Here is a 144,179-nt window from a genome sequence, read left to right on the forward strand (position 1 = left end):
ATATTTTGATCAGACAGAGTGGGCATATTATAAGCGAGACGGAACAGTTCAAGTTCCTAGGCGTTCGGATAGATAGTAAGCTGTTGTGGAGAGCCCATGTCCAGGATCTTGTTCAGAAACTAAATGCTGCTTTATTTACCATTAGAACAGTATCTGAAATAAGTGACAGTTCAACACGAAAAGTAGTCTACTTCTCATGTTTTCATTCGCTTATGTCGTATGGTATTATTTTTTGGGGTAATTCTTCTGATTCAAAAAGGGTATTTTTGGCTCAAAAACGGGCTGTTCGAGCTATATGTGGTGTAAGTTCGAGAACCTCTTGTCGACCTCTATTCAATAGTCTGGGAATTTTGACATTACCCTCACAGTATATATTTTCTTTAATGTCGTTTGTTGCTAGCAATATTAGCCCATTCCCAAGAGTTAGCAGCTTTCACTCAGTTAATACTAGGCAGAAATCAAATCTGCATGCGGAATGCACTTCCTTGACTCATGTGCAGAAAGGAATGCAGTATTCTGCTGCATCCATTTTCAATAAGCTACCACAAGAACTCAAAAATCCGAGCAGTAGCCCAAACTCTTTTAAGTCAAAACTGAAGAGTTTCCTCATGGCTCACTCCTTCTATTCTATCGAGGAGCTCCTGGAAGAGCTGAAAAATTAAGTAAATTCCAGTGTTACATTGTTGATTTTCTTTATTTAAACTTATGACTTGTCACCTGAATATTTTTTTTATATTTCATGTTATCTGTTTCTACTACCATGTTATAATTTCATGTACTGACTCGTTCCATGACCATGGAGACTTCTCCTTAATTTGGTCCCACGGGACAATAAATAAATAAATAAATAAATAAAAATCTCAGCTTTCTAGTGGACATATCTTTGGAGATTTGCTGTTAAGTTAGAAAAACTACACTTAAGAAAGGAAATTCACCTGGGAGCATTTATGACTTGTTTTTGGTTGTCGATTGAAATACTCACCTGAGGTATCAGGTTATAGAACTGTTTAATTGAAATTTAATTTAAAAATTTTAAATACCTTACAGTTTTCATAGTATGAAATCTAGAATAACTTCAGAAAGAACTATTAAGTTCAATATTTATTTTATTTTGTGTGATGTGAACCTGTGAGTAAATAAGAGTGTGTATGTGGGACATTCGTCAAATTTCAATATTGCATTATATACCATCTTAAGTAACATGCAAGAGTTACACAAGACTGTCTTGGGAAAATGATCCTAGGGGATTTACCCACTTCGCTGTTGACATATGTCTAGGTGTGATTGCTATACGCTGCTTTCACATCATCTTGTAAGTATCTACATTGCCAAGTGAAGGAACATAGAACTGAAGCCGTTCTGAGATAGGCGAATTTTAATTTGCAGCGTACACAGTGAAAACGACGTAAAGACACGCGAAAATAAACGCAGACACGCCGCAGGGTCAGCCAATCATTCTCATAGTTTTGGATCTGAGGTTTGAGCAGTGGCGAGTCTTTGAAATACAAAGTATTTATCAAACTACAAATGCATGGAAATAATCAGCAACAATATTTCTTGCACCTTTTGTGTGGCACATGTCCATTGTAAAACGCCTGAAAAGTTCTATATGTATGTGATGCTAGGTAGAACACTTTTCACTGGTGCCCTGAAAAACAGAGACTATAGGTTTGTGGTCAGTGTACACTATTCCAGGGCAGGTTTGAATTTGTGGGTGAAAATGCCTAACACTTTCATAAATTGCAAACAGTTCTCTGTTGCAAGCGCTCAATCTTTGCTGTGCCTGTTACAATTTTTTGGAAAGATCTTAATGATTGCCAGTGATGGTTGATCTGTTGGTGTAGGGCTGCACGTATTGCATGTTGGCTAGTATTTACTCCAGTAGCCAACGACACAGATGGCACTGGATGAGTGAGAAGCAGTGCACTAGTGAGACTCATCTGAAGATTGTGGAAAGCTTTTTCCATACCCCAGATCCAACTGAAGGTTCATCTTCCTATGGCATCATGATCTGCAAGAACATCCATGAGCGACTTTTGTATGCCTGTTGTTGTCAGGTGGCAGCAGCAATAAAAGTTAGCCATTCCAAGGAAAGTCCTATAGCTGGTACTCCATCAGTCTCAGAAGGGCTTGTAAAGTAGCTAGCTTTTCTGGTAATGGACAGATGTCATCTGCTGAAACTGTATACCTTATAAAGATCACTTCTACTTCGGTGATAACTTACTTATCTTCGTCCACTGCATTGCCACAGTTGTGCAGCCTGACACACTTCTTGAATATGCTGTTCATGTAACCAGGTGTTTGATGAGAACACTAATATGCCACCTAAGTATGAAAAGCAAAATGGAAGTTCTTCAACAATGTGCCCACAAAACTTACCAAGTTTGAGCAGCACCTTTGAGAGCAAATGGCATTAACAAAAATTCAAAGAGACTGAAGGATGTAATTACCACCATCTTTGGAGTGCTACAAAATGCCACTGGTATTTGGTTGTAAGCTTTGCCAAAGTGAAATACGTTGAAAACTTTTGTGCCAGCTAATGCACATGTAAAATTTAAATGTTTGGTGATGGTTACTGGTTTGAGACTGTCCTGGCATTTACCTGGTAATGCATAATAATCACCCCAAATGTGTCATGAGCAATCTTTCTTGTGAAAGGAGTGCAAAGACTGTCAGAATGATGGATAATCCCACCCAGCTTGGAGCATGCTTTGAAAATGGCTTTTGTTTCTGTTAGGTGCTCAGGTGCAGTTCTACAGACGCAGTTCTACAGACGCTCTGTGAAATGGGTTGACCAAGTGTAATATGGATATGATGTATGACGTTGTGTTTGATGCTGTACTGCTATGCTGATATCTATAACTTGGTTGGGAACTCCACTGCATGATCCTTATATGAGTGTTGGGGAAAAGTCCTTTCTATATGCAATTTTCTGTTTCCATCCTAACCACTTTCAACTCTCTTTCTCTGGAAACTACTCTGAATTTTAAATCTTGGTTTTCATCATTTACCATAAGCTCTTTTGACATCTTTGTGACTCTTCTTGACAATATGTGAAGTAAATGGCAGAGCACAGAGATTATTCTCTGACTATGAAAGGTCATCAATATTACAGCCTAGAAGGCATAAAGTCCCCACTTAGCTACAGTTCATGTTTGAGAAAGTTCCAGTGTTAGTTACGCTTTAGTGAAATGACACATAGGTTGCAATACATTGCTAAGGGCAGAACTTTATATCAAAGATAAAAATTACTTGTCTTGCAGTTTTACCATTGTCTAGGGGTCGTATCCAGTTCTTAACGTTAATGAAAGTAAAAATTGGTCCTGGAATTTGTTTCAGAGATGACTAGAGTATTGATTTTTAAAAACTACTTTTTATTTCCACATCTTGCAATTCAGTAAACATGACAGGTAAAATCACAATATTCGTATAACAATATTATATATAGTTGTTCATTCCAAAGAGTCTTGTGAAGTGAACCTCAGCACAGTCGAAATACTAGCGATGCCTTTGGCGCCAGGATTATAGTATAGAACCATCCACAACATTTGATGAATGAAATTGGTGGTGTATAAACTTCTGCTTTTAATATGTAACACAGATCAAATGTAGTCAATGTTTTTCACACAGTAAAATAATTTGAAAATTTTATGGAAAAATATATGTACAAAAGTGACAAAATTAATTAAATGTTTTACAAAAATGTATATGTTATGCCATGCCATGGCCATTCTCACTGGCCATCATTGCTCAATCATGTCATGGCACTGTCACATCAAGGTGTATTCACACCTTCCATCACATCACGGCCTGTCAAGTCTGTTCAGGTCACATAATCTCAACCTAAATGGCTGTCCTCAACTGTTTTTTTCGTGGGTATTGCAATCATTGCAAGACGATATTCAACTATTTTTGTGTGCGAAGTGCACATACATGATACCTTACGCACATGGAGTCTGGAGTACATATTTGTACGAAAATGACATTTATTGGGCTCAAATGGTTTGCAGATTGCAGGGATAGCGCATGTGTTGCATACTATACAAGGAGCTCGAGAAAGAGTAATTTACATTTTATATTTTAGAAGGCTGGAGCAGGTTTTTTTGATTTGCTGCTTTAAACTGCATCCAGAATTACTAAAAGGAACGCAGTATTATGAGCTGCCATCGATTTGTTTAAGGTTCAGTTTAGTTGCTTGTTCAATGCAAATTTTTGTACAATAGTCATATTTCCGTCAGTACCTTTCCCTTCAAGATTTGTAGGTTTGCTTTACATCTTGTATTTGGTTTTTAATAGTTCAAGTCGCTTATTTGTGCTGCGGTTAGCTAGTTAAACCACATAAATATTAACCACCGATGCTTGCAAAACTGTTTCACACACAATCTGGTGAGCTACTTAACAATAAATAAGCCTGCCACAAACACATATTTAAAGAATCAATTTGTAGTGTCTGAAGGTTTATCTCGATTCCTTTATGAAACACTATAAACGCATGACAACGTTAAAATAAGTTTCACCAACTAATCAATCTGAATTCTACACACAGTACTTTTTTCACATGAAGTTGCAGCCATATTAGAATCCATTTCATTGAAAAATATTAAATACCGTACCAGTATGTATAAAAACCCACTTTATAAACGTAGTAGGTGGCAAATAATTTAGTATTTTAACGTTGTACAGTTCAGACTGCTACCTAACTGATTCAATTAATCTATCGTCATTTATTATAAATTTTGACGAAAGAAATAACGATACTAAGCGATTTATAGCAAATAACAGACATTAAACAACTGATATCAGCAAGAAAAACCACAACAAAACGACCAACCGTCAAAACTTTCTTCCCGAGAAACCTTGATGGTGCCGTGATGTGACAGTATAGCCAATTTGGGATACTACCATTTGAAATGCATTGCAGAACGTTTCGATGGTATGGGATGTGATGTGATGTGACGTGACGGCTAGTGTGAATTGGCATTCATAGGTTCAACGTAATATAGGTCAATAAACTAAACAAATATAAGTGTTATCGTTCATAAGTTATGTTATATTGGTTTTACAAAACAAAATTGAGAATGGTGCTGTATTCTATATTTTGTTGCGATATTGGAAGGAAGACTAATTTTCGTAAGTTAATCCAGTATTATTCAAAAATATTTATATATACTCGACAAACTTCAAGCTATCCAGACTGCAGAACATCGTACAGGTATTCAAAACATGTATATTCAAAACATGTATCATACTCTATATATCAGAAAATAGCTACAACCATGGCTGAAAATAAGCTGGTATAATAAGTTTCCATAATCTGAAGACGTTACATAGGGTCTGGGTTTATTATAAAAGTCTGGTTTCATTTGAAACATATGTAGCTTCTCAGCATCTTTATGTAACATCTTCGATGACATGTAACTGTTTTAATGTTCTTTCTTATAACTAATATCTGCTGTGGGTCATCATAAATGTTGATGTTTTCGATTTTCTTTACCATGCAACCAGCAGAATGTTCCCATGTACTGGTTACTGTGCTACCATTGACTGTGGCCTGTTTTCTTCAAATCCACCATTAATGCATAATGAGCAAGGAAATCTGCACCTAATATTGGTTTGGTGACTACAGATGTCCACATGAAAGGCATGCCAGGGTCTATGTGATACTTAGTATCTCGTGACCATGGGTGATTATTGCTGCGTTGTTTATTCTTTTCAGTCATGAATGAGAGTGCTAACATCCGAGCCAGATACTGTACTGCTGCTGTTTACATATCAACCATTACGCTACAGTTTGTTTACGGTTGTATGATGGCATTTCATGTGTCAACTAACTTGTTTCTATGGCTGCTGCCTCTTTCTGATGAACTTGCAATCTGTCCTACCTAATCCATGTCGCAATTTTCATTTCAGTAGGCACATGTCTTTGTGCATTTTGAAGTTTGGCAACCAAAGATCCTATGATATCAGGAAATGTTAATTGAATTGGCCACAGTTTGTTGTAATGTTGTTGGTCATGCATCCCAGTGTGTCAGAAGTGTGACTGTTTAACAGATCCACTCCATTGTTGTTGCACTGAAATATACCTGGCTAGTGCCTTCACTGTGGTGTGTAAACTCCAAAACTCTTTGGTTACACTCAGCAAGAGTCGGGTTGAGAAGGTGGTGTAGAATGGCGCCAGAGCCACTGTTGCTGCCGATTTCAACGTTGCATGCCCTGTCTCAGTCCCTCTTAGTAACTTATGTAATGGCTTACCTTCATGAACTATCAATATTACGTGTACTTGTGACAGTAATTTGCTATTGACGAATATATAACAAAAAGTCATCATAAACTGTAATTGTGCCTGTCATGGCATTTACATGACACCAAAGTTCCGAAGGGTTTTTTTCACCTTGACTTCAGTGATAAAGCACTACCATGAGATTTTCGTCTGGCAGTTTGTAGCAGTTAATTCCGTTTTTACAACAAGGCAAGCCTGTTGACAAGGTGGATGTATAGTGGTGTATGACACCAGTGCAGTCACCTGCTGCTCCAGGCTGCTGATCACTAGTGTAAATTGTTTATGATCCTTGATGACAGGCTGGTGTGCAAAAACATTTTCCATGATCCTAAACCAAATTTGTAGTTGGTCAGGCACAAACACTAGGGCTGATAATTGCAAACACTGTGAAGGAGAACAGCTTGATATACTGGATGCGGAGGTTTTTGCTCAAGAGCATGTTGTGACATGAAGAAACCACTAGAATAGGCAATACTTTCAAACATCGTTTAGCCACACTTCCTGTTCTAACAGAAATATCCAAAGGACTATGGTATGAAAATGGCAGTGCAGCTTGTGTTTGTCCAATTGACACAGGTGTTTACACTTTATCAACAATTGGTTCTGTACCGGCCACTATGTCCACAAATTGCACTGCAGGAAGAGAAAGCTCCAAAACCTCGATTTTCTGGAGAATGTAAAAAAAATGTTTCAAATGGCTCTGAGCACTATGGGACTCAACATCTGAGATCATCTGTCCCCAAAACTTAGAACTACTTAAATCTAACTAACCTAAGGACATCACAAACGTCCATGCCCGAGGCAGGATTCGAACCTGCGACCATAGTGGTCGTGCGGTTCCAGACTGAAGCACCTAGAACTGCTCAGCCACACTGGCCGGCTTCTGGTGAATCTCTTGTACCTCATTGTCAGTGGTGTGTTACAGGTTATGAGTGTCCTCCATTACGGCATCATATTACATGGTCTACAAAGTAGTCACTGTGAAACTTGTTTCATAATTGGGGTTACCAGTTGGTTGGTTGGTTGGTTTGTGGGGGTTGAATGTACCAGACTACAAAGGCCATTGGTCCTGGGGTCAAAAGTCATATGGGTAAATCTGGTACACCAAACATGATAATGTACACAGCTTTTTGGCATACAGAATTCTTTATTTATGCACAGCACAAAATCCACATATTGTTAAAGACATTGGCTCCCAATACGTAGAGAGTGTTCAAAAATAGCAACTTGTTTCAAAGCTAATGTATATTTATTTATTTATTTAGTGGTGTATATTACAGTCAGTTGGTAGATTAATTATTTCCACACTTTATAAGCCCTCAGAACCACATAATACTTGTCAATTTCTATTTATTGTGAAAGATAGAACTAGAGAGAAAATAATTCAGAGATTCCATTTTTCATATTTTGAAACACGAACATATTGAGCTCATTTTGAATCAAGGAACCACCACAATTCAATTTTCATAATATAAAAACCACACCAAATTGCAGAACCTAATGACAATGTGCTAATCTCACTAGCATTGTGTGTGGAAGAGCTGTTGCAACCATCAGAAGTCAATTTTTATATGGTTTCACTATTTAAACCCAGTGCAGATAAGGCACCTAAACACTTAGCAAGCAAACAAGGTTTGAACAATGCTTGAACGGTGATGGACATGTTCATTAGACAGTTGTAGTGTTATATATTGTCCAAAACGTAAATTTCTTTATTTGTGGCACTGGAATAAAAATATGTATTTGCATTCATTCTGCTATTTTAAATATGCACTTCAGCTTATACAAAAAAATCAGTTTGTAATATTGTCCACAACCAATCATTCATAGAAAATAAGAATTTCTATCATAAATAAAATGCTCACATGATTTTGTATTATTTCACTTAACTTGCCCTGCATTACCTAGTACACCTGTGTAAAATATGTAATCAACAGGACCAAATAAAAGTAATCAAATCAGCTCTTTGCATTGTGGGTCAGATAGTTGTTGTAAGCCTCAGAGGTCAATATTTATATGGTTCCACTAGTTATCCCCAGCACAAGTGAGGCACTTGAATGATTAAATGCCAAATAAAAAATATGAAGGAAACCTAGAAATATTGAAGAAAAAGATGTTGAAGAAGATACGGCTATTGTTAAAACAAACAAAAAAATTGCAACTTACACAAATCATCAGTTTTACACAAGGAGTGTTGGCAGAATGTGCAACTGTTCCACTTTTTGTAATTTTGGGTGTAATTTGATATAACAAATGACAAAAATTCATGCTTTGACATTCTGAAATATTTATAAAACATCAGTTCTTCTTCCCTGAGTTAACAGTATGCTGCATGAAACTTGCCTTCTGTACCACATAATTATAATGTTGTTCAGACCCACACTCTTCTTCTGCACTGTTTTGCACTTTTTTGCTTCCTCCTAAAATATATGAGCCATTGGTGCAAGCTACAATCCATTGAAATATTTTACAATTTTTTTCCATCTTTGAGCATATTTACTTGTAATCAGTGTCAACAAGGTTAAAACAACAACAACAACAACAACAATAATAATAATAATTAATTAAACAAACACTGTTTTTTGCCTTCTTTCACAAATTCTATTATGGTTACTGTGTAACATCTACTCATGTACTGATGTCCAAAGTTTTATTTCTATGTAGAAGTTGTGGTATCATCTAAAAGAAGTTAATAATTCAATTGTATCTGTTCATTTAATAACAAATGTGGGGATCACACATGTGTTTTTTTAAATTTCTAGAATTTCGATGTGTCTGAGTTTTGTTCCCTTTTCCTCTTTCTATAAGACTTCTACATCTGTTATGTATTTGTGGTTTTTGTTAAGCATTGTCCTTCAAAGGCTGAATCATGCTTCATCATTCTCCAGCTTCTATGATGTTGTTTAAGGAGGCAAAGCTCAGCCACTTATAAATTCTGGAAATTAAAAAAGATGTTTATGTCCACACAGAGCAATTACAAGATGAATGAACTACACAGTTATGTGAATGACAAAGATCTAAGTAATCAATTAGATAATTAACAATAAGTATATGAATCAGTAACAAAATAGTTGCACAGTGGGGCATATGTAAAGTTCATAGTTAATTTATTCTCCATTTTCATAAGAAATGTGGTCCTTTGACACACACTCAAGGAACTCTTGAGCTGAGTGAATTACTTTACTTTTTGTTCAGCTCAAAAGACCTGTTTCAAATTTACTTACTGGCACTGTGTAGGCATTTTCAAGTGAGGAGTTGAAGTAGACAGGACCAAGATACTCGTAACTGTTACGAGTTTTTGCAAACCTAGCATATGGCACATTAACTCTATGAACATTTCTTGTGTAATGGTGATAAACTGTACTACTTAGGTAAAATTTTCTTTGATTCTCGTTAACAATGACAATGCAGCTGTAAATATACAGGCTAGGCACTGTCATTATATTTAGTTTTTTGATTCATATGGGCTAAGTCCTTCAATGCACCTTACAACTTTCTCCTGCTATTTAAACACTAATTTTAAGTCTAAGGAATTGCTCCATAATAGCATCCCATAATTCAGGTGGAAATCTGAATGCAAAATATGCATATAATAAAAGCTCTTTACTGACACTATTCCTCAGCTTGTACAGCAGATAGATAACATGGGCTAGTCTGCCACATAATTTCCCTGTGTGGGTACCCCAACTGAGGTTTTGATCAATGTGAAATCATAATAATTTGACTGTTTTGTTATCATGACTGGGAGCATTCAGACTGAATACAATGTCTTCAGTTTTACTATCATTTTTCTGCAGTACATTTTCCTTGAATCAAGTAGAACGTCTCTTCATTGCGATTGCCATGCTGTGTTGCACATTTTCAAGGCTGGTACCACATGTGATAATTGTGCCATTGAGACTGATAAATGATACCTTCATACCAATGTGGATTCCAGCACTCAAGTCTATCAGTACCACCAAAGAATGTGGTACTGCCGCATCATGCGCATATAGGGGCTTCAAATGGCTCTGAGCACTATGCGACTTAACGTCTGAGGTCATCAGTCGCCTAGAACTTAGAACTAATTAAACCTAACTAACTTAAGGACATCACACACATCCATGCCCGAGGCAGGATTCGAACCTGCGACATTAGCGGTCGCTCGGTTCCAGACTGTAGCGCCCAGAACCGCATGGCCACTCCGGCCGGCGATATAGGGGCCTCATACATTGAATGATAGTGTCAAACTGTCAATATTTTGACCATCTGAGGGCGCATATTGCCAATACTACAAATGTTGACGAGCAATATTGATGGACTTCAAAATATTCTCAGTATTGTCAATACATACTGAATATGTGAGGTCAAATATTACAGTTTGACAATATTCTCCATTCAGATGTTCACAGACTTCAGCAACCATCTCGTGGCGTTAGTGTGCACTGTTTATTTTTTTTTTTTTCATTTCACCACTGTGCATGTCATACCCCAGTTTCAATTTTTAAGGAATTTTTTAACATAAAATATTTTAAATACGTCAATGCGACGGTAATCATTGTATATGCCACTCTATAATGTTAACAGAGGATTCTCTATGACACTGCTCATTTCATTAATTTGAAAATATGGTACAGATTGTTATACCACACAGCAGTTTCGAAAAACGCTCACATTTGGAAAAATACGTCATATATCTGCAATGATTAGCAGGAAGTGTGCGAAATGCACGTCAATTTCACCAAATTATCAGAAAACGCAAAAAAAAGTCTTACGTTGATTGCCTGCGCAGGTTCTTGCCAGGCAGATATGATTGCTCCACAGGTTTCCATGGAATTTTACTAGTTGTGCTTGCTGATGTTACAGAACTAAACTTCGAGGTTTAGAATGACCTGTCTGTCGCCAGACATCTCGAAGTTATTTCTAATCTCTTGTCGACTGTGACTGCCTCTTTCAATAACGTATTCTGCTTCTCTATTTTAACTCGTATAATCACTGATAACTTGTACGATGCAGGACTCATCGAAAAATAATTTATGAAATCTTTCGGGTTCTGATTTCAGTTAGTAAATTAATATGTGGCCAATCGTCCTTTTTTTCAAACATTCGCGGACCCATTTCCTCTTATTCGTTGTTTTCTGTTGCGTGCAAGGTATAACTAATATAATTTCAGCATAGGCTTCGTTTTGTGTGTTCAACATGTTAATCTTGTAAAATCTCGTTTTGTCAGAGTCATTGATAGTGTGAGGTCACCTCAATTTGTTGAAGGATTGACAAACTGATATTATCAATATGTGCAGGACCTTACCTCCCGCATAAAAACTAGACTTCGGCACTGTTTCCTTGTTTCGATACAGTGTATCGATACTTGGAGCTGTTTTAGTATTTCGAAACGGCTATGTTTCACTATTTCGAAAGAGTGGTGTTTCGTTCTGCTCTGTGTCGAAAATGGGACCAGATTCGATCTTGAGCCAGACACAGAAACTGTATCGTTGTTTCAAAATAACGCTGTTTCAGTCCACTTGTGCTCGGAACGGACTAATTGTATCGAAACAACGATGCTTCATTTCGCTCTGTCTCGGACGAGATTGGGGCACGTACAGAGATACTGAAACACGTTTAACATACTACTTCACAAAACACTTTCAAGAGAGTCGAAATCTTTTTGACACACAAACAGCATGAAGCTTAAGATTTCCGAAAATAAAGGTTCGTTTCTAATTGACTGCCCTGTTCCGAAATGGCGTAATAGATGCTTTATGAACACTAACAAACAATAAAATAACGAACACTATTCGCATTCAAAATAATAAAAGTGTGAAAAACATTCCGTTAAATTACACATCTCTTACGCTTCTCTGTTCATGTACAGTAATCATATGAAAACGCAGGGAAACCTACAACATTTTGAATTAAAAAAAGGCGTAGAGTGGCAGTTTTTAGACATATACATAAATTGGATATACTTTAAAGCAGTCTCATTGACGGATCATTGATAGTGTAATGGTGAACGGGAAGGGCTGGGAAGCATGGTGGATTTATAGTAACCGTTCGAAATACCTTGGCGCACAAAAAATTTTTCTCTTATATTTTGTTATTTATTCGAATTATGTGGCTTTATTTGCTAGTCTGTAGTCAATGTGCTTATTCTCCACAATGATTCCTTTTGTGTGCATGTAATTAGCAGGCTGGGAAATGTGGGAATCCCAGTACGGCATCCATTGTTTCTGCAGTTTTCTCCCGCCTCCAGTTCCGTTCATGCTGGTTATTCTGTCTTCAGCTATGGCATTACGAAGCCCGGAGTGGGATTTAATTATGAAGATGAATCCTGAAAAAATTAAATGTAACTTGTGCTTGTCAGTGTTGTCGTTTAAAAGTAGTTCAACTTCTTGCTTAAACAGACGCTTGTGACATTAAGCATCCAACAGTTAATTTAAGTGAAACTCGTTCAAAACCACTTTTTATGAATCTGAGCAGTAACTAAGCCAGTTCAGTTTCTACAGCAACTGTTCAGGAATCTGCCATTTTAGTGCCTGTGCGTCAAGATGAACAATCTGTGCAAGAAATACCCAGCACTTCCACCGGTTCAGTTCTGAGTAGGTGTAGTAGACATACAAAGATTACCGGATTTGCATCATGACCAGTGGCCTTCATCTAACCGAGCCAAAAAACAAGACGGACAGATTTGAAGACTTGTTGTTAAAGAATATCTTCCATTTAATGTAGTTGAGAGGGTAGAGCTTAGAAAAATAATTTATTTATTAAATGAAAACTATGTACCTCCCAGTATAAAAACACTTTCCCACCGTTTACTTTCTCAGGTGTTCCACAGCACACTAATACAAGTAAGATCTGCAGTGCAAGCTGCAACCTACATCTCCATAACAACTTATGGATGGACATATATGAAAATGAGAATTATATTGCAGTGACTGCACAATGCATTGATGAAAACTGCAATCTGAAATCATATTTGTTATCTAAATGTTAAATTACATGACAAGTATACAGCAGAAAACATTTCCAGTGAATTACAAAATGTGGCTTCAACTTACCAATAAAATTGTAGCTTGCACTACGGATAATGCACCTAATATGGTGAAGGCAGTAATGATGTGCATATGGTGGCATGTACCTTGTTTTGCACATACACTGAATTTAATTGTGCAAGCAAGCATTGAACCAATTACAGACACAAGGGCAAAAGTGAAGTCAATAGTGGAATTTTTCAAAATAAGTCCTCAAGCACTTGAGAAATTACACAATATTCAGAAGCAAATGAGCATCCCTATTTTAACATCGAAACAAGATTGCTCCACAAGATGGAATTCCACATTAGAATGTTTAATAAGCTTTTGAAAATCAAAGATCCTTTGCAAAGCACCCTCGGCATCCTCAGTGTGGATTCACAAACAAAACTGTCCAATGAAGAATGGTCAGTTATTGAAGAATCTTTGAAATACTATCTCCTTTTGAACAAGTCACAACAGAAATTAGCAGCAAAAGAAATGTAACCTTGTCAAAAGTTGTCTTATTAAGCAAAGGTTTACAAAGTCGTTGTCTGAGACTCAAAAACTCTGATCACAGCAATGAAGCCACCAATACAGTAAATGCTAAACTTGAAGATGGAATCTGTACCCTCCTCGTTCAAAAGTGTGCAGATAAAGCAATTGCATGCAAAGTAACATTATTGGAACCTAGCTTCAGGGAGCATGGATTTCCAAAAACTGGGCATTGATTAAAAGGAACATAATTAACAAGTGCTGTGCAATATGACAGAAATCTACTCGGTGTTCTACAGACAATCCACCAGCAGCCAAACCAGTTGTGTTGAGCACATTCAACTCTAGCAGTGGCAGCATCTGGCAAGACTTTGACCAAGCTGTAGGTGGCTTGATCCAAAGTGTAGACAATCCACGTGCTGCAAGTATAGTCGAGCTTGATAAATATATGAAGATGTCACTGATACACAGATCCATTGCTGTGGTGGAAACAAAATCATGTGTTGTTTCCCACACTATTTGAAATAATGAAACGTTGTCTTTGTATTATGGCACCTCTGTTCCATGTGAGCGTATATTTTCAAAGCAGTGGCAAACAATAACAGATAGGCGATCCCATATTCCAAGCAAAAAAGTGTCAAAAATGATATTTCTAAACTATGACTTAGAATAGGAACAGCAGATCTACTCAGAAATGAACAGTAAAATTTCGACTGATTTTGTTCTTCTCTGGAGAATGTGCACTGACTTTGTATTTGACTGTATTTTGTTTAATCCACTAAATCCTACATGTAGCTACCTTACAAGAATATTTTTTGTTTTTCAAATTTGTTGCACACAGAAGACATGTTTTTGCTCACCGTTCAGTGAGTTTAACTTTTTTGAGTATGTTATTTATTTATATGTTTGAGAATAATTATCTCTTTATGTATGTATATGTTTGTGTGTTTATTTTTGTAAATGTGCTATGTTTGGTTATTACACGATAGGCATCTTGATACTTGTATATCATAAATAATTCTCAGGAAAATCAAGAATGGTACTTTGATACTTTTGGTTTTGGCGTTCAGATACTGTGATACAAATTGCATTTCAACAGCAACTTAACTTCATCTCCGATTTCCTGGGGAAATTTATAATGAAATGATAATACAACTGCTTGCTGTGTGTATTTGAGGGAACTCCATATACCTGTACCTCAAACTGACTTCTCTAGCAAGAACTGTAAGTGGTGCAGAGCCAGGTCTGCCATGACATAGGTATCACAAAGGCATTACACTGTATGAATTGTTTCAAATTTTAGTCTGGATTTTATACTTCGAGGAAACATACTGATCTCTGCATTTCAGTTACTTTGAAATGTTTTAACGTGTTTTCTAGCGCTATCAGGTGTACATATTATGAGATGTATCCAGCTAACTTGTGAATGTCTGATGAAAAACTGCCATACTTGACCATTGTGCTACATGCTCCAGTCTGTTATGGTAATTTTTTGATCTGTGTGCATCAGTCACTTTGCATCCTGCTCTGTGTGACAAACAATGAAAAATTTAACTGTGAGTAAGAAAAGTGTGAGTGGCACACTCATAAATGTTAATTCAGTGCCTCACTTTCCAGAATGTTATCTCAATAAATTACGTCTCATGATACGCCTTTTCAAGAGCACATACAGATTATCACTAATAAAACCATTCAAAATTAAGCACTAGAATACAGGGAAACAAGTTTGGAAAAAGCTCTTATGTCAAACATATTAAGTATGTTCTCGGCCAACTGGAAAGTATGAAAGTCACATGAGACGAAAGCAGCGCATTTGCTACAGGAAATACGAAAGTGCAAAGACACCTAACTGAAAGTTTCGTACGTTTTGTGATATGATTGGTGCTCTCCCACCTCATTTGTGTTTTTATGACAGTATTTATACAGTAGACACGCAAGATGATATAATGTGAAGGCTATTGCAAAACACAAACTGTTTCACTGTTGCGAAATATTACCATGTTCTGTTTCATTTGTTTCGAAACAGTTATGTGTTCCCTTTTGCTCATCTGTAATAAAAACAGTTAATATCTTGCGAATTGCGCAGGTCCCGCCAAAAAACTGTTAAGAACAATTATGCGAATTGACATCATGTGACCTGACGTAAACGGTTAATATCTTGCGAATTGCGCAGTTCCCGCCAAAAAACAGTTGAGAACGATCATGCAAATTAACATCACGTGACATGACGTGGCGTGCAACATGAATAGATTTCAAGTACTTTATCCTGTTCTACAAAGAAGCATTCGACTATTAGCACTGTCTTTGTATTGCGGTACATAGATGTGTCATTTAAATCCAAGCCGATTCAGATCCGCCTGGTTTAAGCAGTACGGTATTTACATTATATGCTGTTCAAAAGCCTTGTTTCTCCTTCATAGACAAACAAAAGTTTCTTAAGATCTTATAACTAAAGCGAAGCCTGTCTTTCGCTATACAATCGAACTCGTAAGATCTTTTCACCTTTCTGTTGTTTAATTCATAGGTACTTTTTGAGTATGGATTTAGGACTACTGAAACCACCTCTAAGGACTAAGGCTTGTAGCATTTTAAGGCGCGTTTACACTGAGGTCGCAACATTGTTCGTGGCTAGTAATGGACTACCGATGTTCGCAACAGTAAGATAATTTAATTATTGTTTGTTACTCATATTCTGTCTATATCTCTTATATGTATTCTGCTATGTGCAGTATTGACCACTGTCATCTCTCATCACGCACCACCTTTTTTATATTTTGTCTATATATCCTATATGTATTCTACTACCGGTATGTGAGTTATGTGCCACTACTGTCATCTCTCGTCATATACCATCTTAACATAATTTTTCAAATTGACTTGTCCTATATCATGATGTGCTTTGCTGTACAAATTGTATGATCTACGGGACCAATAATAAATCAAAACAAATCAAACATATTCGCAATACAAAATCAATGTTCCACGGCTGCGTCGGTAGAGATCAAAGAAACGTTGTTCGTGACCTGCTACCACTAAATTCCGCTACGCAGCGCTAGTGTTCATTTGCTCTTTGTGAGTGTTTTGGTGTTTATTTTGCTGCAGTGTAGTGGTGCGTATGTTTTATGTCCCTTCATTTTTATTTGAAATGGAGTGGTCACGAGACAAAATTTTCCAATTGATATCGCTCTATGAGGCAGAGGAGTGCCTGTGGAATTTACGTTGCGCAGGTTACAAAAATACCAAATATCTAACATGAGTCATTACAAAATGTTGCTGCGGCGCTTGGCACTAGCAGCAGTGACGTGGACAAAAAAATTAAATCTCTCTTGTCTAAGTACCGACGAGAGAAAAGAAAAATAGAGGAAAGTAAAACATCTGGATGTGGTACTGACACACTTTACGAAACGAAGTGGTTTGGATTTAAATATCTACGTTTCCTGGATGATATGGAACTATGTGAGATATGGCTGGATTTGCTTATCTGAAATTTGTGTCTTTCTTTGAAACAACTGGTCCTATAATATTCAACAATATTTCAAAATCTGACGGCGACATCCTAGTGAAATTACGAAAGCCAGAACCGTCTTCCATATTCAGCTCACAAAGCATGTCATTCCCGCCACGTCTTCTATAGTATGTTTTGGTCCACCAACGCCGGACTACGTCGTTTTCGTCGTTTGTTTATTTCGTTTAGTATTATTAATGCAGCACCAAATGTCATGAATTCTTCTTCTTCACTTGACTTAGCGTATATCTTGATGTGAATACACACAGTAACCTATCAGTTCACCGCAGCAGACTATGCGAATACGTAGAAAATCAGAATTGTTGGTCATAGTGTAAACGGGAATGCGAACAACGAACAATGTTGCCAACGTGTTGAGGGAACAAGTTGCACACAATGTTCCGAACAAATACATGTTCTGAGCTCAATGTAAACGCGCCTGTACACAACTTAAGCGCTTTTATGTTTACATTTACCTACGTTGAGAGTGAACTACACTTCTTGCACCAGGCTGATACTACACTGTTTTAAAATGGTTTCTCACAAATAACCGCGCCATCTGTGAAGGTCTCATAGTGCAACACTGCAACTGACAACTTATTCTTCAATTTTAATTACAAAATACAAACATGTGAAGCTTGAAAGAGATGAAACTGCGACTGCCAATGTGTATAAAAAAAGAAGAAATACTCAAGAACTCCCTCCTTTCGTTGGTGTCAGATGCCTACAAAGGTTTCACTTTCACATATAGGAGGGAAATATGGTAGTTGCCGTAAATATTTTACTTGCATATCATTTTAGCTCATTCTATGACAACGATTTTCTCAAAAAGATTGTGATTCACATCTTTCTCCTTTAGTGCACGCATTTCTAGTTCCAGTGACTCACATCTTTCTCCTTTAGTGCACGCATTTCTAGTTCCAGTAAGTGATGCGATTATTTCGTCATTGTTTTCCGTATCCTCATATCACAAAACCATGTACGTGACGATTAGTATTGAGTACTGGAAGTCTTTGATCATAGAGGTGAAGGACGCAACTGCGTGCCCGTAGACGTCAGTTTTAAAGTTCATTGCTTGGTTGTAGTTGGTGGTAAGATTTTGCAGTGAGTGACAGTCACGGAGAACGGCAAACATAATGAGTGAAAAAGAAGCTTGTGTTGTGAGCATATCGCATTGGGATACATTGCGAATACACGCAATATCGTGTGTTATTGGCAGCTGGGTTGTTTTCCGAAGACTCGTCAGATCATTATGGAGCCCATTAAATCTAAATCTACAGGATAGAGAGAAACCTCCTCAATGCCTGGTTGACTCTTCACTGGGGCAACATTCGTATATAAAAGTCAAAGTAAGTGTTGAAGTAATGTTTATTGCACGTCTACGCACTGTACAGGTCACCTTAAATTATCCATATTATTCACAGGGTGCCAAACTACATTATGTAGAAGCTGGTTCACGAAGTAAGCCGATGCTTTTGCTCTTGCATGGTTTTCCTGATTGCTGGTTAACATGGCGATACCAGATTCCAGCACTCGTAAAGCATTTCAGGTTGGTTGCTACTCAATGAAATATGCCGGCTACACAGAAACGTGGAAATATGTTGTGTTGTCTTACTCTAAAACTGTATGGACAGTGATGGAACTATTTGTTTCCACATTTATAGCTATTAAATGTCAATTAAGGACTAATAACATATCAAGTGTTTAAAGATGCTGACAATCCAATCCATTATTTATCAGCACTAAATGCCTTCTCTCGTATGTGAAACTGTTGATGTGAACGTGTTTCTACGTTTGATGTTAAATTAAACATTATAACGCTGTACCATGTGCGTCAGTGGGTTGCAGTGTATGGATGTAAATGTGAAATATATTTCACATAAAACTTTATTTTCTAGGACATCAAGTAAAATATTTATACTTGTATTAAGATACACTCCATTCTGATGGTTTATAGAATATGACCATTTTGGTACCACAAGTATAGATGTGAATCACAACTGCACATGTCAACATTACGCACTTAACTAATGACAGTTGTTAGGTCAATGGTAGAAAATTATCACTTTATCCTCAGAGGCTCAGGTTGAAGCAAATGAGATTTGAATGCTTACATATGCATGGTAATTTTTGGTAGTGTTAAAATTCCCAGGTTATAGATACCTTTGCTAATGCAAAATGTTGGTTCCTCTTTGATAGCGGCTTATTCATACTAACCTTTTGTTACTCATTTTTATATATATCTGCTACTTAGGTCGACCAACACATTGACAACATTTATGTGACAAAGCTATGCCAATGATTTGGCCAACATGATGCTTTTACGTTGTTTATATTAATAGAGGCATATGAGGGATGTGACACATTCATTTAATATTTCTTGAAAGGGACACGGAGAGCAAATATTAGTATGTTCCTAACTTTATTTGAAAATATTCTGGTGTTTAAATTTTGCATATTGACTGGAGACCATTCAAATAAATTGTTATTTAGGGGCAGTGTACTATTAGAAACATTGTTTTAATTTCTGCTGCTAGATGTGATGGACAGCATTGCAGCCTTAAAAAAACTAAACTGACCAGTTTAAACTGTTGTAACTGAATGGTATCCAAGTAGTTAATTATTTCCTTTAAGGCTAAATAAACAAATTACTGTGTATTTTACTGGGAAGCATAGGTGTTGTTCCAGTATTCGTAAGCCAGAAATCATAACTAAACAAACTTGTTCATGGATTTTTATTCAGTACAATAATTTCATACTAATGAAGTGATATGCATACTGTAATCATTCTGCAGTGTTTATTTCTCTTGATAACCAACTTTTGGCTTAATAGGTCTTTGTGAAATAACATTAAGTTTGCACTTTCTCGAGGGGAAACAGTAAACTGAAACAGTTATTTTGCTTTGAAGATTGTGCAAAGATAGCACTGCTGTGGTCACTGTAGTATTCTCTCTCTTCCCTATCCAATTTCACTTAAAAGTATTCCATAATTCACACAGTCTGTGGGATGCAGGAAGAAGGCCAATGGAAGTTGTGGACAGAAGCACAGAGATTTGAGTTTATAGAATACAGCAATATAAAAAAAGTTGGTACTACAAATATTGCAATAAAAGCTGATTTCACTACTTATAAGTTTGAGTCACTGTGGATATTCACTGAAGAGTTAAGCTGTTGTACACATAAAAAAAAAAGTAAAAGCCTCATATCCAAGTGAGAGAGAGAATCATTTAGCTTGTGAAGCCCATACTAAGCAATACTTTACACAACCTGCAGATTGACCTTTGAATACACCTACCAGGTCAGTTATAGGGGCACCTGAACCATGGTGTAACTTGACATTTTTCAGATTAACAGTTCATTGACAGAGATGGAAAAAAGTGATAAGTGACACAAAAAATCCTTGGCCTGGCTTGGGACTTTAATCAGGGCATTGGGGCCTTTTAAAAAGCAAAGAAGTATTATGCCTTCAGTATAAGGTTGTATGTAAATGAATCATTGGACAGTTTTTATGATTATGAGCAGTAGAATTTCACCTGCCTATAGTAAAATATAGCACCCACTTTGACCTTGATGGTAGTGAGGCAGCAATAACACATTGTAGTATCTACTTTGAGAGTCCAAAAGTGTTGGGAAGCCCTTCTCATTCGTGACCACTCGAGAGCACCCACAATTAATGGAGATTGGTTAGAGCTGGGTCCAAGATGCACTAAATAGAATTTAGGATTGATACGGTTGTGCATTGTTTTGCTGAAGGAGTTGCCAGTGGCATGATGTAAGTGAACAAACATTTGCATGTGGCTGGGTAAAAGGCTCCTGTACCATTCAGTGTCACAAAATTATTTCATTTAAATGCACAACTGTAAGAGAGAAACTAAAGTGTATGCTAATATGTGACGTGTAATGTTAGTTGGACACTGTCTCCATGCGCATTGTCAATGCCAGTGTTCTTGCCTATATGTTAATCTGTGTCATAGTCCATGTAGAGAGAAGAGGTGCATGTGTGGAGGCTGTGGCTTCTGCACTGCATAATTGGGGGACAGTTCTGTATGGTATGGCTATCTAGATTTGAATTGGTGAGACGTTAGCTCACAGAGGCCTATGTATTTGATGTTCAAATTTCTATTTATCTTTGATGGGATACTATCAAGTTGATGTCAGTGGCAATTGGCACTGATACTAGTAGTTTTCTCTGAATCAAAGTACCTTTGCACTTATCATTTACATGATTGCACATGAGATTCACCATCACTAGAACATCTGAGATGGAGTGTCCTATGTGTTGGGCATAACACAATATGGCCTTGACCAGATGTGCTGCTATCGTGCATTTTGCTCGTCCTGTGTTACTGTAAAGCTGATGGTCAGTATAAGGTCTGAAGAGATTCCAGTTATGTGACACACTATTCTATTCAAAACACAATGACAGTCCCCAATCCAGTTGCTCATGAGTATTGTGTAACATTCTTAATGGCACTGTTTGTTTATTTAGAGAGACTGGAACATCTATTACTTCGTGTAAGAAACTTAATCTTAAAACTCCCTGGCAGATTAAAACTGTGTGCCCGACAGAGACTCGAACTCGGGACCTTTGCCTTTCGCGGGCAAGTGCTCTATACCAACTGAGCTACCGAAGCACGACTCATGCCCGGTACTCACAGCTTCTGTAAAGTTTGGAAGGTAGGAGACGAGATACTGGCAGAAGTAAAGCTGTGAGTACCGGGCGTGAGTCGTGCTTCGGTAGCTCAGTTGGTAGAGCACTTGCCTGCGAAAGGCAAAGGTCCCGAGTTCGAGTCTCGGTCGGGCACACAGCTTTAATCTGCCAGGAAGTTTCATATCAGCGCACACTCCGCTGCAGAGTGAAAATCTCATTCTGGAAACTTAATCTTAGTTTTCAGACATCATTCCCTGAACTTTAAACCCTTTCACTATTGGATGGCTTGCACAGGTGCATGAAAATGACAAGATTTGGATACATAATACAATAAAATAAGTTTTGTGCAGTCTTATTGCTGGCAATGGGGGTATGGCCTGTGCATCCACCTCATCATTTTCAGTTTCAGATGTGATTGCATTTGGGAGAACTGCATCTCATGACAAAGGAGAGATTATTCTGCATCTGATTACAATAAACTCATTTGAAAGTTACTGGCACACCTGCATTAAGGGACTACGAACTCGTCAGGATTGGAGACAGGACTAAAGATGTGGTGGCTGTTGTAACTGATGAGAGGTACCACTCCTCTCCCGACCCTCTTACCACTGCTGTCCAAGTAATTGAATTGGAAGCTCTTGTACCTGCTAAGATCACAATGTGTTCTTTATAGTTTCCACTGCATGATATGCTGGTTGTAGATGCACTGACAGCTTTTCCAGGTACTCGCTCCACCCATTCTCTCAAGTGACTTCAGTGCATGTAGTGTGCTGGAAGGCTCAGCTACCATGTGCCCCAAGGGGTTCAATTATTGAGTGCTTCATCCATTCAGAGAGTATTTGACTTCTGAACTGTAGTCAGAGGACTCTTTCTTTTCTACAGCTACAAGATCTTCAGCAATTGACCTTTGTTTTTGCTCTCCAGCTATTGCAGACTCTGTCCAGGGGAAGAGGCTACAGATTTTTATTCCAGTGAAACACACTTTCTAGTGTGTATCCACCTGCTAAGTGGTACAGTGACAGGTTGAGACTGCAATGATGGATGCTCTAAAGGGCAAATTGGTCATGATACAGTCAGCAGGCCATCTTCAAACAGGACTGTGCCCAGGAGATTGTGGATCATATAACCTATATGATCCACTGAGCTGCTGTCGATTTTGTTTGCCAGTCTAGGAACCATCTCAGATGACAACCCGTTCCTTGGTGGAATAAAGAATGTCACAGGCAGTCAGAGCCAGGTATTCAGCTTTGGAGAAATTCAAACACTGTCCAACTGCAAAAAATCTTTTGCCTTCAGGGCTGCGAGAGCACAAGCAAGGTGAGTGATAAAAGTAATGCTGAAAGGAATTCACCACTTCCATCAGTCAATCCGTTTCCACTGTGAGAGTTTGAGAATCAGTTTGGAGGATTTCAGCAGGTGCTGTACACCTCCCCTTACGGTTTTGATGAGAAATGGGGTATTTGTTTATGTACCTAGAAATGTGGCTCAGGTTTTTACCTGTGTCATGTGGCAAACTCCAGAGTTCCAGGTGTTCTGTAGAACTGTAGAGACAAGAAGGCTCTGTTTCTTTTTGTGTAATAAGGAGTTCTACAATCGTCCATTCTCCATGTAGGAACCAGAATCAGCTCTGTTCGCAGCCAGACACATTGCTCCAGGACTGGATCAGGTTCATTATGCCATAGTCATCTGTGCCCTGGGGCCAAAGATGAGCTCCTGTCTTGTTCCAATCAGATGTTGTTTGATGACTAGTACCCAACCACTTGGAAAGAGGCAATATTAATTCTCATACGGAAACCAGGTATAGGTTGTATCTACCATCAGAGTTCCTGGAGTGTAGCCCTTACCATCTGTATGGGTGAGACTCAAGAACGCATGTTCGAATGCTGCCTTGTCTCGCTACTTGAATCCAGAGTTCACACGTGCCACTTTTAGTGTGGTTTCAGGTGCAACCATTCCACCCTTTAAAAACTTAATTCCACTATAGTCGGTGAGACAGGAGTGTCTCTTATGCTGAATCCATTTAGTGACATTGTGACCATGAAAAGGTGTATGACACCACTTGGAGGTAAAACATCCTTTGCCAACTTCATGAATGAGGAACTATGTTCGTGACTGCTGCTTCTTATTCAGTGCTAGATACTTTATCTATAGCATTTCTGATGCCTCACGTGACTCTTTATGTTAAACAGAATGGGGTCCCCCTAGGCAGTGTACTCATGTGGGAACTATGGCTGACAGTCAAGAAGCTGGAAACATGAAACAATAAAACTGGTTTTAGGTTCTCACTACACAAGACTACTTCTTAATTTTAACTGTGCTCATCATGGTTTTAACGAATTAGTGCTCACGGTGGGGAACAGTATTCTAAATTTTAAAGACAATAATGTTTTTTTAATCTACTATTTAACTCAAAACTAACCTGGCTCCCACACCTGAAAGACCAGCCAACAAAGGACATAAAATCATTGAATATTTTGAAATACCTTGACGGAAAGATGTGGGTGAGCTGTCAGGTACTGCCTTATGCAATTTCTTACAGCATTTGTTAGATCATGATTAGATTACAGCATTGTGTTTGTGGATGAGCATATACTTTTTACCTCAACATGGCATGTGCTGTCCACCATGAGGGCATTTGTATATCATCTGAGACATAAGGAACCAACCCAGTTCAGAATCAGTGTGCAGAGAATGGTGAACCACCACTCCAGATTTGGCAGCACCTCCTTCTGGCTTGACCGGTCCTGAAAAGTCTTATCATTGCCTCAGTCATGGACATGTAGTGCAGTGGGCAACCACAACTTTGAGCTAGTGTTCAGGAATCAGCTGCCTGTAACCAAGCCATTAAGTATCCCTCCTACTGTCTGTCTGATATATCTAGATATATCAGACTTCAGAATATCCAGCTGGGGATGGAACAAATTGCCATCTTATCTTAAGAGTCCTGATGTGATTTTAAGCTCAACACAGTACAAGTTAACTTGTATTCGAGATTGTTTTTACAAATTTGTTTTCTTCAATTTTAAGTAAGTGCCATCATTTAATCATTGTACATATGGTTGAATCCCAGCAAGGGAATGCTCTTGGCTGTTCAGTTGGTTTCAATGATAGGGTTTCCCAAGTACACCTTCCGGAACAATTCACAAACTATCGTGTGGAGTTATAAGACATAATGGTGGCAATGGAGTGGATTCAGAGGCATCACAGTACAAGGTTTCTCATCTGACTTGCTCAGTGTGCTAAAAGTGTCCCACCATATGTGTCCAGTAGACATGATGATTCCTCTATGACGCCTTAAAGTGGATCTATCTCAGAGGCAAGGTGGTGGTCTTTTGATGGGTACCTGGAGACTTCTGAACACAAGGAAATGACGCAGCTGACAAAGCAGCCAAAGAAGCATGTGGGGGTTGTGTTGTACGTTTGAGTGTTGTCACCGTGCATGATGCCATCTGATTGTCTGACAGAAGAATCGTGTGTGATGAATGATTGGAAGTGGTGAGCAACGAATTGCAGTTGCACAGATCAACCTAGTAGGCATGGCAGACGTCATGCCAACCACACCAATGGAAGTAAAGTTTCTCACCAGACTGTGCATAGGACATTGCGGATTAACATATGGTTTCCTCCTGCAGCAGGATGATCCACCATTCTCTGAAGTTCGTGCTGTGCCATTTTCAGTTCAGCATGTTTTAGATACTGACATAAGGGTGACCTTTGGTTTTTCTGGAGGTTTGCCTACCATCCTCACTGATGCTGACACTAATGTAACCTCATTTTGAAATTTTGTGAACTGTTGGTTCTCTTCTCCAAAGTGTCGGGGACACGAGATCAGCATGCTGTGAATGAATAGCTTGTCAAGACAGTTCAGCATTTATATTACTTGATTTTGTTTCATAGTTTAGTGTGTCATGATATTGTTTTTAGAAACGATTGGTGGATTTAAATGCAATTTAAGCATATCTGCATATGGGGACAACCTTTGTTCCCCAAATGAGAATGGCACACTGACACTTTGTACAAGTGCAGATCACCATGCACGGGACTGCCCTACATAAAACATCATTACTTTCATTTTCCTTGTTTAGAGGTAAAGTGCATAGTGCTTAAATATAAGAAATGATAAATGTGGAGTAAGTGACTGACTTTAGCCAGTGCAAATACACACTACACAATGCTTCAGCAACTTTTTAAATATATTATGAACACATTATTTACTTTTGACGCAAACTTGCAAATTTTCAGTTTTTCTTTCTTGAATGGAAGTTGATGGTAGCTTTCATATCATCTCTAAGAATGTTATAGTTTGTAAGTAATAGGCTTTGTACAGTTGCTGGTGGACTTAAACTGTGATAGACTCAAACCCTTGTCTACTGGGGGCAACACTGGTGTTCAGTTAACTGTATTTGCATTACTTCTTGCTTTGATTTGTTGATGTGCATCAATATTAATGCAAATGCTACACTCTCACATTAAACAGCTGGGAGTAACGTCATGAAATGACTCCAAAGATGTAAAGTAAGGATGACAATGATGTGATGTGTAGTAGATGCAGAAAACACCATGAAGAGGGTTTGACCAGATAAGAAAATGGCTGTGTGTATACTTACCTCATGTTCACTTATGCTACCAGAACATGTCAAGACTTGTTTTCTCAGGCTTTAAGTGAAACTATATGTACTCAACCAGTTGAGGTGTGCTAATGTCAGTGCACTGGATTTGTCAACATGTCATGCAAGTTCCAGTCAACATTTAGTAAAAATGGCAAAGGTGCTTCAGAACTTAGAATACAATGGTAGTTGCTATTCTGTAAATTGTTCTAGAAATTGAGCTTGGAGTCACAAATGGGGAGCTTTTGTTGAGAAAAAGATTGAGGTTATAGCTTACCAGTTGTATTTCTTATGCCAGAGCTTAAAGTATAAGATTGTTGGGCCATTAGTATTCATGTAACTTACATCTATGACCAAAAAATTAGTGAATACATCTGTACTCAGCAAACCATTGTGAAGTGCATGTGAGGGGGTTACAGCCCATTGTAGCAGTTATTAGTGTTTTTTACTGTTCCATTCATGTATGGAGCAGGGGTCGAATTATTGCTTAAATGCTGTAATTAGTCGAATCTTGAATTTGTGACCCCTATAGGAGTGGCATATAGGGACTTGTAATATATTCCTAAATTCATCATTTAAAACTGGTTCTTGAAACTTCGTAAGTTTCCACTGGATAGTTTGTGTCTGTCTTGAAATGTCTTCTAGTTCAGTTCTTCAGCCATGTTCATAAGTCTCCCATAGGTTGAACAAACACAGTTACTATTAGTGCTGCCCTTCTTTGTATCTGTTCTATATGCCCAGTTAGTCCTACTTTTTGTGGGTCCCACAGACTTTATCAATATTCTAGGATGGGCTGCACAAGTGTTTTCTATGCAGTCTCCTTTGTAGACTTGTTTTTTTTTTTCCTGTAGTATTCTGCTAGTGAACCACCTGCCATCTGCTGTACCCACAACTTGAATCCATGTGATCGTTGTTTCATTTCTTTACAAATTGGTGCACCAGAGTATTGTATGAGTTGTCAGATTACGACTGTGCCTTATTGATATTACAGTAATAATATGCAAGTTTTTTTTTTTTTTTTAAGTGCACAGTTTTACACTTCCGAATGTTTAAAGCAATTTACCAATCTGTGCACCACTTCAAAATTTTGTCAAGATCTGACTGAACATTTATGCGGCCTCTGTCAAACAATACTTCATTATAGATAACTCAAAGTCCTGAAAATAGTCTGAGGTTACTGTTAATATTGTCTGCAAGGTCATTTGTATAAAACTTGAACAATATGGGTCTCATCATACTTCCATGAGGCATATTCAAAATTACTTCTACATCTATCGATTACTTTCCAGCCAGGTGTACCAAACATTCCTCAGTCCAGTAACAGATTTAGCTTGATACTCGATATGATCATACTTTCATTAATGAATGTTGGTGTCATATTGAGTCAGATGCTTTCCAGATGTCAAATACTAAACCTACCTGATTGCTTTGCTCCATAGCTTTCAGGATGTCACATGAGGAAAAAGAATGTGACTTGGGTTTCACTTGGTCAAAGTTTTCAGAATCCATGCTGGTTACCATGGAGGAGGAGGTCTTTCTGTTTGAGGTACCTCAGGAATCTTTAATTCTACAACAAATGGATGTAAAGAATATTGGACAGTAGTTTTATGGACCACTTCTGCTACCCTTCTTGTAGGTGGGTGTGACTTTTGCTTTCCTCCAAATATTGAGCACAGTTTTTTGTTTGTGGGATCTGTGGTAGGTAACAGCTAAAAGAGGAGGTAACTCAGCCTCAAATTCAGTATGGAATCTGATAGGGATTCCAATGTTTAATATCCCTGTCACTGGATGAAATTGATGGTGTTTCAGTGGTGTTGCAGCTCATGAGTGAAGAGTGCCACCAATGGCACAGGCATTGTCATGTGGGCTCAGCCGTTCACAGTAGTGAGCTAAGCAAGCAGCTGTGGCTCATTCTTAAATAGCATGCCACATAGCTCTTTCAGATCTCGCCTAACTGCTATCTGAAAACCAGTCTTTCTATGGGCTTGAATATTCTGGTTATTACTGGCATTCCTTCTGTGTGCCACTCATGAAAAACTTGATAATGATTGTGTTGGGAGTGGACATACAACATTAGGCCCGGAAGCATTTTTCAGTTTTAATGATTTTAGCAGTTTCTTGATGAGGTGCAGCAAATAGGAAGGATGCTGGTGATCTGGAAAACAGGGCAGTAGTGGTTAAAAAGGGAGAGAATAAAGACATAACATCACTGAAAAGCTATAGACCTATTTGCTTATTAAGCATCTTGGCCAAAGTTTAGTAACATCTGCTTCGTGATGGGTTGTAGGTGCACAGGGAGCTTTCGGGTCTGAGCCAGTACCAATGTGTGTTCAGAAAAGGGAAGTTTATCGACGATGCTGGTAATAGATCTCCTCAGATTATAGAAAATTTGCCAACGATGTATGCACTGTGCTCATGATTGATAGTGCAAGCGAATTCTATAATTTTCAGTGCCCTGCGATGTTTGTGCATGGCAGAGATCTTGGGGATGTCTATAAAAGTGTTTCGTAGATCATTGTAGTGGGCATAGGGTCCAGTGGCCTGCAGAGCAGAAACAGCAATCAAAAATATCGCTAAGGGTTGTCATCAAGGCTCAATATGTGGTCCATTGTTCTGGAATCTTAGTACTGAACCCCTGTTACATCTGTTAGGCATGGCGGATACTGCTGAAGATGTTTTTGCATATACGAGTGAGATCCTAGTGGTGATGTCTGTGGACGCCAGGACGAAATTTGAGGAAAACAAGAATGATGTGCTAGTTCAGATACAGCGTTGGTGCACAGGGAACACTCTAATTACAGCTGTTCATAAAAACACACACACTTCTGAAGCCCAGAATATTTTCTCTCACCAGAAAACCACTGCTGAAGTTTGATGGCATCCTTATAAAGGGCAGAACTGTTTGCAGGTATCTGGACATTCTCTTACACAAGGTGAACTTTGTAGAATATGTAAAATCTGTTACTCAGAAAGAAGCTAAAATCGTGCACAAGACTGCCATGCTTGCACTGCTGACAATAAATTACTGCTGCATGTGGTATGGTCATGTCAGAAAGCAATCTTCAACATTGTTATGGGCTTCACTGCTACCTGCTGGTTTCATTGACTTTGACTGGAGAGCTGCAAATTGAAACTGGGATGAATTCAGTGGAGCACACTTCTGAGGCTCGCTGGCGCCTTTTGGAACTAAGCCTCTTGAGGGTTTACTGGAGATTCTTGGCATATGTCCAATGGATATCGTTGTTACAGGCGGCGATGAATTGGTTGCTGCATGAACAGTAATTTTGTGGGTAAGAGATCGCAGGAGCTCATATTACTGATAAGACATTTACACGATTGAAAGTTAGGTGAATGGTGATCTGACTGGGACATGAGACACATAGCAAAATGGGTATATAACATATTTCCAACCATTAGGAACAGATTCAAATTGCACAAAACTGCCCCTAATCGAGGTATGTTGCACCTATTAACAGGTCATGGTCTGTAGACCAAACATTTGCATTCTAGTGGGAGGTAGAAAGCCACCAATCTGTGAGTGTGGAGAGGAAGGTTCACCTGATCATGTCATTTTCAGCTGTCGCCATTTCCAGTTAGTGTTGTAAGTGAAGAGAAATTTGTAGACTACAGTTAATCATTTCACATTGAATATCTAAAAGGCAACTGCTCAGTTTTTTCTATAGTGTTAAGTGCACATTAAGGATGCCAAATAAATGTCAGTATACATAAAATTAAGAGGAGCATTAAAATATACATAATGATATAAATAAAATAGAAAGAAACATTCCACATGGGAAAAATATATTAAAAACAGATTCCATGACTTACCAAACGGGAAAGCGCTGGTAGATAGGCACAAAAAAAAAAAAAAAAAAAAAAAAAAACGCACAAACACACACACAAAATTTCAAGCTTTCGCAACCCACGGTTGCTTCCTCAGGAAAGAGGGAAGGAGAGGGAAAGATCAAAGGATGTGGGTTTTAAGGGAGAGGGTAAGGAGTCGTTCCAATCCCGGGAGCGGAAAGACTTACCTTAGGGGGGAAAAAAGGACAGGTATACACTAGCGCGCGCGCGCACACACACACACAAGCAGACAGTTTAAAGGCAAAGAGTTTGGGCTGAGATGTCAGTCGATGCGGAAGTGTAGAGGCAAAGATGATGTTGAATGACAGGTGAGGTATGAGTGGCGGCAACTTGAAATTAGCGGAGATTGAGGCCTGGTGGATAACGGGAAGAGAGGATATATTGAAGGGCAAGTTCCCATCTCCGGAGTTCGGATAGGTTGGTGATAGTGAGTAGTATCCAGATAACCCAGATGGTGTAACACTGTGCCAAGATGTGCTGGTCATTCACCAAGGCATGTTTAGCCACAGGGTGATCCTCATTACCAACAAACACTGTCTGCCTGTGTCCATTCATGCGAATGGACAGTTTGTTGCTGGTCATTCCCACATAGAAAGCGTCACAGTGTAGGCAGGTCAGTTGGTAAATCACGTGGGTGCTTTCACACGTGGCTCTGCTTTTGATCGTGTACACCTTCCGGGTTACAGGACTGGAGTAGGTGGTGGTGGGAGGGTGCATGGGACAGGTTTTACACCGGGGGCGGTTACACGGGTAGGAGCCAGAGGGTAGGGAAGGTGGTTTGGGGATTTCATAGGGATGAACCAAGAGATTACGAAGGTTAGGTGGACGGCGGAAAGACACTCTTGGTGGAGTGGGGAGGATTTCATGAAGCATGCATTTCATTTCAGGGCGGGATTTGAGGAAGTCTTTTCCCTGCTGGAGAGCCACATTCAGAGTCTGATCCAGTCCCGGGAAGTATTCTGTCACAAGTGGGACACTTTTGGGGTTCTTCTGTGAGAGGTTCTGGGTTTGAGGGGATGAGGAAGTGGCTCTGGTTATTTGCCTCCGTACCAGGTCGGGAGGGTAGTTGCAGGATGCGAAAGCTGTTTTCAGGTTGTTGGTGTAATGGCTCAGGGATTCAGGAGTGGAGCAGATTCGTTTGCCACGAAGGCCTAGGCTGTAGGGAAGGGACCGTTTGATATGGAATGGGTGGCAGCTGTCATAATGGAGGTACTGTTGCTTGTTGGTGGGTTTGATGTGGACGGATGTGTGAAGCTGGCCATTGGACAGGTGGAGGTCAACGTCAAGGAAAGTGGCATGGGATTTGGAGTAGGACCAGGTGAATCTGATGGAACCAAAGGAGATGAGGTTGGAGAGGAAATTCTGGAGTTCTTCTTCAGTGTGAGTCCAGATCATGAAGATGTCATCAATAAATCTGTACCAAACTTTGGGTTGGCAGGCTTGGGTAACCAAGAAGGCTTCCTCTAAGTGACCCGTAAATAGGTTGGCATACGAGGGGGCCATCCTGGTACCCATGGCTGTTCCCTTTAATTGTTGGTATGTCTGGCCTTCAAAAGTGAAGAAGTTGTGAGTCCTTTCCCTCTTTCCTGACGAAGCAACCGTGGGTTGCGAAAGCTTGAAATTTTGTGTGTGTGTTTGTTTTTTTATTGTGCCTATCTACCAGCGCTTTCCCGTTTGGTAAGTCATGGAATCTTTGTTTTTAATATATTTTTCCCATGTGGAATGTTTCTTTCTATTTTATTTATATCATTAATTTGAACCAACAACTACGTTTGTTATTTTCACTGTTGCATTTCGAAATCTTTTGTCATCTCACTTTCTCTTTTTGTTTGTACAAGTCGTTTCACTTTGTATTCATCTTCCCTTTTTTTCCGTAATATACCATACATTTTATCCTGCCTAAATATACTCAATAATACGTAATTTACTTCCAAACCATAACCTAAAAATTTTTAACACTTTCAACATTACCGCTGCTGTAAAATCCTCTGTTCCCAGTTTACAAACATTTCATATAAACTCGTGAATACTATTTCACAGCTTCATTTCCTTTCACCCATTAAACAACCATTTCAGCTATTTCCAACAACTTTCGTTTTATTTCCATTCCCGTTTTTTCCCACATAACCGATCATTTTTAGCAGCTTCCCACAGGTTTAAACGTTATTATTTCTTCGTCAGACAATTGTTAGCCTCATTTTCATAATCTGCCAGCACATAACCAGTCCTTTGAATACATTTACACACAGTTTTTTCGAAATTTTCCTGAATTTCCCCACCCTTTAACGTGTTTTGGAGGCAACAGAACTACCTAATCTTTGTACCCATCGTTGTTCATCAACCTAAGTTCAGCACAGGATCAACATAGCCCGTCTTAAACCAACACTTTTTCGACTTTTTTTCACACCTTTATCTCTCCCTATATATTCTTATTTTTATTTTCACCTTAGCCTCATGTTACCCTTTCCACCTTCTAATACCATGTCAACCTCACAACATCCCTACGACGACCCCATTAAATTTTATTTACATTCCCTCCACAAACATGCCTTCACCCTAGCCAGATTACACTCCCATATTTTATTTACTCAGGCTTGTTTGAAATTTGGCATTATCCCCAAAGGCCTCACACTTAAAGTTCCCATCTCTGGCTGTAATCCCTCTTTCCATCAGTCCCTATACCAGTTCCAAACTGCACAATCCATAGCCCTCACCCGCCTAATCCTTCACTTATACATCGACTCAGCCAATGAACACACCCGTCAACTCCTATCCCTAATCAAAGTCCTCAATCTTTCCTCTCCCACATCCACACCGGCTGTTCATAGCATCCTCCTACAGGCCAACCGCAAATTAGAACAGCATGCCACCCTCCACCTCAAAAAACTATCCAATCTCCTGGTTTCCCACTTCCGGAAAGGCAACTCGCTCACCCTCCACAACCTTTCCAACAAACCTCAACCTCCTCTCATTGCACACAGACCCAGTCTCTCCCATCTACTCAATCTCCCACTTACAGCTCCACTCCCCCCAACACCTCAAAATTCTATTCAACACAATCTGGAACCACAACACCCCAATTCAGTAGCTAACCTTTCCTCCAAACCTCTCTCCCAATCCGAAACCTCTGTCCTATCCAAAGGCCTCACCTTCAGCCCCACTCCCAGATTCAACCAAACTGCCCTTGTCAAAGATTTACTGTCCTACACTCGTAGTCTCTGCTGGAAATATCACTTTGCCACGAAGAAAAATAATCCTGATACCACTCCTAATGATCCAAATCCCCAAGACACTATCCAAATTGAACCCTGCCTGGAACAGTTCCGTCCTCCATCACAGCGGGACCCATCTCCTCTTCCTCAAAATCGCCCTCTCCAAACCTTCCAGGAATTTCTCACTTCCAGCCTTGCCTCTCAATCTTTCTTGAAAAACCTTAATCCTACTCCCAACATCACCACAGCTGAAGCCCAGGCTATCCGTGATCTGAAAGCTGACTGATCCATCATCATTCTTCTGGCTGACAAGGGTTCCACGACCGTGGTACTTGATTGTCGGGAGTATGTGGCTGAGGGACTGCGTCAGCTTTCAGACAACGCTACATACAAAGTTTGCCAAGGTAATCCCATTCCTGATGTCCAGGCGGAGCTTCAAGGAATCCTCAGAACCCTAGGCCCCCTACAAAACATTTCACCTGACTCCATCAACCTCCTGACCCCACCGACACCTCGCACTCCTACCTTCTACCTTCTACCTACTTCTTAAAATTCACAAACCCAAACATCCCGGCCGCCCCATTGTACCTGGTTACCAAGCCCCCCATCCTTCATCAAAGACACCAACCACTTTCTCGAACGCCTGGAATCCTTACCCAGTCTGTTACCCTCGGAAACCATCCTTGTAACCATTGATGCCACTTCCCTATACACAAATATCCCTCACGTCCAGGGCCTCGCTGCAATGGAGCAGCACTTCCTTTCACGCCGGTCACCTGCCACCCTACCTAAAACCTCTTTCCTCGTCACCTTAGCCACCTTCATCCTGACTCACAACTTCTTCACTTTTGAAGGTCAGACATACTAACAATTAAAGGGAACAGCCATGGGTACCAGGATGGCACCCTCGTATGCCAACCTATTTATGGGTCGCTTAGAGGAAGCCTTCTTGGTTACCCAAGCCTGCCAACCCAAAGTTTGGTACAGATTTATTGATGACATCTTCATGATCTGGACTCACACTGAAGAAGAACTCCAGAATTTCCTCTCCAACCTCATCTCCTTTGGTTCCATCAGATTCCCCTGGTCCTACTCCAAATCCCATGCCACTTTCCTTGACGTTGACCTCCACCTGTCCAATGGCCAGCTTCACACATCCGTCCACATCAAACCCACCAACAAGCAACAGTACCTCCATTATGACAGCTGCCACCCATTCCATATCAAACGGTCCCTTCCCTACAGCCTAGGCCTTCGTGGCAAACGAATCTGCTCCAGTCCTGAATCCCTGAGCCATTACACCAACCACCTGAAAACAGCTTTCGCATCCCGCAACTACCCTCCCGACCTATTACAGAGGCAAATAACCAGAGCCACTTCCTCATCCCCTCAAACCCAGAACCTCTCACAGAAGAACCCCAAAAGTGTCCCACTTGTGACAGAATACTTCCCGGGACTGGATCAGACTCTGAATGTGGCTCTCCAGCAGGGAAAAGACTTCCTCAAATCCTGCCCCGAAATGAAATGCATGCTTCATGAAATCCTCCCCACTCCACCAAGAGTGTCTTTCCGCCGTCCACCTAACCTTCGTAATCTCTTGGTTCATCCCTATGAAATCCCCAAACCACCTTCCCTACCCTCTGGCTCCTACCCGTGTAACCGCCCCCGGTGTAAAACCTGTCCCATGCACCCTCCCACCACCACCTACTCCAGTCCTGTAACTCGGAAGGTGTACACGATCAAAGGCAGAGCCACGTGTGAAAGCACCCACGTGATTTACCAACAGACCTGCCTACACTGTGACGCTTTCTATGTGGGAATGACCAGCAACAAACTGTCCATTCGCATGAATGGACACAGGCAGACAGTGTTTGTTGGTAATGAGGATCACCCTGTGGCTAAACATGCCTTGGTGAACGGCCAGCACATCTTGGCACAGTGTTAAACCATCCGGGTTATCTGGATACTTCCCACTAACACCAACCTATCCGAACTCCGGAGATGGGAACTTGCCCTTCAATATATCCTCTCTTCCCGTTATCCACCAGGCCTCAATCTCCGCTAATTTCAAGTTGCCGCCACTCATACCTCACCTGTCATTCAACATCATCTTTGCCTCTACACTTCCGCATCGACTGACATCTCTGCCCAAACTCTTTGCCTGTAAACATGTCTGCTTGTGTCTGTCTGTGTGTGTGTGTGTGTGTGTGTGTGTGGGTGGGTGGGTGGGTGGGTGGGTGGGTGGGTGGGTGGGTGGGTGGGTGGGTGTGCGCGCGCGCGCTAGTATATACCTGTCTTTTTTTCCCCCTAAGGTAAGTGTTTCCGCTCCCGGGATTGGAATGACTCCTTACCCTCTCCCTTAAAACCCATATCCTTTCATCTTTCCCTCTCCTTCCCTCTTTCCTGACGAAGGAACCGTGGGTTGCGAAAGCTTGAAATTTTGTGCGTGTGTTTATGTGTTTTTTTATTGTGCCTATCTACCAGCGCTTTCCCGTTTGGTAAGTCATGGAATCTTTGTTTTTAAAATATATGCATATATACATATAAAATGCAGTGGTCTCTCAAACAGGTATGCTTAGACTCCAGGATTGCCGAGAGACACACAAACACACATCTGTGTGAGCAATGTAGAATAGTGTAGCAGCAGTGAGGTCTAGGAGTAGGTGTAGTTGTTGTTAGTCAACAAGCCAAGAGTTCCTCAGAGGTTGTCACTAACATGAGTACCAATAGAAGCTGGAAGTTATCAACATAGAACTTCAAGTAATTCCTTTTATTTTTATGTTCTTATTTGATTAAATTTTCAATATTCTGATTATGCTGTTAACATGGTTTAAATTTGTGTATATGTTTAGTAAACAGTGTTAAGTCACCATGAGTACTGAAAAGTAACAGGTCTAAAATTCATGGCAATAAATTGAATTGAACTGAAACTGTACCTCAGTTCCACTGACATTCTATTTCTCATCTTTTCAGTTGAATGAGAATTGAATTGGGGGATTTCTTGGGGTTTTCTTTTGTATAGGGACATTTTAAAACGGAGTTGCCCATTTTTGCTTTTTCTTCACTACCCACAATTTCAGTTCCTGTCTCACCAGTGAGTGCCTGGACACTCACTTTGGTACCACTAACATCATTTACATATGACCAAAATCTCCCCCCCCCCCCTGCAGGCCTGGGGGTTAGAATAGGCATGAGGTATTCCGACCTGTCATAAGAGGTGACTAAAAGGAGTGTCACACCTTTCGGCCTTTATGTGATCATCCCCTGTAGGGTTTGACCTCCATTTTTCAAAATTTTCTTGAAGAGCGAGCCAGTTGGGGAAGGGCGCCCTACATGGTGCATCGTGCATTGAGATTTTTAGCCCACTTTCTCGTCACTGCATTGCAGTCCTGCTCATCCTCCATTTCTTGAGCGAGGACACCTTCCTGAGTGTTTTTTCCTTCATCCACTATGCAGTGTCGTTTCCTGCGCCGACAATGACCATGGAATTCTTTACACCTCATATCCAGCAAGGTAGCCAGTCTGTTGTGGTGCCCCCGACTACACAGGGATGGCTCCACTGATGCCTACGCCCTTAACTCCTCACGTATGCCAACGAGTAGATGCCCGTGACCCTGGGGCATCGGGACTTCCAACAATGGCCATCCTGCCAGGTGGCCTTCGCTGTGGCTGGGTGGCGCCCTTGGGGAGGGACCCTGGTCGGAGTGGGTGGCACCAGGGCAGATGATGCGCGATGAAGTGTACCACGTTATCAGTTGTTGATCAAACGCCAGCAGTGTTCAAAGTCTCAGTATGATGCAAGGAAGTATGATCCCAAATCATTCCCCTCCCTGGCGTCACCATGGGAGGAACACCAGGCTAAGGATGGCAGCGAATTTTATTCATCCCGGTACCTCGTATGTACGAGAGCTGATGGGGAATTTTTCATGATGATGAAGCCACAGTTTTTGTTGAGCATTTAGAGGACAAGTTTGGGGAGGCGGAGGGCTTGTCCAAAATGAAATCTGGATCAGTCTTGATCAAAACAGCATTCTCTACCCAGTCACAGGGGTTACTCGCTTGTGACAAGCTGGGGGATGTTTCTGTAACCATCACGCCCCATAAGTGCTTATGTATGGTCCAGGCTCTCATATTACACAGGGACTTTGTTTTGCAGTCCGACGATGAGCTGTGCGCCAATTTAGAGCGGCGAGGTGTACATTTCGTTTGGCATGCCCACCAGGGTCCAAGGGATAAACAGGTTGCCATCGGCGCCTTCATCTTGGCCTAGAGGGTGATACATTACCCGAGAAGGTCAAGATGATGGTCTACCGCTGTGACATCAAGCCTATATCCCTCCGCTGATATGGTGCTTTAAGTGCTGGAGGTTCGGCCATAAGTATTCCCCTGTACTTCCAGCCACACCTGTCGAGATTGTGGACGACCATCGCATCTCAATACTCCATGTGCCCCACCTCCCATCTGTGTCAACTGCGAAGATAATCATTCACCGTGGTCACCAGGCTGCAGGATTTTACAGAAAGAGAGGAAAATCATGGAATATAAGACCCTGGACCGACTGACCTACGCTGATGCTAAGAGGCAATTCAAACGGCTACATCCTGTATGTATGACATTGTCTTACGCCAATGCTACAACAGTTCTAGCTCCGTCAGCTCTGCCAACCTGTCACCTCTCAGAGCCTTAAGACTACACATGCCCCCTCCCTGTTGTTCCTGCACCACCTACTTCAAGAGCAACACTCACCCAACAATCGGGGACATCAGTCCCCTCTTCTGCACCGGAGAAAGCCTTCTTCAGCTCCTCTTGCTAGGAAGGGGTCCCTTGGGCCACTCCCTTCCCAGGTTGCTACTAGTGGTGAAGATGACACCTGACAGTGGCTGAAGAGCTCAAAAGCAGCTGGTTGTAGGGCTTCACGCTCATCCTCAGTCACCGAGACTGAATCGGTGAAGTCCTCCCAGCCAGGGAAACCCAAGGAGCAGCTAGAGAAAGCCAAAAAGAAGATCCCCAAGACCAAGGGAATTGAGATGGCACCCACACCACTGCTACCTAAAAGCTCTGCATCTGTGGATGAGGTGGAGATTCTGGCGTCCGCTGAGGACCTGGATCTCGCTGGACCCTCAGACGTAATGGATATAGACTGCTTAGGCAAAAAGTCGGTGGCAGTAGGTGACCTTGAGGCGTAAACTGCCTCATTGAATGTTACATTCCTTCCCAGTCTACCGAGCGAGGTGGCGCAGTGGTTCGACACTGGACTCGCATTCGGGAGGACGACGGTTCAATCCCGCGTCCGGCCATCCTGATTTAGGTTTTCCGTGATTTCCCTAAATCGCTCCAGGCAAATGCTGGGATGGTTCCTTTCAAAGGGCACGGCTGACTTCCTTCCCCGTCCTTCCCTAATCCGATGAGACCGATGACCTCGCTGTCTGGTCTCCTTCCCCAAACCAACCAACCAACCTTCCCAGTCTCAAGATGACGACATCCTCAGTGGATTTGCGACCGTTTTTTCCACCGCCTTCCTGAGATACGACAGCTGTTAAGCTTTACATCTGCTTTCTGCATTGCCCTCCAGGAAACCTGGTTCCCAGCAATGCAGACCCCTGCCCTTTGCAGCTATAAGCGATATTACAGGAACCGTAGTGACTATAATAAGGTGTCGGGTGGAGTTTGCGTTTGTTCTAAACTCAGTCTGTAGTGAAACTTTGCCGCTTCAAACACCTCTTGAGGCTGTGGCTAGCAGAATAAGGACGACACAGGAAATAACTGTCTGCAATGTATATCTTCCTCCAGATGGCGCAGTACCCCTAAATGTATTAGCTGCACTGATTGATCAGCTCCCTAAACCTTTCCTACTTTTGCGAGATTTTAACGCCCCTAACCCCCTTGTTGGGTGGCACCGTGCTTATTGACCAAGGCAGAGATGTCGAAACTGTACTGGCTTACTCTTACAGTTTGACCTCTGCCTCTTAAATATTGGGGTCACCACACATTACAGTGTGGCTCATGGTAGTTACTTGGCCATTGATTTATCAATCTGTAGCCCAGGACTTCTCCCATCTATTAGCTGAAGAGCACATGACGACCTGTCGGGAAGTGACCACTTCCCCATCTTGATTATCACTGCCCTGGTATCAGGCACACAGACGCCTGCCCAGATGGGCTGAAAACAAGGCATACTGGGAAACTTCAACCTCTACAGTCACTGCTGAATCTCCCCCACACAGGAACATCGATGTGTTGGTTGAACAGTTGGCTACAACAGTTCTTTCTGTGACAGAAAATCCGATGCCTTGCTCTTTAGGGTGCCCCTGGCGAAAGGCAGTCCCTTGGTGGTTGGCGGAAGTCGCTGAAGCAATTAAGGAGCGTCGGCGAGCTCTACAGTGGCATAAGCAGCACCCTTCCTTAGAACACCTCATGCCCTTTAAGCAGCTCCATGCCCACATTCGCCAACTTATCAAACGACGGAAGCAGGAGTGTTGGGAGAGCCTCGTCTCGACCATTGGGTGCCATACGTCACCTTCCCGAGTCTGGACGAGGATAAAATGTGTTCTCAGGTACCAGACCCCAACAGTTGTTCCCGGTGTTAACATAAATTGCCAACCACTTTGCTGAGCCCTATGCTTGAGCCTCTGCGTCGTAGAATTACCCCCCCAGCCTTTCGCACTCCCAAACGTCGGCTGAAAGGAAAAGTCCTCTCATTCACTACACGCCACAGTGAATCCTATAATACCCCAGCTACAGAGTGGGAGCTCCTCAGTGCCCTTGCACATTGCGCTGACACAGCTCCTGGGCCATATAGGGTCCACAGTCAGCTGATTAAACATCTCTCATCTGACTATAAGCGACATCTTGTCATCATCTTCAACCAGATCTGGAGCTATGGTTTTTCCATCGCAGTGGCGGGAGAGCACTGTCATTGCGGAGTTCAAATCTTGTAAAAACCTTCTTGATGTGGATAGCTATCGGCCCATCAGCCTCACAAATGTTCTTTGTAAGCTGCTGGAACATGTGGTGTGTCGGCAGTAGGGTTCGGTCCTGTAGTCACGTGTCCTACTGGCTCCATGTCAGAGCAGTTTCCACCAGGGGCGCTCTACCACTGACAACCTTGTGTCCCTCGAGTCTTCCATCAAAACAGCCTTTTCCATCTGCCAACACCTGGTTGCTGTCTTTTTTGATTTATGAAAAGTGTATTACACCACCTGGTGACATCATATCCTTGCCACATTATACGAGTGGGATGTCAGAGGCCCACTCCAGATATTTATCTAAAATTTCCTGTCACTTTGTACTTTCTGTGTACAAGTTGGTGCCTCCTGTAGTCCCCCCGCCTCCATATCCAGAATGAGGTCCCGCAGGGCTCAGTATTGAGTGTGTCTCTATTTTTAGTGGCCATTAATGGTCTGGCAGCAGCTGTAGGGCCACCCTTCTCACCCTCTCTGTATGCAGACGACTTCTGCATTTCATACTGCTTCACCAGTACTGGTGTTGCTGAGTGTCGCCTACAAGGAGCCATCCACAAAGCACAATCATGGGCTGTAGCCCATAGTTTCCAGTTTTCGGCCGCCAAGTTGTGTGCTATGCACTTCTGTCGGTGTTGTACCGTTCATGAGGAACCAGAACATTACCTTAATGATGATCCACTCACTGTAGTGGACACACATCGATTCTTGGGACTGGATTTTTGACACTAGATTGACTTGGCTTCCTCACCTCCATTAGCTTAAGCAGAAGTGCTGGCAGCACCTCAATGCCCTCCGTTGCCTGGGCAACACCAACTGGGGTGCAGATCGCTCTACACTGCTGCAGCTCTACAGAGCCCTTGATCAATGCCACCTTGACTATGGGAGTCTCGTTTATGGTTCGGCGGCGGCTGCAGCATTGCGTTTACTCGACCCAGTGCACCACTGAGGCGTTCGCCTAGTGATGGGAGCTTTTAGGATGAGTCCGGCGACCAGCGTCCTCGTGGAGGCCAGAGTCCCTCCATTGCAGGTTAGGCGTGCACAACTGCTGGCCAGTTACGTTGCACACGTTTGTAGTTCTCCTGCGCATCCGAGTTACCGTCTCTCTTTCCTGCCCTGGCGGTTCATCTCCTGCATCGGTGGGTCTGGTCAGATCTTCCAATTACAGTACCACCTATACTTGAGGTCCATTCATGTACACCTAAGTTGCAGCTTCGCCTGGACCTTTCACATGGCCCTAAGGATTCAGTTAACACCGCGGCTCTCCGCTGCCACTTCCTCTAGATTCTTTACATGTACTGAGGCAATGAAGTGGTTTACACCAACAGCTCAATGGCTGATGATCACATTGGCTTCGTGTATGTCCATGGAGGACATATTGAACGGCATTCCTTGCCCGATGGCTGCAGTGTTTTCACTGCCGAGCTGGTGGTTATATCTCATGCTCTTGAGCTCATCCATTCATGCCCTGGGGACTCGTTTCTTCTGTGTACTGATTCCTTGAGCAGCCTACAAGCTATCGACTGGTGCTACCCTCAGTCGCTCAGTGGTGTTTGTCTGCCAACAGGCTATGCGGAAATGGCTTACGGAGATCGGCTTCTCTGCCACCGACCTGCATCGAGTACTGTGCCACAAGATTTAGCAGCTTTGGGAGGCGGAATGGCATAACCTCAGTACTGCACAACAAACTGCGTGCCATTAAGGAGACTAAGAATGTGTGGAAGACCTCGAAGTGGGCCTCTCGCAGGGACTCTGTGGTTCTGTTGGCTCCGTATTGGCCACGTTTGGGTGACATGGCTACCTCCTGCACCGTGATGGCCCACCTCAGTGTCGGTGCGGTGCCTGGCTGACAGTGGCCAGTATCTTAGTGAGCTGTCCTTCTTTGGCTGCCGTGCGACCGACTCTTCAGTTATCGGACTTGTTGCCATTAATTTTAGCTGACAACACCTCATCGGCCAATTTAGTTTCACGTTTTGTATGTGGCGGTGGGTTTTATCATTCTATATAATTTTTCGTGCATGTCTTTTGTCCCTTTGTGTTCTCCACTCGAATGCTTTTAGGCTGGATGTTTTAATGTGTCACAGAGTGGCTGGCTTTTCCTTTTTATTCTCGTGGTCAGCCAGGCACAGTCATCTGCTCCCTTGTTTTTATTCCTTTTACCTGTTTCTTGCTTCTCTCTGTAGTTTTCTTTTCCTATTTTGTTCGTAGTAATGTTGGTTGTCCTTCTGGTTCTTCCATTCTCCTGTTATTGTGCTGTATGTCTCCTTTCTTTTCTTCTTTCCCTTTTGTAGTTATTTTACGGGAACAAGGGACCGATGACCTCGGAGTTTGTCCTCCCCCCCCCCCCCCCTCCCTCATTTAAACCAACCACAATTTCATTGGATTTTTTCAGTAATGTTCTGCTACAGTAGTTTTTGGAGGCTTCACACATGGCTCTCTTGACAGCCAAATGCATTTCATTCAGCTTCTGTATGTACCCCTATGCTTTGTTTTAAACCTATTATGTGGTATTATCTGTTTCCTTAGAAATTCTTCTACAATGTCTGTGTACCCTGGAGAGACCCTCCCATAATGTGGTGATCAACTGGGTACTTATTGTCCAGTACATTGTCAATTATTCTTTTAAATTTGATCCATAGCTCCTATCCATGCTCCAGTTCTGAGCTGTGAAAGTTCAGAGTTCCTCATTGAGGTGTGATACTACTGCTTCTTCATCTAGTTTACTGAACATATCAGTCTCTCTAAATGTTTTAGTTGTCCTTCATACTTCAGTAATCATTGTTGCTACAACTGCCTTGGTAAAGTTCAGTGTGGACAACCTCAAAGTGATCACATTTATTTGTTGCTGTTAGATCTAACATATTTTCATGAGTTGGGCTCTGAACTATCTGTTCTGTTTCACAGGGTGTCCTGTCACATACAAAACTGTAATTTTCCCATTTGGTTTTTGTATGATTGAAGTCTCCTCCAGTGATTACACCATGATATGGGAACTTAAGTCATAGGTAGCCGAGGTTTTCTCTAAGGTTAGTTACATCAGGAAGCTAGTCTGGTGGTTGATAGAAGGATCCAATTATAATCTTATGCCCACCTTTGATACTGAGTCTTGCCCAAACAATCTTGCAGGCAGCTTCAATTTTTATCTTGATGGATTTGAGTTTTTTGTCTACTGTGACAAATACTCCACCTCCAATTCTCGTTAGACAATCCATTCAGTAGATACTTAAAATTTCCTCAAAAAATCCCACTGATATCAACTTCAGGTTTTAACAAATTTTCTGTAAATGGTATTATGTGAACTTCACTGCTTTTTACAAGGGTGCACAGAAAAGTAATGCTTCCGATTTTTTTCGTGAAAACTCATAAAACAAAACAAATGTTCTTAACATTCTAAATCTTTATTCATGTCTGCATATTTAGTTCTCAACGTAGTCATCCTGGCGACGAACACAATTTTCTCAACAGGACACTACTTTGTTGACACTATCACTGTAGAATGTTTGACTTTTCGATGAAGTGACAACCACACCTTTTCTTGTGCTGCTTGATCACTATCAGAGTGAAGTCCTAGAAGGGTATTTGTAAGTTTTGGAAATGGATGAAAATTGGATGGGACGAAGTTGGGACGGTTTTGGAGGATTATCAATGACAGTGAACCCAATGCATCAGATTATTACAGGTTTTGCAGTTCTCATGTGTGGTTTGCAATTTTCATGATGAAGTGGGTGTTCCATATGTGGACAAACTCTTTGAAGTCAAGTGTCGATTACAGTATGCTGTTTCTCATACACAGACAGTCACGTTATTGCCACCGTGTTACACACTACAATTGGGAGCCCTCTAGCAGCAGAGGGATGCAAATATTTAGACATGAAGAATAAAGATGTAGAAAATTAATAAAATCTATTTTATTTAAAAAGCTTTAACAGTTTTCACATAAATTTGGAGACATTACTTTCTGCATGCTCTTGTAGTTCTTCAGACTTGGGCACTTTATTGTGAATGCTTTGACAGTTAACTAATAAGCTTCTGATGTTCTTGCCTGCGGGAGAGATTTATTTTGATCTTACACTGATACTTTCCATTATCTTTCAGATTTAGTTACATGGTCTGAATGGAGAGTTGTCTAACTCAAAAAATCCTTGTGTGCAAGTCGCACACATTCAGGTACCTGGGTAACAGTCTCTGACATGTGGTGCACACCAGACCCATTTTGTGGGGCCGTACAGTTTTCTTCCCTATGGTGAAGTCTAGGAAGTCACTGCGTATCTTGGCGCTGAACCTTCAAATTCTCTGGTTCAAGCATTCCACTTGACTGGGAACCAGGGGACCACAATCTATTCATTGAACAATGCTGCAGATGTTCATCGTTGTTGAAACTCCATGAGCAAAGCTGGTTGTTCAGCTTTCTCTGCCAATTGCTGGAATGATCCAGGTATGACCTAGGAGCCCAGGCAACAGGTGCCATTTGTCCCAAAGTCCCAAAGTGAACCACAGTCTGCAATTGGTTGCAACCTGTTCCTCAATGGCTGCTGAAATAGCATCCTACCCCAGTTGAAGACTCCGACCCATTTTTTTGCCTACCCTTGACACAGCATAGAGCATGTTTCCAAAAGGTGGAGTAGCTCTCACTGTTACAATTAGCTTCAGAGGAAGACAGTGCTTCGAACTAATTGGTTAGGGGGACGGACATAATATTCTGAGATCTCCCTGGGCACTGTCTCCTCTGTGCAGAACGTCTAACCCTACCTTAGACATGCCATTCATAGTCAAATGGACAAGTAGTTACAGATTCTGTGTTTCCTGTGGAAGAGACAGTATCCACAGGAAGGTATTGTACTTCAGGTACTTTTAGTATCTCTGGTACATGGCTCTTAGCCGCCCTCCCAGCACACTCATTCATAGCAGCTTCCAGTCTCTCGAATACAAAAATCTTTAATGCTGCCTGTGACAGAAGTTCATACAACCACAAGTAACTGAATGTCATGTACTGTGAAGCGGATATATACTTATCCATCCATCCATCCATCCATCCATCCATCCATCCATCCATCCATGTGTCATTCTTACAGTGATATATGATTTGTCATCATAAGATAATGAAAATATCTTCAATAAGGATAGAAGCTGAAGTAACGAATTAAAATTTGTGCAACGGCTGGCACTTGAACAATCCTAGTCCTAGGCATTCCATAACACAAATATCCATTTCTCCCTCAGACCATCTTGACTTTCCCTCCTTCTAAAATCATCAGTATTGCTGAGGCTCTCAGATATTGGAATAGCACCCCACAATGAAACTAAATAGCTCAAAAATATCCATACACAATATACACTATGTGATCAAAATTATCCGGACGCCCCAAAAACATAAGTTTCTCATATTAGGTGCATTGTGCTGCCACCTACTGCCAGGTACTCCATGTCAGCAACTTCATTAGTCATTAGACATCGTGAGAGAGCAGACTGGGGCGCTCCACGGAACTCATGGACTTCGAATGTGGTCAGGTGATTGGGTGTCACTTGTGTCATATGTCTGTACGCGAGATTTCCACATTGCTAAACATCCCTAGGTCCACTGTTTCCGATGCAATAGTGAAGTGGAAGTATGAAGGGGCACATAAACCACAAAAGTGTACGGGCCAACCTCATCTGTTGACTGACAGAGACAGCCAACAGTTAAAGAGGGTCATAATGTGTAATAGACAGACATCTATCCAGACCATCACACAGGAATTCCAAACTGCATCAGGATCCACTGCAAGTACTATGGCAGTTAGGTGGGTGGTAAGAAAACTTGGATTTCAGGGTAGAGTGGCTGCTCATAAGCCACACATCACGCTGGTAAATGCCAAACGATGCCTCACTTGGTGTAAGGAGCATAAACATTGCCCAGTTGAGCAGTGGAAAAACATTGTGTGGAGTGACGAATCACGGTACACAATGTTGCGATCCGATGGCAGGGTGTGGTATGGGGAAAGCCCGGTGAACCTCATGTGTCAGTGTGTGTAGTGTCAACAGTAAAATTTGGAGGCAGTGGTGTCATGGTGTGGTCGTGGTTTTCATGGAGGGGGCTTGCACCCCTTGTTTTGCATGGCACTACCACAGCACAGGTCTACATTGATGTTTTAAGCACATTCTTGCTTGCCACTGTTGAAAAGCAATTTGGGGATGGAGACTGCATCTTTCAACACAATCGAGCACCTGTTCATAATCCACGGCCTGTGGTGGAATGGTTACACGACAATAATATCCCTGTAATGGACTGGCCTGCACAGAGTCCTGACCTGAATTCTATTGAACACCTTTGGGGTGTTTTTGAATGACTACTTTGTGCCAGGCCTCACCGACAGACATAAATACCTCTTCTCAGGGTTGTACTTTGTAAAGAATGTGCTGCCATTCCCCAAGAAACATTCTAGCACTGATTGAACGTATGCCTGTGAGATTGGATACTGTCATCAAGGCTAAGGTTGAGCTAACACCATATTGAATTCCAGCATTACCGATGGAGGGCGGCACGAACTTGCAAGTAATTTTCAGGCAGGATGCCCAGATACTTTTGATTATGTAGTGTGTAAGTATGCTTTTATGAGGATAAGACAGGTAGTTGGCTGTTGCCTTGATGAAGGAACCATTCTGGTATTTTCCAGAAATGATTTAGGAAAACCTGAATCAGGATTATCGAACAGAGGACATGCCATTTGCTGAATAGATTGGTGTCTTAACAATTGCACTTCCTAATTCTGTTGGTCCCTTTTGTATTATGTTCCTTGATCTATACCCTATTTATTCAGATAACTTATAATAGTTTTGCTCATCATCACTGAGCACATCAAGAACACTCACTGGTCACACCTGAACCATGAGCATGCTGCTATGCCACTTACATCAACTCAAGTCTGTTTAGAAAACTGACTCCACGTCTGTAATTGTACAGCTATGCCCGATAGTCCACATGACAAACTGTCAGCCTCCTCCTCCTCTGATGAGTGAGATGCTGAATTCAAGAGAATGACAAGACACTGCTACCATGCACTTTGTCTTCGCACATGATTTTCTTGTAAAAGGGTCAAAACATAACAATGTTGGAATAATGTGCTTTCATTATTAACCACTAGTCTGAGTCCTCTAAGCAATCTTTAATTCCATACCTGTTTTAAAGAAATTTATTTTAGTAATTGTTTTCATCTCCTTGAACAGTTTATTGTAAATTTTATTCCCTGATAGAAAGTCTGTTTTAAATTCTTTTGTTTGTTTTTCCTTGGTAGACACGAGTCCAAACTGGCTATTGATCCTTTGGTATCCTGGTCCAACAATTTGGACTGCGTGCCAGAAGGCATGGATGTAGATGACAGCCGCCAGACGATGCCCTTATAATTTGCAAGCACTGCTGTTGCTGCCACAGCGCTATGCACAGGCCTTTTCTGCCGCATTTTTCTATCTATGCTCACGATGGTCCTATAAAGCCAGCAGCCCAGGGGCTCAGGCTGCAATTTATCTATTCATCGTTGCTCTGATTGCTGGTAGCTGCTATCTCATGGTATCCGATTTGGTTTTGCCCTCTGGTCTAGGTATTTTGCCGTGTGGTCTGTGTCGTCAGTTGTTGATGTGTGTGTCGGCGTTGTACCGTCAATTCCCTGTTGACCAGTATGCTCCAGTCTCACTAGATTCTGGTTCCTAGAGTTCCACAATTAGATGTAAAACTGTTAGTGGAATACTTAGTAATGTTTTCCCTGATATGCATAATGGATTGATAGATGTATTCACTTGGTGCACTTAAGGATACCTAGGTCTTTAAACAGTTCTTTACAATGAGCCTGACTACCTCTTCCAGTTGTCATTCTTAACAGCCCTAACCTGCTTTTTTAATTTGTGTCTACGTTTTGTTAGATCTCCAGAAAAGAATCCCATAGCTAAGAGTCAAGTGTAAGTTGGATAGTATGTCATCACAACACATTGGATGTTACATGTAGATGATAGAACCCTGAGCAAAACTTAATGATGACATTCTTTTTGCCAATGCTTTTGTGTGTTCATTCTTTGTTAATTGGCAATCAGTACTCCTCCCTAACACTTAGTGTTTTCACACAAGATATGGATTTATTGTCTATGGTTACTGCAACAAAATTGTGTTTCCTCTTTATGCTGAAGTGCTTACTGTTTGTTTTCTTTATGATCAGTGTTAATTTATTACATACTGCCTAGTCATAAACATCCTTGAGATTTTAATTTGCTTTGTCTAGTAAGAATTCTTGTGTTTCATCAAAAAAATGTCATCAGCAGATGTGTGAACTGTCATTACATTTTGCACCCAGTTTTGCAGGCAAGATTGGAACCAGTCATTTGCTATTCCTCTTACACATAGTGCTTCTTGTTTGTGTAGTAATAGTTTATGGCCAGCAGTGTGAAAAGCCTAGGAGAAGTCAAAGAATATGCCTATAACTGTCGTGCTTCTTCAAAACTTCAAGTACCATTTTTTGTGAACTCTTTAATTGTTGATGTTGTACTTGTTCCACTTCAAAAACCAAACCATGCTGCATTAAAAAGGATGTTTTTATTCATGTAACTCATTAGTCTCATTTATGATTGAATCAGTTATTGTAGAGACTGCTAACAGTTAGGTTGGTTAGTTTAGTTATTTTAGTTAGGTTAGTTACTTTCATGTTCCATGGATCTTTTGTGTGATAAATCATCAGAATGTGGAATGAGTTATTTTACATTCATATTGCAAATTAATTTGTACATCTAGCTGTACTTCAAACATTACCATATAATTATTCCCCCCACCACCACCACCTGCCTCCCCCCCCCCCCCCCCCTCCACAAAAGGAAAACAAGACATACACACTGAGTCAGCAATTCCTACCCACCACATTTTACACATTACAGACGTAGAAATTCTTCTGCGGAATAGTAGTAGTTATCAAGGAGAAACTTTTTCAATTTGTTTTCAAATTTTACCTTGCTGTCTGTTAAGACACTGGGTATGTGGTCAAAAATTTTTGCTGCAGCATTGTGCACCTCTTTCTGTGCTAAAGACAATCTTAATGTTGAGTACTGAATGGCATTTTTTCTTCTAGTATTGTAGTTATGTACCTCTTTGTTCCTTTTGAATTGTAGTGGATTATTTACAACAAACTTAATGAGAAAATAAATATACTGTGGAGCAGTAGTCAGAATGCCCAACTCCTTAGTCAGAATGCTAAATTCCATAGTCAGATGTCTACAAGATGAGTGCGGGTGAGCACCACATAATATTCTTACAGGGGGTTTTGGGCAATGAAGACCTTCTGTTACCTCAGAATATTGTTCCGTATGTCATTACTGAATTAAAATAAGCAAAACACAGGGTGATACACAAAGATATGCAAATAATTTACTATGTTATTCTACAAGTAAAACTGAAGAAAAAAGTTCATATAAACATAGGTCCATAAATGTTTAGTTACTGAGTTACGGCTAACAAGATTTTGCCTGAAATTTAGCAACTTTGATAATATGAAGCCATCACAAATGTGAATGAGGTTAAAGTAAAGCACAATTTCAATTTCTTTTCTTTTTATTGCTCTAGTGAATCTAATAAAACATGTCCCTGACGTGTATCTGGAGTAGTTTTCCAGAACATCCAGAGAAGCAAAGATTATTATAAAAGTAAATTTGTTTACTGTCCATTAAGGATCTAGAAATGTTTGATTGTTGGCAGCTGTTAGTGAGTTGTCATTTTATAGCCATGAAACAAGTTAGTTTTCTGTATTGTTCAGTGAAAGAACATACTAACAGTGTATTTAAGTGAATATGAATTATTTGCTTGAATTATGAATGCAATAGACAAAATTGAGGACAACCCTGTGAAACTGAAACGAGCAACAAAATCTGTTCATACAAGTGCAGCTAAATGCATTGAATTCGGAGACGTTTTTGAACATTTATTGTGACTGTATTGTGAAATTATATGTACTCTGTACAACTTCCTTAACACTGACCTTCTTTTTTTTTTTTTTTTTTTTTTTTTTTTTTTTTTTTTTTAAACATGAATTAACGGGTGCTATTGTATTAATAAAAGCAGATTATCTGACACATCCATACAGTTTGGGTCAATGTTATTACCATCATTTTTCCAAAATTAAATTCTCTACAACTTCTGTTGAAATCTTTGTCAATTGTCTGGAGTTTAAAAAAGCAAATTGGGCCACGTAGTTAATAAATTAAAAATTTTACGAACTTACTTCTGTGTTTCTCTGGATGTTCTGGGAAAATACTGCAGATACACTCCAGGGTCATGTTTTATTATATTCACCAGAGCAATAACAAAAAAATAAATGCAAATCGTGCTTTACTTTAACCTCATACACTTTTGCGATGGCTTCATATTAGTGAAGTTGCTAAATTTAAGGCAAAATGTTGTATTAGCCGTAATTAAACATTTGTGGACCTATGTTTATATGGACTTTTTTGTTTAGTTTTACTTGCAGAATAACATATTTTAATATTTGCATATCTTCGTGAATCACCACATATACCAACTTACTGACTTCTCTCTCCCCAAAATTTGCTATGATTCTAAGTGCAAATGCAACTGAACTAAGTTGTTTTAAGAGTTCCAAAATGCGTTTTTTCCAATTTAAATACTCATGAATATGGATACCTAAGAATTTCCGCCCTAAGTATTATTTCATCACCATGTGTTACATGTATCACTGGTACAGTACCCCCAGAGATGCAGAACTGAATATGACGTGTCTTTGTGAAATTCATGGTGAGACCATTCGCAGAAAACCAGTCAATGATGCTTTTGAGAACTTCGTTCTCCATTTCTATGTGTATACTGGGAGTGGTCACAATACCAGTGTCATCTGCAAAAGGAACTATTCTGCTTGTTGTTCATTTGATGGTAGATCATTTACATATATGAGAAACATTAGTGGACCTAAAAGATTGAGCCTTGGGAACCCCATACATGATTTCTCCTGTCAGAATTATGTCCCTGGATTCTGTTGGTTGAATTACTACTAAGTACAACTTTCTGCATTCTTTTTGTTAGATATGACATGATCCATTGGTTGGCTATACCACCAGTCCCATGAAACTTCCATTTATCTAGGAATACACTAAGATTCACACAATCAGATGCCTTGGATAGGTCACAAAAATACATACCAGTCCTATTTTGTTATTTAATGCTTGTAATATCTGGTGTGTGAAAATGTAAATGGCATTATCAGTAGAGGAACCCTTCTGAAATACAAACTGTGAATTTCTGAGGATATTATTGTTGCCAAGGTGAGATACTATTCTAGAATACACCACCTTCTCAAAAATTTTGGAAAGTGATGTAAACAGTGAAATAGGTCGGTAGTTACTGACATCTCTTTTTACCACTTTTCGTTAAGAGGGGATTAACAACTGCATATTTTAGTCTCTGGGAAAATGCCTTGAGTTAGTGATGCATTACATATTTTGGACAATACCGGACTTATTATATGGGAACAAATCTTTAGTACTCTATTGGAAAATCCATCAAAACCAGAAGAGCTTTTATTCCTGAGAATGCATGACCCTCTTAATTTCAGAAGTAGAAATTAGTGGTACATTCAAGTGATGTAATTTTATGAGAGTTACTTTTTCAACATATTGCTGTGATCTTTCTCTTGAGCTATTGGTCCCTATGTTTTCTGCTATATTTAAGATATGACTATTAAATAAATTTACTACCTGTGACTCGTCATTTATAACCCTTCCATTAAATTCAATAGTAATGTTATCCTCTTCTGTGGTTGGTTGTCCTGTCTTGCTTCACTATATTCCATACTGCCTTAACTCTGTTGTCAGACATACTGATTTGGCATGTGCATGTTTCTTGGGTGTTGTTTTTTAATTTTGAGTAGTTTTTATCGTGTGCAACGATTGCAGGGTCTCTACTTGTTCTTGCCAAAAGATATATTTCCCTTTTCATTTCACAAGATACTTCAATCCCCTTAGTGATCCATGGTTTTTTACATGGCTGTTTAATGTTCCTTCTGATTAGCTTCTGTGCAAAGCTATTTTCAAATACTGATATGAACTTGTTGTGGAATAGATTAAATTTTATTTTGGCATTTAGTTCTTTACAAATTTCGTACCAGGTTGTTTCTTGTAAACCTCTCTTAAAAAAGTTTGCACTGTAGTCATTAATGATTCTGACTGGCTTCCACTTAGGTGTATCCACACTGTAAGGCACTATGTCATTTGTCTGACTAGCTGTGCATCATGATCAGAGAGAGCATTTGTTACTGATAAACAGTTGTTTTCTTATTTTGTGCCTCATCAAAAAAAAAAAAAAAACAATATCAATTAGGGATCTATTGTCTTTATCCACCCATGTTGGAAAGTTAACTACTGAGAGCAAATTGTAGGATCCAAATAAGGTTTCTAGATCATTCTTACTATCAGAATCCTTTAGAAAATTTACATTGAAGTCACCACAGACTATTAACTGCTTGCCGATGTCTGACAGACTGCACAGTAAGGAATCCAGGTACTTCATAAATAATTCAAAATTTCCCAGTGGGGATCTTTATACAGTTACAATTGAAAGTGAACTGTTTTTGAGCATTAATTCACAAGCGCACTTCTATGTGCTGATCACTACAAAATCCACTTGTGTCAATGCTTTTGAACTTGTGTTCTGTCTTAATATATGCAAAAAATCATCCTTTTCCCATTTAGTTCTGCACGAGAAAGCTGATAGACTGTAATCTTTTATATGTAACTTATCTAACCTTGTGGTTATGTGGTGCTCAGACAAGCACAGGATGTCTATCTTTTCCTCTAAATTTTGCAGGCAAGCAAAAAGCTGTTGTACCTTATAACTCAGTCCTCTAATATTTTGTTGGAATAAGCAAAGTGTACTTTCTGTGCATTCTTGTGGGGCTCTTCTGTTATAGTGACTTCCTTCAAAACAGGGTGCCTGGAACTTGATTTAACCTAAAAAAGGTGCCCCTCCTACAACAGTAACCACAGGGATCTTGCATTGTGTGATACTGGCTCCCCGTACATTTCGTGCAAGAAGTTCAGCCAACCTATCTTTCCCTCTCCTATTCAGGTGCAGGCCATGTCTAGTATAACCCCATCTCCCAATTGTAGCAACGGGCACTGCAGTCATATGAGAATTCATTTCAGTCAGCGGTAACCCGCTCAACTCAGAGTTAACACGGCTCGCAGCAGTATTAACCCAGGGCTGGTCATGGCACTGCAGGACCTCCATGAAACTCGCATTTGTGTGTGTAGTTACTAATCCTAGCTGTCATTTTCAATACTTTCTGCATTAGCTGTCTTTAATAAGGGCATAATTCGCACGTGCTTTAGGTACTCTGGAGAAATACCTGGTCTAAGGGACTCATTATGTCTGTCAGTGAGGTTTGTGTACTCTGTATGCACTCCTTTAGTGCATAGACTGGAATGTTATATATGCCTGCCGACTTTTTTTAATTTCTGTATTATCTTCCAGACTGTAAGCTCTGTTGTGGGAATCATCATTGTGCTTGCTGTGCAAGCCATAGTGAGTGGTACATGAGGATTTTCTATTATTCCACCTCCAGCTTTGATCTGTATGTTGTTATACTTATTGGCATTTTAGAATTACTTGTTTTCTTTGAAATCCTACACAACTTTGCTTCTATCTTGTGAATTACATATTATTTTGTCATTTAATGGTTTTTTGTGGCAAGTGGTAGTCTCCTGTATGTATTTTTTATACCTGTGATAGTAGTCTAGGAACTGTAGGTTAATATAGCACTTCTGTAAAAAGAAATAGAGAGAGAGAGAGAGAGAGAGAGATATTTAAGCATGTGGGAAGACTTTCTAGTACTTGTACTTGTGGTTATGTCTATTTTCATTAGCAGCTGCTGTGTTGAAGTGACCACTTTTGGAATTGCCTCCTCAAGAATTAATTTAAACAGTGTTCAGGATTTGTTTACCTGTAAATTTCCCTGTTCCCTAAATGTTTTTTACATTCCCAGATGAGCCTTTTGTAGGCCTGCAGTTTTGTGCCTTTTACTAAGTCTGTTTGTGTCTTCATCATCTGACAGTAATGCTTAGAAAGGCCAGTAGGTCATCCTATCAAAACTGGGGCCTTAGACAGGGATTTGTGTGACTTGATTCTGAATGCCTTGTCCAAAAATTACTTCAAACAGATAAAGAACAAGCAGCCCATAAGGAACATCAGACCCTCCAAAGATCTGACACAAGACCAGCCGGTATGGAACTAACATGACATGCCTGGAAAACAATTAATTGGATCCGCAGAGGCCACGGCATCTGTGCTGAAAATCTCTACTGATGGGGAAAGGCTTAATCTTCTCAATGTGACTGTGTAAATGAACACCAGAAGATCCATCACATTGTAACAAGCTGTGGCAGAAGAGCCTAACATGGGAACTTTGAAGATTTCTTTGAAGTGACAGAGGTAGCCCTTGAATGGATCGACAAATTAGATATTAATGTATAGACATATTTTTTAAATTATAAATTATGAAATTAATAAATTTTTGTGAAACTATGTAATCAACAATTGTTAGTTGCTGTTCATATGTAATGCCATACCCTAAATAAATATTATGCAGAATATTTATAAAGATAGGAATTGCTTAACAAGAATGACAGGATACAAATTACAGAGTATCTGAGTAGTCAGCATTGAATATTCAGCGATGAGGGCAGAGATGTGGAGCACAAATGGAAAAAAAAAATCAAAAGCCTCATTAAATATGCATAACACAAGTATGTTCTGAGCAAGGTCTTCCGGGCTGGGAACGACCCACTGTTGTTTAATAGCCATCTTAGAAAACTGCTCTGTAAATGAAGAGAGTTTCATTTCAGATTCAAGAAAAGTCAGAACCTAGCTGCCAAATGAAAGATCAATGAAGTGAAAATTACTGTAAAGAGAGCTGTGAGAAGTGTTCAATGACTTGGAAAATAAAATTTTCCCGCCCTGAGGTTCCGGGGGTTAGAATAGGCTAGAGGTATTCCTGCCTGTTGTAAGAGGTGACTTAAAGGAGTCCCACATGTTTCGGCCTTTATGTGATGGTCCCCTGTAGGGTTTGACCTCCATTTTTCAAAATTTTCCTTAAGAGCGAGCCAATTGGGGAAGGTCTCCTTACATGGTGCATCGTGTCCATCATGCATAGAGATCTTTAGCCCACTTTCTCATCATGGCATTGCAGTCCCACCCATTCTCCATCTCTTGGGTGAGGACACCTTTCTGGGTGTGTGTTCCACCATACACTATGCAGTGTAACTTTCTGTGCCAACGATGAACATGGACTTCTTCGCACCTCATATCCAGCATGGTAGCCAGTCCATTGTGGTGGGGCTGCCATGTACCCTGGTGGTTGTAGCCCCCCTGACAACACAGGGATCACTCTGCTGATGCCTGTGCAGTTAACTCCTCACGTATGCCAAGGAGTAGATGACAGACACCCTGAGGCATCGGGACTCCTGGCAATTGCCATCCTGTCAGGTGGCCTTTGCTGCGGCTGGGTTGTGCCCATGGGGAGAGCCCCTGGTCGGAGTGGGTGGCAGCAGGGCGGATGACATGCCATGAAGCGTAGTACATCATCTCTTGCTGGTGGTCTGCCGCCAGCAGTTTCTAAGCGGGTAAAGTCTAACACCAATGCTAAGAAATATGACCCCAAGTCGTTCCACTCCCTGGCCATACCATGGGAGGAATGCCAGGCTAAGGATGGCAGTGAAGCTTATCCGCCCCGATACCTCATATGTACGAGAGTTGATGGGGAATCTTTCATGTCCATGAAGCCTCAGTTTTTTGTGTAGCATTTGGAGGACAAATTTGGAGAGGTGGGGGGCTTGTCCAAACTGCGCTCTGGGTCCATTTACGATAAAAACAGCATCCTCTGCCCAGTCATGGGCACTACTCGCTTGTGGCAAGTTGTGGAATGTTTCTGTTACCATCACGCCTCCTAAGAGCTTAAATATGGTTCAAGGTATTATATTCCACAGTGATCTTCTTTTGCAGTCTAATGACAAGCTGCGCGCCAATTTAGAGCAACAAGGTGTTCATTCCATCCGGTGCGTCCATCTGGGTCCGAGGGGTAACCAGGTTGCCACCGGTGCCTTCATCATGGCCTTTGGGGGTGACACGTTGCCCAAGAAGGTCAAGGTGATGGACTACCGCTGTGACATCAAGCCTATATCCTTTAAGTGCTGGAAGTTCGGCCATATGTCTTCCCGCTGTACTTCCAGCCCCACCTGTTGAGATTGTGACCGTCCATCGCATTTCAATACTCCATGTGCCCCACTTCCCATCTGTGTCAACTGTGAAGATCATCATTCACCTTGGTCACCAGACTGCAGGATTTTGCAGAAAGCAAGGAAAATCATGGAATATAAGACGCTGGACCAACTGACCTACACTGAGGCTAAGAGGAAATTTTAGCGCCTATATCCTGTGGTAATGACCTCTTCATAGGCCACCGTTAAGAGAACAGTTGTCGCTCCATCAGTTCATCTAATTCCTGCCGCCTCTCAGAACAGGCGACTACTCCTGTCCCATGATGGTGGGGGCACTTCTTCCCTGTCGCTTCTGAACCACCTACTTTGGGAGCAACAATCCACCCCCCCCCCTCCACCCATGCCCCCCCTCCCCCCCAACCATCAAGGATTTCAGTCCCCATTTCTGAACCAGAGAAGTGTAAGGCTTCTTTGGCTCATCTCGCTAGGAAGGGGTCCCTTGGGTAACTCCCTTCCCAGGTTTCTGCTAGTGGGAAAGATGACACCTGCCAGTATCTGAAGAGCCCAAAAGCAGCAGGTTGTAGGGCTTCACACTCATCCTCAGTCCCGGAGACTGATTAAGTCAAGTCCTCCCAGCCAGGGAAACCCAAGGAACAGTGCGACAAATTGAAAAAGACCACCCCCAAAACAAGGAACTTGGGGTGGCACTCACACCACCGCTACCTACAAGCTCTGTGTCTGAGGATGGGGTGGAGATTCTGGTGTCTGTTGAGGAACCTCAGACACAATAGATATAGACTGCTTAGGGAAAAAGTCGGTGGGAGCAGGTGACCCTGAGGTGTAATCTGCCTCATTGAATGTTCCATGCCTTCCCAGTCTCATGATGACGTCATTCTCTAGTGGAATTGCGGCGGTTTCTTACACAGCCTGTCTGAGCTACAGCAACTGTTAGGCTTTACGCCTGCTTTCTGCATTGCCCTCCAGGAAACGTGGTTCCCAGCAATGTGGATACCTGCCCTCTGCCGCTATAAGCGATATTACAGGAACCGTAGCAACTATAATCAAGTGTCATGTGGAGTTTGCGTTTGTCATAGACTCAGTCTGTAGTGAAACTGTGCCCCTTCAAACCCCTCTTGAAGCTGTGGCTGTTGCGGGTTTTCTAATAACTACGCGCCCTCAGACTGAGTTCAAATATTAAAAGTTTTGGCTGGTTTCGATGTCTAGGGGCTGGGATACGTAGTTGCTACATTACAGGCCAAATACTGCTGAGCCTACGGTATATGATAAGACTACACACATGAATCGAATGGTCGAAGGTTTCTATCACCCGGCAATTGTCAATTATGAAAGTAACATATAAATTTATAAATGAAAGATTGCATTTAAATAAAATCTGCAGCTACTATCGTAACGACTTTAAATGATGAGTACAATAGTAGAAGTAGTTTTGAGAATGTGTTACATTTCTACAAAACACTTACTGGTGTCTATGGTCTAGCAATTAAATAAAATATAACTTGAATAACAGGGAAAGAATAGATTCCTACAGCACATAATTAGTTATGAACAACAACACAGCTCGCGAGGTGTTCACCTCTAAACACACACTACGTCGTCACTGTAGAATCCACTGGAATCTCACAAGTCGGCACTCCAAAGTATTTCTATCTGCCGTGACCACATGCAAACTGCTCCACACTCCCAAAGTCTCGCCGCGACTGTCCGTCCGTCACACTGTCATTCCAGCACCCGTGTCCTGTGTGACTCTCCCCTCGTGCCGCACTCCCAGAACTCCCTGTCCTCTCTTAAAACAGTGCTCTTCCCTTGCTTCCATCCAGTCTCCCCATTCACGAGCGCTGTGATTGGCTAGAGCGCTCTTGCCATGTCTTCAAGCTAATGCACCCACACATTATTGAAACATTCTGAATACTGGATTTACATTTAAAGAACTTGAAATTAAATAAATATTCCTACAGCTGGACCATAAACACGTTCTAACACACATTACTAAATACATAAAGAAATTAAACAAATATATATCAAAGAAATAGTAGCAATAGATAGGCCAGTAGCCTAATGATGTTTCTGTGCTTTCTAAAAAAAAAAAAAAAAAAAAACAGTAAATATTTAACAAATATCTTTATGAATAGTATACATCGAATATAAACGAAGTCATAGATGAATACATATATTTATAAGCATGCTGCTACCATTTTTTCGTGTAACTGTGGAGTACTTATGGCCTGATGCAATCGATAGTAATCAGCCATTTTGACCTCCAATAACTCATGTACTATTCAAGTTTCATGCCTGTAATTCATACTAATTTAGGTTTACACTAATAGCTTTCAAAAGACATGGCGATCGAATAAATCGACTGAAGCGTTTATATTTTGGAAATTCGTTGCTGGGTGTTACTTGTATAATTTACCTTCAGGTACTAAACTTTAAACTAATAAAGATATTGAAAATCTGATTACACCATCAGAATTGTCTTGCAAATAATAGTAATGTACATGTTTCTTTTTGAGATATCATGATTCATCTAGCTACTATTAATTTCTATATGAACTGTGAAATGTCTGCCATTAAGGTTTCACAAAGTCCACCATCTTTGGCACTCTTGGCGTGTCTCCTTCTTCAGCATAGTGTCACCATGGAATTTCCACCCATGCGGCTGGACCCCTCTTGCTTCACCCAGTGTCTGCCACTATGTGGTCGGCCTGCCGAGCGGCCAGCACCCGCCAAGTGGCCTGTGCAGTCACTGCTCCCCCCTGACTTAGAATATTTTCAGGGCGCAACGTACTCGCCCATTACCTCACACTGTCAGAATAACTATGACATAGGAAATACTGTCTGCAATGTATATCTTCCTCCAGATGGTGCAGTCCCCCTGAATGTATTAGCTGCACTGATTAATCAACTCCCTAAACCTTTCTTACTTTTGGGAGATTTTTACACTCATAACCCCTTGTGGGATGGCACCGTGCTTACTGGCCAAGGCAGAGATGTCGAAACTGTACTGTCATACTGTTTCAGTTCGACCTCTGCCTCTTAAATATTGTGGCAGCCACACATTTCAGTGTGGTTCATGGTAGTTACTTGTCCATTGATTTTTAAATTTGCAACCCGGGACTTCTCTCATCTATCCACTGGAGAACACATGACGACCTGTGTGGTAGTGACCACTTCCCCATCTTCATATCACTTCCCCGGCGTCAGGCCCACAGACACCTGCCCAGATGGGCTTTAAAGAGGGTGGACTGGGAAACTTTCATCTCTGATGTCACCGTTGTCTCCCCCCCATACGGTAGCATTGATGTGATGTTTGATCAGGTGACTACCACAGTAGTTTCTGTGGCAGAAAATGCGATCCTTTGCTCTTTAGGGTGCCCCCGGCGAAAGACAGTCCATTGGTGGTTGCCGGAAGTCACTGAGGCAATTACAGAGTGTTGGCGAGCTCTACACCGACATAAGTGGCACCCTTCCTTAGAGCATCTGATAGCCTTTAAGCGGCTCCGTGCCAGTGTACACCTGCTTATAAAACGATGGAAACAGGAGTTTTGGGACAGGTACATGTCGACCATTGGGTGCCATACGTCACCTTTCCAAGTCTGGACGAAGATCGGACGTCTTTTTGGGTACCAGACCCCAACAGGTCCCTGGCGTTACCATCAATGGTGTGCTATGTACCGATGCAAACGTGATTGCTGAGCACTATGCTTAAGTCGCTGCATTGGAGACCTACCCCCGCAGCCTTTTGCACCCTCAAACGGCGGATGGAAAGGAATGTCCTCTTGTTCACCACACGCAACAGTGAACCTTATAACGCCACATTTATGGAGTGAGAGCTCCTCAGTGCACTTGCACATTGCCCCGACACAGCTCCTGGGCCAGATCGCATCCACAGTCAGATGATTAAACGTCTCTCATCTAACTACAAGCAATATCTCATCATCTTCAACCAGATCTGGTGGGATGGCAGCTTTCCATCACAATGGTGGGAGAGCACCATCATTCCGGTGCTCAAACCTGGTAAAAACCTTCTTGATGCAGATAGCTATTGGCTCATCAGCCTCACCAACGTTCTTTGTAAGCTGCTGGAACGTGTGGTGTGTCGGCGGATATGTTGGGTTGGGTCCTGGAGTCAAGTGGCCTACTGGTTCCATGTGAGGGCGATTTCCGCCAATGGTGTTCTACCACTGATATCTTTGTGTACCTTGAGTCTGCCATCTGAACAGCCTCTTCCAGACCCCAACACCTTGTTGCCGTCTTTTTTGATCTACGCAAAGCGTGTGACACCACCTGGTGACACCATATCCTTGCCACATTATACGGGTGGGGGGTCTCAGAGGCCCGCTCCTGATTTTTATTCAGAATTTTCTGTCACTCCGTACTTCCCATGCCCAAGTTGGTGCCTCCCATAGTTCCCCCCCCCCCCCCCCCCCATATCCAGTAGAATGGGGCTCTGCAGGGCTCTGTATCACTATTTTTAGTGGCTATTAATGGTCTAGCAGTAGTTGTAGGACCGTTTGTCTCACCCTCTCTGTATGCTGACGACTTTTGCATTTCATACTGTTCCACCAGTACTGGTGCTCCTGAGCAGTGCCTACAGGGAGCCATCCACAAGGCGCAGTCGTGGGCTCTCACCCACAGCTTCCAGTTTTCGGCCGCAAAGTTGTGTGTTATGCACTTCTGTCGGCGTTGTACCGTTCATACGAAACCAGAACTTTACCTTAATGATGATCCACTCACTCTAGTGGAGACATATCGGTTCTTAGGACTGGTTTTCGACGACAGATTGACTTGGCTTCCTCACCTTTGTCAGCTTAAGTGGAAATTTCTGGCAGCACCTCAATGACCTCTGCTGCCTGGACAACACCGACTGGGGTGCAGATCGCTCTACTCTGCTGCAGCTGTACAAAGCCATTGTTCAATCCCACCTTGACTATGGGAGTCTGGTTTATGATTCGGCGTCATCCTGAGCGTTGCATGTACTTGACACAGTGAACCACTGTAACGGGAGCTTTTACGAAGAGTCCGGTGACCAGTGTCCTGGTAGAGGCTGGAGTCCCTCCATTGCAGGCTAGGCATGCACAACTGCTGGCCAGTTACGTTGCACACATTCGTAGTTCTCCTGCGCATCTGAATTACCATCTCCTTTTTCCACCGGCAGCAGTTAATCTTCCGCATCGGTGGCCCAGGTCAGGGCTAATGATTGCGGTTCATGTGCGATCCCTTCTGTCTGAACTGGAGTCCTTCCCTTTACCACCTCCCATCTAGGTCGATCTGCATACACCTCTATGGCGTACACCTAGGCCGCAGATTCCTCTTGACTTTTTGCGTGACCCTAAGGACTCAGTCACTCCTGCTGCTCTCCGCTGTCACTTCCTCTCGATTGTTGATGTGTTCTGGGGCTCTTGAGGTGTTTACACCGATGGCTCGATGGCTGATGGTTGTTTTGGTTTCGCCTACATCCACAGAGGCTATTTTGAACAGCATTCCTTGCCCGATGGCTGCGGTGTATTCACTGCAGAGCTGGTGGCCATCTCTCGTGTACTCCAGTACATTCGTTCATGCCACAGGGAATTGTTTCTTCTGTGTATTGACTCCTTGAGCAGCCTACAAGCTATCGACAAGTGCTACCCAGGTCATCCGTCGATAGTGTCCATCCAGGAGACCATCTATGCCCTGGACCGGTCCCGTCATTCAGTGGTGTTCGTGTGGACCCCAGGACACGTTGGAATCCCAGGCAACAAACTTGCCGACAGGATGGCCAAACAGGCTACGCGGAAACCGTAGATGAGTAGTACACGTACAAAATGATTAACTTCTTGTACATGTGTAGCTTTGTTAGTTCAATGACTGCCAATTCAAAGTGTTTATCTAAACTAACTGTGATCGTATTTTCTCTGGCTGTAAAATGTGTGCCACCTTTGACACGAATACATGATCCCCACCCCTAAGGAATTCCTAAAGTAGCAACTGGCACATTCATATGTTGATAGCACTATATGCTGTATTTCATTCTCTCTGCACCAGTACTATTTAGTGCAAATGACTGTGCTCTTCAAAGACTGTAATTCAACTTCAATCATGTGTACTTAATTTTAGCGGACTGTGTGCATTTTGTGGAGAATAGATAATTATAAACAAATTTTTGTGGTGTTTGTGCACTCCGGTGTGGTAGATGATGTTCTGTGTGCACGTTGAAGAAATCTCTAAACAGATTGAAATGCTGTTAAGGGATGGGAGCATGTGGTCTTGATTTATCCTAAAAAAGACCTAGTTCTCTCCAACCCATGACAACACGTATTTGGCCATATTTGGCCCCACACCCATGTGCTATACTCCAACTTAATCAACCTTTCTTTTCCAGTCCTGTTGGGGAGCAGTCCATGTGTATCTCCTGATAGTCCCCACTGACACAAGTGCAGTGTGCACATGGGTAGCAGTCACCAGCACCAACACCATCTCCAGCTCTGTATTGACTCGCTGTACAGCACTGCCAAGACAAGGCTGATCATGCCATCAGAACAGCCCAGTCATGCTGAAATTGGTGCTACCATTTAGAAAAACCATCTAAAACTATACTTTGCAAGCCATGTTCCCGTGTATGGCAGAGGGTACTTAGTGTAGCAATCACTCCCCCATTTTCCAGTTCCAGTCGCAAATGGTTCGCAGGAAGAACAATTGCTTGTAAGGTTCCGTGTGAGTTTGAATCTCTCTAATTTTATCTTCATGGCCTTTTTGCTAGACATATGTAGAAGAAAGCAGTATATTGGATGGTTCTTCTAGGAATATACACTTTAACAGTAAGCCATACCGTGATGCAGAATTGTTCTCTTGCAACATGCGTCACTGGAGTTGGCTGAGCATCTCCATGACGCTTTTGCACTTACTAAATGAATCTGTAATGGAAATGTGCAACTCTTCTTTGGATCTTCTCTTTCCTCTATCAATCCTATCTGATACAGATCCCAGACTGACAATCAGTATTATAGTATTAGTCAAAAATGTGTTTTGTAAGCTACTTCCTTTGTTGATGGACTACACTTCGTGAGGATTCTTCTAACAGATCTGTCTGGCATCTGCCTTACCAGAAATTAAATTTATGTGATCAATCCACTTTTAATTGCTCCATACATATACGCAGAGATATTTTATAGCTGTAACTGCTTCCAGTGATTGTTCTGCAATTGTATAATTGTACATTAAAGATTCTTTCTGTCTATGCATTCGCAGTATGTTACATTTGTTTATGTTGAGGGTCAGTTGCCACTCCCTGCACCAAGCATTGATCCTATGTAAGTCTTCCTGCATTTCACTCCAATTTTATAGTGTTGTGACTTCTCTGTATAGAACAGTGTCTTCTGCAGAAAGCCTAATGGAACTTCTGATGTTATCTACGAAGTCATTTATATATACTGTGAAAAGTAATGGCACTATAACAGTCTTTCGGGGGCACGCCTGATGTTACTTTCACCTCTTAAGACTTCTCTCTGTTGAGAATGACATGCTGCATTCTGTTTTCTAGAAACTCTTCAATCCAATCACACAGCTAGTCTGATATGCCACATGCTCATATTTTCCACTGTAGGCAGTAGGTGGAACTGTATTGAAGGCTTCCCAGGAGCCAAGGAACACAGCATCTACTTGGGTGCCTGTATATACTGCTTTCTAGGTCTTGTGGACAAAGAGAGTGAGCTGGGTTTTCCAAGATCGTTGTTTTTGGAACTGATGTCAGTTTATACAGAGGTGATTTTTGATTCCAGAAATGACGTAATACAAGAGCATAAAATATGTTCCAGAATTGTACAACAGACAGACATCAGAGTTATAGGCCTATAGTTTTGTGCATCTGTTTGATAACCCTTTTGGAAAAAAAGAATGACCCGTGCTTTTTACAGTTATTAGGAAAGCATCACTCCTGCATGACAGGCACTCTGAAATCAGGGGATTGTGTAACGGAATGCTGTGGGTTGAAACTGCTAAGTCCCAACAAGTCGCCGACCTCTGGCAAGCTAAGTGCCTTCAGGAAAGTGCCATAGAAATGGAGCTCCACAACACCTTGAACTATAGCAAAGATGTTGTGACCTATAGAGATCTGGTCGACATTCTTGAGGAGAAATTGAAGGATGATGAAGGAATTGTTGATGTGCAAAATATATTGGAAAGGGTGAATGGGAATCTTACAAAATCTGGTTCCTTCATCCTTACCTTCAATAGCACAAAACTCCCAGATCATATAAAGGTAGGTTTCCTTTGTGTAAGTGTTCGGTCATATGTCCCCAACCCAGTGTACTGTTTTCAGTGCCAGTGCTTTGGGTGCATTGTCTTAGAATGTAAAGGTGAAGCCACTTGTCGCAAATGTGGCAAGGCTGCCCATGATGGAGATGGTTTCTCCTCCCCTCTGATGTGTGTAAAATTGCTCTGGAGGGAGGGATTGTAGTGTCTTTCGTGGAGAAAGGAAGATACAGGAGATTGATATCAAAATGCATTCCATATGGCGAGGCCAAAAGATCTAAAATGCTAAGCAGCTTCCCACATTCACTGCATTTCCTTCAGCCCTTAAAAAGTTTCTTGTGAGAGTCAACACTTCTACACAAACGGAGGTTGCTAGTGTCATCACTAATACCTGCGTTTGTCAGTGCACGTGTCGAGCTGCGGTTGTTTCGGAGCCTATAGCCCTCCAAAGAATGTCAGATAAAGCAACAGTTGCCACTACTGCAGACCTCCCAGTACCTCCAATGCCAGAGCCTGGTAAAACATCAGGCACTGCTGCTATTGCTGCTGTGGTAGCTCCTACAAAGCACTTGCAAACTAATAAAGCAAATGGGAAGCTTCCACTGCAGGCAAAAACAGGCAATAAATCATCAGATTGTGTCGATGTCACTTGACTTAATTGACTTATCACTTACCACCACCACCTGTTGTGGGCCCCCAACCTCGGTGGAAAGACAGGATGAAAGTGCAACATCAGTGGGTCCAGGACTCTTGTAGGAACTGCAACTTCTGGCACATGCACAACCCCTTTGCTTTTGTTTATAGGAAACAACACATTTCAAAGCCACTGATACCCTTGTGCTACAGGGCTATACCCTCTTCCGAAAGGATGACCTGACTGGGGAAATTGACAAGGGAGGGATTGCTGTGTTTGTCAATAACACAAACCATTCCTCTGCTCTCTCATTGGTTACTGATCTACGAACAGTAGCCATTGCAGGTGGGTCAGAAGATCACTGACTGTTCCCTGCATTTAGCTCCATAGTATGCGATAGACTCTGAGGCACTCGGACGTTATTGAGCAACTCTCCTGCCCATTTCTCCTACTGGGTAATTTCAATGCCCATAGTGTATTATGGGGCTCGAACTATAACTGCCCCAGGGGTTGAGTCTTGCAGAACCTCGTGATGTCTCAGGAGCTGTGCATACTCAACACAGGCAGTCCCACTCATTTCTTTGGCTGCTAGTGGGTCATTCTCAGCCATCAACCTCTCTTTCTGCTCTCCAGCCCTTGTAGACGTGGCACAATGGGAAGCAACTGACGACCTTCATTCCAGTGACCATTTCCCGCTATGGATCCACCTATTGGATGGAGGAATTGGTGAACAGAAGCCACCAAAATCTATGATCAGTAGGGCTAACTGGACACTCTTCATTTAGCTTACTGTGTTCGAACACCGTGACAGCATACAGGAATGGGTGGACCACATCACACGAGTGATCCATCGTGGTGCTGACCTATTGATCCAAGTCCTCGGGACAGCTTAGGAGGAGACCTGTACCTTCGTGGACTGATTAGTGCCATTCAGCAATCTGGGACAGGTGTGTAGCTCCTCAATAGTTTAAATGCCGCCAGAGAGCAGACAACCTTTTGAGTCACGAGAGCAAAGGCTCTACTCGCAATGAAGAGAGAAAGAAAAGGTCGTAGCAAACATTCCTGGACTCTATCAACCGTTCAACTTTTTGTATTAAAGTATGGGAAGCCATCCGGAGGATTTCCAGTTAACAGTTATTTACAAATAGCAGCAGTGCTGAAACAGAGATGTCTCCAGCCAACACCCAGACACATCACTCAGATGACTGCAGAGCATTTTACTGCAGCTACAGCCATTGTCAGCCAGGATCTGGCATTTCACTGCTACTGTGTGAATGCGGAGAGGGCGAAGTTGGGCTTAAGATCCCACAATTCTGAGTCTTACAATTGCCCTTTCTCTATGTGGGAGCTGGAATCAGATCTATCTGAGACTTGTGATACTGCAACTGCTCACAACCAAATCCAGTAGTGCATGTTTAGACATTTGGAAGCAGCATCAAAGCAAATCATCCTCAATTGTTTTAATATGATATGGAAGACAGGCAGTTTCCGAAATTGTGGAGCGAGGCAATTGTAATATTTCTTCTCAAACCAGGAAAGGACCACACACGTCCCAGTAATTACTGACGTGTCACCTAATGAGCTGTGCAGGAAAGACGATGGGGTATGTGGTCAAGAAACCTGGCAACTCCTTAGCCACTCTTTGTGGATTCTGGAGATTTCAGTCCACTGTCAAAGTCACCCTAATAGAGGTCACTATTCAGCAGGCTTTCCTATGTAAACATCACTGTGTCAGTATATTCTTGGATACCAGTAAGGTGTATGACACTATTTGGAGACACAGTATTCTTGTACAACTCCATTTATGGGGCTTTTGTGGCCACTTCCCCATTTTCATATAGTCCATTCTGTCTAAGTGCCTTTTTAGGTCTCAAATTGGTGATGTGCTTTCAAATTGTTTTGAGCAGGAGAATGGTGTTCCTCAGGACAGTGTTTCAAGTGTTACCCTCTTTGCCAGAGCTTGAAAGGGTGACATGAAAATGACCCATCAGTTGCAGTTTATATTGTGGAGGTTAGAGGACTGGGTTGCAAATATGGGTTTTCAGTTTCCTGCAGGTAAGTGTGTGTGTGTGTGTGTGTGTGTGTGTGTGTGTGTGTGCGTGCGTGCGTGCGTGCGTGCGTTCGTTCATTTTAATCATTCTACTCTATTTTTAATTTTCCTGATTTGCATAGGAGGGACACCATTCTAAAATTTAAAGGCTCGGTGAGGTTTTGGGATCTCATTTTTGATTCCAAATTGTCATGGTGACCACACCTGAGAGATGTGAAGGCACTAAGTATTGTAAAATGCCTTAGCCACAGATCATGGGAGCATACATGGGCATCTGCTCCAGTTTTAAAGGACCTTTATGTTCTCATAGCTAGACTATGTATGCATAGTGTGTGGGTCAGTGAGGCCATCTTACCTGAAGATTATTGATACTGTCCACCATGAAGTGCTTAGGCTGGCCACAGGTGCTTAAGAGGACTAGCCCCATACCCAGTCTCTGTACAGAGACTTGGGAACCACCACTCACCACCATCTGGTGGCAGCTCCTCATGGTGCCTCAGGCAGCTCTGACTTCACCTGCATACCATGCTATTGCTCGTCCACCCCTGGAACACCTTTTCTCAAAGTGTCCACCAGTGACAATACCATTTGGGATCAGCATGCAGTGCGTGCTGGAGTCACTTGGTGTGGAGCATATGTGACCCAAAATTGAGGATTTTAACTGCCTACCACCATCGTTACTGCAATGGCCCAGTGTAATTTTAGATTTGGTGCAGTACAGGAGAGACTGCACTCCTGTGTCTATTTTTAATGGGATATTTTCTGACATTTTAAATGAGCACCACAATTATGTAGCTGTCTTTACTGATGGGTCTAAATGGGAACTCCGTTGGTTTCTCTGGTGTCCTCGTGGATCGTGTCCTCAAGATCAAATTGCCTTGAAACTTTACTGTCTTTGACACTTAATTATATGTGCTCTTGTGGCCACTGGAGCAGATGATATGTTCTTCGTGTGCTAAATTCCTTGTCTGTTCTGATTCTCTGAGTGCCTTTCACTCTCTACAATTCTTGTACCCAACAGGTGAGTCATCCAAGACATCCTTCTCCAGCTGTCCAGCTGCAATGGCTGGGGAAGGTGGTGTTTTTCTGCTGGGTACCTGGATACATGGGTATTGTGGGGAATGAAAGGACAGATCTAGCAGCTAAGGAGGCATGCTGTTATCCTCAGTTATTTCAGTGTACCAACCCCTGCATGCTGCAGCCTCACTGTTGAGGTACAGTGTCTTATTGATGGGAGGATGAGCGACTGGAAGTGACAGACAATAAGCTCCATCTAGTAAAGTCCACAACACAGCCGTGGCATACCTCCTTCTGGCCATGTCGATGGAGCGAGGTCCTCCTTACTTGTCCTTGCACAGGCCACAACCCTAAGACACATGACTTCTTGCTTTGGTGAGAAGACCCTCTAATGTGTTATGCTTGTGGCGTGCAGATTTCATTAGACTGTGTTTTAGTGTCTGACCAGAGGGCAATGGCAGATTTGCCAATAGATCTGCCCTATGTTTAAAGTAATATTCAAATGAATGTGGTGAGAGTTTTAAGGTTTTGTGGTTTGTGCAGCTTATTTCCTAAAATTTTGGGGAGATGTTCTTAATGTGTTAACAGGGTGACTGACTCGTCCATTTTTTAAATTATTATTATAATTTTTTTTGTAAGTGGTCAGCGAGTCAAATTGCCCTGTGTCTTTCTTTTAGCACTTCTGTTGTTTTACTTCTCTTTTAATCCCATGTAGAGCGCATTTCACTTTTTCTCCCTCGTCTGAAGGCAAGATGACTGACTGTGTGAGTGAATGGGAATGAGGTGGGAGTGAGTGAATGCTAGTAATTTTATCTGCTTCCTCTTCACTGTGTGGTGACAAATTTTGTAATTCTGTCCACATTATTTTCTTTTAATATGTGTAACGATGCTGATAACCTTGGGTGTTGCGTGCCCTTAGTCTTAATGACCTCACCAAAGTTTCCCACACTATATAACCCCAGTGAAACCATTTTCTACAGTTCCCACAATGCATAACACTACTTTCCTATGGCAACTCCCACAGTTTCCACTCATGATGTATAGCAGAGAAAAAAAGACGTAATATATAAAACTAAAAAAATATTCTGAGATCCATTTCCTTTATTTTACTTTTAAAGGATGTAAACTCCAAAATGTGTTGAGTTTAGTAAGAGTGTGAGATCAGTAATGTCAGATGGATGCATGTAAACAAAATGTTGGATAGAAGCTGTACTTAACCAAAATTCAAAACAAGAAGAGAGATTTCCTAAATGTAAAGTCCGAAATGCCAAATAGTCACTTGGGTGACAAGAAAAGACACGCTAATATGGTTTTCCAAAGCAAAAGTACATGGTGTACATTAAGCCCAGGAACACTTTCAATTATTTATTGCACAAAAACCAAACATTGTACAGATATCATACATGTCATTTTGAAGAGAAACCCTGAAAGTTTTTCTTCATGTATACCACCACAGTGTAGTTTAGTAATTTGCCAATAGTCAGTGCTAGTTTCAAACATTGTGAGTTCAGGTGCGGAGCGAGCTGTCTCATGAAATGGCCTCCCCCAATCACCAGATCTCATTCCGTGTGACTTTTTTCTGTGGGGACACATTAAAGATCTGGTGTATGTACCGCCTCTACCACATGATGTAGCAGAGCCCCGGGGGAGAATACAGGAAGTGACTACAACCATCGATGATGCTGAAACAACAAACTATCAGTGTCTCTCTTCAAAATGCAATATGTATGACATCTGTACGATGTTTGGTTCCTGTGCAATAAATAATTGAAAGTGTTCCCGGACTTTATGTACACTCTTTATATACAAAACTACTCATGGATGTGCACAGGTTAAGAGAGAGATCGAAAATTTAGTTTATACTAAACCTCCAATATAATAACCACTAACTGTATTGCAAAAGATATCAATAATGTGAAACAGACAAAAAAAGAACAAAAATAAAATATAAATACAGTGTTAATGTCTAGACAAGCACTAAAATTACACTTGTTATTCTGCCACCATCTTGGCAAAGAAAGACACAGGTACTGCAAAGTCTGTTGTATTTCAGTATGCCAGATAATGATGCAGAGGCTGGGTTGGGTTGGGTTGGCATCTATATTAGGTGGTGGAACTGGGTTGTTGGTCAGGAAGCTAGTAATCCGTAACCTTGGATGGAGTAGCAATGGAGTGCTGAGGGATGCCTAGTTGTCATTAGATGTTCAAGAAAACAATATTGTTCATTCATTTATTGCTCAGCAACGTACAATAGTCGTGATGAAGCTTGGAGAAGCCAGTGTAACCAAAGCCGAAGCTGTACACGGTTGGTGAGAAGGTGCTATGGTCAGCTAGAGGCTTGTCACTCACTGTCCCTGGTGTCACATTACTGGTGAAGTGATGGCAATGTTTTGACAAGGACTCGACTCCAGCAGTGGCTGGCAACCCACGATAGCACAGTCACAAAGGCTAGAGGCAGCCACATGATGGGGGCAATGCTGGGGCCTGCAGAATCATGCCATCAAAGTGAGAAGGGAAAGTGTACTGGCTCTCCTAGTTCACTGGTTCCACTGCAAGATCTCAGCTGTTCCGCTTGTGTGAACCATGGAAGGAAATGTTAGCACGGCAATTGCAGGACATGATGGAACCGTTCGTTAAATTTATGTAATGAAATAAAAATTACGTGGATATAGTTAACTTACCTCAGTGCACATCTGTTCTCCGGTAGTTTCGACAATTTCCGGGCAGTCTTTGAAGTTTTTGAAGACTTCAGCTCGTTCAGAATTTGTTTAATGCCACTGAAAAATTATCATTTCATTTAATGAATCACCTTAGGAAGGATGTCCATCACATGATATTTGCAACATCCAAAGTTATATATTGCAACACTAATGTGATATATACTATTTAAATATTCATAGAAAATGTTGCCCCATGAACTGTCCTTGCAGGGTTTTATTGCGACAATATTTCCCACCTATAAGAATAGTAAAGGCGCCTTTTGATGATGGGTGTGATCAGTGTCTTCCCTTTTGAGGAGCAGTAATCTCTAATAGATATCAGTAAAGAGTGTAGCATGTAAGATAAATTCCCATTTAGAAGGCACAAACACTTCAGACATTATACAATTCTTGTTTGATGCACCACATAACCTGCCAGATGATAAACTAAATATTCTTCTGCTGAGGAGCTTTCAACACTTTATAACAGATGTTGCGGATTGGGTTGAGCCTCTCTGAAGTTACGCAGGATACACAATGGTTTTTTTTTAAAATTATATCTTCCATGTCCGCACCTGGCTTACGTATTACGTCAAAGGAAATTCTCACTTGTGTTCATAGTTTCCACCGGAAGACAATGAAAGTTTAACAGAAATATAAACACACTAACAAGCTCAGGAAGTCTATTACTAATAGATGGTCATTGTAACTTAAAGAACTTACAATACTGAAATGATATTCGTGTGGATCCTGATTAAATTTTGCTGTCAGGACATATCTGAAACCTCTTTCCCACAAGTATTCAGATATTTCTAATGTACTCCCAATTGTTATTCTTAGAGACTGGAGAGTTTTTTGGAAGCAAAACTGTTACTCCTGTCGGTGAGAATGGTTTTCCCTGTCATTAACATTTTTTAAGCTTCTGACTTTTTGTACAAAACAGCCGTAGGAAAGTTGGTCATACATCTAGTGTGTGATGCCATTGATTCACTGCCTTTGAATCCTGCTGCTTCAATTTCCCTGAAGAATTTTATTCTGTTGGCTATTGAGTTACTGAATAACTGCAGAGCTAATCTTACGTTAATTCGTTGAAAAGAGGATGGATCCAAGTGGGTGAAAGTTAACTTGTGACAAACTCTGAACCTTGTGAATTCTGGGGAACTGTCTTGTTCATAAATTTTTCGATAAAAATTGTAGTTGATGATCTTACAATTCAAAAATACCTCTTATTTATCACAAAACTTATTCTTTACTCATTTTATTGTATGAATAGCTTCTGAAAATGCCCGAATTCTTCAGTTTTCATCAACTGGATTTGATATAGAGCAAGTCATTTTATTTTTATGCCCTAATTCCTAGACATTGTCAGACCTTTTTATTTGTTTGACTGCCATGAGAAGTGAATGCAGTAATTCTTATTATGGCTTACTCTAGCTGGATAATTATTTGAATCAATATTGGCAAAACTAAGTCACAAAGAGTTGCACTGCGACAAGCATACACAGCAACAGGGTGGATCTAGTTATGCAGTAGAGGAACAAAATAAACACCAGAACATGATTTGCAAGTGTATTTTTAGTCTTCTGGAGTATAGTCCCCTAAATTGATGAAACCACGAAGTTTGTTCAAAGTGTTATTGAAATATAGTGCTTATTGGAGCCTAGTTTAATCAAAAATCAGCATGCCTAACCATTTGTTTTCAGCTCGTTCTTCCCAAAAATATTTCTTAATTGCTTCCACTAAGCTCATAAATGTGGTTTGGAAGGAAGTGGCAACAATTCATGCTTCAAACGATGTCTGTATCTTCACGATGACTTAATTTTTAAGAGCATGCTGTCCTCAAGGAACACATTAACATACCACATTCCCTTACTGCTTTTCAGTTGTCACTTCTTTATCGTAGTCCCTACTATGTTTGTTTCTTACTGAGTTTAGAATGATCTGGGAGATTTGACTGAGCCATCTTACACTTTTTGTAGGAGAGCTGCTTTCACAGAAGATTCAACTTCAAAATTTCTTATACTTCAATGTCCTTTGTAATGAAATTACTGCTGCATCCAGTTATGTTTTGTTCCATAAATTTTCCTTGAAAAAAGAAACAGTGAGAGACACTATAACTTCTCGTTTAACATTTTCTTCGCTGTGGCTTCTCTCTTGAGAGTATTTTACTGGCGATTTTCTGTTGTGTAATACTTTTGATAGATATTTCAGTACATTGGGAGATAAATGAGGAATGATCCTAGTTTTAGAGACCATCTTTGTCTTGGAATTTTAACTTGGTTATTGCTGATGACAAATAAGCCCACTCTTGTGATAAGTTCTTCACTCAAATTTTAATCACAGAGAGAACAATTGAGTCAGATCTGTCTTTTAGAGGTATTGCTCTCACCCATTTGGAAAACTCTGTTTCTTTGGAGGTCTAAAAAAATGTTTCCCTTTACTTTGTAGCCAGATCTGCATGCTGGAGTGAAACCCGTAGGCATTTTTTTGTAAGTTGTTCTTAAAGTACGAGTAACTGTAACTCTTAACACCACTTTATCACTGCAGCCTTCAACTGTGCAATGTTCCCTTTCAACACTTCAACAAACCCACAAAATAAGCACAGACACTACCAACAGAACCTTTAGATATGGTAAAATCCCGTTTATCTCGAGTCTAGAGTGACAGTGCTGCTTGTAGTTTGCGGGCACGCCATCTGTCCTATGGTTCCTGTGGGTGCCAGGAGGTAGCACACTTTCTCTTGTACTTGCTGTGAAACTACGGATGCAGCACGGAGGAGGTGGTGGAGGTGGACAGCAAGGCATTTGCCCACACAAACTGAGGGCAGCTGAGTGGCTTCTTGGCCCCAGGCTCAAAACTGTAGACCACCAAGGGTAGGAAGCCAGCAGTAGCTGAGCAGGCCTGTAGGTGGCCTTCTGGTTGAAGGGCACATTCAGCAGCAGCAGCAGCTGCAGCTGCAGGCTTGCTGCAAACAGCAAGGTCACAGCTAGCAGCAGCAGCATCCAGGGGTGTGGCTAGATCATCCTTCCAGACTGTTAAACCAGTGTAGGTCCCTCCTCACAGCTGGTGGCTGTCATACTGCATACTTGTGTCAACAAATGAGTTGTATTTATATGGGTTTGTTCTGTCTTTGTTTCGCTGTGGCATGAATTATGGTCATGTAAGCTACATCAGAGCTGCAACTCGGGCATCAAGCAAGCAGAATGCTCACCACCTGGCAGTTCTACCTTTCTGCTGTGACAATGAAATCACATCTACGTTTGCAAGCCACTGCATGGAGTATGAATTTTCTGTTACACTCTCAAATAAAGGGAAGGGAAAAGATGGCTGTCTATATGCCTCTGTACAAGCTTTAATTTCTCATATCTTTGTGGTGCTTGCGCAAAAATCTATTAGTGACAGTGGAAATCATTCTGCAGTCACCTTCAAATGCCATTCTCTAAATTTTCTCAATAGTATCTTGCAAAAAGAAAATAGTCTTCCCTTTGGGGATATCCATTTCAAATCACAAAGCATCTCCATAATACTTGCATGTAGATCAAATCTACTAGTAACAAATCTAGCAGCCTGCCTCTACGTTGCTTTGATGTCTTCCTTTAACCCTGCGTGGTGGGGATCTCAAACATTGATTAGTTATAAAGAGTGGATCGCAGTACTGTTCAATATGTGGTCTCTTTCACAGATACCCCCAGGGGACTCTCAGTTCTTTCACAAGTTCGTTCCTGGTGCCTGTGGGGCACCAAGCTGTTGCAGCCCATTCATCATTCCTGGGCTGAATTTCCTTGCCTTGCCCTTACCCTTACCCTCCCTCTGTGTCCTCACTCCTTCCCTGCTGCCCACTCTTTCCTCTCTCTGTCTTCTTATGTGTGTTGATCTGGCTATCCCACTAGTGTCCTGTATTCCTTGTGGTTTTGTTCCCCTTACCTTTTCTTTTTCATCCTTCATTTTTGGTATTTTTGATCCCCCTTTGGGGTTTGACCTCCATTTCTAAATTCTCTCTCCATAGCGTGACAACAGTTGGGACAGAACTCCTTCCCTAGCATCTTTGGTGTGGATTCCCCTCCCCCTTCCTTCTCCGCCATTAGACCCCTTCCATCCCACTAGGTCACTAGCACCTATCCCCCGTTCCCCGCGTCTTCTCGAGGGGCGGATTTACAGCTTTAAATCAAATTGTTCTTGGACTGACTCCTGGGAGGCCATCCCCTGTCTAATAAACTTTGCACAATTGAGGGGACTTGCACCACATGACATTCTTCCCTCTGTCTCACCTGCTGGGAATGTACCATCATCTACTGTCTTCATGTTGGCCATACCAAGTTGACCCATCGTATTTTACTCTGCAATGAGCCCCCTCCTCCCAACCCTCCCCCACACCTTTGTAATTGCTGGGCTCCCCTCACAGTGATCAATATTTTACAGGACTGCCCCTGCCTTTCTTGGCCCTTTGTATTAAATATGCTCTCCAACACTCCTTATCTTGGGTGTTAGCGGATGGCCCTCACATGCTTACAGCTGTCCTCAGTTCTCTTCGTGGAAGTGGTCTGTCCACTCTGGTTGAAGTCCTTGAGTTTTTCCTCTAGAATTTCAGTCCCTCAGTTGGTGTTGGTGTTGGTTATGGAGGCCTTGGCCTTGTCTCCACACCAGCCTTTTCCCTACAATTTATCCTGTCTGTTGTGCAGTTTGTTTCCCCTTTTCCTTTTTCTCCTTTCTCTGGTGTTGTCTCGTGTGTGTGTGTGTGTGTGTGTGTGTGTGTGTGTGTGTGTGTGTGTGTGTGTGTGTGTGTGTGTTTTGGACAGGTTGGTGGTGGTGCTGGTGCCCCACCATGTGTAACGTTTCTGGGGCACTGCTGCTCTCCCTGTTTCCACTCAACCCCTGCTGTTCTTTCCTCTTTCTTCTGCCCTAATGTCCTTTTCCTCTCTTCATTTGCCTTTTATCCCTTCCCCTTGGCTGGACTGTGCTGTTTGTGATGATGTTCCCCCCTCGATTTCTGACATCTTAGGTAATGAATGGGACCGATGACCTGACTGGTTGCCCCCCCCCCCCCCCCCCCCCTCTGCTGGCTGCCCTCAAACCAACCAACCAACCATCCTTAACAGATGAACCACACTTTGCTAATTTGCTAAAATTCACCCAATAAACCAAAGATGAACACTGGCCATCTCTACTACCATCCTTGTGTGCATGTTCCATTTCATATCGCTTTGCAATGCTACACATAGATATTTAGTTGATATGACTGTGTCAAACAGCACACTTCTGACATTTACGGCTACATCTAAATCTAAGTGGATACTCTGCAAATCACACTTACGTGTCTGGCAGAGGGTTCATCGAACCACCTCCATAATAATTCTGTTATTCCAATCTTGAACAGTGTGTGGAAAAATGAACACCAATATCTTTCTGTGCCAACTCTTGATTCCCCTTATCTCAGTATGATTATTTTCCTCCATATGTAGGTCAGCATCAACAAAATATTTTCGCATTTAGAGGAGAAAGTTGGTGATCGAAATTTCATGAGATGATCCTGCTGAAACAAAGAACACCGTTGTTTTAATTATGTCCATCCCAAATCCTGTATCCTGTATCATGTCAGTGATGCTCTCTCCCCTATTTTGCTGTAATACAAAACATGCTGCTCTTCTTTGAACTTTCTCAATGTACTTCGTCCATTACCACACAGCAGTACACCAAGAGAGGATGTACAAATGTAGTGTAGGCAGTCTCTTTAGTAGATGTGTTAAATTTTCTAAGTGTTCTGCCAACAAATCCCTGTGTTTAGTTTTTCCTGATGCTATATTTGAAAACTTCTATTGTCACCCCTATGTGGTGCCAGGCTGTGTGCTAACTACTTGATGCCGTATAGCAATACTTGTAGCAGCTGGTTGCTTCTACTGTAAGCACCTAGCCAGCCCTTGTCTGACCTGCTTCCATGAGGCTCTTGCATTACTGGTAGTGGTGCTTTATTCAGCCATGCTAGGTAAATTAGTTGCAGTGCAACAAAGTTAAAGATAAGTGTACACTAGTTGCAGTACCATGTTTGGTGAATATTGAAGAGGTGAGTAGACTGCCTCAGACCTATAAACCTCTACCATCGCTGTAAGATAACCATTTAGATAAAAGACTCAGATGTTGGAAAAATGGACTAAACCTGTCAGGTTGCACTCAGCTGATTCTTTCTGATAATTTTGAAGAGGACCCCCAAACAGCTTTTGAAACTGAGAAGGGAACAAGCCCTTCTCATAATCTACTAACTGCTGCAGTTTCCCCAGTACATTGGAAGCCAAGGGACAGGAAAATCCTTCACTACTAAATGGCTCCCACTCTATAGTATAACAGAAATCAGTTCAGATCACAGGTAGAAGAGTATATTGTTGACACATAAGGACCCATATTCTTGTATCTTCAGGAGACACATCTTAGTGTGATACTGTTTTAATAAGGGGCAATGTCCTTAATAGTAAGTAGGCCTTAAGTGGCTAAGAGATAAAAGGGAGACTGCCTAGCTTTATTAACGATTCATGCAATTATTCACCTCTCCCTTTCACCACCAGCCAACATGTTGGAATCATGGTGTGCAAATCATGGTGTGCATGTACGTGTGTACCGTAGGGCTACTGTATAGTCCACAGATCTACCACTACACAATGTCCTAAGTGAAAAGATGGGTCCCCCCCCTTCATTTTATTTCAATGTGTGTAATTAGGGACACGGTATCGAATGAAAAGTATCGATACTGTACTCGTGAGTAGTATCAGTCAAAAAGTATCGAACTCATGAAGGTAGCTTTTGGAACCCCAGTTCCACCAATAATGCAATTTACAACTGCCTTTCACCATAGGAAAGCTGAATTCACCCTGATTTGTGAGCCCAACACTGCACCAGGCTATGACGAAAACCAGTATGTGTTGTGGGCACCTCGGTGAGAAAACTAAAGAAGTCGATCAACCTGTTAATGTTATATGGGAAACAAGAAAGATTCCCGACTTCTAGGAGGAAGATCCTGTATTTATCCTCCTCAGAAAACTGAAGTGCTAAACTTGTCCTAGTAACTATTGTAGTTTTTCTTCCACTACCTGCTTTAAGTGATGGTCAGACAGTCAACCGATTCTGAGCCTGGTTCTTAGAACCCAGATAATACCTTTTCCCTCTTCCTTTTATTTGTTGTTGATTTGTGGTACTACTTAGTCACAATATCCACAAACAAGTCCACACAAGAATCTTCTGTGGCACATGTTCAAGTTTTATTGTTTTTCCTCTCCCTTCATTGTTTCAGATGATCTGGTGATGACCTGTCAGAATGTTGTTTTATAAGAGGCAGTTGAAGTAGCTTTCTCAGAATGACCTTTTTTTAAACAGCTGTAGGTAATATTATATCCAGTTTACATTCTTAGCCTGGGAACAAGTCAACAGTTAGAAGGCTAGAAGAGTAAGCACTAAAGCTTGGTTCAAAGTTTTTCAACACAAAAATTGTTTTTCTTTTCACTGTTACATTCATGATTTTAATCTGTCAATGCCTGTACTGAAGGCACCATTTTAAAAATACAATGTTTTTTTTTTTTTTTATTATTTTTTTTTTAATTTGATCAGAAGATTATGTGGTTTTCATGCATGAAGTGCCTGAAAACTTCATTCCACACAGTGCTTCATATGTTAAAGTGCATTGTTACTGGTATATGGGAACAGATTGAACTTGCCTGTTCCAATTTTATACAGCTGTATGGTACATAGATGATTTTGGTTGCACATTGTATGAATGTTGGACCATGAGATCTGAAGAAATGGGATGAAATCCACTGTGTCTAAATCATGCAGACCAAGGTGCATTTAGTACAAGGCCCACTCCAAACATTAGGCAGAGGCTGGCAAACTGGAACTTGAGTCAGGCAGCAACTCCTCATGATGTGATGTGGGAAGCATACAAATTATACAACGTATGCCAGGCACCTTCATTTCATTCTGTTGCTAGTGTAGTCATGGTAATACTTTCATTAACTGTGTTCAAGCAATTGGTTCTTATGGGGTTTGTGCAAAGAACTGATTTTCAGAAATGAGAGTGAATGTTGAAGTAAATAATGACTTGGACTTCTCAGGAGTCCCAGAATTGTTTGGGATTTAATGAATTTCAGGAAAGTGAGCAGTCCAAATATATTTTCTTAGGTATTTGGTTTCTAGTATTTTAGAAGAGCACAAAAATTTTAAAATAGACTCCCTCAGCTCCACAAAGGTTTTCTCAGTCCTGTCTTCAGGCTTTTCCCATGAGAAACCTAAGCTGTGTAAAACACTTAGTAATACACACTTGTGAAGACAATGAAGCAGATGAGCTGTGAGTGAAGGAAGAACTTTCTCATTTGCTCATATTCCATTAGTGGTCTTCTGATCTATCAGCAATAGGACCTCCTATTCCTCCCAAGACAGCAGCACAAGCATATTTTCTGCTGGCCACCAGATGACATAGGAGTAAGGTGAATTGAGTGAGCTGAGAAAACAACTGTGCATGGCGTGTGCGCGTGCTAGTGTGTGCTTGTGCGTGTGCGTTCTTGGGCCTCTTCACAGTTCAGTGAGTATATCGAAGGCCCTGATCTCAAATGATGTAGATATCACCACCATCACCCCAGCACGACACAGTTGCCGCAAGTGAAACCATCTTGCAATGCCCAGAGTACAGTGTCTGATATTATAGGAATTTAATAAAGCAACTGCGGATGTAGAGTTTTTAAAATTTTTTTAATGACTAGTTCATACTGTTGTAATTTTCTGAAGCTTGGAAAAATGTTGTTGGATAAGGGAGTTGACTAATTTCTTTCTTTGTCAGTTGGCAGCACTGTTCTTATTCTAGTGTACATACTCAACAAATTTTTTGCGTATAAAAATTTTGATATGTATGATTTGCTTTCTTTTGTGCAGGGTTGTTGCTCTGGATCTTAAGGGATTTGGTGACTCAGATAAGCCAGCCTGGAGGAGGAGCTACCGTGTTGACACATTACTGGCAGAACTGAAGGAACTGATAACAGCTCTTGGAGCCTCAAGCTGTACAGTTGTTGCTCATGACCTTGGAGCATTATTATGTTGGTACCTTGCACACCAATACCCTAATATTGTTGAAAAATTTGTGTGCATATCGTGTCCTCACCCAAATGTTTACTGGAGTACAGTTCCAAGAGAGAGTGTTTTCAACTCGAGGTAAGCGTTTTCCACCTATTATTACTTTGTCTCAACAGAAGTTTGTTGAATTACCTAGTTTCTTTTATGGTGTTGCAACTGAATGATTTAAGTGTGTTTAGGCCTGAAACAGAGGAGGATTAATTTTATCCATAGTGGATGCTGTTGAACTCTGTGGCTGTTCCTTTATAGGGTGTAGAAAAATTTCCGCTCCCAGTCACAATAAAAGGTTATTTATTTGTCACACGATCGGTTTCGGGCTTGTGCTCATCCTCAGGTGTTTATACTTTCATGTACATGTTTATATTGCTGGTGACTATACAGATAAAAGTCGGACAATTGTAAGTGGCAAGGCAGCATTTGTCAAAAATATATCTTTACATACATAAAGATGTAGCATCATTATTAAAATTACGCTGTGATGACAGTTTTTCCACTTAGTTGCACACTTAACATTTTCACGTCCATATTTCAGTTTTATAAAGTTTAGCTGCGTATTTCACTATTACGATGTGCACTCGTGAAATATACTGTGTTTACATACAAACATGTGGGCTATGGTCTAAGAACTCGGACGTAGCAGGTGTAAAGATGTTGCTCATACAGAAACATGTAGGTTATGGTCAAAGAACTTAGCCTAAGGAAGTGCAAGTGTGTTGCACATATGGAAACTTAAAAAGCTATTATAGACTGAAAAGTTTTTTGATATACATTATGAAATTTTTTGATCCACATTTTTGTCGGAGAACTTAGATCTAGAAAGTACAATGATGTTACACACATGAAATTTTGAAAGCTATTACAAATTATACAATGACAGTTACATCTTGTGTTTGCAATATGATTTTTGCAAATTACAATAATGGCACTAACTGTTGTATGACTGCTACATCGAATTTCCATAGAATATTACTTTATTATATCAGAGGATAATTAGTTTTTGTTTTTGAATATTTCATGAAATATGTGAAGATAAGATTTGTTTAGAAGCTCCACTTGTTTGTTGAGAATAAGGTCTGGTGAGTTATATCCACAGCTCTAACTCGCCAGACCTTATTCTCAATAAACAAGTGGAGCTTGCAAACAAATCTTATCTTCACATATTTCATGAAATATTCAAAAGCAAAAACTAATTATCCTCTGATATAATAACAAAGTAATATTCTATGGAAATTCGATGTAGCAGTCATACAACAGTTAGTGTCATTATTGTAATTTGTAAAAATCATATTGCAAACACAAGCTGTAACTGTCATTTTATACTTTGTAATAGCTTTCAAAATTTCATGTGTGTAATGTCATTGTACTTCCTAGCTCTAAGTTCTCCACAGACAAAAATGTGGATAAAAAAATTTCATAATGTGTATAAAAAAACTTTGCAGTCTAGAATAGCTTTTTAAGTTTCTATATGTGCAACGCCCTCGCACTTGCTATGGCCAAGTTCATTGACCATAACCTACATGTTTCTGTATGAGCAACATCTTAACACCTGCTGCATCTGAGTTCTTAGACCATAGCCCACATGTTTGTATGTAAACACGGTGTATTTCACAAGTGCACATCTTAATAGTGAAATATGCAGCTAAACTTTATAAAACTGAAATATGGACGTGAAAATGATAAGTGTGTAACTAAGTGGAAAAACTGTCACCACAGCATAACTATAATAATGATGCTTCACCTTCCTCTAAGTACAGATATATTTTCGATAAATGCTGCCTTGCCACTTACAATTGTCCCACTTGTATCTGTTTAGTCACCAGCAAATATTCTTTTTTGTATTTATACAGTGATCTCCAGCTATATAAACATTTACATGAATGTACAAACACCTGAAGATGAGCGAAAGCCCGAAACCGATCGTGTGACAAATAAATAACCTTTTATTGTGACTGGTAGCGGAAATTTCTGTACACCCTATGACAGAGGAGGATGTCTGTGGCACTGAGAAATTTGCAGAGAACAATGTGGGGCTGTACTGATAATAGAAATGAGAGAGAGTAAAAACTAATTCAAAAAAGAAAATCTTGTACAAGTAAGAAAAGATGTAGGAAAAATGGGGAGAGAGCAGACTCAAAAGTGACTAAATTGCCTTCCTGTGGGTGGAGGGGGCACTAGTTTGGTTTTCTGTAGGATGCAACTACTATACCCTGTTGTGAATTTGACACTGTTGTCTATAGGATGTGTCATTTGGTCGGAGAATTTGTTTTCATAACTGCTAGTTCACATGTTAGGCATTTTACTTATTTTTAAAATGTTTTGTCTTCTTCTTCCTAAAAAACTTATTTCATGTAATTCTTCAATCAGATAACCAGTAAGAAGTCAGGGGTGGGGGGTGCAGGTTCAGTGAGTTGGTGGGTACTTGTCAATTTCTGACCAACGATTGCCACTCAAAACTGAGTTGTGGTTGTGGTAGAAGGGTCAATCTGTTAAAATGCAGGTAACCTCATTTTGGGGAAAATGAATGTTACTTATTAATATGCACTTAGGAAAATAACTTTAAAATCGATAACATTCATAGCTTGAACTGCATTAGTTGGTGTTTCCAAAATGTGAGTGTATGTAATACTGCTCCCTCAGTCTACACAACGTGTGTGTGTGTGTGTGTGTGTGTGTGTGTGTGTGTGTGTGTGTGTGTGTGTGTGTGTGTGTGTCCAGTACAGAGCAACATCTACATGTATAATCTGCAAACCACTGTGAATTGTATGGCAGAGGGTATGTCACATTGTACCAGTTATTCTGGCTTCTTCCCATTCTATTTACATATGGAGTGTGGGAGGAACGATGTTTAAATGCCTCTATGCTTTCAGTAATTATTCTAATTGTATCCTCACAGCCCATATGTGAGCAGTACGCAGGGCGTTTAGTATATTCCTAGAGTCATTATTTAAATCTGGTTCTTGAAACTTTGTCAAGATAGTTTGTCTACCTTTGAGTCTGCCAGTTCAGTTCTTTCAACAACTTAGTGACACTCTCTCATGGGTCAGGCAAATGTGTGACCATTCGTGCTGCCCTTCTCTGTTAGTCCTATTTGGTATGGGTCCCACACTCTTGAGCAGTATTCTAGAACTATTTCCTCTGCATGCTCGTGCCCCATGCTGAAAGTTTAAAGTTCCTCATTGAGATGTAACATTACTGATGTTTCATCTAGTTTACTGAACATGTATATTTTTCTGCTCGTTTTACTTGTCATTTGTATTTTGGTAACCATGTTGCCAAAACTGCATCAGTCACTGATAACACTTTTGATGTGAACATTCTCAAAGAGATCAAGTTTATTTGTTGCCATTAAAATGAATATATTTCAGGGTTCTGAACTATCTGTTCTAGGTAGTTTTCAGAGAAGGCATTTAGTAATGTTTCACAGGATGTCTTACATCATGCCCACCACTAATAAAACTGTAATCTTCCCAATTGACTGTTGGATGATTAAATCCTCCACCAATGAGTACAATATGATTGAGGAACTTACATGCAAGTGAACTGAGGTTTCTGAAAGTTTTCAGTTATATCAAGAGATGAGCCTAGTGGGCGATAGAAGAATCCAATTATTTCATGCACACCCCCGACACTGAGTTTCGCTCAAACAATCTGACATGTAGCTTCAGTTTCTGTCTCAGTGGGTTTGAGTTTGTCTACTGAGACAAATCCACCACCTCCATTTGCCTATCCTTTCAATGTACACTTAAATTTTCCCTAAAAATCTCACTGCTATTAATTTCAGGTTTCAACCAGTTTTCTGTACCTAATATTATGTGAGCTCCACTGCTTTTCAGGTGTGCTCCAAACTCTGGCAGTTTGTTGGGAATGCTTTAGCAGTTTGGCAGTTAACCGTTAGGACAGAAAGTAGCAGCCTAGTTTGTCACAAAACCTTCGAAGTCTCTGGTATAGTCCTTCCATTTGACTTGGAAACAAGGGACCATAATCATCTTTAGGGACAATGCTGCAAATAGTGAGCTTCATTGAAACTCCCTGTGCAAGGCTGGTGTTTTCAACCTTCTCTGCCAGTCACTGGAATGACCCAAGTATGACCTCAGATTGTACCGTGTAGGAATATTCTTTGATACTGGAAAAGCATATGACACTATGTGGTGGTAAAACATACTCATCTAGCTTCGCAACTTGCCTTCTGTGGAAGGTTGCCATTTTTATGGTTGCCAATTTTATTAAAATTCTTCCTTTTAGAGTGCTCATTCCATCATCAAGTAGGAGGCATACTCTCGAGCAGTTTTATACAAGAGAATGGTGTCCATGAGAGGAACATATTGTTACCCTCAACATTGCTATAAAAGACACAACGTACAAGGTAGTGTGTCCATTGAAGATGTCTTTGTTGACAGTTTTGTGATGATCTACTCCACCTCCTGTATTGCTTCTACAGCTAATCAGCTGCAGTTGACTCTTGACAGACTGGAGGACTGGGTACAAGACAAGTTTTAAGTTTTCAACAGATAAAATAGTGTTTTCATTTTAATCATCCACCACAATTTTAATGAATCAGAAATATTTTTTAATCAGTCAGGTTTCTGAGTGGCATTCGATCAAAGGCTTACATGGCTTCCACACTTGTGGAAACTTCGTGTACCAGCACTTACAGCCGTAGACTTTTTAAAGTATTCCAGCCTGAACATTTGTCTAAAACTATTTTATAAACATTTTTTCCAGTCCCATTAGGATATGAGTGTATCATTTATGGTTTGCTGTAACTTCATATGTAGATGTTGGACACAATACACTGTGGGTACCAGAATGACAACAGGGTGCCGAAGCTGTGAGCTATCACTTACTACCAGATGGCAGCTCCTGACAATACAACATTCCTTTAAAGCTAAGGCAGTCACAGAATCTCCAACTTCCATCATTTTGCTCATCTCTAGCAGAGCCACTATTCGTGAACTGCCCATGGGTCAAAAAAGTCATTAGGGATCTGGACAAAGCACCTCTTAGCAAGACCAATGTAGACGCTATTGAAGTCCTCCTAGTGTTGTCAAACAAGTTGGCCCAGTGGTTAGGCACTGGACTTGTATTCAGGACAACAGTAGTTTAAAGTCCTTGTCCAGCCATACAAATTTTGTTGTTTTGTAGTTTCCCTCAATTATTTAAGGAAAATGTTCTGTATTCTTCAACATTCTGAAGTTGTGCTCTCTAGTGACTTTGTCCTTGATGAGATGTTAAACTTTAATCTTCCTTCCTTCTTGTCTTCTACATTTTAGACTTATTCATTTTATGTAATTTTTAACTTGAGACATTTTTGAGGTGGGCAGTGTTGGTAGTGGTGGGTTATATGTGGATTTGGTCTCGTCACAGGCGGGTCCTCCTGAATGTTAAGTGACACATTCAGAAACCAGTGCTATTACATTTCCTTTGTGTACAATTATAAAAAATTGTTCTGTAAGGAGAAATTTTTCTTCACTTCACAAACTGGAAACATTCATATCCAGCTTGGGCACTGAGAATCATATTGTTGGGCACCCTAGAAGAAATATCATCCATCATCATCTGTACAGGTGTTCACACTTCAGGTTGCCACTTCTGATAATACCAGAAGTGTTCTTTTTAAAATGTAAGTGTACTTTGCAACATCATTATTATTTTTAAATTTAGAAGTACATTGTATTGCCATTTTATCCACTTCCACATTCATTCATAAAATCAGTTTGTCATTTCTTTCATCTGTTTGCTCCTTCTGTGATGAATTTATTGGGTGCAGACACTATATATCATAATATATCATATATCATCAAAAATTAAATTAGGTTTCCTGTATTACGTTCTTGTTATTATTACCTTGGCTATATTTGCTGCAACTGTTTTCAGCTGGCTTAATTCATACTTCAGATTTGTGGTTGTCTGTGAAATGGTGAACCTTCAGTGTCACTGTATTTTGAGACCTGCAAGAAATATATGCTACTGTTTCCTAATGCTGAATTCTTGCATCTAGCCACTGATTGCAGTATAGTGTAGATTATAAGTTCCAAGAAACATTCTTTCTGTGCAATCCTCATTAACAGGTTGATTAATCTTACAAATAAGTTATGCTTTCAATTTATTGAAGTACATGTATGTCGTCTAAACAAGGTCTTCTACCAATCTGCATTTAGCATACTGTCTCAAACTAAATTGTTTGCCAATTATTTAAACCACCAATTTAACAGTACTGCATATTTGTGCCAAATGTTCAGGGTGACCTATAAGAAAGTATGTGCACTTGTGTGCACATGCAGAGTATTTGTAGTTTCAAATTAGTTCCATAGTCTGTAGGTTTTTAAACTGGAGCAAATAATATTTTTACTACTAGTGCTTAATGTACATATTTTAGAAATGAAATTACTGTTTTTAAGTATAGAAAGTCTTAATTTGTAAACCTCTCATACTTGAGGTAGTGGGGGTGTGCAGGGAGGGGGGTGGGGGGGGGGGGGAGGGTGGAGATGCAATTAACTTGATTGCTGTTTGTAAAATATATGTCAATGTTTCAGCTGGATCAGTTTCAGTCAACTTCCTTACTTACCAGAAACAGAAGCCTTAAGAAATGGTCTGAGCATAATCAATCAGCGATACCCTCATCTTCAAAAAAAGAGTGATGCAGATGATTATCTTGTAGCAAACAAATATGCTTTCTCTAGGAAAGGTAAAACTCTGTTCATATTATTTGCTTTCACTTTCACTATCTCACAGCTTAATTGTTTCTACATCATGTAGTGGAAATGTTCCATTAATTTGTTACCCACAGGTAACTGTTAGTTTTATTATTAAGTACTGTCTTGACTGGTATTGATTAAACATTTCTTCATGAGGTGTGGTCATAAAGTTTTGATTATTAGCCCAAAAAGTAGTTAAGTTCATATTTTTTTGTCTGTGTTGTGGGTCATTGCGTACCAGGACTGCGGACGTGTAGCTGCAAACAAGCAAAACCTTAAACATCTTTTGAGATGATAATTAAAATTTGATTATCTTTTGTACAAAAAGAGATGCGACTTCGGTTTATGGCTACGTCAGTGCTGGAAAGTGTTCTCTATTTGAGGGCTGCTGTTCACAGAAAGAGATATATACTTTGGCAAATTCATGATTTTGTACATAAACAATGTTCTAGCAAATTATTTGTCTGTGATATATGAAATGATAGTCTTAGAAGACCTGAAATTTCAACGCAGTTTACGGTAAGCAGATGGTAAAGTTATATGCCGATATGAATATCCATGGATACATCTGCTGACTTCCATAGTAATAATTACTTTGCAGCAAAAACCTGCAGGGTTGCATATATCTGTGCGTCTATCTGCTGACACAACAAAATTTCTTGTGGTTAAAAGCACACTGTCAATACTACAATGCAGTTTTTGTTTACTTGAATTACAAGTTCCCAACATACATCATTCAATGAATGTAGTGGTACCACATATCTGTAATAAAGTTGGCTAAAATCTTGGTCAGCCTGGATACACTGACCTTGTGTTGCTGTGAGCTTAACTTGCGTGAAATCTATTAAGCATATTCCCAAAGACATATCTGGCTCTTATACCCTCAGTTACAGTGGTGTTCAGCTAAGAAGGCAAGTGGAGGGGCAAATGCACTCTAACAAGACAGTGCACCATGTTACGCTGAAGCCAATAGCATCATTCCACTCTTTTAGTCTATTTCATGCATTGCTGAGTGTGGTGATGTTTTCTCCAGTGTACATGTGTTGATGACTATATTATTTGTGAAGTGTTTATCGTGGTCAATGGATCAGAAAAGAGACAAGTCTTTCACAAGCAAGCAAGAGTTGCAGTGTTCAGAGTGTATAACTCAATCAACAGTGTGTCTAAACCGGATTACCTGTCGTGACATAGTGCTCGACCCAATCTTACCAACAGCATGGTAAGACCGGCTGAGGGGTGTGGTGTGGTGTGGGGCTGAGAACTGTGTAGCATATCTCTAATGAAGTGAAATCACCTATCAAAGCCAATGAATGAGTTGGAATCTTTTAAATCACTAGGGAAGTGATGCAATTGCAGGAAGAAGGTAATCTAGATGATTCTGCTAAGATCGTTTCACATTGTACATTATTAGATAGGTATTCGATAGGTGAATACCTGACTACAGACAGTTTAGTTGTTAGAATGAGAGAGAACTTCGATTTTAACAGCAGTTGTTAGATAGCATAAAGATTGTTAAAGGACATGGGATTTTGATATATTAAGATGAACAATGGGAGAAAATTCCTTGTGGAGAGAAATAATATTGTGGCTGTGATGACTATATTTTTAAGAACAATGCATGAGATTCTAGACAGTGGTATACCTCACATTTATAATATCAGTGAAATGTATGTGAACCAGAATCATACATGATCACTGTGCTGGAAAACAAGTGATGGGCGTGGTTGTATTAAAGTTCCAGTAGGTGAAGGTAATTGCCTTATTATTGTACATGCAGAGTCAGTAGACAGAGGGTTTATTCATGAGAGTAAACTAATGTTTAAAGCTTCAAAGTCAGAGTTCCAAGCATTACCACAGTGAGGTGATGTACACTGTATTTAATCAGTGGGTTACAAAAAAATTATTGTAGTATCTCTGCCCAAATTCAGTTATTGTGATGGATGAAGACAGTATGACAGTACCCACTCACTGCAACTTAAAGAAGTATCTACTATGCATGTCAATATAAGTGACATTATCGCTCCAGTTATCGAGCAACAGCATCCCTCAGTGGAACTGGTTGTCAGTGCCAGCGAGCCAGCATACCATACCAATGAGACACGTTAAATTACTTCACAACATGGGCACCAAGTAATTAGATTGCCACTGTGTCATTGTCATGACAGTCCTGTCAAGATGGTATGAATACAGTTTAAAGGCTATGTCACAGAGAAGAATTACACTTTCAAAATTGCAAATATTGAGTCTTATGCACAGAGCAATCAAGAATATCAAGATTTCTGCATGGATGGAGAGTATGAGGCGTACAGAAAAGTTACTGGCTCAGGACTATCAACAAAAAATTAGTAGCGACTGTATTATGGAGTCTTTATAATAAATCTTGCTTAGATTCATTACAGCCGGACAGCAACGATGGTGTGTCTATTATTGGTCTGAAATTCGGAGGTACTGAACTTGTCATTGCCTTGTCTGTATGGCTGCTGAATCTGTGGTTGCATTACTTATTGTTAGTACCTATTAATCCACCTTAGAAACAGTGATTATGTAATTTTATATTTTGTTTGTGTGGAGGTAAATAGTGATTCCCAGTAGTTATCGTGCGAGTGTACATGAAAATAATTTCCCACGTTTCACAACATTTGTCTTTTTTTTTTTTTTTTTTTTTTTTTTTTTTTTACAAATTGAACAAGTACAAGAATATCATGAGGTTGTCCTGAATGTATAAACCATAAGTATATGACGAACAAATAGCTTTATTTCAAAATTCATTACGTTAACGTCATTGTTGAGTAGCACACAGTACATTGTTTATATTTTCACTCACACATTTCAGTGTTGCTAAACATTGATAAAAGGAAGTTCTCTTGCTTAATTAAACATATATTGTTTACTTGAGTGCCTGGCTTAACTGATCCAGGTATATTTTGCTAGAATGTATCATTTGTTATTTTTGTAGTGAGTTTGCTATTAAAATTCCTTCCCATTTCTTTCACATTCTTTTGAGCACTATATTTTCACTTCCGCAATGAAAAGCATTTCAGTGTGTGGTTTGTTGCTGTCTGTGCTTGTTCTGAAGTAGGGGCTGACAATTGCACTGTCCACAAAATCTGTGGTATATTGCTCATTTTGGTGACTGCAATACAGTAGTTGATTCCTGTACATATACATTAATCTATGCAGCAACTGCCTGTTCATGGCAGTATAAATGAGAAATTTAATGACACCTTGTTCAACATTTCCAGTTTGTTCGTGCTGCAATTTGTGTGCTTCGTAACTTACAAAACATCACAACTAATGCTTTTCAGCCTCAATAAAATGAATTGCATGTAAGGATGGAAAAACACATTATTCTACAAAATAAAGAAAAGGAAACTATTCACCTGTAGTTGACTGGAACATTGAAACATGCAACAGAAAACAGTATTTACACTAGCTTTTGATCTCTTGTTCTTTTCCTAGTACACAGAGTCATACAACACCCACAGGAATGTGTGCACTTCAGCTAGGTAAAGAGCAAGAACTTGAAGGTTCATGTAAATACTGTTTCCTGTTGCATGTTTCTATCCACCACAAATCAGCTCTAGTTGAGTGGTCACCTTTCCTTTATTTTACATACATATTATTCCATCCAGGAATTTCTGTTGCTAAAGACATTATTTCTGTAGACGTATAGAAGGTATCAAAAACAGTTCAGAATGCATGAAAAGAGTAATACAGACTGCTTGTAATGTCTGGCTAAAATGTGAAATTAATGTATAAGTAGAACATTCTTTACTAGGTGTAGAGCTTAACCATTGGAATGCAAATAACAATATTGTGAAGTGCACTCAACAGCTAGAAGCCCAGTCAGCTGACAACATGGAAGGAGCAGACTGCCGATGTCACAAGCATTCTTGTTCTCTCTGCCTTTTTACCTACACACACCTGTAATATCCCGTAGGTCTTGAGTGACCTGCTAAACCATGCATTGATGCTAGCATGTAGAATATGGCAGTAAAATTAATGTGTTTGCCAAATTTCGTGTTAGAGAGACGACTGTATGTTAATGCAGCAAACTAAAATGAAGTTGGTGATTTTGCAGAAATTTGATTGAGTTTGTGTTGGTGAGGAAGAAATAGTGATAAAACATGTATGAAATGCCATCCTATCAAAATACCTTAAACACAAGTAATTGACAAAATAATTGTGTGGGTGTTACATGCAGAACCAAATGAATTTAATTGAAAGGCAAATCTGATACGTATTACTGCCAAGTAAGTGATGACTAACTGACAACCTCAGCTGCCGACAGGTGCTGTTGATGTACCTCGATGTGGACAGCTGAAAATGTGTGCCCCGACCGGGACTCGAACCTGGGATCTCCTGCTTACATGGCAGACGCTCTAGCCATCTGAGCCACCGAGGACACAGATGAATAGCGCGACTGCAGGGACTTATCCCTTGCACGCCTCTCATGAGACTCACATTCCCAACTGTCCACAATTCTACATATGTATTGTACCTTATAGTCCCGGTCGGGGCACACATTTTCAGCTGTCCACATCGAGGTATATCAACAGCACCTGTCGGCAGCTGAGGTTGTCAGTTAGTCATCACTTATTCCAGGGAAAAGCTGCACGGTCATCAACAGAAACTGTTCTTTCGAGGACAAGTTACTGTCTTCGTATATATTACTGCCAAGTTTCCACAAATTATCATAGATAAATGCACAGACTTCAGCAAACAAAAATAATTCATAAAATTATTACATTCTGCTCCCCAGCTTTTATACACCACCACAAAGCTGATAAAACCTTTGTTGCAACTGGTCTGGCAACATACGTCATTTGGCAGACCTGGATGTAATACACTGCCTGAAAACAAAGTGAAGCACCCAGAAGACATAGTCAGATGTTAATGTAACTTAGTACACATACCCAATGTTGGTGGCTATACAAATGATTAGAGTTAAAATTCTCTAGGACATGTAGAATGGCCGGCCAGAGTGGCCGAGCATTTCTAGGCACTACAGTCTGGAACAGCGCAACCACTGCGGTCGCAGGTTCGAATCCTGCCTCGGGCATGGATGTGTGTGATGTCCTTAGGTTAGTTAGGTTTAAGTAGTTCTAAGTTCTAGGGGACTGATGACCTCAGAAGTTAAGTCCCATAGTGCTCAGAGCCATTTGAACCATTTGAACATGTAGAATGGCTAGCAGAGTGCATTAGTGTTTGTTGTGTTAGTGTTGTTACCAGGCCTGGTAGGGTCTAAGAGGCATGCAAACATAAGATGTAGAGTGACCACTGTAAAGGACAAGGAGATGCCACATACTCAGGTGAGACTGCATTATAAGCACCTGACAGTTTTAAAGCAGTCTCATTGAGGGTCTCTGTTTGGCCAGCTGGTAGAATCGTGCAATATCCAGATTTGTCAGGCATTTGGATGTAACAGAGTCCCCATGAGTCCCCATGTTGAACCACGTGGAAACGTGAAGGCAGGCATACTTGTCATCACTGCTCTGGAAGATCATTTCTGTCATAAAGGACAATTGCCGTACTGTGTACCAAATGAATCATAACACCTTCACATCTGCACCAGCTATCTGAGAAAAAGTGATACTCTCTGCAGCATTGTGAAGTGGGACCCTCAGTTGGAAGGATGCTGGCAATCATACGGGACTTTCTCCCAATCAGCCAATCATCTTCCAAATCAATGTAAACGTAATAAGGCTAATGATTCAGAAACCCTCCCAGCTGCACCACGGTTCCTTCTGATCTAAGTTGGTCCTTCGCCACGGTAAATCCGTTTATTATTCAGAAAGGTGTTGATGCAATTACCGGTCTTGTGAAATCCTGCTCTTTTTTATGGGATGGCACTTTGCTTTTGGAGACTACTTCTGATTCTCAACCACAACAACTGCTTGCTGCCTCACTTCTCCGAGGCTACCTGGTTTGTGCCGACGCCCATAGAACTTTGAATTCTTCCCGTGGTGTTATTTACACTAGGCTGCTCAATGGTCTAACCAAGGCCGAAATCCAGTCTTACCTCTCTGATCAGGGTGTCCACCAAAGGCAAATGGTCTTCTCCTTCGCTGCCTTGAAGATCCTCTTCGATGGTGTTGCCATGTGATACCTTAGATCAGATGGCCTCCGTGTCACCAGTGCACACCACCAACCTTTCTTCAGCATTGGACTCCACAGACCGGCAGCACAAGCAAGCCGATGCTTTTGTGTGGACCTCATGGAGCAGGATCCTCCTGCTTCTGTGCCCTGTAGCAGTGACTCTTCACAGACTGGCAACCAGTAGTCGCCGAGGTGACACCCCCACATCTCTTCCCCGTCATGACTCTCCGCCAATGGAACATTCGCAGCCCTTGGTCCTGCAAAGAGGATTTATGGCTGCTTTTAGCATTGCACCATCTCTGTGTACTCTGGCTCCAGGAAACGAAATTTCGCCCTCATGACCACTTTGAGCTTTCACATTTCTTCCTAGTTAGTTTTGACCTCCCCCCTGAGGTCAGCATTCCATCTCATGGGGTGTCAGGTTGCTCATACGGGATGACATTCATAGTCAACCCATCTCCCTGACTACCCATCTTCAAGCTGTTGCAGTTCACCTTTTCCTTCCCCACCTGACTATTCCCTGTGTGCCAATTATGTCCCTCTGTCATTCGATGTCACCAGGGCAGACTTCCTTCAGCTTATTGGGCAGCTACCTCCCCCATTTCTGCTACTCGATGACTTTAATGCATGTCATCCCCTTTGTGGTTCTCCCAGAACCTGTCGGAGAGGTACCCTCTTGGCTGATACTCCTTAATCATCTCAACCTCTTTCCCCCAGGGTGTCCACAACTTCTTTTGTCTCTTTACCCTCTTCTCTGCTGTGGCGTTTGAGACCTCTCTTCTTTCCTTTCCTTTGTTCCTCCCTTTCTCTCTCTTTCCCCCCAGTGCGTCTCTGAAGGCTGACCCATGCGTTCCCATGCATAGCTGGTGACAGGGTAATGCGTAATTCCCCACCCTGGGTAGACAGGTAAGACACGTACATACCCGCTGCTAAAGGCCAGGCCCAGGGAGAGGTGATTACTCGAGCTGGTACCTTCCGAATGTGCTGATTGAGCCCTCTGTCCATTTCCCAGGAGGTGTGACCTGAGGTGTGGACAATCACCTAAGGTGGGAGTGTCCTCAGAGAGGGCCCCCACGAGGAAGGAGTGCGCCATCGATCGGAGACGCCGGTAATCATGGGGGATATTTACACAATGGTTACCTCTATGTCTACAACTTAAACCCACAAGAGAAAGCTAGAGGAGTCTCGGCCACAGACAATTCTTCCATCAGTTCCCAAGTTCCTAGTTGTTTCTTGGTCTGACAAAGGTCAATACTTCTCCACAGTCAGCCCTTTCATTATTCCGAATGGTGTCAATGCAATTGCAGGTCCTGTGAAGTCTTGTTCCCGATTATGAAATGGCAATTTATTGTTAGAAACAGTCTGTGCCCTCCAGGCATTAAAAATTGCTGCGAACTACGCTGCTACACACCTTCCCTGTCTGGGTGGAAGCACACCGTACTTCAAATTCATCACGCGGGGTTGTTTACACACGCTCACTCAATGGATCATCCAATGAGGACATTCAAAATTACCTATCTGACCAGGGTGTAACAGCTGTACATAGTCATGAAAAGGGTTGACAAGAATTTGGTACTGACCCGTATTCTCTTCTTGACATTTGACAGAGTTCAACTTCCATCGAACATTAAAGCGGGCTATGAGATATTTTCAGTTTTTCTTTACATCCCCAACCCTGCACATTATCGGTGTCAGCATTTTAATTATACCAGCCAGTAGTGTTCCAATACTGCCAAACGCGTTACATGTGGCAGGGATGCCCATGAGGGTGATTGTCCACCTCCATCCCCTCATTGCATCAACTGTATGGGCGACCACGCTGCTTCGTCTCGAGATTGCCCTATTATCAAAGATGAACAAATTATTCAGAAAATCTGAGTGAAGGAAAAGGTTTCTACATTTGCTGCTCATAAGTTATTTGCCAGTAGAAAGCCCACTGTGCTTCCAGTGGGTAAATATAGCACTGTCCTTGCATTTCCTTGCCCTACTAACGAGGTAGCCACACAACTTATGATCTCACCTTTAGCACCATGGTCATCAGATTGGCCAGCCCAGAGATCGCCTGTTCAAACTCCCCACTATCACCTGCTCATTGTAAGGCTCACCCCTCATCGGCTCCTGCTAAATCACGGGTCCCAAAATTGGACACCCGGACTTCCAAAAAAGAGCCCACTCTCGAAGATTTTTTTACCTACCCCGACCTCACAACCATAGATTCCTCCCTCATCTCAATGTCCTGCTCCAAGAAGGCAGATACGAAACAAAGTTCCTCTCCTTCTCCGCCACGGCGTGTTTTCTCTGCAGCGACACCCAGCGGTAGCTGGGCTCGACCATCTTCCGTGTCACCAAGTCGCACTGCTGACAGCCGATCACTGGTGGCAGGAGCTGCCCCCGAACGACCTATTGATGAGGATATTCTGCCTTTGGCTGAATGCCGTTCCACGCCTTCGGCCGCTGGCTCTCAGCAGTTTTTGAGTTGACGGCAACCACGATGAGATTTTCCCTTTTCTGTTTGCCCTATGTCAATTATCCATTGGAATATCTCTGGAATTCACTCAATCGGGATGAATTTTCGATCCTCTTATGATCCTACTCCCCGTTTGTCTTCTGTCTTCAGGAAACAAAGCACATCCCCATGATCGCTTTGTCTTCCCTCATTTCCAATCAGTCCAGTTTGATCTCCCCTCTGTTGATGGCACTCAGGCACTTCTCCATGATACTGTCTATTATCACCTAATCCCCTTAAACAGTTCCTTCCACCTGTCGCTGTCTGCCTTTCTGGATACACACAAGAGCTGATCTCCATCTCCTTGGTCAGCTTCAGCCCCCCCCCCCTCCCCCCCCCCTCCCCCGCCCATGTGCTAGTTGGGGACTTCAGTGTCCACCACCAGCTTTGGGGATCTCCACGTCCTTGTCCGCGAGGCTCCCTATTGACTGACATCTTCCACCAAGCGGATCTTGTTTGCCTCAACACTGGGAACCTACATTTTTTTCTGCCTCCACATCAGACTTCTCTGATTTGGACCTTTCGGTCAGTACCGTTCAGCTAGCTCGGAGCTTTGAATGGATGGCTCTTGCTGATACTTACTCGAGTGACTATTTTCCATGTGTCCTTAGATTACAGCCACAACTGCTATCTATGCGCCCAAGACGCTGGAAGTTTTCCCAAGCCTATTGGACACTTTTCTCCTCTCTAGTGACATTGGATGACCGTCAATTTCCTAGCGTTGACGATCAGGTTGCTCATGTTACGTAAGTTTCTCTTACAGCTGCAGAACGTTCAATACCTCGTACCACATCTATATCCCAGCGCCCCCCAGTTCCTTGGTCTAATGGGACGTGCTGTGACACATTACGTGAGCGGAGATGTGCTCTTCGTTTTCTGCCACCATTCTACGTTGGCCAACTGTGCCTCCTATAAGCAGTTACATGCGCGATGCCATCGCATCATCCGCGATAGCACAAAGGCAAGCTGGGACTACTTTACCAGCTCATTTAACACCTTCACTCCCTCCTCTGTAGTTCGGAGTTGCATTCGACGGTTATCCGGCACATCTAGTTTCTCCCCAATCTCTGGGCTAACCATCACGCATCATTCCTTAATGGACCCAGTCGCAATGTCTAACTCATTGGGTCAACACTTAGCTGAGATTTCGAGCTCTTCAAATTACACGCCAGCCGTTCTCCCGAAGAAACGAGCAGCGGAAGTGCGACCTCTTGCTTTCTCCTCTCGAAATAGCAAAAGCTATAATACTGTGTTCTGTATGTGGGAACTCCAACATGTGCTCTCTTCCTCTCGCTCTTCCGCCCCAGGACTGGGTGGCATCCATGTCCAAATGTTGCTGCATTTATCGTACTGTAGTCTGTGTTACTTCCATTGCCTTTATAATTGAATTTGGACTGACAGTACTTTTCCCAGAAGATGGCGGGAAGCTATAGTCATTCCTGTCCCAAAACCTGCAAATGACAAACATCTCCCCTCTAGCTATCGCCCCATATCTCTCACGAGTAGTGTATGTAAGGTACTCTCTCCTGTACTTTCTCCCAAGAAAATGGGGTGCCCCAGGGCTCTATGTTGTACTGTTTGCCACTGCCGTAAACCCAATTACGGATTGTCTCCTCCCCAATGTCTCAGGCTCCCTCTTTGTCGGAGATTTTGCCATCTACTACAGCCCTCAACGGACCAGCCTTCTTGAACGTCGTCTTCAAGGATGTCTCGATTGCCTCCACTCATGGAGCATTGAAACTGGCTTTTGCTTTTCTGCCAGTAAGGCCGTGTGTGTAAAGTTTTGGCATTGTACGGAGTTTCCTCCGCCTACCCTATGTCTAGGCATGTCGACCTTCTGTTTGCGGACGTTACCAAATTCTTGGGCCTTATGTTTGACAGAAAACTGTGCTGGTCTTCCCACATTTCATATCTTCCGGCTCGCTGTCTGTGATCCCTCAACACCCTCAGTGTTCTGAGTGGTACCTCTTGGGGAGTGGACCGAATGGTCCTCCTCCGTCTATATTGCGCCTTAGTGTGCTCGAAATTAGACTGCGGAAGCATAGTTCACTCCTCTGCACGGCCATCTATTCTTCGGCATCTCGACTCTGTCCACCACTGTGGATTGCGTTTAGTGTCTGGAACTTTTTACACCAGCCGCGTGGAGAGCCTGTATGCTGAGACTGCTGAACCTCTGCTGTCCAATTGGTGAGCTATCCTACTGAGCCATTACTCTAGTTATCTGTATTCCATGTCTGCCCATCCGACCCATGTCCTTTTTTTCAACACCTCCTTGGATAGAGTATGCAGGCAGCTCTTCCTCTCTCCAACCACTAGGAGTCTGCTTCTGTCAACTGCTGTGTTCTTTTTCCTTCCACTTTCCTAAAACTTTCTTGACAAATGGTGGTATGGTGCCACCTTGGTTTCGTCCCTGCATCTGCCTGCTCTGTGACCTGTGTCAGCTTCCCAATGATAGTAACCCCCCTATAGTTTATCATTGGGCATTTGCTGCTCTAAATGGAGAATGCCACATTTATTTACACTGATGGCTCAAAAACCACATTTGGTATTGGGTGTGCCTATATTGTTGATGACACCCGTAATAGATTTCGGCTTCCCAACCAGTGTTCGGTTTTTACTGTGGAGATTTACACTGTTCCCCAAGCTGTCCAGTACATCTGTCACTATAAGCGGCTATAGTATATCATATGCTCAGATTCGCTCAGCTCTCTCCTCAACCTCCAAGCTCTTTATCCCACCCACCCTCTGGATTCAGGACTGCTTCCACTTGCTCCAATTGGGGGACGTCTCTGTGGCATGCCTCTGGATCTCAGGGCACGTTGGAATCCGCGAAATGAGGCAGTCAATATAGCGGCCAAGGCTGCAGTCTCTCTTTTTCAGCCCGCTGTTCGCGTGGTTCCCTTAGCCGATCTACAAAGCGTTTTATGTCGTACTGTTGTTCTTTTATGGCATACACATTGGCCTACACTTCCTGATAGTAAATTACGGGACATAAGACCTCTACCCTGTGCTTGGACCTCTTCCTCCCCGGCTTGTTGTTGGGAGGAGGTAATTTTAACAGGACTCCAGATAGGGCACAGCCTTTCTAGCCACTGACATCTTTCAAGTGGCGATCCTCCCCCGCTTTGTCCCCACTGCTCTCATCTATGGACAGTGAGACACCTTTTACTTCAGTGCCCCTATTTTAATCCACTATGCACCTGCTTACAGCTGTCGCCTGATATGTCCTCCCTTTTAGCAGATGACAAGTGCTGAGCTGATCGTCCTTGAATTTCACTGTCAGTGAGATGACATCGGTCATTTGAAGCTCTTTTTTTGGGACAACCCCCCCCCCCCCCTTCAGTAGTAGTTTTCTAAGATTTCCTTCTGTTTCTAAATTCCGTCCTTTTTGAGTTTTGCTCCCATTGCTGCTGAATTAACATTCAGTTTTTTACCCTTCCCTAAGCCACAGAATGGGCACTTACGACTGTAGCAGTTCTATGCCCTAAAACCACGGAAAAAAACCCTCAACCTCTTCTGTCTTAACACTAGAGCACCCACATTCCTTTCAAGCTCCTTGCACACCTATTCCTATTTGGACCTATCCTTCTGCACTGTCTGGTTTGCCTATTGTCTTGATTGGTCCATTCTTTCAGATGCCAGCTCGAGCGACCATTTTCCATGTGCTATGTTTGCTGACTCCTAACCCACCCGCATGCACACCCAAATGGCAGCTTACTAATGCTGACTCGTGGCTTTGCTCATCCATGGTGACCTTTGAAGAACAAGATTTCCCCAGTTGTGAGGATTGGGTGGAATATCTCACAAATGTTATCCTTACCGCTGCAGAACATTCCATTTCTTGTGCTTCCTCTTTACCACGCTTTGTCCCAGTTCCTTGGTGGACTGAGGAACACTGCGATGCAGTTCATGCGCAGGGACGTGCTCTCCATGTTTTTAACCGTCAACCTACGATGGCAAACTTCATTCATTATAAACAGATGCCATTCATTATAAACAGATGGGTGCAAAGTGTCATTGCGTTCTTCAGGATAGCAAACAAGCTAGCTGGATTTCATTCATCAGTTCTTATAACAGTTCCACCCCTTCATCTGTCATGTGGACCAACGTCCAAGAGCTCTCTGGGACCAACATCCATTCCCCAATTTCCAGCAAACGATGTTATTGTGGACCCTATTGCTATCTCCAACACCTAGGGCCATCATTTTGCGGAAGTTTCGAGCTCTTCCCACTATCCCCATGCCCCTTTCCCCATCAGAAACCAGCTGGGGCGGCTTGGCCAAAACCCTTCTTATCTCAAAATGGTGAGTGCTACAATGCCGCCTTTACTATGAGTGGGCTAGATCATGCTCAGTTCATTCCAATCCTCTGCACCAGGGCTAGACACTGTCAACATTCAGATGTTGTAGCACCTTTCTCTTGCAGGCAAGCACTTTCTGCTTAACATGCACAACTGCATCTGGGCAGAGGGCACATTTCCCGGGTGCTGGCATGAAGCCACCGTCATACTCCTACCAAACCTGTAAGGACAAAAATCTTCTTTCTACGTACCACCCCATCTCTCTCACCAGTTGCGTTTGCAAGGTGATGGTATGATTCATGCCCGGCTGGTATGGTGGCTTGAGTCTCACAATTTTTTAACGAATACTCAATGTGGATTTATAGTGCAGTGTTCTGTAGTTAACTATCACATTACTTTGTCCACCCATGTCATTAATGGTTTTCTGCGGAAATCCCAGACTAGGGCTGCGTTTCTTTTTAGAAGGCCTACGACATCTGCTGGAGAACTGGCATCCTCCATGCTCTACACGTGGGGCCGCTTGACCTGTTCTCTTCAGGAATTTTTGGAAGACTGAGTTTTCAAGGTGTGTGAGGGTTCTGCCTTGTCGGACACCTTTATCCAGGAAAACGGTGTGCCTCAGGGTTCCATCCTGAGCGCCATCCTCTTTGCTATCTTCATTAACCCTATAATGGCTTGTCTCCTGCCGGGCATCTCGGGCTCCATTTTTGTTGACACTTTTGTCATCTATTGCAGTTCTCCACAGACCTGTCTCACTGAGCGGCGTCTTCAGTGATGTCTTGATCATCTTTACTCCTGGATCATGACAATGTCTTTAGTTTTTCCAATGACAAAATGTCTGTATGAATTTCTGGAGGCACAAATGGTTTCTCCCACCATCTTTACATCATGGGCCTGTTGCCCTTCCATTCATTGAAACTATGAAATTCCTGGGGCTCATGCATGATAGGAAACACTCTTGGTCCTCCCATGTGTCTTACCTGGCAGTCCGATGTACGCAGTTCCTCAGTGTCCTACGTGCCCTCAACGGTATTTCCTGGGGTGGCGACTGAACCACCCTTCTCTGTTTGTATCAGTCCCTTGTTTGTTCAAAACTTGACCATAGGTGCTTTGTTTATGCATCTGCATGTCCATCCCTCTTACGCAATCTCAACACTATCCACCATTGTGACATCTGTTTGGCCACTGGCGCCTTTTACACTAGTCTGGTTGAGTGTCTGTATGCTGAAGCTGCTGAACTATCACTGTCCTACCGCCATGACTTTCTCCTTAGCAGGTATGCATGCCATTTGTCTGCCATGGGTATGGGGTGGATTCCTCTTCTGTTACCTCCTGCAGTCCGCTTTCGGCTTTCGGCACTTACTACGGCAGCTTAACTTAAGACTACCTGCGACTTTCCTGGTGGGTGTGAACCCTTCACCACATTGGCTTCATGAAGCGACCCAAGTTAACCGTGGCCTTCACTAGCTTCCTAAGGACACTAGTCCAGCCTCTTTCTATTGCCTTCAGTTTCACGACCTTTGCATGGAACTTCACGGTAGTACATTTGAGTACGCTGATGGCTCTCGGACTGCCCATGGGGTCAGGTGTGCCTTCATCATTGGCACCTGTGTCTTTCGATATCAGCTTCTGGCACAATGCTCAGTGATTACAACCAAGCTCTTCGCCCTGTATCAGGCCACGGAGTACATCCGGTAACACAGTCTTTTCAATTGTTACCTCTACTCAGGCTCTCAGTGCCCTTCCAAGTCTATGTGCGGTGTACACTGCCCATCCGTTAGTGCAATGTGTCCAGGAAAACTGTCACTTGCTCACTCTTGGTGGAGCCACTGTGATGTTTGTGGGTTCCTGGTCATCCTCCAGCAGCAGCAGCAGCAGGACTAGAGAATTACTGTCCCTTGTGTAGGCTGTTATTAACACCCCGACAAAAATGGCTGTCTCTGAAGTGCTACCATGGCTGGGAAGCATGTGGCACTGATGAATGGCATCACATCGTGTTAAGTAAGGTGGTAACCTTGTGAGAGGTTCCATTCTTCCTATGTTTTGCAGGCACACAGTGATGTTGCTCCTAGCATCATGGTGTGGGGAGCCAGGGGTATAACTTCAGATCATGACTGACTGGTAGTGATTGAGGGAACTGTGACAGCACAGCGGTACATAAAGGACTTCCTACGTCCTCGGGTGTTAATTCTCATGTGACCGTGTTGTGGTACCATTTTTCAACAGGACACAGATTATCCACAATTGGCATTGCAGTAGCCACCAGAAAGATCGCGGGAGGCGCACATCGGCACGGCGCGTCACGGACGGTAGTTGCCGCCAATAGAGTCCCATCCACCAGAGGGCACGCGTGAATTCGGCCGCGACCTCTGCCAGCGGAACAACAACAACACCACCACCTCAGGCAGCACGGGCCGTGCCCAGTCAGTTCACATCGGGCATGCCTATGAGACAGTTCTCGGTCTACTCTGAAGTGCGACGGAAAACATGAACCGTGTTACTACACAATTGGCGACGAGTAGGGTCGTTCTTTCGCGTGTTGCGTCGTTGTTCCGGTTTCGCGGCTTATCCGCGGCATGGAGGATTTAGTGCGGGTTTTGGTTGAGCAGCAGATGGAGCTCATGGCCACCATGAAACAAGTGCTTCCGGCGTTGCTCCCCACGCCGTCTGCTCCGGCGCCGTTTCCTCCTCCCTTTCCCCCATATGACGAGACGGCGGAGGATTGGGACGCGTACGAACATCGCCTTCGGCAGCATTTCCAGGCGTTTCATGTTGCCGATGCGGAGGTCTGTCGTGCTCTTTTCTCGTCTTGGCTATCTCCCTCGCTGTATCAAGTTTTGCGGCAGCTAGCGCCGTTGCAGGAACCCTCGTCCTTGTCTTTTGACGCATTGTGTTCATTGCTGTCTTCCATATTATCGCCGCCGCACGCATGTTGTGGCGGCTAGGGTCGAGTTCTATCAATGCAAGAAACAGCCCCATCAGTCTTACCGGGCGTGGGCCGCTACCCTGCACTGTCTTAGTCGCAAGTGTCATTATGTCACGGAGCAGTCGCGAGAGTCGTATGCCCACGTTATGGCCGGCCGAAGTGGCCGTGCGGTTAAAGGCGCTGCAGTCTGGAACCGCAAGACCGCTACGGTCGCAGGTTCGAATCCTGCCTCGGGCATGGATGTTTGTGATGTCCTTAGGTTAGTTAGGTTTAACTAGTTCTAAGTTCTAGGGGACTAATAACCTCAGCAGTTGAGTCCCATAGTGCTCAGAGCCATTTGAACCATTTGAACCCACGTTATGGTGCGCGACGTCATTGTTCGTTCGGCCCCTGATAGGGATTTCCGGCAACGGGCCCTGCAGTTAGAAGACCCTTCCCTCGAGGAAGTCCTGTCCATTGCTCAATCGTATGAAGTCTCTCACGCCGCCGGTCAACAGCTGGAAGCGTGGTGCGACGTCGCGGCGGTTCAGAGCGGCGCGGCCGCGTCCACTGCGTCCGGGGTGGACGACGTGCGAGCGGTACAATCCGGCCGCTCCCGTACGGCGCGTAAACAGAGTTCCGGACGCCGGCCCCTGTTACCGTCCTGTGCTTCGTGCTATATACATCACGATCGATTGGAGTGCCCCCAGCGTTGGGCCGTTTGTCGCAAATGTAATAAAAAAGGACACATTGCTAAAGTTTGCCGCTCAGCCTCGAAAGAATCGAAGGAAGCAGTTACAGAGGACATGGACGTTGACATTCAGGAAGTTTCATCGGGCCAGGCTCCCGACGCATCGGCCCACAAACTCTTTATCGAGGTGTCGGTCCGGTCGCGCCGATTACAACTTCAAGTAGATACGGGCGCGGCGGTTTCTTTGTTGAATGCACAAACTTACTCCGACCTTGGGTCGCCACCGTTGGCGCCAGTTTACCGGCGTCTACGCGGTTATGGTAAACAGTTCATTCCCCTACTGGGTCAATTCACTACCGACGTGACTTACAAATCAGTCACTCGGCCTATTACTTTTATTGTTGTCAGTGATGCGAGCTCCGCTTACCTTTTTGGCTTGGATGCCTTTCAAGCTTTCGGGTTTTCTATCACTAACACCGTACAGTTCGTCTCCGAAGACGTTCCCTATCAATCATTAGAATCTCTGATCTCCGACTTTCCGGATATCTTTGAGGAGGGCCTGGGGCGTGTTTCAGACTTTGAAGCTCACTTAACGTTGAAGGCGTCGGCTCGCCCGCGTTTTCTCCGCGCGAGGCAGATCCCCCTTGGCTCTCTGCCCTCAGGTAAAAGAAGAGCTAGACCGGCTGACAGCCCTAGGGGTCGTTCTTCCCATTTCTTCTAGTGAGTGGGCTTCGCCCCCTCGTTATTGTCAGGAAACCCTTGGGAAAATTACGTCTTTGTGGCGATTTCAAGGCCACCATTAATTCCCAGTTGGTGGTGGACACCTATCCTTTGCCTCGTGCTGATGAATTGTTCTCCACCATAGCGGGAGGCCAATATTTTTCGAAAATCGATCTTTCGGAGGCTTATCATCAGATACCTCTTGATGAGGACTCCAAACGGCTGGCGGTTGTCAACACCCCGTTCGGCCTTTACCAATACCAGCGGTTGGCCTTCGGAATATCCAGTGCCCCGGCGATATTCCAGCGTTATCTTGAGCACGTCATGTCGACAATCCCTCATTGTATTAATTACCTGGACAACATAGTCACGGGCCGCAGCACGAAGAAGCACTTGCACAACCTTCGCACCCTCTTTTTCAAATTCAGATCCGTGGGCTTGTGTTGCAACCTGCGTAAGTCAAACTTCTTCCAACCGTCCATTGAGTATGTGGGCTACACAATCTCTCGGCACGGCGTCCAGCTGCTAGGAAGTTTGGTCCAAGGTATCGTCGACCTTCCGCAGCCTGCTTCGCTGAAGGAGTTACAAGCTTTTTTAGGCAAGATCGCCTATTACCACCGGTTCATTCCCAGGGCTTCCACCATCGCCCGCCCCCTGTACTGCTTTCTGCGCAAGGGTGTTCCTTTTGATTGGTCGCCTGCATGCGAGCGAGTGTTCATCTCGTTGAAAGGCCTCCTCACGTCAGCGCCGTGTTTGGCTACTTTTGACCCCAATAAGCCGTTGGTCCTGGCTACAGATGCTTCGCAGTATGGGGTAGGGGCGGTCCTGGCCCATCGCAACTCAGATGGTTCCGAGCAGCCACTGGCATTTGCATCTAAAACTCTTAGTCCCGCACAGGCCCATTACTCCCGCTGTGGACCAGGATCCAGAGTTCGACGTTCTGTCTCCCGTTCTGTCCCGGGTCCCGGTGGTGGGACGACGGGGGCCTCTTCGTGTGGGTCACTTCCAGCCGTATTCGAAGGTTCTGGCTCGAGGATTGGCAGATCCCCTCGACTCCAGCCTTCCGATGGATGTGGGGGTCGTCACTCCTGCACGACGCTCCACCTTCCGACGCAGTGGATCACAGTGGCTTCACCCCCTGAAGGAGGAGGAGTGCAGTAGCCACCAGAAAGATCGCGGGAGGCGCACATCGGCACGGCGCGTCACGGACGGTAGTTGCCGCAAATAGTCCCATCCACCAGAGGGCACACGAGAATTCGGCTGCGACCTCTGCCAGCGGAACAACAACAACAACAACAACAACAACAACAACAACACCTCAGGCAGCACGGGCCGTGCCCAGTCAGTTCACATCGGGCATGCCTATGAGACAGTTCTTGGTGTACTCTGAAGTGCGACGGAAAACGTGAACCGTGTTACTACAGGCATGTGTATCTATGAACTGTCTGTATGATGAGGTACATTGTGGCAAGCGAGAGTTTGCACATCTGCCCCCAACAGAAAATGTATGGGACTTGTTCAAATGTCAACTTGGTCCCAGTGCCATTATCCAGAATATAAAGGATTATCCAGAATATAAAGGACCAGTTAAAACAGTTGTGGGCCAGCTTGCCCCGGGAGAAGATAAAACTCCTTTATGACGCCATTCCAAACTGAATCGTGCAGGCATCAGGTCCAGAGGTGGTGTAACATCATACTGCTAAATGGGCTGAAACTATCAAGTTTTTTTTTTTTTGTAAATTTGAATCATAAGTGTAATTAGTGAAATAACATCACATATCATCTCAGCTCCAGAAGTTTGATTTCATTTTATCTTCTCCTTCTGAGAGCTTCACTTTTTTGTCAGGCATTGTATATAAGCACATATAATTTTATGAAGGAAAAGACGCGCATCGTTCAGTACTTGGTTTAGAATTTAAAATGATGTATACAGCATGTTCATATTTACTGTTGGTATGTAAATACTGTAAGCTTTCACCATTCCATCTTTCAGAGGATTGGACTGGAGCCATCAACTATTTCAGAAACCTACCTTTTCAAAGAGTAAGTCCTGTCTGTGAACCAGTGAAGGCACCGTGCATGTTCATTACTGGCAATCAAGATCCATGTCTCACTCTGGAAAGTATTGTCACATCAACAGAGTTCACAGAAAAATTTCTTGTAAAAATTGTAAATGGAACTGGACACTATCCTCATCAAGAGAAGCCTGAAGTGGTCAACAAAATGATAATTTCATTTCTTAATGGTAAATTTCATTATTAGTTCAAATTATGTTAAACATGTTGCACTCCATTATTTTTAATTTGGTATTGAGTACATCTCTCTTCCAGTAGGATACTAACATTTAGCAAATATGTCCTCTGTAACTATGAACTAACCATCTTAATTAACTGCTTATCACAACCCTATAAATTTCATACTTTCAGCTTGTGAGCTAATATCTCAAAGATGTTTAGGCTCACATGCGGTTCCTCTTTGTCGAAATGTATTGGCTCAAACTCTTCTAGGGGTTGAACCGCACGTGTTGCATTACACACTCTAACTTAGACCCTTGTGACCCTTTGGTTAATTGTCGGGCTGATAGCAAGTTTGAGAAATTGTATGAAACATACAACGTTAATATAACATACAACGACATAATAATAATAATAATAATAATAATAATAATAATAATAATAATAATAATAATAATAATAAACCCCGTGGAGGCCCGGGAAAAGAATAGGCCTCCGGTATGTTCTGCCAGTCGTAAAAGGCGACGAAAAGAACAAACCACTAATAGGGCTAACCCCCCTTTTAGTGTGATTACTTGGTTCAGGACAGAACTAAAGAAGCCTCGGACAAGCGCCGTCATGGTCGGGGACGGCGCTTGAACCCTATGCCCGCCCACAATGGTAATGACACTGCTAGCCAACTGGAAAATGATTTAAATCCAAATAGAGGTGTTTTGCAGGATATGCTTCCTGCAACCACCCTAGAAGGAAAACAAAGACAGAGGATGAGATGGTCAGATGAAGTTAATCGACACCTCATGTTCTGTTATTACCAAGCAACAAACCTAGGAACCAACACAACTGGATACAGATCACAAGTATACACAACATTTATTACCAGATACCCAGAATTAAAATTTTTAACAGAACAACGTCTAGCTGATCAGATTCGTGTAATAATAAAAAATAACAGGATACCCCAGTCAGAATTAGAAAACATCAAACAACAAGTACAACAAATACTGGAACAAAATAATGTGCAATTAGAAGAAGAAGAAGAAGAAGAAAATACAGTAATGGACTCAAACATCCCAGAGCAAACAAACAAAGAACAACACGCATCAATTAAACAATCAGAGGAAAATGAAATTTTAAGACAGCCACCAGCACAAGCACAAATAGAACACGAAGTGACACACATGTTAGATATAGAAGAAAAATTTCAGTTGACATATATAGAATACAAAGACACAAATACAGACATTAGACCATTCTTGCATAGACCACCAAATAGCCCACAAGTCGAAACAACAATAAAAACTATCAACACAATCATACACAACAAAATAAATGAATACACAACTATGGAAGAGTTACAACTACTGGTTTATGTAGGAGCACTCACTACACTAAATACACACACTAGGCAGAGATCAGAACCAACCAACACACAGAAGAAACCCACAAAACCAGCATGGCAACACAGGCTACAGATCAGAATAGAAAAACTGAGAAAAGACATCGGACAGTTAACACAATTTATAAGAAATGAAATATCAGACAAAAAACGAAAAAGGTTAGGTAAAATCTCACAACAAGAAGCAATAGAGCAATTAGATGAAAAGAAGCAAAAATTACAAGCTTTGGCGAAACGACTTAGAAGATACAAAAAAAGTGAAAATAGAAGGAAACAAAACCAAACATTCAACACAAACCAAAAGAAATTTTACCAAACAATAGATAACACACACATAAAAATAGACAATCCACCAAACATAAGAGACATGGAACACTTCTGGAGCAGCATATGGTCAAACCCGGTACAACATAATAGGCATGCACGGTGGATACAAGCAGAAACAGATACATACAAGATGATACCACAAATGCCTGAAGTGATAATTTTGCAACATGAAGTCACCCGAGCAATTAATTCTACGCACAATTGGAAAGCCCCTGGAAATGATAAAATAGCAAATTTCTGGCTAAAGAAGTTCACCTCAATACATTCACATCTAACTAAATTATTTAACAGTTACATTGCAGATCCATACATATTCCCTGATACACTTACACATGGAATAACTTATCTGAAACCTAAAGATCAAGCAGACACAGCAAACCCAGCTAAATATCGCCCCATAACATGCCTACCAACAATCTACAAAATATTAACTTCAGTCATTACACAGAAATTAATGACACATACAACACAGAACAAAATTATAAATGAAGAACAAAAAGGCTGCTGCAAAGGAGCACGAGATGTAAAGAGCAACTGATAATAGATGCAGAGGTGACATATCAAGCTAAAACTAAACAAAGGTCTCTACACTACGCATACATTGATTACCAAAAAGCTTTTGATAGTGTACCCCACTCATGGTTACTACAAATATTGGAAATATACAAAGTAGATCCTAAATTGATACAGTTCCTAAACATAGTAATGAAAAACTGGAAAACCACACTTAATATCCAAACAAATTCAGATAATATCACATCACAGCCAATACAGATTAAGCGTGGAATATACCAAGGAGACTCATTAAGTCCTTTCTGGTTCTGCCTTGCTCTGAACCCGCTATCCAACATGCTAAATAATACAAATTATGGATACAATATTACTGGAACATACCCACACAAAATCACACATTTGCTATACATGGATGATCTAAAACTACTGGCAGCAACAAATCAACAACTCAACCAATTACTAAAGATAACAGAAGTATTCAGCAATGATATAAGTATGGCGTTTGGAACAGACAAATGTAAGAAAAATAGCATAGTCAAGGGAAAACACACTAAACAAGAAGATTACATACTTGATAACCACAGTGACTGCATAGAAGCGATGGAAAAAACAGATGCCTATAAATATCTAGGATACAGACAAAAAATAGGAATAGATAATACAAATATTAAAGAAGAACTAAAAGAAAAATATAGACAAAGACTAACAAAAATACTGAAAACAGAATTGACAGCAAGAAACAAGACAAAAGCTATAAATACATATGCCATACCAATATTGACCTACTCATTTGGAGTAGTGAAATGGAGTAACACAGACCTAGAAGCACTCAATACACTTACACGATCACAATGCCACAAATATAGAATACATCACATACATTCAGCAACAGAAAGATTCACATTAAGCAGAAAGGAAGGAGGAAGGGGATTTATCGACATAAAAAACCTACACTATGGACAGGTAGACAATTTAAGAAAATTCTTTCTAGAACGAGCAGAAACTAGCAAAATACACAAGGCAATCACTCATATAAATACATCGGCTACACCACTGCAACTTCATAACCACTTCTACAACCCTTTAGATCACATAACATCAACAAATACGAAGAAAGTAAATTGGAAAAAGAAAACACTACATGGCAAGCACCCGTATCATCTAACACAGCCACACATCGATCAAGACGCATCCAACACATGGCTAAGAAAAGGCAATATATACAGTGAGACAGAAGGATTCATGATTGCAATACAGGATCAAACAATAAACACCAGGTATTACAGCAAGCATATTATTAAAGATCCCAATACCACAACAGATAAATGCAGACTTTGTAAACAACAAATAGAAACAGTAGATCACATCACAAGCGGATGTACAATACTAGCAAATACAGAATACCCCAGAAGACATGACAATGTCGCAAAAATAATACATCAACAGCTTGCCTTACAACATAAACTTATAAAACAACACGTTCCTACATACAAGTATGCACCACAAAATGTACTGGAGAATGATGAATACAAATTATACTGGAACAGAACCATTATAACAGATAAAACAACGCCACATAACAAACCTGACATCATACTCACCAATAAAAAGAAGAAATTAACACAATTAATCGAAATATCCATACCCAATACAACAAATATACAAAAGAAAACAGGAGGAAAAAATTGAAAAATACATCCAACTGGCTGAGGAAGTCAAAGACATGTGGCATCAGGATAAAGTTGACATCATACCAATTATACTATCAACTACAGGAGTCATACCACACAATATCCACCAATACATCAATGCAATACAGCTACATCCAAACATATATATACAATTACAGAAATCCGTAATTATTGATACATGTTCAATTACCCGAAAGTTCCTAAATGCAATATAACATGTACCGTACAGCAAAAAGGAAGTGACGCTTGATAAAGGTCCGCGTCACTCCATTCTTAACCAGACTTCTAAAAAGTCTGAGAAAGTAAAGATAATAATAATAATAATAAACCCCGTGGAGGCCCGGGAAAAGACTAGGCCTCCAGTATGTTCTGCCAGTCGTAAAAGGCGACGAAAAGAACAAACTGCTAAAGACAGAGGATGAGATGGTCAGATGAAGTTAACAGACACCTCATGTTCTGTTATTACGAAGCAACTAACTTAGGAACCAACACAACTGGATACAGATCACAAGTATACACAACATTTATTACCAGATACCCAGAATTAAAATTTTTGACAGGACGACGACTGGCTGACCAGATCCGCGTAATAATCAAAAATAACAGGATACCCCAGTCAGAATTAGAAAACATCAAACAACAAGTACAACAAATACTGGAACAAAATAATGTGCAATAAGAAGAAAAAGAAGAAGAAGAAGAAGAAAATACAGTAATGGACTCAAACATCCCAGAGCAAACAAACAAAGAACAACACGCATCAATTAAACAATCAGAGGAAAACGAAATCTTAAGACAGCCACCAGAACAAGCACAAATAGAACACGGAAGTGACACATGTTAGATATAGAAGAAAAATTTCAGCTGACATACATAGAATACAAAGACACAAATACAGACATTAGACCATTCTTGCATAGACCACCAAATAACCCACAAGTCGAAACAACAACAACTACTACTACTACTATCAACACAATCATACACAACAAAATAAATGAAAATACAACTATGGAAGAGTTAAAACTGCTGGTTTATATAGGGGCACTCACTACACTAAATATACACACTAGGCAGAGATCAGAACCAACCAACACACAGAAGAAACCCACAAAACCAGCATGGTAACACAGGCTACAGATCAGAATAGAAAAACTGAGAAAAGACATTGGACGGCTAACACAATTTATAAGAAATGAAATGTCAGACAAAAAACGAAAAAGGTTAGGTAAAATCTCACAACAAGAAGCAATAGAGCAATTGGATGAAAAGAAGCAGAAATTACAAGCATTGGCCAAACGACTTAGAAGATACAAAAAAAGTGAAAATAGAAGGAAACAAAACCAAACATTCAACACAAACCAAAAGAAATTTTACCAGACAATAGATAACACACACATTGAAATAGACAATCCACCAAACATAACAAACATGGAACACTTCTGGAGCAACATATGGTCAATCCCGGTACAACATAAGACATACATGGTGGATACAAGCAGAAACACACATACATGATGATACCACAAATGCCTGAAGTGATAATTTTGTAACATGAAGTCACCCGAGCAATTAATTCTACGCACCGTTGGAAAGCCCCTGTAAAAAATAAAATAGCAAATTTCTGGCTAAAGAAGTTCACCTCAACACATTCACATCTAACTAAATTATTTAACAGTTGCATTGCAGACCCATACATATTCCATGATACCCTTACACATGGAATAACTTATCTGAAACCTAAAGATCAAGCAGACACAGCAAACCCAGCTAAATACCGCCCCATATCATGCCTACCAACAATATACAAAATATTAACTTCAGTCATTACACAGAAATTAATGACACATACAACACAGAACAAAATTATAAATGAAGAACAAAAAGCCTGTTGCAAAGGAGCACGAGGATGTAAAGAGCAACTGATAATAGATGCAGAGGTGACATATCAAGCTGAAATTAAACAAAGGTCAGTACACTACGCATACATTGATTACCAAAAAGCTTTTGATAGTGTACCCCCTCATGGTTACTACAAATATTGGAAATATATAAAGTAGATCCTAAACTGATACAGTTCCTAAACATAGTAATGAAAAATTGGAAAACCACACCTAATATCCAAACAAATTCAAATAATATCACATCACAGCCAATACAGACTAAGCGTGGAATATACCAAGGAGACTCATTAAGTCCTTTCTGGTTCTGCCTTGCTCTGAACCCACTATCCAACATGCTAAATAATAAAAATTATGGATATAATATTACTGGAACATACCAACACAAAATCACACATTTGCTATACATGGATGATCTAAAACTACTGGCAGCAATAAATCAACAACTCAACCAATTACTAAAGATAACAGAAGTATTCAGCAATGATATAAATATGGCTTTTGAAACAGACAAATGTAAGAAAAATAGCATAGTCAATGGAAAACACACTAAACAAGAAGATTACATAATGGATAACCACAGTGACTGCATAGAAGCAATGGAAACAACAGATGCGTATAAATATCTAGGATACAGACAAAAAATAGGAATAGATAATACAAATATTAAAGAAGAACTGAAAGAAAAATATAGACAAAGACTAACAAAAGTACTGAAAACAGAATTGACAGCAAGAAACAAGACAAAAGTTATAAATACTTATGCTATAAATACTTATGCTATACCAATATTGACCTACTCATTTGGAGTAGTGAAATGGAGTAACACAGACCTAGAAGCACTCAATACACTTACATGATCACAATGCCGCAAATATAGAATACATCACATACGTTCAGCAACAGAAAGATTCACATTAAGCAGAAAGGAAGGAGGAAGGTGATTTATCGACATAAAAAACCTACATTATGGACAGGTAGACAATTTAAGAAAATTCTTTATAGAATGAGCAGAAACTAGCAAAATACACAAAGCAATCACTCGTATAAATACATCGACTACACCACTGCAATTACATAATCACTTCTACAACCCTTTGGATCAAATAACATCAACAGATACGAAGAAGGTAAATTGGAAAAAGAAAACCCTACATGGCAAGCACCCGTATCATCTAACACAGCCACACATCGATCAAGACGCATCCAACACATGGCTAAGAAAAGGAAATATAGACAGTGAGACAGAAGGATTCATGATTGCAATACAGGATCAAACAATAAACACCAGATATTACAGCAAGCATATTATTAAAGATCCCAATACCACAACAGATAAATGCAGACTTTGCAAACAACAAATAGAAGCAGTAGATCACATCACAAGCAGATGTACAATACTAGCAAATACAGAATACCCCAGAAGACATGACAATGTAGCAAAAATAATACATAAACAGCTTGCCTTACAACATAAACTTATAAAACAACACGTTCCCACATAAAAGTATGCACCACAAAATGTACTGGAGAATGATGAATACAAATTATACTGGAACAGAACCATTATAACAGATAAAACAACACCACATAACAAACCTGACATCATACTCACCAATAAAAAGAAGAAATTAACACAACTAATCGAAATATCCATACCCAATACAACAAATATACAAAAGAAAACAGGAGAAAAAATTGAAAAATACATCCAACTGGCTGAGGAAGTCAAGGACATGTGGCATCAGGATAAAGTTGACATCATACCAATTATACTATCAACTACAGACGTTATACCACACAATATCCACCAGTACATCAATGCAATACAGCTACATCCAAACATATATATACAACAACAGAAATCCATAATTATTGATACATGTTCAATTACCCGAAAGTTCCTAAACGCAATGTAACGTATACCGTACAGTTAAAATGAAGTGACGCTTGATCAAGGTCCGCGTCACTTTCATTTCGAACCAGACTTAAGGTCTGAGAAAGGAAAGAAATAATAATAATAATAATAATAATAATAATAATAATAATAATAATAATATAGAATAATGTTTATTCAGAAAGCAAACTGGTAACGAAAGTGATTATATATAGAATTACTATCACACTCGAATGAATATCCATTTGACGCAGTTCGATCATTCACAGTCTCTGCGCGAATTAAAAGTCCATACACCACCTTGTTAACGACATGAAAAGTTAGTTTACACCAGGCATGTGGCTGCTCACCACTCAGAGACTAAGTCCTGTGATACCACAAAACGTAAAATTTTCTAAGTTGTTTCACTTCCTAGCTACCTAAAGACCGACCGTCTGCTTTCACTGATTAGTGCAGTTACCTTTCCTGAAGCCGTCCTCTCTGTCAACTTAACTTTTCAGAGAGACTGAAGCCATATCAGTGTTCCATTCAACTCGCATAAACCTTCTGCATTTGAGGATAAAGTTGCCCTGTTTTGTATTCTATTGGGAATAGCAATCATGTAAAGCACTTTGATTCTCTTGTGTTTTACATTTGTACATGTTATTATGGGTGATACTGTTCATAATTAGCTCATCCAGTGGCAGTGTTCCTTCACCTATGGAGATTCTCTGTGTAGTTTGCGAAGTCAGCAGTTTGTGATGGTGGTACTGTAGAGTGAAATTTCTTTGCCTTGTTTTTGATGGGACCACCCATTTTTAACATCATAAGTGGCGAAAACAGTGCCAAACAATAGTTAATTTGGTAATGAGAAGATTTTTCTCAGGAGTAAAAATGTGGGATTAAGGGTACCATATTTATGGTAGTATGTGATCTCTTAGCACCTCACTGCTATCTCACCAAGTTATAATTCAAAATGTGCCTTTTTGAGAACACATTTGGAATACCACACCTGGTAATTGAATAAGAGTTGTTGTGTCAACAAACTATCGATGTATCATACGCCTTAGACTAGCTACCATAGGCATCCACAAGGCGGTGAGACGCGGCACTTGCCTCTCCCTCCTATTTCAATGGTCAACTCATATATACAGGGTGGTCCATTGATAGTGAGCGGGTCACGAAATGAGCATCAAACGAAAAAACTACAAAGAACAAAACTCGTCTAGCTTGAAGGGGGAAACCGGATGGCGCTATGGTTGGCCTGCTAGATGGTGCTGCCATAGATCAAACAGATATCAAATGTGTTTTTTTTTTTTTTTTTTTTTTTAAATAGGAACCCCCATTTTTTATTACATATTCGTGTAGTAAGTAAAGAAATATGAATGTTTTAGTTGGACCACTTTCTTCATTTTGTGATAGATGGTGCTGTAATAGTCACAAACATGTAAATACATGGTATCACATAACATTCCGCCAGTGCGGACGGTATTTGCTTCGTGATACATTATCCATGTTAAAATGGACCGTTTACCAATTGCAGAAAAGGTCGATATCGTGTTGATGTATGGCTATTGTGATCAAAATGCCCAACGGGCGTGTGCTGTGTGTGCTGCTCGGTATCCTGGACGACATCATCCAAGTATCCGGACCGTTTGCCAGTTAGTTACATTATTTAAGGAAACAGGAAGTGTTCAGCCACATGTGAAACATCAACCATGACCTGCAACAAATGATGATGCCCAAGTAGGTGTTTTAGCTATTGTCACGGCTAATCCGCACATCAGTAGCAGAAAAATTGCGCGAGAATCGGGAATCTCAAAAACATCGGTGTTGAGAATTCTACATCACCAGGGATTGCATGGTGACGACTTTGAACGTTGTGTACAGTTCTGCCACTGGGGACAAGAGAAATTATGGGACAATGACAGATTTTTTGCACATGTTCTATTTAGCGACGAAGCATCATTCACCAACAGCGGTAACGTAAACTGGCATAATACGCACTATTGGGCAACGGAAAATCCACGATGGCTGCGACAAGTGGAACATCTGTGACCTTCGTGGGTTAATGTATGGTGCCTCGTTATGGGAGGAAGGATAATTGGCCCCCATTTTATCACTGGCAATCTAAATGGTGCAATGTATGCTGATTTCCTACGTAATGTTCTGCTGATGTTACTACAAGATGTGTCACTGCATGACAGAATGGCGATGTACTTCCAACATGATGGATGTCTGGCACATAGCTCGCGTGCGGTTGAAGCGGTATTGAGTAGCATATTTCATGACAGGTGGATTGGCCTGCACGTTCACAGGATCTGATGTCCTCTGATTTCTTTCTCTGGGGAAGGTTGAAGGATATTCGCTATAGTGATCCACCAACAACGCCTGACAACATGCGTCACCGCATTGTCAATGCATGTGCGAACATTACGGAAGGCGAACTACTCGCTGTTCAGAGGAATGTCGTTACACGTATTGCCAAATGCATCGAGGTTGACGCACAGCATTTTGAGCATTTATTGCATTAATGTGGTATTTACAGGTAATCGCGCTGTAATAGCATGTGTTCTCCGAAATGGTAAGTTCACAAAGGTAAATGTATCACATTGGAACAACCGAAATAAAATGTTCAACCGTACCTACGTTATGTATTTTAATTTAAAAAACCTACCTGTTACCAACTGTGCATCTAAACTTGTGAGCCATATGTTTGTGACTATTACAGTGCTATCTATCACAAAGTGAAAGAAAAAAAAAACTGGTGCAACTAAAACATTCATATTTCTTTACGTACTACATGAATATGTAATAAAAAATGCGGTTTCCTGTTTAAAAAAATGCAGTTGATATCCATTTGACCTATGGCAGTGCCATCTGGTTTCCCCCCTTCAAGCTAGACAAGTTTCGTTCTTAGTAGTTGTTTCGTTTGACACTTATTTTGTGAGATATTTGGCCTGGTCACAATCAATGGACACACCCTGTGTGTGCGCGTGTGCGCGCGCGGAACTGGCAAAGCTTCTGGTTCACCCTCATCTTCATTCTTCTTGTTTTTTAGCCATCTGTTCCTACAAGGCTTCATAAATTGTTGTAGACTGGTAGGCGGCAACACCTTCGTTACATTCAACATATGCGTTGTTGAAGTTAAGATGGTCAGTGTTTTCTTCTTGCCCTGTTATTTAGTATCTGATGAAAACCAGTTTTCTTAAAGTAATTTGAGATTGTGGTTCTTGCATGGAATCCCAGCCACTTCTTACAAAGTGCGTAGCACCCAAGAGCATTATCTTTCTCACTGCATTATAGACACATGCTAGCCTCTTTGGTATAAGAATCTTTATGTATTTTTGTTACAGGCATTTTATGACGACTCAGTTGAGTGGATGAAGGTGGCTTATACGGTTTGAAGGAAAAAACACTTAATTTATATTACATAGATATGACATATCTTTGGGATGTGGTGTACTATGGTCATCAAACAGGATGATTTTCATGCTTGTAACACCTGACCTTGCATCCCAAACACTCAAGAATTATTTGAATATAGTTGTCATTCCCCATGCTTTCTCATTAGACATATATTTGCTTCGAATGTTCAGACAATTTTTGAAGAATTGTTCACTCTTCGCCTTTACAATTATGGTGCCACCAACTATTCAGTTCCACTTTCACTACAACATAACAAAGTTAGTCTCTCTTTACTAAATTTTCCACTGTGCCATTTCTTTTTCTCTTCTCCGAACAGAGTTTTTTCAGGTATAAAGTGAAAAATAATCCCATTTCATCTGGGACTGTATTTTCCATGATAGATGAGAGTATTTTTCCGTGACTCGACAGTATAAAGGTTTACACTTCTAGCCTCACATCGAAGCCATTTATACACTAAATTACATCTGCTGTTGAACTTTTTGATCCAACCACTGGGTGCTTTGAACTCTGAGTTTTAGCGTGAACCACAGTACCACAATTGAAATACTCAAAGCAGGAACTTATTTTACCCATTACAATAGCCATTTTCCAGTTCTGGAAACTGATTGTCTTACATTTGTTTGTTTGTCGTTTCCACCTTCCAGATATGCTGCATTAATTACTTTCTCATTTTCTCACTGTTGTATTTAATGTTGGAGGAATGTTCAGTTTCTTTGCAATATCAACATGCTTCATGCGTGTGTGTTTTGTCAGTTTCCTGAATAATGTTGGTCTTTCCTCCGTCTTGTTCAGTCTCACTGTCATTCATGATGTTTCAGTACACCATTCAGCACACAAAAATCATACTGAGAGTGAGTCATACACTAAACATGTACAAAGAAAACCATTGTCTGAGTTACATGTTAGTAAATATTCAGTTTATTGTTTTACTGCTACTACTTCACCCCTACCTGCAATTAGTACTTGTCAGTAGAAGTCTGAGATTGTCAAAGCTACTGCCAGCCTATATGAACTACTTCAGCATGTCGTTTCTGCAATAGAAAATGATAAGAATGGTGCACAAAGTTGCCGGCACTAAACAGCATAGTTGGCCTACTTGTTTCCTAACCCATCAGCCAGAAACGTTGTACTCCTTCCATTCTCGGAACTCTCGATGGCAAAATTTTCAGTGGCCAAACAGTACAGATACTGCCAAATGTCAGCGCACTAAGCAGGGAGGGAGAATGTATAAATGAGTCGTTTTATCACGCATTTACTACAGTTGAGAGTGGGGCTTGACCACTTAAGAGTTAGCCATACTAAAAGATGTATAAATGTGTGAAGTAACTTTCTAAGGGTTTTTTTAGGTACTAAAACTCTGATATGACATGCCATACTCGATACTTATCTTCTTCAGAAAATGAAAAGAGAAACCAAGCACTCAGCTGCTTCGAAAAAAGTTATAGATTAATTATTGCGTGCACGCACGCGCCCACGCGTGCGCCCACACGTGCGCCCACACACACACACACACACACACACACACACACACACAGTCATAACCTGCCAGGAAGTTTTAAATCAGTGCACACTCCGCTGCAGAGTGGAATTTCATTCTGAACTGTATTTGTAATTTAACTATTGACAGCAAGACTTCATTCCTAGGATATTATCCATTTGTGTACTAACTGTAGGTCGTTCACTTCCAGGTTAGTGTCTTTTGTTTGACATTATGTAGAAACTTTATTTTACTTTTTTGCAGTTAGTGAATCTCCAGAGAAAGTGGATAAACCTGTTCAAAAAGGTCTGATGGACCGCATGTTTGGAGCAGTCGCATCTACTGTGAAATATGGAAATCAAATGTTTGATGTTGTTCAGAAGACTAGTAATATAGTACCAGGATTGCAGCGAAAATCTTCAGTACTGGGACAGAGTGCTAGCTGATAACACCATTAAAGGTAAAAAAATAGGGGTTTTCCAGGTTCCTTCACAAATCTGGTGGAAAGTCTGATCTCTTGTTAACTACATGAGACACACAGTTCACTGTTCATGTATCTTTTGTAGTTTTACATTGTCCTGATAAGTAGAACATTGGAGTCAAATCTTCATTTTCTTATTATATTTTATACAAGGAGTATATTTGTATGGCAACTGATATTTATTTTTTAGAACACTTTTTGTACAAAATATTTTTGTAGTAAAATGTGCGGGATGTAACATTGGTGTAAAGACTGAAATTGTAAGAATTTATTCTTGCTGAGTAGATAAAATTATGCAGTGTGTACTGTTCATTCCATGTCACAGTTGTAATACCTATAAATTTTAGTTGCGACAAAAACTTAAATATTTCTTTTTGTTGAGACTATTCAGTAATAAGGTGCTAATTTGTACATAAACATGTTCTATATTTTATTAAATTATTGAAACCAAAGGCTGTTTAAAACTGCAAAACTGTTCAATAAGCTTTACTGCAAATTGTTGTCTACTGCTATGCAGATGATGTATCTATTTTTTTGTTAATAAATGGGAATTTTTCATAAAAATTCAGTGTAACAATTTTGTTAGTGTAACTGCTGATATGTTATGTTTAGTGGAAGGCACAGCACTTCCCTAGTAAGTATATTCACTACTTTGTTCTGTTAAATATGATTATCCTCAGCCATTCGTCCTGATTATAGTTTCCTGATATTAGGATGCTGTTGATGTTGTTTTTCAAGCAACTACTTCATAATATTTTTGCATTGAACAGGCTCTCGAAAACAAATATGGGACCCTATGGCATGGTGACAACAGTGCTCTAACAACCTTATTTTTCCTTCTTTTTAATTGAACACCAAATCTAATTTCTCCCTCTAATACAGTAGACAGGACTGTTATGATCCCATGTTATATCATATCTAGCATTAATTAGCCGGTAGTAGCTTCCTGGGTTGATGATAAAGGACTATCCCTGTAAATAAGTTATCCTCCATCCCCATGCAGTCGGTACATAATTTTACCAATTCACACCACATGAGTGCAGAGGTTTATCATTAAGTCTGATAAGTTTTGATGAGAGAAATTCAGGACACATTTCAGAATCATCTTTTAGTGATTGTTGATACCTAAATGATTGTGCACCTGGTTAAGTCTTCTCATATCCATTATACTTATGGTGTTAAGATATTTCAATATGTGTGAAATTTGAGAAAAGACAAGGTAGCGTCCCATGTATTTATGAATGATTGCCTTGTTAACATGCACCTAGTGTGCTTGTCGGTTACTGGGTTTCAGTCTGATCTCTGCAGTGTCATTAAGGATTGTAGAAGTCATTATCTGATCTGCAGTTTTCCTGTGCTATAGAATCAACTCCATACTGTTAAAGTTTTGTGAGGATATTGTGAAAGCTGTGCAATTCGTTACTTTTCTGTGTTTCAGGCACACTACACATATGCCACGAACACTTAATGATGTCGACATTTCCATCAGTCAATTCCCTGACAGGTAGGGGGAAGGGAGAAAGGATGAGGGAAGTAGACAAAAATCAAATCCAATCAGATAATGTAATATTTGCTCTCTCACAAAAGGCCCATACAGAAAACTGTGATTTGTAAAATATATTGAGTTTTTTGTGTGGATTGCCTTGCCTCAAAGCACCACATGGCAAAAAACACCTAAATCATTCAAAAGAATAGATAAGTAAAAGACTGAAGAGTTATTAGTATAATCTCCAGTGTTTCAAGATTACAGCTGTGTAAGTCATTTTCTGTTTCGTTAGCTGTCTGATTAAAATGTTTAGAGTAATAGTGATAGCATCCCAGTTTCCTTTGGAACTGTAGCTGTCAGAGGATTGTGGTAATGACATTTCTTTGTGGAATATTATCCAGAATTAAACTAAATTGTAATCTTCACCTCAACAGAAATGGCTTTTGAAAGGAGACACCACTTAATACTATTATTTTTCCCACAGTCAACTGAAACCTGGCATTGTAGTATGTATGGTTTGCCTATTAACTTTTATGCAGGGTGAACCAGAACTCCACCGACAAACTTTTGGAGATGGTAGTATGGACCAAAACTAGAAAAAATATCTAAAATAGAGTCTAAAATGCCTACCTAAAGAGCTGTGAACAGCTGTTAATATTTTATGCTTTGAAATACATGTCTGCTACTGAACAAGTACATACTGCAGCATGTCCACATGCATCAATGACCATCCAGCAGTTGTCGATCACGCTGCTGGGGAATGAAACGCCTTAGCACAAGAACTCCTTAACAACGTTGTGGCCAACATGAGAGATTGTTGCAGTGTGTGCATTGCCTTATGTGGTGATGACACACCCTGTTAAGAACTACACCCCACACTTTTAATGTCAAGTGAGCCATCATGAAGTGCAGTGACTTAAGTGTAATTACATCTACAGCTACATGGCTACTCGGCAATTCACAGTTAAGTGCCTGACAGAGGGTTCATCGAACCATTTTCGTACTGCTTCTCTACCATTCCGCTCCCGAATGGCGTGTGGGGAAAAAGGAACACCTAAATCTTTACGTTTGAGTTCTGATTTCTCTTATTTTATTATGATGATTATTTCTCCCTACCTAGGTGGGTGTCAACAAAATACTTACACATTCGGAAGAGAAAGTTGGTGATTGAAATTTTGTAAATAGATCTCGCTGCAAAGAAAACCGCCTTTGTTTCAGTAACTGCCACCCCAACTCGTGTATCATATCAGTGACACTCTCACCCCTATTGCGTGATAACATGAAACGAGCTGCCCTTCTTTGCACTTTTTCGATGACCTCCGCCAATCCTACCCGGTAAGGATCCCACACCGTTCTGCAATATTCCAGCAGAGGATGGGAAAGTGTAAAGTAGGCTCTCTCTTTAATTGGTTTGTCGCACCTTGTAAGTGTTCTGCCAACAAAGTGCAATCTATGTTTTGCCTTCCCCACAATATTATCTATGTGGTCTTTCCAATTTAAGTTGCTCGTAATTGTAATTCCTAGGTATTTAGTCAAATTGACAGCCCTTAGATTTGTGCGATTTATCGTATACCCAAAATTTATCGGATTTCTTTTAGTACCCATGTGGATGACTTCACACTTTTCTTTGTTTAGTGCCAATTGCCACTTTTTGCACCATACAGAAATTCTCTCTAGATCATTTTGTAATTGGAATTGACCGTCTCATGATTTTACTAGATAGCAAATTACTGCGTCATCTGCAAACAAATCTAAAGGGGCTGCTGAGATTATCACCTAGATTGTTTATGTAAATCGGGAACAGCAGAGGGCCTATGACACTACCTTGCGGAATGCCAGATATCACTTCTTTGTTTTTGAAATAGTGTCATTTCTGTTTCTCATTACGTTTTTCTTTCAATTACCTTCTGTACTCTACTGCAGCAGTTCTTTCTATGAATGGTCTAAGCTTCATTGAGCTGTGTTACTTGGCTATGACACATCATGTGAAAGTTATTTTCATTCGTAAGTTTTGCATACCAGTGTACATTATTTTGTTAGTCCAAGAAACTGCAATTAAGGAAAATACAATCTTTGAGAAGCATATATCTGAAAATTTGAGAAGTAAGCTTACATGTGCCCCGCAATTGAACCACATAGCAACAAACTCGCACTACTTTGAAGACATAGTAATATACACAGTATAAAATCAAAGTGTGCACTCACAATTATCAGTATTTAACAGAGTTATAGTTTTCCCATTGTGCCTATGGATTCACTAAATGTCATATTTGTTGTTAGCAGTAGGAAGGTCTGCTTGTGCATGTGTGCCTTTGCTGGGCTGAAATGTTACCAGTCAGACCGCAAGCACATCCTTGTGAACAGGCCTTCATTCAGTTACCTGAAAGATATCCTAAGCTAAACATAGCTCAACAATAATAATAATAATAATAATAATAATGTGGAAGAGTTACAACTACTGGTTTATCAACTATGGAAGAGTTACAACCACTGGTTTATATAGGAGCACTCACTACACTAAATATACACACTAGGCAGAGATCAGAACCAACCAACACACAGAAGAAACCCACAAAACCAGCATGGTAACACAGGCTACAGATCAGAATAGAAAAACTGAGAAAAGACATTGGACGGCTAACACAATTTATAAGAAATGAAATGTCAGAAAAAAATGAAAAAGGTTAGGTAAAATCTCACAACAAGAAGCAATAGAGCAATTAGATGAAAAGAAGCAGAAATTACAAGCATTGGCCAAACGACTTAGAAGATACAAAAAAAGTGAAAATAGAAGGAAACAAAACCAAACATTCAACACAAACCAAAAGAAATTTTACCAGACAATAGATAACACACACATTGAAATAGACAATCCACCAAACATAACAAACATGGAACACTTCTGGAGCAACATATGGTCAATCCCGGTACAACATAAGACATACGTGGTGGATACAAGCAGAAACACACATACATGATGATACCACAAATGCCTGAAGTGATAATTTTGTAACATGAAGTCACCCGAGCAATTAATTCTACGCACCGTTGGAAAGCCCCTGTAAAAAATAAAATAGCAAATTTCTGGCTAAAGAAGTTCACCTCAACACATTCACATCTAACTAAATTATTTAACAGTTGCATTGCAGACCCATACATATTCCATGATACCCTTACACATGGAATAACTTATCTGAAACCTAAAGATCAAGCAGACACAGCAAACCCAGCTAAATACCGCCCCATATCATGCCTATCAACAATATACAAAATGTTAACTTCAGTCATTACACAGAAATTAATGACACATACAACACAGAACAAAATTATAAATGAAGAACAAAAAGCCTGTTGCAAAGGAGCACGAGGATGTAAAGAGCAACTGATAATAGATGCAGAGGTGACATATCAAGCTAAAACTAAACAAAGGTCGCTACACTACGCATACATTGATTACCAAAAAGCTTTTGATAGTGTACCCCCTCATGGTTACTACAAATATTGGAAATATATAAAGTAGATCCTAAATTGATACAGTTCCTAAACATAGTAATGAAAAATTGGAAAACCACACCTAATATCCAAACAAATTCAAATAATATCACATCACAGCCAATACAGACTAAGTGTGGAATATACCAAGGAGACTCATTAAGTCCTTTCTGGTTCTGCCTTGCTCTGAACCCACTATCCAACATGCTAAATAATAAAAATTATGGATATAATATTACTGGAACATACCAACACAAAATCACACATTTGCTATACATGGATGATCTAAAACTACTGGCAGCAATAAATCAACAAATCAACCAATATTTATTTATTTAGCGTATGGCAAGTACAAATCACGTATGAAAAATCTAAAAGTACATAACACACAAAACAGTTACAATATCACAAACAAACATCTAGGTTAGAAATATAATTGATTGCACTGTTAGTCGCATCCATGAAGTCCCTTGTTGGCCCAGGGTAGGCCCTCAGAGGGCATTCTACCACGATATGGTGAATTGTCTGCCTGTCAGCGCCGCAGTCGCACTGTGGTGATGGCACTATGCTCCATTTGTACAAGGAGTCCGCACAACGGCCGTGGCTCGTCCTGATCCTGTTAAGGGTAGACCAAATTTTGCGGGGCAAATCAAAGCCCCGAGGTCTGTTAGATGTTCCCAATAAGGTGTTAACCTGAGGCGGTGTCTTTTCCTCCCATTCTTCTCTCCAGCGGTCCTCGAGAATAAAAGCGTTCTTTACCAGATCTTTGGCACTTGCGAGAGGGGGGTGTCTGGATTTCAATCTCTTTTGCTCAATTCCATTACTCAGGGTGTGGATAGGAAGATCTGGGCTATTTTGGATTTTTCGACACTCCCTGACAAGTGCGTGTTCTCTGCGCAAATGTGGCGGAGGGATATGGCTCAATACAGGCAGCCATTGGACAGGAGTTGACCTGATCGTTCCAGAGATAATCCTCATCGTTTGGTTCGAGACTGCATCCACCTTCTCGATGTGAGCACTATTTAACCATATTGGGGAACAGTACTCTGCTGCAGAATAGACAAGTCCTAGTGCAGAGCTACGCAGAACGGAGGCAGTGGACCCCCAACTAGTGCCACAAAGCTTTTGGACAATGTTGTTTCTAGTTCTGACTTTTTCAGCAGTGTTTACAAGGTGTTGTTTATAGCTCAATGTTCTATCGAGTGTCACGCCCAGATACTTTGGTGTTCTATTATATGGAAGAATGCCGCCATCAAAGCGGATCTTGAGCTCTTTGTTTGCTAATTTGTTATTCAGGTGGAAACAAGTGGCCTCTGTTTTGGATGGGCTGGGTTGGAGCCTCCAGTCACGGAAGTATTTTCCTAGAGTGGTCAAATCGCTGGATAGTGTGATCTCAGTTTCCTCCATCACTCGGTGTTGTGTGGCCAAGGCCCAGTCGTCCGCATATCCGAACATTTTGGATCTCGTCCTAGGCATATCGGCTATATACATGCTGAAAAGCAGTGGAGCCAGTACTGAACCTTGGGGCAGGCCATTATTAAGTTTCATGAATTTACTTCTGTTGTTACCGATGACAACCTGGAATGGTCTATTGCAGAGCATTTCGTTGATAAGGTTAGCCGTTTTTAGACATGGCACGATGCGGAGGAGCTTATAAATCAGGCCCTGTCTCCAGACAGTGTCGAACGCCGCCGTCAGGTCGACAAATACCACTGATGTTTTTTGCTGTCTTTGGAAGCCCGCCTCGATGTAGGTTGTTAGAGCGAGGACCTGATCCGTGCAGCTTCTTTTCGGCCGGAAGCCCGCCTGTTCTACCGGTACAGCCTCCAGGATGACTTTGCTCATTCTGTTGTACATAAGTCTCTCCAGTAATTTATAGATCATGCTGAGTGAGGCGATTGGGCGGTAGCTCTGAGGTTGGTCACTCGGTTTGCCCGGTTTTAATATGGCAACAATTTTAGCCTTTTTGAGAGTGTGCGGAATTTTTCCAGTTTGCAACACGTTAGAGAAGAATCGCGCAAGCCATAATCTTGCAAATTTACCACAGTGGAGCAGAAATTCTGGGTGAATCCCATCAAACCCTGGGGCCTTTCCTGGTTTTATATCATTCAGGGCCATATTTAACTCTTCGACTGAAAAGGGTTGGGAATAAGATGTATTGTTCTCTGCTGTCGATTTTAGCTCTTTAAGCTCCTTTTTAATTTTTATAGTATGGGCTCGTTCCTTTGGGGCCCTGGACGTCTTGCTGATGTGAACCACAACTGTATTTGGGGACATAGCGCTGGTCATTCGCAGATTTTTACCTCCACCTCCAAGTCTCCGAAGCAAAGACCATGCCCTTCTGCTTGATCTTGTAAAATCCATTTGTTCCACGGTCTCCATCCACTTAGCACACCTGGCCGCATCTAGGCTATGTAATAGATCGTCTGCAATTTCTTTATCCCCATTGTCCAGAAACTGTCTATAAAGCCGTTCACTTTCCTCGCTCCATCCTGGCACATATTAGTTTCTGAATCCTCTGGGCATACTAACTTTAGCTGAGCTGATGACGGCTCCAACAAATCTTTCGTAGTTCTTATACGTTGGGGGTATCCATCCAAGGCATTTATCAAGTTTCTCCGAGAAAGCAGCCCAGTCTGCCCTCCCAAAGTTCCATCTAGGATGAGGATAAGAGGATATCAGGGGAATAGTAAGACCTATTTCTAAGAGCACTGGACGATGCTGAGAGTGGGGGAAATCCTCAAGTACCCTGCGAGAGACCGGCAGGGGTTTGTTGTTCTTGTCAGTTGTAATGAAACTGAGGTCAGGGCAGGTCTCAGTTAGCCAAGCGGCTGATTTAAATGTACCTCGGTCTTTGGCGTCAAAGATTAGTTGAGTATTATGATCTTCTGTCCATTTCACCAGGTCTTCGCCGTTTTGGTCAGATATTCGATATTTCCACAGTTCATGGTGGCTATTAAAGTCACCCACGTATATTGCTGGGTGAGGCAGGATTTGAAGGGCTTGTGGGGGCCACGATTGCCCTGGAGGCTTGTATATATTATTTATTGTGACTTCACCCACTTTTATAATGACTTCGTGAATCTCGTTTGTGGTAGATGTTGATACGAGAGCCACTTCTTCGATATCTCTCCTGACGTATGTTGCCGTGCCATAATGTCTGTGGTGTGTGGCGCCTATTAGGTCATAGCCAGATATTATGCCCCTTGATCTTAGCTGCTCGTCATCTTCAGTATGGGTCTCCTGAATTGCGACTACGTCAATGTCGTTCTTTGTTAAAACTTTATGCAAGTACATGCATTTGGCTCTACTTATGCCTTCAATATTCAGGTGGCAGACTCGAATCAGCGATCCGAGTTCTCTAGTCAAAGGGTTCGTTTTGCTAGAATTCATCGTGATTTGCCGTGACCAGGAGATCAAATAAGGATTATCTGGTCGCCTGTACTTTGCTAGTTCATTTAGCGTTACCCAGGGTGCACGTGTAGTATTCTACTATGGACGCGAACTAGCTTTACACCAATTACTAAAGATAACAGAAGTATTCAGCAATGATATAAATATGCCTATTGAAACAAACAAATGTAAGAAAAATAGCATAGTCAATGGAAAACACACTAAACAAGAAGATTGCATAATGGATAACCACAGTGACTGCATAGAAGCAATGGAAACAACAGATGCATATAAATATCTAGGATACAGACAAAAAATAGGAATAGATAATACAAATATTAAAGAAGAACTGAAAGAAAAATATAGACAAAGACTAACAAAAATACTGAAAACAGAATTGACAGCAAGAAACAAGACAAAAGTTATAAATACTTATGCTATAAATACTTATGCTATACCAATATTGACCTACTCATTTGGAGTAGTGAAATGGAGTAACACAGACCTAGAAGCACTCAATACACTTACACGATCACAATGCCGCAAATATAGAATACATCACATACGTTCAGCAACAGAAAGATTCACATTAAGCAGAAAGGAAGGAGGAAGGTGATTTATCGACATAAAAAACCTACATTATGGACAGGTAGACAATTTAAGAAAATTCTTTATAGAATGAGCAGAAACTAGCAAAATACACAAAGCAATCACTCGTATAAATACATCGACTACACCACTGCAATTACATAATCACTTCTACAACCCTTTGGATCAAATAACATCAACAGATACGAAGAAGGTAAATTGGAAAAAGAAAACCCTACATGGCAAGCACCCGTATCATCTAACACAGCCACACATCGATCAAGACGCATCCAACACATGGCTAAGAAAAGGAAATATAGACAGTGAGACAGAAGGATTCATGATTGCAATACAGGATCAAACAATAAACACCAGATATTACAGAAAGCATATTATTAAAGATCCCAATACCATAACAGATAAATGCAGACTTTGCAAACAACAAATAGAAGCAGTAGATCACATCACAAGCGGATGTACAATACTAGCAAATACAGAAAACCCCAGAAGACATGACAATGTAGCAAAAATAATACATAAACAGCTTGCCTTACAACATAAACTTATAAAACAACACGTGCCCACATACAAGTATGCACCACAAAATGTACTGGAGAATGATGAATACAAATTATACTGGAACAGAACCATTATAACAGATAAAACAACACCACATAACAAACCTGACATCATACTCACCTATAAAAAGAAGAAATTAACACAACTAATCGAAATATCCATACCCAATACAACAAATATACAAAAGAAAACAGGAGAAAAAATTGAAAAATACATCCAACTGGCTGAGGAAGTCAAGGACATGTGGCATCAGGATAAAGTTGACATTATACCAATTATACTATCAACTACAGAAGTTATACCACACAATATCCACCAGTACATCAATGCAATGCAGCTACATCCAAACTCATATATACAACTACAGAAATCTGTAATTATTGATACATGTTAAATTACCCGAAAGTTCCTAAATGCAATATAACACATACTGTACAGTTAAAAGGAAGTGACGCTTGATCAAGGTCCGCGTCACTTTCCATTTTTAACCAGACTTAACGTCTGAGAAAGTAAAGAAATAATAATAATAGTAATAATAATAATAATAATAATAAAGCGAAGCAGCCAAACCGGACATGGACAAGTGCAGATGTGGACAATTTGTCGTCTTGAAGTGTCCATCCTCGAATACAGCTGAGTGCAAGCAGAAGAAGCACCACATCTTTGAGAGATACCATTTTCATACAAAATGATTGGTGTATTCCAATGGAAGTAATTCCTGGAAAAGTTGTTGTTTGCTCGTAACCACTTTAAGTCCAAATGGAAGAGGGAAAATACGTTTTACACCATATGCAAGACAGTCTGTTTTTAAGGAGTGAGTGTTAGTTCATTTCATGTCGTGATCTCAAGTACTAGGTTCCTGCTTTACTCTAATAACAATAGAATGATATGCTTGAAATCAGCCCAATGTCCATCACTGTAACTCTTGTATTCACTCCAATCTTTCTCAGCAACAGCACAGCATCTTTTCTGGAAATGGCACATAGAATATTATAACCAATATATATTACTTTTAGTATATCAGAAAATATTCAGACACATTTCAAAATTTATGACCATTTTTGAATAGGTATGTGTGTGAAGTAGATTTAAGAGGTGCTTCCAAACAATTTACTTTCTCACGTCCTTGCTGAAACAATGGAGCTTCCTGACGCATTAAGTGAAATATTGTTTAAAGTCTAAAGACTGATGTGTTTCAAGAAAGATTGTGCTTTCCTCTTCTTTAAATTGAGGTTACCAGAGGGGTCTCAGTGCATCATTTCTAATAACACTTCTGCAGCTTGTATGCAAGCATTTTTATCAGCTTCAGGTAGGTCCTTTCGCATTTGAATGTGGTACAGCTTCTTTCCCAATCGAGTTGGAGAATTCTTAAGACACTTGTTCCGTGATTTTGGTTTCCCATGCTAAACCCATACTTGACTTTCCTGGGCTTCTAATCATTGTGCCTTGAACATTTACGATGTTATCTTCCATTTGAATATTTCTTGGATGGCCACTATTTCCTTTACTGTCATTAGTCATACACCCAGTGCACACATATTTCTCATGCAGTCGACAGATAGTTAAACGGCTTGTAGGGGCTGTATAAAACCTTTGCTGAAATTTTTTCTTACTGTTGAGGGTGACGCAATATTCGTACATCCAAGCTGCTAGATTCCTTCTCTCATCCAAAGTCAGGTGGCCACCTCTAGTTTGCAACAAAGAAACTTTTAAAGAAATGTAGTACCATATGAATGGTAACATTGTTTTGGACATCTCTATATTCTGCACTCTACAATTTTGTTAATTAATAACATAACAGTGTATAAACGTCTCTCCAGTAAATAGCACAGAAATATTACAGACAGAGCCAAGTGTGGTGTTCGTGGTGCTGGTAGCTGATAGGATCTGGGGCAAATTGTAGATCGTCTGCTTACAAATATCTCTAGTATTGTTCAAGGAGGATATCTATAAGAATGCTGTAAACTGGTGTATTGGTAGTTCACAGAGAAATCGTACCATGGACAGATGATATCTCCCAAATTTATGTTTTCACTTAAACATCAAGCAGAAACTTCTTGAAGTCAACTACAGTTGCTGATGTTGGAATAATGATTGTGGTTAGCATAGGATTAGTGGTGTTAATAGTAGTAGTTGCATTCGTTCTAGAGTCTTGAAATCACTCTAGTTCATAAAATTGTTTTACTGTAGAAGCATAATTTACAGGGTGTTTCAAAAATGACCGGTATATTTGAAACGGCAATACAAACTAAATGAGCAGCGATAGAAATACACCGTTTGTTGCAATATGCTTGGGACAACAGTGCATTTTCAGGCAGACAAACTTTCGAAATTACAGTAGTTACAATTGTCAACAACAGATGGCGCTGCGGTCTGGGAAACTCTATAGTACGATATTTTCCACATATCCACCATACGTAGCAATAATATGGCGTAGTCTCTGAATGAAATTACCTGAAACCTTTGACAACGTGTCTGGCGGAATGGCTTCACATGCAGATGAGATGTACTGCTTCAGCTGTTCAATTGTTTCTGGATTCTGGCGGTACACCTGGTCTTTCAAGTGTCCCCACAGAAAGAAGTCACAGGGGTTCATGTCTGGCAAATAGGGAGGCCAATCCACGCCGCCTCCTGTATGTTTCGGATAGCCCAAAGCAATCACACGATCATCGAAATATTCATTCAGGAAATTAAAGACGTCGGCCGTGCGATGTGCCGGGCACCATCTTGCATAAACCACGAGGTGTTTGCAGTGTCGTCTAAGGCAGTTTGTACCGCCACAAATTCACGAAGAATTTCCAGATAGCGTGATGCAGTAATCGTTTTGGATCTGAAAAATGGGCCAATGATTCCTTTGGAAGAAATGGCGGCCCAGACCAGTACTTTTTGAGGATGCAGGGACGATGGGACTGCAACATGGGGCTTTTCGGTTCCCCATATGCGCCAGTTCTGTTTATTGACGAAGCCGTCCAGGTAAAAATAAGCTTCGTCAGTAAACCAAATGCTGCCCACATGCATATCGCCGTCATCAATCCTGTGCACTATATCGTTAGCGAATGTCTCTCGTGCAGCAATGGTAGCGGCGCTGAGGGGTTGCCGCGTTTGAATTTTGTATGGATAGAGGTGTAAACTCTGGCGCATGAGACGATACGTGGACGTTGGCGTCATTTGGACCGCAGCTGCAACACGGCGAACAGAAACCGGAGGCCGCTGTTGGATCACCTGCTGCACTAGCTGCGCGTTGCCCTCTGTGGTTGCCGTACGCGGTCGCCCTACCTTTCCAGCACGTTCATCCGTCATGTTCCCAGTCCGTTGAAATTTTTCAAACAGATCCTTTATTGTATCGCTTTTCGGTCCTTTGGTTACATTAAACCTCCGTTGAAAACTTCGTCTTGTTGCAACAACACTGTGTTCTAGGCGGTGGAATTCCAACACCAGAAAAATCCTCTGTTCTAAGGAATAAACCATGTTGTCCTCAGCACACTTGCACGTTGTGAACAGCACACGCTTACAGCAGAAAGACGACGTACAGAATGGCGCACCCACAGACTGCGTTGTCTTCTATATCTTTCACATCACTTGCAGCGCCATCTGTTGTTGAAAATTGTAACTACTGTAATTTCGAAAGTTTGTCTGCCTAAAAATGTACTGTTGTCCCAAGCATATTGCAACAAACGGTGTATTTCTATCGCTGCTCGTTTAGTTTTTATTGCCGTTTCAAATATACCGGTCATTTTTGAAACACCCTGTATGTAATGTAGATGTGCAGTTTTTTCAATAATTGTAAAATTAGAAAATGCAAGGGAGGAATTAGAAAGAATGAGGATGGAGGAAGGGACTGGTGGAATGGGAAATCACAGTTGGGAGGAAGGCTGCTAGAACAAGGATATATTCAGACAGTTGCGCTTTGTGCATCACGAATAGATTTTACCAACTGTCAGAGTTTAGTGGAGAGGAGTGTCTTGTCGCTATAAGAGTAGGAAACCTGCAAGAGATATCAACACTTAAGAAGCCTAAGTCAGTCATAAACTGAGGAGGTTTTGCTGTTAGGTAGGTCTCATGACAGAGGATTAGGCCAACAATCACAGGAAGTACTGGGGAATGAGTACCAGTCACCGGTATTGTGAAGCCTAGTTTAGGATTGGCCCAGGTGACTGATAACATAGGGGAGTTACATAGGAATTTTACAAAAGAGAATCAGATAGTGATTGTGGGTGGAGCTGGGAATAGGCTTGATAGAAGCAGGGGGTATGACAGTCAGTGACATGGAATAGAGGGCTACTCAAACTGGTGACACAATTATGCACCTTGTGCAGTTGTTTCAGGTTGTGATTGGCCTCATCTTAATACAGCTGTTAGATATATTAATGTGGCGCTTGGAGAAGTCACCGATGATGGAGGGTGTGGCTCACATTGCAGTGGTGCCAGAAGAGTCAATCGATAGTTAAGGTTTCACTAGGTATGGCGTGCACCTTATTAGGTATAGGTAGAGGAGGTTCGCAAAGCTTATAGGTGATAGTGTGTGAAGGGGTGGTGGGACCACTTGTGGGAAAATTCCTGTAGTAATTGGTGTCAGAGATGCCCCTTTCTGTAGACTGAAGTCAGCTGATAGCTATGTCTCCTTAAGGTATGTCTCTCTAGCAGAGGAACTCCCTTGAAAAAAGGCCAGGTATCTAAGCAACTGAAGTGTTTGGATATTTCATTAAAAAGGTACTGGAGATAAAGTTAGTGAACTGCTTACAGCTCTTGACTCTGACATTACTGATACACTGGAGCACCATTTAAACAATTTGACACTTCAGAGGGTTAATGTACCAGGATACACATCAGATGGCAATTTTTTGAAGAGCTGTTCACAGAGTGGCGCTGTAAGTGAAAAATGACATTCTGTTTGATTCTGTTGATGTATCTAAGCACTGCACTGGACAGGTCATTGAAGTTGTGCAAGAGCAATTGAATTTAGTGAAACTAAAATTTTAATTATAGTTATCTGTATGTCCCCTACTTCTGATTTCGGAGTACTTCTGTTCAAGCTAGAGAAAGTTCTTGGTTTATTTTACAGAAAGTACCAAAAATTTGTTGTATGTGGTGATTTTAATATTAAAATTTAATGACTGAGTGTGCAAGAAAAAGAATGTTGGAAGATATACAAAATTCATATGAGGTGTGATTGTAAAATTTTAAGAATGGCCTCATAATTGTACAGTGGTGGTACTTACATGCTACTGTGATGCACCTCCTTCAAAATAGTCCCCTTCTGACTGAACACGCAGACTCCAACAGTGTTTCCACTTTCGGAAACATTTTTGGAAATTTTTTCTCGTGATGTGTGTTAAGGACGCTCTCCGTATTTGCCTGGATGTCTTCAATTGAGTCAAATCGCCTCCCTTTCAGTGAAAATTTCAGTTTAGGAAACTGGTAGAAGTCTGCAGAGCCCAAATCAGGGAAATATGGCGGTTGTGGAAGCACAGGAATTTAGAATTTGGTCAAAAATATGACTGCGAAGGCATGATGAGCCGGAGCATTGTCATGATGTAGCACCCAACCCCTGTCTTTCCACAATGCTGGCCTTTTCTTCCGCACTCTTTCACACAAATGCTCGAAGACACATTTGTAGTATTCTTGGTTGTCTGTCCTCCAGGGGTAAATTCGTTATGCACAATTCTGGTAGAATAAACAAAAATCACCAACATAGTCTTCACCTTCGACCGACTTTGTTGTGCTTTTTTCAGTCTTGGTGAACCTGGAGTCTTCCACTGCGAAGACTGCACTTTGGGTTCAGCATCATATCCATATACCCACTATTCATGACCTGCAATTACCCTATTTAACAAATCAGGGTCATTTTTAGGCCAATTAATCAGTTCTTGGCACTCTTGGAGGCGGTATTGTCTCCAGTCACTTGACAACACTCTTGGTATGAATTTTGTGGACACTCGATGCAGGTTCAAATCTTCAGTTAAAATTGCCTGAACTACATAGTAACTTAAGTTCATCAGCCATCTCCATAATGGTAACTCTACGATCGGAGTGCAGTAAGTCGTAGACTTTCACATTATTTTCATTCATTTTTGAAGTGGAAGGACGGCCGGACCGTAGTTCATCTTCAAATGATTCGTGGCCATTTCTACATCTGTTGAACCAGACACAAACATTTGACTGGCTCATACAATTATCTCCAAATGCTGTTTGTAAGTCTCAGAAGCTGATTTCTCGGTTTTAAAACAAAATTTCACACAAACTCGTTGCTCCGTTTTTACGTGCATTTTCCCGCAGACAGAATCTGGCAACAAGCCCTAACAGACCCACATTCAACCATCTCTCACAATGACTTGAATATAGGAAAAGCAGTTTCCTGTCCAGCCCAGCAAAACAGTAAGCAGTAGCAGATCCATTCTTAAAACTTCCAATCACACCTCGTATCATCTGATGCAGACTGTATTCTTTCCAACTTGAGTGCAGGGGACAATAACACAACTACAGACATTATTTTTGTCCATTCTTTAGTACCAGGGGAGCATTCCGTTAAGAAAGAGTAAATTGCCTTTCAAACCATGATGCACAAATTTTAACACTAAAAGGAATTTGTGAGTGCACGTGTGCACCCGCACATAGATGCATACATGTTAAATATAATTACAGACTTACTATAAATGTTAACAGAGACCCAACAGGGTACTAAAACTAACAGGCAACCTGGGTGGCTGACTGGTGGGATAAGATATCATCTAGAACACAATCAGAATTATATAACAACATTAGAAGCATTCATAATCAGGTTGCAGAAGCTCATCACAAGCAGTGCTATAAGTTAGTTTCTTGAAAATGTTATTAGGAAGGCAAAAAGCATTTGGTATGCAAATAGTTAATTCCCAGGAAAATATTAAAACATCTAGGCCAGTCATGAAGGAAATGTCTGACCAACAGTGCAAGGTCAAGGATATAAAGTCAATATGTAGTGAAAATGTGTTTTTTTACTGATCAGTCAGACACATGTACATTAATTAACAGTAACTCTCATAATACAGCAGATCATTTATACAAAAACTTAGTTTCTGTAAGGAATCATTTAACCCTCATAGAAAAACATTTTTTCAAGACTATCTGGAACAAACCTCAGTGATACTGACAAAAGGAGAGGCTGAGTCAACAATTAAATCGCTTAAGACTAAGGACTGTCACGGATACGGTGGGGTATGTAGCAGAGTACTGAAGCACTGTGCTGCATATGTTAGTCCAGTAATTCGGCGTATTTTAAATTTTTCTTTAGGAATGGTCAGTTTCCTGACTGATTAAAGTATTTGATAATGAAACCTCATTATAAAAAAAGGGATAATGTACACAGGTTTAGACCTATTTCTATGCCATCTCTGTTTGCCAAAGTTACTGAAAATGCTGTATATACACAGGTAAAGTGGTAAGTATAGTTCTGCAATCTGCATTCTGGCCCTTGAGGGGCCAACCAGGCCTTACCACCCGCTGTGTCATCCTCTGCCGGTGGCATCATTGGATGCAATATCGAGTTGCTTGTGATGCTCCCAGTTGTTGTCGGGTTTCTTGATTTTAGAACTGCTACTGATTAGTTCGGTAGCTTCTTAGTTGGCTTCATGGGGCAGAGTGCACCCCCATACCTGTTCTCCCACAAAGGAAAGATACATGACAGTGCTGGGAATTGAATCTGAATCCCCCCGCCCCATCCCTCTCCTGGTGTCTCCCCCTTCTTCCCACGGTAGTCAGCTGCACTGACCTCGAGGCAGACACATGTAAGGGTAATTGATCACAATTTTCTGGCAAATGTACAATTTGGTTTTATAATGACCAAAAATGCTGTATGCACTTTTCTCTGTGAAACACCAGATAGAGTAAACAAAAATTTGCAAGCACTAGGCACCATCTTTGATGTAACTAAGGCGTTTGTATTGAGCATGAAATATTTCTGCAGAAGTGGGACCATTATGGATTAAGAGAAGTAGCTTCGTACAGCAAAAGGTCATTTTCCGCAGAAATGGGAATGGCTACGATGTGGAGTCTGACTGGGGCACGTTTAATTGGTTAGTGCCCAGAGGTCAGTGTTGGTCATGTGCAATTAAACACAAAACATAATATTTGGAATTCAAAGATGTTATTTGTAAACTTTCATTGTTTGCTGGTGGATACTAGCTTAGTACTGAAGAAACATTGAGTGCAACATGGGGAAAGTAGTTCAAGACATAATTTCACAGTGTCTAGAAAACAAATTGATGCAAAATCACAGTAAGACTCAGTTTTGACAGCTTCTAACCCATAATTCAACTAAAACTGACATTTTTACTACACAGAATGAGCATATTATTAGTGAGTCTGAACAATCAAAATTGCTGTGTGTTCAGATAGATGGTAAGCTGACACAGAAAGCCCACCTTTAGGATCTTGTCAAAAAATTAAGGGAACATATGGGGCTGGGGAACAGACATAGTAATACCTGGTATAAGTTCGCGAATCTCTTGTTGACCCCTGTTCAGGGGTCTGGGAAGTCTCACATTGGCCTCTCAATATATACTTTCGTTAATGTCATTTATTGTTAATAATATGAGCTTATTTCAAAGAATTAGCAACTTTCACTCAGTTAGTACTAGACAGAAATCCGATTGCACCTCCTTGACTCTTCTGCAGAAAGGCGTGCAGTATTCTGCTCCATCTATTTTCAATGAGCTACCAGTACCACAAGAAATTTAAAAAATCTTAAAAATAATCCACACAATTATAAGTAAAAACTGGAGTTTCCTCATGGCTCACTCCAATTATGTATAGTAGTCCTAAAAAAAATTAAGCAATTTCCGGTGTTATATTATCATATTCGTACAAGGCGTGTTTTTTAAGCATGCGCGCTGGGTACCTACATCTGTTGTCTACGCACTGACGCCATTACAGTCTGATTCTTCCTTGTTTATGTTGTGTACTGAATGTTTAAGATGCTTCCGGTTTTCATGAGTCCCGCCGACTGTGAAGTACGGGCTGTTATAAGATTTCTTAGCGCTAAAGGCCTAAAAGCAATCGATATTCATCGTGAGATCTGTGCAGTTTATGGAGAAAACATTATGAGTGATGGAATGGTAAGAAAATGGGTGAGAGCATTTAAATATGGGTGCACAAATGTGCATGATGAACAACGGAGTGGGCATCCTTCAGAATGAAAATTTGGCGCAGGAAGTGGACAATAAGATGAGAGAAAACAGACGCTTTACAATTTCCTCCTTGCGGGATGACTTTGCTAATGTTTCTTGTAGTGTTTTGTATGGCACTGTGACCGAGCACTTGAATTACCGAAAATTAGGCGCACGTTGGGTACCGAAAATATTGACGGATGTGCACAAAACGAAACGTGTAGACAGTGCATTGACTTTTCTTGAGCGGTACCACGATGACGGTGATGATTTCTTAAGCCAAACTGTTACGGGCGATGAAACATGGGTGACCTACGTCACACCAGAATCAAAGCAACAGTCTATGGAATGGCGGCATTCAGATTCACCCAGAAAAGTGAAGTTTAAGCAAACAATTTCTGCCCGGAAAATCGTGTGCACAGTTTTTTGGGACAGAAAAGGAGGACTGCTTGTGAAATTTCTGCCTCGTAATGAGACAATCAATGCAGCAGCTTACTGTAAGACATTGCACAATCTGCGCCGTTCAGTTCAGAACAAAAGACGTGGCAAGTTGAGCAAAGGCCATCGTTTTGATGCAAGACAATGTCCGTCTGCATGTGGTGAATCAGACCAAAGATCTCATCACATCATTTCGATGGGAAACTCTAGATCATCATCTGTACAGCCCCGATCTTGCGCCCAGTAACTACCATCTGTTCCTGCATCTGAAGAAACACCTAGGCGGTCAGCGTATTCAAGACGATGACGAAGTCAAAACAGTGGTGATGCAGTGGTTAACAAGTCAGACGGCAGACTTCTATGAAGAGGGTATTAAAAAACTGGTACAGCGTTATGACAAGTGCCTCAATATTGACGGAAATTATGTAGAAAATTAGATTAAGGTACAGGCTTTCATGTAAAAATAAAATTGAGATATCTTAGCACGTCTTTTTTAATTTCAAAACTGTACTTAATTAAAAAAACGCGCCTTGTATATACTCAGCAGGTTGTTATCTGTGTAGGGTTCTTGTAAATTTTATTTCATCTACTATTAGCTTTTATAATGTTAATTTCATATACTGACTCATTCTGTGACCATTGAGATTTGCTCCTCAGTTTGTCCCCACAGAACTAGAACTCCTCCTTTGACTTCACAAGGGCTGAATGGACCCTGTTGCAGACCGACCATGTTTATTTCCAGTCTGATTCTCAACTCGGCAGCACATAATGATGACGAAAAGAAGTTTCTGACTAACCACTGGAACAAAGACTACCACAACTAGGACATTAAATTTTAACAGTAGGAGTTTATTGCAGACAAACAGTTAGTAAAAGGTAAATATCATTAAACACTGGATTTTGCTACAGATAACTACAAATTGGAATTTCGTTTCTTCATTGTAACAATTATTGTTTAACATTTAAAAGAAATAATTATTTTTATTTGGCGCGACCATTTCTCCGCGGAACCGTGCCGATTACGTTGTATGATATGAAAGTGTTTCTGACAAGCCTACCTCACAGCCCACAGGTATCACTGGATGTGCGGATATGGAGGGGTATGGGTCAGCACACCACTCTCCGGGCCATATGTCAGTTTGCGAGACTGAAGCAGCTACTTCTCAATCAAGTAGCTCCTCAGTTTGCCTGACAAGGGCTGAGTGCACCCTGATTGTCAACAGTGCTCGGAAGACTGGATGGTCACCCATCCAAATGCTAGCCCAGCCCGACAGCGCTTAACTTCGGTGATGTGATGGGAACCAGTGTTACCACCGCGGCAAGGCCGTTGGCTATTCGGGTAGTAAAGGCAGACGAAAATATAATAGCCATGGAGGACTGGAATTCGATAGTAGGAAAAGGAAGAGAAGAAAAAGGGTAGGTGGATATGGACTGGGGGTAAGGAATGAAAGAGGAAGCCGCCTGGTAGAATTTTGCACAGAGCATAACCTAATCATAGCTAACACTTCCTTTAAGAATCACGAAAGAAGGTTACTAGGTCGAAATGCGACTGGTCATATCAGTTTGTATTTTCAAGGCTTTCCCATGATCATTATTAATATTAATTGAACATTAATTATATTATGCCGGCCGGAGTGGTCGAGCGGTTAAAGGCGCTACAGTCTTGAACCGCACGACCGCTACGGTCGCAGGTTCGAATCCTGCCTCGGGCATGGATGTGTGTGATGTCCCTAGGTTAGTTAGGTTTAAGTAGTTCTAAGTTCTAGGGGACTTATGACCACAGCAGTTGAGTCCCATAGTGCTCAGAGCCATTATATTATACTTTCCATTACGTGTTTTGGAGGACCTACCTCCATCGTCAAGCGGATTTATTTTTATTAATAAGTAATGGATGTATTGTATGTGCCATGACTTTTGGATAACCTGTGATACTGTCCTACAGCTGATAGGGAAAAAAAGGTATGCGGATGTTCTGGTTATATAGCTGAAAAGAACTACAGTTGCAAATACTATTCAGTATCCACCGGCTCCTTTTCCAGTTGTATTTACATCACATGCATCAAATACTTGGTCGGGACAAGAAGTGGAATGATCACATAGGCTCAGTCGTGGGCAGAGCAGGCAGTAGGCTTCGGTTTATTGGTGCAATACTAGGAAAATGCAATCCGTCTACAAAGGAGATTGCTTACAGATCATTCGTGCGACCCATCGTGGAATATTGCTCGAATGTGTAGGATCCGTATTAAATGGAGCTAGCAGAGGATATTGAACGTATACAGAGAAGGGCAGCACGAATGGACACGGGTTCGTTTCACCAGAGGAAGAGTGTCACTGAGATGTTGAAACAACTGAGCTGACAGAATCTTAAAGGTAGACGGGAACTATCCCGAGAAAGTCTACTGCCAAAGTTTCATGAACTGGCTTTAAATGATGATGACTCTAGGAATATACTACAACCTCCTACATATCGCTCCCATACGAATCGCGAGGACAAGATTAGATTCATTTCAGCACGCATAGAGGCATTTAAACAATGATTCTTCGTGCACTTCGTACGTGAATAGAACGGGAAAAAGCACTAATAACTGGTGTAGTGGGACTTACCTTATACCATGCACTTCATAGTGGTTCGCAGGGTACAGACATAGATAGATACCCTTCCTATACACCGAACTAAGCAAAGATGGTGTATTAGGGGCTAACATGTTCAAAGGATATAATTGTATAAACAATAATAACGCCGTCAACAGTACCAAACTGGCAGAAGTAAAGCTGTGGGTACCGGGCGTGAGTCGTGCTTCGGTAGCTCAGTTGGTAGAGCACTTGCCCGCGAAAGGCAAAGGTCCCGAGTTCGAGTCTCGGTCGGGCACACAGTTTTAATCTGCCAGGAAGTTTTATATCAGCGCACACTCCGCTGCAGAGTGAAAATCTCATTCTGGAAGTACCAAACTGTTTATCAAAAGCTGAAACTGCAATGGCCCGATAAAACAAATGGCTCTGAACACTATGGGACTTAACATATGAGGTCATCAGTCCCCCCCAATAAAACAGTTATATATATTATGGTGTACACTGAATTCCGCGATCAGACCCAAAGCACCGTACGATGCTGGCTGATCGGTCGCCGAATCATCATCTGCCATATGGCGCCATTAGGATGCGGTATGGAGGCCATGCGGTCAGCTCCCCGCTCTCCTGCCCGTTGTCGGTTTCCAGATCTTTGGATCCGACGCTTTGAGAGCCCGTGGGTGAACGGCGACGGCGATTGCGCCTACGTGGCGAGCGTTGTTTCCGCACGTGTTCCTCAGTGTCGGACGACGGCAAGGAGGAGCGTCGACCTGGTTCGAAGGCGTCGGTGGGTACAATGAAATTGTAAAACAGGTGTTGTGAAGAAGCACTGTTCTCCTCAGCGTCCGGTGCGGGAGCCTGTTCGGCGGCGAGGTTGTCAGGTGGAACGTCCGCACCGTCCATAGGCGACTGGGACGGTGGGACGTGCCGATCGGAAGGACCGGACGACGGACTGGACGAAACTGTAGACGTGGCAAGAGCCGCTGCGTAAGTGACCGGTAGCTCAGTCCGGAACCGCGCGACTGCTACGGTCGCAGGTTCGAATCTTGCCTCGGGCATGGATGTGTGTGATGTCCTTAGGTTAGTTAGGTTTAAGTAGTTCTAAGTTCTAGGGGACTGATGACCTCAGAAGTGAAGTCCCATAGTGCTCAGAGCCATTTGAACCATTTTTTGTGGGTGAGTGAGTGGATCTGTCGATTTTAAGAGTCAGTCGAGACAATTCTTTATTTAGAAACCATCATGGAACATGCAAATAATTAGCTACTCAGGTAAATTGAAAGAGAAGGGAGGGGCGGTGTAATCAGCCGTGTCCTTTCAAAGAAATCATTCCAGCATTCACCCTGAGTGACTTGGGAAACTCACAGAAAACGATAATCCGTATGGCCGCACGGGGACTTGGATCGCCGCCCTCCGAAAAGCTCGGAAGCTATTAAGATTAACGACCAACTGTGGGCGTCATTTTCCACAATTATTTTTTAAAAGTCTGGCTCGTACTCAACTTATACCGCAAATAAGTTTGCAGCATTTATTGCCTTCCGAAAAGCTTTTGGCTCTGTGTCGCACTCTGCTTATTAACAAAAGTACTATCATATGAGGTGTCAAAGAGCGTTTGTGAGTGGCTTGAGGATTTGTTGGTTGGGAGGAAGCTACGTGGGGATAGGGGAATTAGGGCTGTAGCTGGTAGGATGGGTAAACATCAGAAAGAGGAAACTTCTTGCAATTTCCTGCGGATAGGATATGGAAGTTGTGAAGGTGAAAGGAGGGAAGCACGTCTTAGCAGAGCCGAAGTATCAGCAACGCGCAGCTGGAGAAGATTGGGAGAACATTGTGGTTTTGTTCTTCAAGCATATAGGATTTATTGGATTTGCGAAGATGTTCAAGGAATTTCAAGACAGGGAATTTATTAGCCGGTAGAAAATGCTTGTAGGAGAAGCAAGACGGGTAAGGGAGGCTAGGATTAGTGCTACGACTTGCAAGCAGTGGGAAAATATTTGGAGTGTGGAGATCCATTCCACGTTGATGAAAGTGACTATGGGGCGGATAAGGCAGAGGACTGTGGGAGAATGTGATCTCCGCGTACAGCCTCTCAGTTCTTTTTACCTACAGTGTGCTTCTTGTTGGATGGTTAACAGAGGGTGTTTGCGATCGGGGGCTAGTCCAAGATATTTAAGGGTGTTAATAAAATAGACGGGTTGCTTATGGATAGCGAAGTGGTAATGAAGGAGATGGAAGTGACGAATAGTACGATTATTTCCTTTAACTGGAGTCCACTATCTTGCAGTATTTCAGGAACTACACGTAACGCCTGGACTATTGTTACATTTATTTCTTTACCACCACGATTCCGGCATCTGCGTCTTTCTCAAGTAACAGCTCACTATGAAGTGTGCCAATGCATTATTCATTACTGGTAGGAGGACAGTGATCTGTCAATACATTTACATATTTCACGTCACATGAATAAGGAAGTAAGATTACTCGTCATCTATATGAAATTAAGTAGTACTTCGTATAATAATTCCTATCGAATACATGTAAATACTGCACTCTCTTTTATTAAATTTTATTTACTTTTATTTTATAAAACAACAACGTGGTATTCACATGAATTCGACAGGAATTATTGTACCAAGTGCGACGTCATTTTATATAGATGTCAAGTAATCCTGTTTTCATATGCATATGACGTGAAATACGTATATGGTTGACA

General features: G+C 41.3%; 1 protein-coding gene across 2 annotated transcripts; it reads left to right on the plus strand.

The window, feature by feature from the left end:
• The first annotated feature begins 16,960 nt into the window (after positions 1-16,960).
• Positions 16,961-120,271, plus strand: LOC126249045 (epoxide hydrolase 4-like). Of its 2 annotated transcripts, XM_049950672.1 has the most exons (6): positions 18,051-18,615; positions 18,691-18,815; positions 80,344-80,619; positions 87,075-87,226; positions 106,451-106,702; positions 119,566-120,265. In XM_049950672.1, exons 1-6 carry the CDS (start codon positions 18,403-18,405, stop codon positions 119,745-119,747), a joined length of 1,200 nt encoding a protein of 399 aa, XP_049806629.1. In that variant the 5' UTR covers positions 18,051-18,402; the 3' UTR covers positions 119,748-120,265. The 2 variants fall into 2 exon arrangements, with proteins under 2 accessions (XP_049806630.1, XP_049806629.1); XM_049950673.1 differs by lacking the exons at positions 18,051-18,615; positions 18,691-18,815 and adding an exon at positions 16,961-18,029 and having other exon boundaries at positions 119,566-120,271.
• The last annotated feature ends 23,908 nt before the right edge of the window (positions 120,272-144,179 follow it).

This window comes from Schistocerca nitens, chromosome 3 (assembly GCF_023898315.1).
Source record: "Schistocerca nitens isolate TAMUIC-IGC-003100 chromosome 3, iqSchNite1.1, whole genome shotgun sequence".
In the NCBI taxonomy this organism is placed as follows: domain Eukaryota; kingdom Metazoa; phylum Arthropoda; class Insecta; order Orthoptera; family Acrididae; genus Schistocerca; species Schistocerca nitens.

Coding starts and splice junctions, on each gene's coding strand:
- LOC126249045 (XM_049950672.1), top strand. CDS start 18,403: ATGAGTGAAAAAGAAGCTTGTGTTGTGAGCATATCGCATTGGGATACA. Junction 18,616..18,690: donor ATTCGTATATAAAAGTCAAA/GTAAGTGTTGAA, acceptor TATTATTCACAG/GGTGCCAAACTACATTATGT. Junction 87,227..106,450: donor ATATGCTTTCTCTAGGAAAG/GTAAAACTCTGT, acceptor TCCATCTTTCAG/AGGATTGGACTGGAGCCATC.